This window comes from Conger conger, chromosome 1 (assembly GCF_963514075.1).
Source record: "Conger conger chromosome 1, fConCon1.1, whole genome shotgun sequence".
In the NCBI taxonomy this organism is placed as follows: Eukaryota; Metazoa; Chordata; class Actinopteri; order Anguilliformes; family Congridae; genus Conger; species Conger conger.
In genome coordinates, this window is record NC_083760.1 from 35,064,625 (window position 1) to 35,196,460 (window position 131,836).

Here is a 131,836-nt window from a genome sequence, read left to right on the forward strand (position 1 = left end):
TTGTGTTGGCCAGTATAACTCAAACAACAGGATACTGTATGTACATTGACAATACACAGACAATTGAAAAATATACAGATGCCTAAAGTAATTCACAATTGTGCATTTTATTTTTCACACAAGTATTCATTATTTATTTTCATAATGTAAATGCAGTTGTTGACTTGTGTTTAGGATTTGGAGGCACAATGTAATTTTGGATGGAGGGTAGCTACATGAGGCTACATGTAGGTAACACTTGACCATTTTGGTTTCAGTGTATACTTTTGAGAAACTAGGAATAGATTCAGGAAAAGTGTCTCAAGATTTGAGATAACTCAGTATGGCCATTGAAATGCTTTCATTTTTTAATTACACTGTCATGCGCACAAATGTTTCATCGTGAGGCCTCGAGGTGTAGCTACTTTCTCGTTTGTTTACATATTTGGTGGTTGGCTTGATCGCGGTTTCTGTGGGCAGGGAAATGTCATTCGTAGATTTAGCTGAAGAACTGCATTCGCAAACAGCACCATTTTTCTCGGCATTTTCCGGGCTTCACCGACCTGCGTCGTTTACTGTGAACTCGTCAGCTTTTTAGGCACGGAGCCTACGATATTTTGGAAGGGTTCAGCTGTTAAAGTTAAAGGAGCTTTCCTCGGACCCTACGAGGAAAGTTTTACGGTTATGCAGACAGACAATATTACCTTAATTTGTTTCTGAGCTGAAACCATAGCCCATGGTTTTGCTATAGTTTTGTCTGTTAACCTCCCTGATAGGAGCTATTAGAACGTTTACTTCGATTCTGTTCAAAAATCAAACCACACACTGCATCAGTCTGTCTGTCAACTTCCTGAGGCGAGTGTTTTTAAAATTTTATGCGCACTTGTACGAATAATTTTGGTAACTGACCGGATATAATACAAACTTCAACGAATGAGAAATTGGTCGTAAATAAATAACGATGACACGACAAATCCAAAACAAGCATACAAGCTGCAAGGGCGTCTACGTAATTTCAGGTGAAGCAGAATCCAGAAGTTAGACAGACTGCTTAAACAACTACCACATGAACATGGAGCCAAACGGTGTTCAGCAAACAGGTTGGTAAATATCCTCAAGTAGGCTAATTATCTGACTTCTCAGTGGTTTTGTGTCTTTTATTAAGTAGACAAAGCCAATAAACAGCAGCATACAAGCGATAAAGTAATCCATTTGGATATTTTTGTTCTATATCGAAGTAGCATAACACAGTAGCCCGATTGGCATGGTTCAACTAGCTATGGAGTTGTAAGATCGTGATTATCGTAAGTCCTCATCCCACAAATGCATTTTTATAAAAACACGTTTCACACTAATTGTACCACTGAATAGGCATACGTCGTCAGTTATTTGCACTGTTTCGCTGATGTCCGTTTCTCTATAACCTGATCTGTTTCATTTCTGCAATTCCGCAGATAATGCGCTTGAGGAAACTCCTACTGTAACGCAGAGAATGTCAAGACAACAGGTTCTCACGCTGATATCAGTTGCGTCTGTAAATTTCAGTTCAATGATATGTTACTCAATATTGGGACCATTTTTCCCCTATGAGGTAATTTGAAACTTAAAAGTTTAATTTGCCTAATATGAATGTACGTTCTTTTTTTAACTGGCGAAATGGTTAAGCGGCTTACTGGACTGCATGTTTATTATGGAACAATACTAGTCTGTTTTACTTTGGCGCTGTTTCAGTAAGGTCGTTGTGGTTGGAACCACGTGTGTTGGAGAGAGAAGAGCCTTGGGCCAGCAGGGACTCTTTAAGCGCACGAGTGATGAGGCACACGTGAAGTGCAAGCGCAAGATGTTTGATAAAATGTCAGGATCTTCTGGTTGAAATCTTATGAGAGTGTGTCTGCAGTCAATCCCTATCAATTCCTTTTTACGTGTCAGTTTCCTCGCTCATTATTGTCAGTTGGATCCATCTGCAGTAAACAATTCCGATTCGAAACATCATATTTATAAGAAAACAATTACTTTCAGGATTTAAGGGATTGCAATGCCTCCATATACAATTCATTGTTGAGCCTTTTTTCTTTTCCTAGGCATCTTGTCTCACTTTGGGGCTGGAACATTTTACTAGAACAGAAAGAATACATTCTGTACCCATCTGTCCCCAGCCCCTCACAATAAATATAAATAAAAGAATACCTTTCATTCTATCTACATTTTTGAGATTCAGATTCTTGTAAATCATTTAAGAAATAATTTGTCCCCTCACAAAGGCAATGGGCCTATGTAACATTAAACGTTCATAGAACGGAAGTAAACCGATACCTCTTCTGGTTTCACAGAACTTCAATTGCAAAAACAGGAAAATTATTTAAAGTGAATTCTATTATCTAGGCAAAATCTATCTAACACTTAAGGACTGAAGTAAAATACACTCACTGTTCTGTGTTCAGAGATGCTGTTCTGCATACCACTGTTGTAATGTGTGGTTATTTGCAGTATTTCCTGTCAGCTTTGACCAGTCTGGCTGTTCTCCTCTGACGTCTCATTAACAAGGAGCAGAACTGCTGCTCACTGGATTATTATAATAATTTTTTGCACCATTCTTTGCAAACTGCAGAGAATAGTGTGCGTGAAAATCCCAGGAGATCAGCAGTTTCTGAGATACTCAAACCACCCTGTCTGCCACGACTCAATGCAATACTCACTTAGATCACATTTCCCCCCTGATGTTGATGTGAACATTAACTGAAGCTCCTGAACTGTATGCCTTGCACTGCTGCCACACAATTGGCTGATTAGATAATCGCATGAATAAGTAGGCGTAATAAAGTAAAAATATTCCTAATAAAGTGCTCGGTGAGTGTAGGCCAATTGAAGACAAATTGTAATCTACTTAAAAGGAGGAAGTGAACAAAACGTCTGTTTCATCTACTTTTCTTTCGTTAGCTAACGTTAATACATTCAACCTGAAATGTTCTCTGTATCAGCTAATAACTCTGTTATAACTTCTCAGTTTAAAACTTCACTACGTGGCATGACAAGACAGCTGGTACGGACGGTTTCCGAAAGTCGTATTAAACTTTTATAGTTAACCTGTACCTTTCATTGTAAATGTGTGGTGCAGGGTGGAGCTGGTCAAGACTGCAATTTAAAATCCGTAATCCAATATATTCGGAACTAGTCTAGTGTTATAGAAAACTATTAACTTAACTTTCAGTAAACAAATGTTTGTTAAACATACAAGTTAGCTAGCTGACATTAGCTGTTGATATTTGCTTCTGGAGCTGGATAGGGATGTAACGTTACAAGCAATATAATATGAAGTTTGTGAACTTCATGTGGAGGGAGGGACTGAACAACACGAAATGAGATGCCAGTGCCAACAATATTAAGTGTTGCAGTTGAAGATAGCTATAGCTGACATTAGCTACAAGCTTAAATGTTGATGAATGAGCATAATGTAAATTTCTGTTTATTTCACACTTTGAGCTACACTTCTTGTAAATCTAAATAAGATTAGAGCTAGCTGTTTTAGCTAGTTAAGTTGACTTGGTAGGTAGTTGAAGATAAACTGCCAATGAAACAGCATATATCCTTGCTTTAGTTTTGACCCCTTGGTTTCATTGTGTAAATCTGTCAGTCGGTGAACATTGTTCATGTCAGTTCAAGAGAGGAATTCAAGCGACAAATACCCTCAAACCACAACACTGATTATCCCTCCCCCCATGCCATTGGCTGTGGCAATTAGAACCAATCTTCAACCAATGAGCTTGAATTATTGTACAGCTAGCTATACAATGAGTGTTGGTCCAACAACTGTGTATTTTTCGAAACCCGAATTCAAAGACTGCAAACAGTCAACATGCCAATGAGCCTTGATCAATTATAGGAAGCTCTTGTAACAATGTTTTAACTCAAAAATATTACTCATTGTGCCTTTAATGTTTGTTAGCTAATGTTAACAACTCTCTATAATGCTATTTCCAAATACATTGCAGTACAGACCAGGCCCACCGGCACCACATGTTTACAATGAAAGATATAGGTTAACTATCTTAATAGAACGAGAGGGTCCGTTAACTCATAGTCCGCACCAGCTCTCTTTTCATGGCACACAGCAAAGTTGTAAACTGAGAGTTGTTTGCTGATACAGAGAACATTTTTAAACAAGAAAAGGCTTGGCTTCTTGGTGCTAGCTACAGTCTTTGAATTATACTCAAGCCTATCTGCATATTGCCGAAAGCGCTGCATAGATTTTTGTGGTAGAAAGGAATTGTGATTGAAGCAGCTTAAATGCATTAATGTTAGCTGGCTAGAGAAAAGCAGATGAAAGGGATGTTTTGTTCACTTTCTCCTTTAGACTACAATTTGTCTTCAATTGGCCTATTTTAGATAGGCTAGATAGATAGATAGATATGTTCGATAGATTTTGCCAAGATAATAGAATTCACTTTAAAGAAGGAGCATTTTCTTGTGAAACCGTTTATTTAAACTGTTTATTTCCATTTTATGAACATTCAATATGAAATAGGTTCATGCTCTGCAGACAGCATGAAATTCTCATTTGAATGTCCTGGCTGTTTTTCTATTCATACCATTGTCTCTTTCTTTAAATGCTTTGAAAGTGACAAGAGTGTTTGTTTCTGATCCAGGCAAAGCAGAAAGGGGCCAGTCAGACGGTTATTGGCCTCATATTTGGGTGCTATGCCTTATGCAATTTGATGGGATCTTTAATATTGGGTAAATATGTAAGTGCCTCCCTGGGATTTTTCCAGACACTGCAAATTTATGTCATATTGTGCATTTTATCACATGTATGGTTTCATGTTTTTTCAGATTGTTCAGATTGGTGCAAAATTTATGCTAGTCTCAGGTCTGTTTGTGTCGTCAGGGTGCACTGTTCTCTTTGGGTAAGTGTGGAGTTGTCCATTGCCCCACCCCCTCCCTCAAGTCTGATTGTAATGCTTAATGTGTACACTACTCTAACCTGCTTACTGTGTCTGAGATACTATTCTGTTTTTCTTTGTTTGCTCACATGTGAAAACAAAAAACAAAAAAAGCACCCACGTGATGGATCTGAAATGTTGCATTCAATCTGTTTCTCAGAGTTAAGGACAGAGGGCATTAGAGTAATATTGATTTAAAATCTTAGACCTTTACCCTCTGTAATAAGTCTTATCACTACTATCATACTGCTATGAAAGGTCAGAGTAAGAACTGCCAACTGTACTATTCATAGGTAGAAAAAACAAAATAATACTGTTCAAATGGATATTTTTCATATGCTTAACTCTGAACTCATTCATTTTGATAACATTTTTTTAATCAAAATCCCAAATTTGCAATCAAACATTTTTATAAATCTGTCATACTTCTGTCAGAATTCTGTTTCCTCAAAAACATTTCTCTCAATTATTGGCAGCCCTAGAAATACTTAAAAATCTAAAAGTATGTTGCCATTTACATTTAAATTTTTACATATCAGGATCAAGACTTTTCAGGAAGCCTTTACTGTCAATAAAACACAAATCTAAGTTGTGAGTCAGTATTATTGGAGCAATGATTGCAACCGGGTTCTATCTTTTTTGAGCCAGAGGTGGGTTTGGTGTAAAAAGAGGCGTGGTCAAGCAGAGAACCTAATCTCCACAATGAAGTATGGTGCTGTGCTGCTATTTTGCTTCCAATGGCGCTGGGCACCAGGTTCGGATGCATGCCATCATAGACCCCATGAAATACCAGGACATTTTTGGACCAAAATCTGACTGGATCTTTCAGCATTCGAATGATCTAAAGCATTCCTCTGAATCTACAAAAAAGTATAACTGCCTCCAGAATCAAACTTTCAATTTCTGTCCTAGTCCCTTTAACTAAACCTCATTGAAACCAGTGGAGTGAGCTGACAAGGAAAGTCCACAGTTGAGGACCACGGCCAACAATTGTGACATCTTTTTCAGAATATAAATTCTTTTGTGTGAATAGATTTTTCTTTTCACTGAGCAATGGTATTACAGTACGATTGTATAATCTTCTCATATTGCATAGAAATCATTTGGTAAAGTAAAGTTGATTTAATCCAGCAGTTTTGCAAATAATTATGGAGTGCTTTAAGTATGGCATAATTTAGCAAGTGCACCTATGTCAAGGTGATTAAGAAGAATTACAGTTGTTATTTAAAATTAAGTGTATGATTGGCTGTACACAGCCCTCCTCATTCACTCATTTTGCACTTTGCATTTTAACCAAATTCATTTTTTTTTTCCAGATAACCGTCCTAGATGCTTACTAAATTGGTGGACAGATTATGTGTATATCCTTACAATTTGTATGCAAAATAATTTAATAGATTTCTTTTCTTTTATTTTCTAGTATGCTGGACAGAGTTCCTGGAACAAAAATGTTCATAGCATTGTGCTTTATAATAAGGTCTATTGATGCTGTTGGCTTTGCAGCTGCTATGACATCCTCCTTTGCCGTTTCTGCTAAAGTATTCCCCAACAATATAGCGACTGTTATGGTAAGTATAGCTGATCTGTGAGTCAGAGCTAGAATGGTATGTGGATAAGCATCAAATCCACACAAACAGTATCGGCATTAACATGTAGTTATTTTGTTTTGCAAGATGACTATGTTATTTGCATGTCACAGCAAGGTCACTGCTCCATGTATTGACCAAGATTCATAATTTTGCACTTAGCATGAAATACTGTCACAAAATTAAACCCTTTTTCCCCCATTATTCAGGCATTTTCACAAATTTTAGCAAGCTAATGTACTTACGATGTTCTATTATGAACAGAAAATCTAACTTCATGAAATCTCAATTTCATGTTTCATAAATTGTTTTGCCACTGCTTTGTATGTGAACTTGCTTTATTTTTTCCACCTTGAAATGTTTTGAGACCGTAGAGGAGGCTGCTCATTTTAAATGAACATTTAACCACTTCAAGGAAAAAAAAAAAAACTTTTTGTTTTGTAATCAAATGATTATCTGAGGTTATTGGCGCAATTATCTAAAGCAGGGCTATTCACTTAGTTTGGAGCGGGAGCCAGATTATGAAAATGATCCCAATGGAGGGGCCATGGGAAATATGGTCGTAGTTTGAAATATGGCAGAATGAGTAATCACATTATTACTATATCAAGACACAGCGCATAGAACGGTAACAACAACATATGGGTGCATAGTATTGTATACTTACTCAATTCTTCCCTATTGACCCCTTGTTGTTGGAGAACTATTTTAGATACATGCAAGATAGATTAAAAATTTTCTAATCTTTTTGAGCAATCAGACCTGAATTACACCGAACACGTTGCATTCGCTGCACATAGCTCGCTGCCACTCAGGCCCCCTGCTAGTGGATTATAGCTTTTACACAGCCTGCATAGTGTGCGTGACTACTGACTCGCAGACAAATGACTGAAGCTGATTTTCCTCTGCACCTGGCACGCTGCTTTCATAGAAATACAGTGTGGAAATGTACTGTTGATGGTCATATTTAGTAAATGTTTCGATTTAAATGCATTGGCCAAATAAAGGGGTATTATCCTCTTCATGAACACCAATCACCATCTTGTCAGTCTCGTCAGTCCATGGAAAAGGTAAGTCATTAATGGAAAAAGTCTGTCAGTTTTTGGAAATTGTCATTCCATGGAAAACCTCCGTCAGTTTAAGGAAAACTTTCCCCAGTTCACAGAAAATGTCTGTCAGTTTATGGAGAAAACTGATGGCAGGCTTTCTGAATAGGACGCGATGGAAGCTTTTTGCGGCCCCTCTAGACAGGGTGCTGGGGTGGTGGCTTCTGGTGACATCTTTGTTACAGGCACCCACGGCTGAGGTCAGACCTCTTTGTTGTCTGAGACATTGTCTGCATACCAGACAGGGCCCCAGGTATTTGGTGCGCCACTCATCCCTTACTCCACTGAGGCTTTTGGCTCGGGTTCCCACATCCCGCAGCTCTGGCTAGACCTCTTCACCACCTGAGGCTTTGTCTGCATTACCAGTCATGATGCAGAAAGGGACCCAGGTCCTAAAACAGTTTGTAAACGCTTCCTGCAGCCACCTAAGAGTTTAAATTCTCGCTTTATCCCCATTCTTCCTGGCAGAACACTTTTAGCTCAGAAATATTCTTCATCCTCCTTGCATGTATGGTATGTTTGAGATCTCTCCGCAGATTTTAAATAATATTCAAGTCCAGGAACTTTGGTGGTCATTCCAAAACCTTCTTTCTGGAATACCCAACCTCTCTTCAACTTCAAGGTCTGGACTGACCTTTGAACATTAGCCGCTATAATTTCTTGATATTTGGTGGAATCCATTCTTCCTTCCACTCACACAATATTTACTGCACCCCCAGCTGCCACACAACCTCAAAGCATAATGGATCCATCTCCAAGCTTAACAGTTGGCAAGGTGTTCTTCTCTACAAAGGCTTCACCCTTTTTTCTCCAAACATACCTTATTTGGTGGTGGCCAAAAAGTTCAATTTTGGAATTCATCAATCCAAAGCACATTGTAGCAAAAGGCGTCAGGCTTCTCAATGTTTCTTTTGCATATTTCAGATGCTTAATTTTGTGTTTAATGTGAGGTCATTCTTTCTGGTACCTCTGCCATGTAGGTCTTTGTTGTTTAAGGTACATTGTATTGTCCTGTGAACGGCTAGTCTGTTTGCTACTCTTTTTTTTGCCTCGCTACAGCTATGCATACTCAGTGCATGTGGTGTAAAGCCTCTTTTGCAGTGATGTGTAGGTTCCTCACCAGGTCTCATGCCGTTCTATCTGAAATGTTTCTTGGTCTTCCAAACCTTGCCTTGACTTCAACTGTTCCATTTATCTTCTATAATAATGTTTCTGGCAGTGGGAATAGGGAGTTTGAGTTAAGAGTTAATTGTAGCCTTCTCCTTCTTGGTGGAAATTAACCACCTTCATTCTGACATCCTTGGACAACTGTAACAAGGAAAAAGTAACAAGGAATAATGTAAAAGGGTTCCTAGAAAAAATGAAAATAAAATGCGCAACCTTCCTTTAAAATTTGCAGAAAGGTTTAACTCTATACGATTTATGGTTCAGGTTTGCTTTCAATCACGTACAGCTTAATTGTAACAGACATTTAAACCAGGGGTGCCCAAATTTTTGCACACCACTGTATGTAGTTGCATTAAAGGAAATATGGTAGTATGCACAAATCCATTTGTCTGCTTCATGTAGCCTACTATTAAGTATGACATAACTAGCCTAGACACTGTAAGCCTACGTGCAAAGGAAATTTGTTTCTATAAAAGATGCCACTTGATTTCAGAATTTAATTAAATGGGTTGTTTATATGCTTGTTTATATGCTTTGGTATGGCTGCTCAAGCAAGCAAACAACAGAACTGATATACTTTATTGAATAAGCTCATATCCTATTTTATCATATTATATTATATTATAATCCTACTATAGCTATAATAGTCTACTGGTGCAAGCTAGATTGCACTGGAACCAGAAATTGACCCCATACAAAAATACAGTGCTAGATGTAGCCAGCTAGACAAGAAATAACAATGTTAGCTGGATGCACACACACACCATAACTACTGATGAAATACCCTTATCCTTCTAGTAAGGTGGTACAGCATTAGAGGGATTGAATGATAGCCACCTAAGCGAAGAAAATAAATGTAACCGAATTAAACTCCAGCTCCAGTTATATCCAGCATCTGTGCCTCATTCTTCCTTCTATAGTCGGTGTAGTTGGCACTGAATGGTGTTGTTAGCCCTGCAAGCTAGTTCTCAAAGAATATTTTCGAGCTAGCTGGCTTGGCAACGCAGCTACTGTTGTAGACACAGGCTGGTTAAATGATCTATTTTCAACACCTCTTAGCTAACAAGCTGTGACTTCAAGTCATGAATACCTTTAGAAATCGTGACAACAGTGACAATTATTTTATTTATAATAAATAGGTACTTTTTTTTTATTAATGTTTTTCATAAACAGGGACTTTTTCCGTAAACTGACAGGTGTTTTCCATAGACTGAGGGATGTTTTCCTTAAGCCGATGGATGTTTTCCCTGGACTGACAGGCAATTTCCTTCGACTGAGAGATGTCGTCTAACGAGATGTTGTCTGAGGGCCATCAGTCACAGCGAGAGTCTTGAGAGAGAACGTTAATTGTCCAGGTGGAAAAGCACCAGGAGTAAACGACTGCCAGCCCACTTTAAAAGAGAATGGGATAGGGTGGGGTTGCTGCCTGTTGCAGCAGATATTGCACGATGTAGCCCATTTCATTTTTGGATGCCTCGTATTTTTTTCAGGGAAAGCTATGTTAAAATTATTTTGCCAAGTTGTCAATATAGACATTTCAATTGCCATTTCTATAGCTATTGTACAGTATGTTTGTATCCTTTATCACGTATAAAAAGTGTATAGAGCTTGTCACACGGCCTGGAAACCTAAAGACAAAACTGAAGCGTGTCAGAAAGGCTTATCTATTGATACGTTACGTTGGGAAAAAAACATGAAATTACAGCAAATAGGAATTAAGTACCCTACTATAAACTGTATTGAAAATGCAAGCAGACTTAGAAAGGAGAGTAATTGTGATATTAACAAGGGATTGCTAACCATGAACTAAAGACAGTTTTGGAGCTGTCCTGTAGAATATACTGGTGGACTGCGCAGAGTAGAATGCTTCTGGTGTAACAATGCCTGCAACTTGTCGTTTAGCCATCACTATGCATACTCATACACTTTGCACACAATACAAAAGTTTGCTGCAATTCCATACTTTTCTGTTAAAGGCGCTAAATGTAAACATTCAACGAACAACTACAAACAAAGAAGTAATAATTTCCACTCACTCCAAACCGATTATCCCAGGCTGCCACCATGTGGATTGGCAGTATCCTCAGATATCCTCAGATAGAAAAAAAACAAGGCGGTAAACATGCATATGGCATATAAACCAAAGAGTATATCCCGGGTCTGCGTTCGCATACGAGTTCCTTGCGTAGAGTATGTTTTGGCCTTAATTCAGGCGTCAGACACTCATGGTTTGCAATGTCTGACCCAATTTCTGTTTTGAAAAGAACCATGGCACCATGTTTTGGAGGTGAACACAGTGCAATTAACAGTGTGGGTGTCTTAGTTACCTATTGTATTTAATTTGCACACATTTTGGCCTGAATGCAGTTTTTTTACCTCTTTTTAAATTGCCAAACATACTCATACTTATCCATGAAGGCATACTTCCCTATTCTCGTTTCAGGGAAGTTTGGAGGTTTTCACTGGGCTTGGTTTGATACTGGGTCCTCCCTTCGGGGGGCTGTTATATCAGTCGTTTGGATATGAGCTCCCTTTTATCATTTTGGGCTGTGTCCTCTTTCTGATGGTTCCATTCAACATGTATATTTTACCAAACTTTGGTAAGTTTCTGTCATTCATTTTTTTCTGATTTTATGGAGCAGTCATTTGAACAAAAAAGCTTAGCAAAGCTTGTAAATGTCCTGGAAGTGCTGTTATACAAATGTTTGTATATGTGTAAATCCATGCATTTGTTTTTAATTACATAATTAACAGAGCATAATATAGTTTTCTAGCCAATTTATGATGAACATGGCTGTTTCAGCAACATTTCATCACCGTCATATCACATTCTTATCCAGGGAATCTTAAGTGTTAGTCTCAGGAATACAAAAGTGCAATATCAACCACACAGCTTACCTATGCGGTGGTTTTGTGCTTCATTTGACGTTTTGCCTCTGCAGTAGAATGCCGCTGGCCGGGAAAAAATAATTGCGAGGTTTTGACAGTAGGGGGCAGTAGTTTCTGAGATACTCAAACCACCCTGTCTGCTACCAGCAATCATTCCACGGTCGAAGTCACTTAGTGAGTTGGCCCCAGGTCTAGAAGGTCCCAGGCACCATAAGCACTTTGTCCATTGTAGTGCCTTTGTCTGGCCTTTATGGCAACCAGTGTTTCTTTCTCCTGTAATTTGGATGCTGTAAAGTTGGCAGAGGAGGAGGAGTTGTTTGGAGGGTTGTATCTACTGTATCTTTTAATAGTTTTAGAGGAGTTTGTAGACTGTTCTTGAAACTTTTTCATAAATACGACACTCTGCTGCTCCGTACTGTCAGAACATTACGACCACCAGCGTTGCCACCTGGTGGTAGTTGTGCGAACAAGTAGTGACTGAGGAATAACAAAAACAATAAATGCAAATTTGCCAGCACCCGGCAGATCTCCCGAGGCAGAAGCATGGAATGAAACACGAAACCACTGTATTTACACAGTTACACAGGCAACATTACTTTTCTCAAAAGGAAATTTGATAAAGACAGGAGGAGGGTAGCTAAAGAGGGTCATGGGAATAGGTGTATCTCCAGTCTATGTTAGAAAATGGGTAGGTTTTCTGCCATTATCTGGGGAGGGCAAAACCAATCGAAGATGCACCAGGAAATGCAGGCTCATGGTGGGGGGTGGGGAAGGAGCCAGGAACCCAGCTGCTGAATGGAGAATAGAGAGGCCTGCTTGGTTTACAAAGTAGTTTACAGATTGGATATTCAGCTTCTGATGTAGATCAGTTAAAAAAAGCATCAAACCACAAACGTTTTGATGACACATAGCACCACAGTGTCACTTTCTTATTAGGATTTGTACCAAAGTTACTGGTCAGTGGTTATTTTTTCAGTGCTCACTTCTCTTGTGTTCGCTTAATTCTCACTCTTGTGTCCACTTGTGTTAGTATTTGCAAGTAATGTTTCACCTTTCCCCACTGTATACCTCTATGTGATAGTATAGTGACAGAAATTCTACATTGTCAATACATTTGTGATATATTTCTTTGTTTTTTATCTATTAATTCTGTGTCTGAAATGATCTGTTTCAGAGGCTACACCCTCTAAGGATTCCTTCTTGAGGCTGTTCACCTGTCCAAAGACTGTCCTCATCTGTTTTATGATCTTCACATTGAGCTCAGGACTAGGCTTTCTAGATGCAACTTTGTCCATTTTTGCCACTGAAAAGGTAAAGGAGTGGGGCACCCTACTTGTATATACACTCACCGAGTACTTTATTAGGTATTTATTAGACTTATGTTTTAGACTTCTATTGCTGTTGCCTATCCACTTAGAGTCATGATGCATTGTGTGTTCAGAGATGCTCTTCTGCATACCACTTGTTGTAATGTGCGGTTATTTGCGTTACTGTCACCTTCTTGTCAGCTTTGACCAGTCTGACTATTCTCCTCTGACATCTCTCATTAACAAGGCATTTCTGACTGCAGAACTGCTGCTCATTGGAATTTTTTTGTTTTTTGCACCATTCTTTGCAAACTAGAGACTAGTGTGTGTAAAAATCAGTTCCGCCATTTCTGACATACTCAAACCACCCTGTCTGCCACCAAAAATCATTCCATGGTCAGAGTCACTTTGATTAAATTTTGCCCCATTCTGATGGTTTATGTGAACATTGACTGAAGCTGCTGACCCGTATCTACATGATTATATGCATTGCACTGCTGCCACACAATTGGCTGATTAGATAATCGCAAGAATAAGTTGGTGTAATAAAGTATAAATGTTCCTAATATAGTGCTTGGTGAGTGTACCTCAGCGTAGAAATTATTCCCAGAGTGGCATCATTTTATTTCAAAATACAGTATAACTGCATATAACTGTGGTTCTCACAGTATAAATATAATGTTTTGTATAAGGAGGTCATTTATTTTTCTCTGTGTTTTCTGAATCTATAGTTTAGTATGTCCCCTGGCTATGTGGGACTCCTGCTGCTCGGGGTATCTCTCCCCTACTGCCTGTCATCACCTTTTCTAGGCTTTGTCAGTGACAAGTTTCCTGTAAGTACAGCAATGTCTGTTCCTTCTACACTAATTTCCTGAATGTTTTGTAACTTTACTTAGGTAATATTTAGAGTAATCCTAAACCTTTTGCCAATAGTCCCTTTCAGAAGAGACCAGGGGTATGCCTGTAGTCAAGCTGGTTCAAGAATAGTAACCATTTTATTTTGGGTATGTCATTTTCAAGCTTGTGTCAAGAAACGTGGCGATACTTATGGGGTTAAACTGACTTTGCAAAGGTTATTTTAGTTTTTAGTGAGAACCCAGCCAAGCAGTTTACAGAAAAAAGCTTGCTGGGTGCTTTTAATGCAGGTCATTAATTTAGACATGTGCCCATGTGTTAGCGTGCATTGTCGCCAGTGAAGTATTCATTTACTGAGTCGAGACATGTTTGACTTGAGTTGCAGAATATGTGAGCAAGCTCTGGTTTAAGTGATGTATTATATGTTGATTTTGTCAAGTTCATTAGGAAATGGCTCATGGTTCTGGGTGGCTTGGCTACAGCCTTGGGGTTTTGTTTTTTGGGTCCCATCCCCATTCTTCACATTCAGAGGTGGGTGTGTTTGTATTCATCTGGTCATAAAACCAAGACTGCATTTATCTACTGATTAGAAGATATGGGTGACCTAGTGATATTAAACCCAGTATTCTTTTCATTTCTATGGATTTTCAATCCCTTATTAAACCCTATCTTACAATACGGCATATGCATATACCTTGTAAAACTTACTTTGTTATTTCGTACAATGTATGTTCTCTCTTTATTTAGTCAGCTTTGGCTCTTGATCTTTATGCTGGCTATCATTGGCTTCTCCCTGGGAATGACTGGAATACCCACCTTCCCAGAAATCCTCAATTGTGCATAGTGAGTATGCACATGTGCTCACACACGTACACACACAGGCATTACATTCACACACTATACACTACACTACAAGGAAATATACATATGGAAGCACATACTAAATAAACACAACACTCTCACACATTTAGACATACAATGAATGGACAGACAGATGATAATACATGTTTATACAAAAAAGCAAACAAGCCTTCTGTCTTTATCCCAGTGAAAATGGATTTGAGGAAGGCCTCAGCACTCTAGGATTGGTTTCTGGGTTGTTTGGAGCAGTGTGGTCCATTGGGTAGGTTTTTCTCTTTGTCATTTTGCTGTGCAGTGCTTCCAAAAAGGAAGTTAGTTATTGATCCAGGTAAATCAGCACAATAAATATGGCATGGTTAAGTCAGTAATATATCAGTACATATTTTCTTTTTATTTTGGTACTGTATATAAAAAAACAAAACAGTAATTATAATCCCGAGAAGACAAGTCAAAATTATTTGAGGAAAAAACATTAAGCTACAATGAATGATCATTTGGTGAATTTGCAGACCAGTAGATTTTATTCAAGGTGGATTGAGATCTATTTCACTTAACTCTGGTCTGGAAAGTAATGAAAGACAAATTTCACACTAGAGGTATCATCATCAGGCAACATGTTATAAATGCCTGCTCGGATTTGTGAAGAGATTGGTTGAATGTACTCTATAACATACAATATCTACAGTGGTGTTCAGACATAACAAATGTTCCTCTTAAAGGATGTTCTTTGGCCCAACATTTGGCGGTTTCATGACGCAGACTCTGAATTTTGAGTGGGCTGCTTCAATCGAAGGAGGAATTGGCTTTCTCGCTGTAAGTAACATTACAGAAATTCAACCGACACAAAGTTGCTGAATGAAAAGATACTGCTGAATTAAGAACACAACCTCAACTCAGTCTAGTACTGCCAAACCTGGGGAGTTACAGCAAGGTGTTTTTTGTGGGCTGGGAATTGTTGTTGAGGCTAAATGTCATTCTTGGAGCAAAATGTGTTCACCATTATTGTGCTTTGGTACATACTGTGCAGTCTATAAGTATTTAAACAGTGGTACAATTTATGTTCTTTCAGCTTGGTCCTCCAGCAAAATGGATTTGAAATGAAACGATGAGGTTAAGGTGCAGACGGTCACCTTTCATTTGAGGGTATTTACATCCATATCCGGTGATCTGTATAGTAATTATATCAATAGTCATTTTAATGCTTAAGACCAAAAGTAATTGGACAGTTGGCTTCTCAGCTGTTTCTCAGTCGTTAGGTGTATTCAAACGCTTCCTTAGTGCAGGTAGAAGAAAGCTATTAATCTCTAGTCTTGATTCTAGTGTTTTGATTGCCTTTGGAGTCTGTTATTACGCCATTACAAAGAGAAATAACCATTACATTACATGAATGGCATTTGGCAGACGCTCTTATCCAGAGTGACTTACAGTTGATTAGACTAAGCAGGATACCATCCTCCCCTGGAGCAATGCAGTGTTAAGGGCTTTGCTCACGGGCCCAACGGCTGTGCGGATCTTATTGTAGCTACACCGGGGATCGAGCCAGCAACCATGCAGGTGACAGTCATTCACCTTAACCACTACACTGCAGGCCGCCCTACAGCTACAAAGGCTACACTGCAAGATGCACACCACTCTATAGCTGCAGTGTTTTGGAAAAAGGTCTGATGAGACTAAGATTGGTTTGTATCAAGAGTGATGGCTAGAGCAAAGTGTGGAGGCTAAAAGGAACTGCCCAAGAACCAAAGCACCCCCCTCATCTGTGAAACATGGTGGTGGGGATGTTATAGTTTGAGCATGTATGGCTATCACTGGTGCTGGCTCACTTGCCTTCATTGATAATGTAACTGCTGATAACAGCAGCAGAATTAATTCTGAAGTGTTCAGAAGCATCTTATCTGCTCAAATTCAATCAAATGCCTTATTGGACGTTACTTATTCACTAAGCAAAGCAAGGATCCCAAACATACACCAGTGCTCTCTTTCTTCTTAATTATGTTCCAAACAGTTTGTTTTGGTAAGCCTATTGTTTGGCCAATGTATCAGACCTTTTTTGTTAATGGCTTCCTTGACTTTAATGCAAATAACAGACTCCAGAGACAATCAAAAGCCTAGAATCAAGACTAGATACTGAAATACAATTTATTATGTTTGCACTAAGGAAGTGATTGAATACATCTGACCAATCAGAAACAGCTGAGAAGCCAACAGTCCAATTAATTTTGGTCCCGTGAAATGGGAGGACTATTAAACGGATGTAACTCCTACACGGATCACTCGATATGGATGTAAATACCCTCAAATTAAAGGTGACTGCATTTACGTACATCATTTAATTTCAAATCCAATGTACTGCAGCACAGAGATGCAGTTGTGGAGCATTCAGGGTGTAGGATGGATTGTGGAATGACAGGCAGAAAACAGATTACATTCTACAAATGTTATTTACAGTGAGCTCCAGAATTATTGGCACCCTTGTTAAAAAATAACTTGACATAAGCTTTCTTTTTCCGGCAGTATAAAGTAGTATGCTTTATTAATGATTTTTAAAAATTATGTCCCCAAAAAACAGGTTTCACAATTATTGGCATCCCTGGCTTAATACTTTGTCATATCCACTGGCAAAGATGACTGCTATGTGTTTTCTCCTAAAATTTCTGATGAGGTTAGAGAACATTCCTCCTGGAGTAACCTTTTAGAATCATTGATGTCCTTGGGTATACGCTTATGGACCCCTCTCTTCATTTCAGACCACAGGTTTTTATGGGATTTAAGTCTGGAGACTGATGGCCATTGCGGAACATGAATGTTGTTTTACTTAACCATTTCTGTGTGGATTTTGATGTTTGTTTGGAGTCATTGTCCTGCTGGACAATCTACCTCACTGATTCTTGAGAGTTGGGACAAAACATGTCCTACATAGAAAAGTCTAATTTATATTAAAAATCAAGAAATTCATCATGATTTACATACTTACAAAGTTAAATCTAAAGGAACTGTGTATACCTATGTTATTTTTTAGCACACTTTTTTTGGGAAATTTGTTTAAATGTATGGTCTGTGGTTAGAAGGTCCATGTTATTGTACTTGTCCTCAGCAATATTGACCAGCCCAAAAAAACTCTACAATTGTGAATACATATATATCAAATAAAAAAGATGGGTTATAAATATATAAAACAATGCATGAAGTGAACGTCAAACAATATTTTCTGTAAAAATCTGCCTATCAAAGTTGTGTCCTCAGTTTCTGTCAACTCCGTCAGATTTTTTCATAAACCTCATTAAATCAGGAAGTAGCATGGTCAGCTATATCCCTGAGGACCCCTTTTCGTCTCCCTGCCTGTGCTGAATGCCACTCTACCACACATGCTCTGGTAAGTTTTACATTTTTTGATATTTTAGACAAACAATGTCAATATTCCTATGGTCACAGCTGGACCATGTCAACACCATCTCTCCGTTATGATACGTTTTTTTAAACCATAGTGGATTGAATTTAAGCATTTTAGTGAGGTTATTGAGACAGCTAACAACTGAGGAAAAACTAGCTAGCTGCAGTGTACAATACATGTTTTGGAGGGAAAATACATGCCCTTATGTCAACTCCGTCAGATGGTTCTGACGGAGTTGACGTGTAAGCTGACGGAGTTGACAAATCCACCTATAACCTCTTAATGTGCTAATATAGTATTATTTGTGAACATAGTGAAGGATTAAAATGTTATTTCAGGGTTTTATTCACACATAAATGTACCCATGTAAATGTACATGCATTACATTATTTAACCATACTGTATAACCTACACTTCTGACTTGTAGAGCATGGGCAGGCTGTGGTCTGCTTATTATTGTGTAACTTTCCCAGCACTTATATATTAAATAAAAAAGCTAGTGTGTAGATTTTCGCAACATCTGGTTGTGAAACTGAATATTACATTGAATGGCAGCCTCTGTAGAGGGACCCACTTCTATGTATTGTAGGAAAGCATGGCTAGACAGAAATTGTCAGTTGAGGAGCAAAGGAGAAGAAATAGAGTGTACCAATGAAAGAGAAGAGAAAAATTAAATAGTGACCAAGAGAGCAAACATGACATGCAAGAGAAGGAAAGACAAAGGTGGAAGAAGAGAGTTCAAGACAAAAAAGTAATACAAATAGGCGAGATGGGAGACAGGGCAAAGAGGAAACAGAGAAAGTATTGGAGAGAGGCACAGAAAAGGTCCAGACAGAAAAGGTCCAGTGAAAATGCAGTGCTAGAGGCAGACACCCCACCCCCCAGATAGTCCGCAAGATCAGAATATTCAAGAATGCAATGCCAGACACAGCAGACAATCTCTCAGACAGGAAAGGGAGAGAAGAAAAATGAGAAGGGCATTCAAGAGAAATAAAAACTTTGAAAGAGAAGCTTAAGAAGGTAACAAAGCAACGAAACAAACTGAGAAAACAAAAATGTCGAAGAAGAAAGGCTACAAATAAAACACCACTGGACTCGAAACAAAGAAGATGCTATCAGAAAGCAAAATTAGGAATCCAAAAATCAAGAAAGCCCTTCTATTCCACAACATCCTCAGAAGAGAGCTGAAGAAAAACAAACAAACTCCTGGGCTACGGCGTCAGGAACCAGCACTGAGTGTGTCATCAGGCAAGATTCTCAAAAAGTATCGTCTCCTTCACCAAATCCACCAGTTTGGGTTAACCTGCAAGTTAATGAGAGGAAAGAAACAGACAAAGAAAAAGCCAACATTCCTACAGGTTATAACAGACTGTTCAGGATTTCTTCCTGAACTCTGCACGTGTGACAACTGATAAGACTGACACCATCACTAGGAACAAGATGAAGCACCAGAGAATGATCCTGACAGACTCCATGATCAACCTCCACACTGATTTCCTCATTAGGAACCCCACTGCTCTGAAGCCATTCTATGTTACAGCACCAAAAGCATCTGATCGGAAGACATGTCTGTGTAAAATGCATGAAAATGCATGCTTAATGCTTGAGGTCCTTCGACCGTCTGGTGTTGTTACATTACATTACATTACATTATTGGCATTTGGCAGACGCTCTTATCCAGAGCGACGTACAACAAAGTGCATACCCATAACCAGGGATAAGTTCGCTGAAAGACCCTAGAGGTAAGTACAATTTCAACTGCTACCTGTACAACAAAGATAAGGACAAGAGCCCTTTTTTTTTTTTTTTTTTTTTTTTTTTTGAACAAACAAACAAACAGAGCAAAAGTCACCAAAGTTAACTATCCAAACACTGCTTACCTAGCTAACTAAAAATACCGATACACAAAGCAAGTCACAGAGACAACAATTAAGGTTCACAGGGAGGTAGGGAGGGATGGGGAGAGGTGCTGCTTGAAGAGGTGTGTCTTCAGCTTGCGCTTGAAGGTGGGGAGAGATTCTATAGTTCTGACCTCAACGGGGAGTTCGTTCCACCACCGTGGAGCCAGAACAGACAGTAGTCGTGAGCGTGAGGTGGAGGTTCGGAGAGGGGGAGGTGCCAAGCGGCCTGTGGAGGCTGAACGAAGAGGTCTGGCAGGGGTGTAGGGTCTGATCATTTTTTGCAGATAAGCTGGGGAAGACCCTTTAACTGCTTGGAAGGCTAGCACCAATGTTTTGAATTTGATGCAAGCCATGACAGGCAGCCAGTGGAGGGAAGTAAGCAGGGGGGTGACGTGTGAGTATTTGGGAAGGTTGAAGACCAGACGAGCTGCTGCATTCTGGATGAGTTGGAGGGGTCTGATGGCGGACGCTGGGAGGCCAGCCAAGAGGGAATTGCAGTCTGAAGTCAAACAAACAAACTGTTTTCAATTAGTTTGTTGCTTTCCAGCAAGTGAGGCCTGCCTTCTTCGCACCTGCTCACGATGTCTAAACAAAGGTACAGTTCCAACCCAAGAGCAAGACAAAATCCATGTTCAGTGGAAGCAGTGGGAGAGAGTTGAAGAAGACACAGTCAATGGAATCCACATCAACACTAAGCTCGTCCAACACAACGGCAGTCTTTCAGAGCTCATCAAACTCTATGAGCAAATACTCAGAAATGAAACCACAACACATGTGTGTTTAGTGCGAAACCAGTCAAAAGCATACAGAAACACAATTGAGACCTGTAATGAAAGTACAGCAATTGTCCACGTTGACTTTTCGGAATCCTGGAGATGCAAGTATCAATCTGAAGTTCAGGCCTGCCATTTTGGACAAAATCTGCCACAGATAACGCTACATACCGGAATGTATTACATTAAGGGTGGAAAGGCAGGGTTTTGCACACTTTCAGAGTCAAAGAGACAGGATGCTGCGGCAATCTGGACACACATGGACCCAGTCCTAAAAGATATCAAACCGTGCACTTTTGGTCTGATGGTCCAAGTAAACAGTATAAGAACAAGAAGAATTTTTTTCTTCTGTCTGGTATCCCACCTACACTGGGGTTTGAAAGAGCAACATGGAACTTCTTCCCCACTTCCCATGGTAAGGGCGCACCAGACAGCATTGGCGGAACAGTGAAAAGAACAGCTGACAACCTGGTCCTGAGAGGAAATGATGTGACGGATGGAAACACATTCTTTGAAACGGTCTCAAACAGCTGTACTACATTGCAGAAGAAGACATGCAAAGATATGATACACTTCTCATGCAACCTCTCAAACAGGTTCCCTCAACAAGACAAATACACCAGGTCATTGTACATGAGAACAGGATCCACCACAGACAACTATCCTGCTTTTGCAGCGAGATGTTGGTTTGCCAGTGCTTCAGCCCAGCTACCTTCTATTTCCATGGCTACCCAGAGGAACAGCAGAGTGATACAAGGAGGGCAAGGAAGAAAAGACCTTTGGCCAGGTTGATGGAGGAGATGGAAGGGGAAATGGAAGATGTGATGGAGAGGAGTTGGATGAGGAGCCTCTGAAAGGTCCTGAGGGTACTATGACAGTAACGACTGTTAGCAGCCTTAATAATGGAGACTGGCTAGCAGTAGTATATGATGACCACTGGTGGCTAGCCAAGACCGTTGCTGTGGATACTGAGCATCAAGATGTGAAAGTGGAGTTTCTGCATCCCCATGGTCCAACAGCAAAGGTTCAACCTAAGCTTGGCAGGAAGGATGTCTGTTTCTGCCCAGTTGAAGACATCATAGTGAAACTAATGGGAAATGCATCACCAGTCCAATCAAGAACACGAGAGATCTACAGCATAGCCCCTGATGTGATGGACTTCATAGAGCATGAGCATGTCCGACGCCTGTTGCTCAAGGCATAAGTGCAGGTTATACAAAAATGAAATCTTAAGTAAGCTAATTGAACCTGTTTCTAGGCTACAGATTTTGTGATGCAAGCCTTTTGAGCAGTATTGTTGTTAAGGAATGTCAATTTAAGATCACACCCAGTATGAAGTAGGCAGTGCAGGGCTCTCTCTCTTGAATTGTCATCTCTCTGACACTTTTGATTTATCTTTCCAGTTAGTCATGGGACCCACACCAGAAAGTAGAGGAGGAAGTCGGGGGGGGGGACACAGGAGGAGAGGAAGAGGAGAAGAGGTAGATGAGAAAGAGGAGAACACGAAGTGGTGTAGTAATATAAGACACACGTTTTGTCAACACCGTCCGTTTTTCGTCAACACCGTCAGTTCTTCGTCAACACCGTCAGATGTATGTTTTTGTTAATTTTTGAAAAAAAATTAATTCTTTCTTCAGTTTATGTTGTTTATGTAATAAAGGACCATCTGATCGACATCCTCTTATGTCTTATTTATTTAAGGAAATTATTTTTATAATATTAAAATTAAAAACAAAGTTTGAAAATGCAGATATTTAGAAATCTGGGTTTTCAGAATAGTGTGAAATCACAACTTAAGTTTCCATGTTGTATTTTATTACATATTACATTACAGAGTAACTAAACACTATTACAACATACTTCAGAACTTTAGATTCTTGTTGGACTGGAAGAATTAAAATTGTATACTTTTTAGTGTGTCTGACGGAGTTGACACAAATCAAGTTCTAAAGGGAAACATGTTTATTTGTTAAAAATTTGTTTTTATTTAGAACCTGTTCATTTACATGGTTAAATAGCTAAGACCTTTCTCTACAGAAATATATAACGCTAATGAATGTAGTGTGCATTTGAAAAAAAAGATTTTTAAAACATGTTTTGTCCCAACTCTCGAGAACTAGTGACCTATAACTAAGCCTTAGCTTCCTGGCAGAGACGACCAGATTTTCAATTTCCTGGTACTTTGTTGAATTAATTGTGCCACTGGACCACGTGCCACAATCATCAATGACCCATCTCCATATTAGTAGGTATGAGGTGCTTCCCCTTATATGCATTCCTCTTTTGCTGCCAAACATGTCTGTAGTGTGTGTGGCCAGTGTATGGCCCAATTTCGGTCTCATCTGACTATAGCACTTGCTTCCAGTTATAATTCCAATGAGGCTTGGCAAACTCCAGATGCTTGGTTTTGTTTATTGTGCTCTGTAAAGGCCGTCTTCGTGCCACCCTTCCAAAGAGTTTGTTGGTATGGAGGTGCCATTTTATGGTTCTTTTGGAGACCTGGGGCTCATTCCAATTGTTTTATTTTTTCATCCTTCCTTTGCTCTTGACCTGGAAATCAATTGAGCTCCACCATCTTTAAAGACATTCCAACCCCTTAAATGTTCTTTCTAGGAGCTAGGAACTCCCAATCTTAACTTTGAGCAAGAAAACATCAGCGTATCCTTTTTGGAAGTATTTTTTTATCCTTTGCAAAAGCCTAACATGTAAATGATCAACCTGTGGATACATCTCTCCTCATCTGTCGCATGCAACTGACTTGGCTTTGAACTGACATTTGAATGACATTTGCCTAATTCACATAGCCCATCTTTACTTCTTTTTCTTTCACATGTTCCTATCCTCTCCCAAAGGGTGGAGCTTGGGGCAAAAAGAGGAGAAAAGAAAGTAAACTAAAAATATGGGATTAGAATTAGCCTGATGACCCCAAGATGCAACCAGTCTCAGCAATTCTTAGTTATCCTTGGATTATTTATGGCCTCCCTCACGCTGAGGGGACAATGTGCACGTGCATCCTCTTCCTGGCCAGTTTGTAACCTTTCCTTACATTTTTTTTTGACTGTTTGTATTTTTTTTAAACTCATTACCAGCTTTTCCCATGCTGAGGGATGACAAAGGGATTTTACGTGTTACAATAATTGTTAGGGGTGCCAATAATTGTGCCACCTATGGTTTTCAGAAAAAGAGATTACATCATAAAAAAACATTGAAACATGAGAATAAATGTATTGATATATGTTTTGTTCAAACATAGTGGAAAGAAATATATATGTAGATTATGTGTTGTTTATTATATGCTGCCGTTTTTCTTTCTTTTTATTAACCCGTTTTTAATGCATTGACTGAGAATGTAACATTGTGGTCAGTCACCAGTCATGATTGTTATATCAGCATTAGAATGCTCAATTTTTTGTGTCAATTCAGTTTGTGATCATACATCTTAAAGGGTTAAGGGTGCGAGTAATTCTGGAGCCTGTTGTCGTTTGGTGACTTCTTCTGGAACATATTAATTTGCGTTTTTGTCCTTTCTTAGTCCTTTCTCTTAGGCACATATTTCCTAACTGAAAGAGTACAAACAAACCGGTAAGAGTTTTGAGCAACCATAATTTTTATGTTAAATTACAACTTTTCTGATGCAGCATTCACCTTTTCTGAATGATAGTATTCTATATTCAGTGCTAGATTATCTTAAATGTTTGAGAAAATGTGACGTTTTCAACTTTTTCGTAAGGGATGCACTACTATGAATGCTTCTATCAGTATTGCTTTTGACACATTTTATTATAACATTAAGAAGCCAGCAGTGCATGTATTCAATTATTTAACAATTTGTCTCATTTGAAGGCCCTCTCAAGCAATAGATGGTGAAACCCCAGAAGAAAGAGCTCCACTTTTAGGTCAAAGTTCAACAGACGATGACCAGACACAATACCAGTGAGGAGCATGGTGATACAATGTGTTGAACCCGTTAAAATATTTTGTTCCTATATATTTTATTTGATTTACTCATTAAAGTAAAACTGGTACAATTAACTATATAAGTAAGTTTTAGTTTAATAAGTAAATCTGAAATGTAGAACCTTATTTTTGTGTCATATTTATACATTACCTGTTTGAATAAAACAAATAGCTTAAATACAATGAAATGGCACTTTATTGGTTTTGTATCAACATTTCCCAGATTGGAAATCAGATGGGCGTTTAAGATAGTTACTGTTGGAACAATTTTTCATGAACATTCCATTTAGTTCGCCACCAATGCATTTTCAATACAAATGGAATGCGACTTAGATCTGAAAATGCCAGCTAGCTGATTCATTGCTTACCTGTGATTTAATTTTGAATCTTGGAAGCACGTCAGGTTATTCTGTATGTATTTTTGTGCTGTTGAACCAAGTGGTCAATAGAACCTCTACTTTAGGCCATGAGTCAAACAATCACTCAGTAAATTTTGCATCATCTCAGTTAATCATTCAAAGACAACTTAATCGGGCACAGAAGGATGATGGTAAAATGTTAATGTTCTTTGGTATTTCTCATGTTGGTCTCCAGTGTTATAACAGACGATTGATCCACTGTATTACACAGTGTGGCAATAAACAAATGTAACAAATGTATGCCAAGAACAAAAATAAGTGATTGGTTAAAGCTTGTTTACTCTCTCTTCATGTGTTGGTGTTCATGTGTGAAACTCTGCCTGAAATGAAATTAAATCCACTTGCCTCCATCATAAAGAGAATTTGTAACAACTGTCAAGGGCATTTTGAACTTCTGTGTTAAACTGGGAAATATTTTTATGTCCTGGAATTGATCCTTTAAAAATGCATCAACACTGGGTATGTCCCATCTCCACAAACCTAAAATAAATAAAGTATTCTGTAGCCGAATACATAATTCAAAAAACAAATGTTTTGTAAAAATGATAATACAAATCTGTGTAATATTGGGCAAGACGTTAATTAGAATATTTGCAACACCTCATTGTTTTTTCCCCTTTTTGCTTTTTGACATTGAGCTTCACTGACCTGCATCCTTTTTAAATTCATGTTTTTTTGTCTTTTAAAGGTCAGCCTGTTAGCCATTTCCTGTGGTCAAAAGATAAGTTGGAAAATGTGAAGAATTTATGCAATCCATTTGTATTAAGTAATAATAACTTATATAGCACCTTTCTTACAATAAGTACAACAGTATGTATTTACATGAAATAATAAAAACAAAAGATACAGTAACCATACAGGAGAAACCATTCAATAGAATGACATCTAATTTCTAGTCTAGGAGCTATGATGGAAAAGGCACAGTCTACCTTTGATTTTAATTTGGATTCTAAAACAGTCAGAAGAAGCTTTATCTGAGGACCTAAGAGTGTGTGTAGGTTCATAGGGTTTTGGCAGCTCGCAGAGTTATTAATAATACTTTTAAATCAATTCTAAAACTAACCAGCAGCCAATGTAAGGAAGCTAAAACGGGTTAGATGGGGATTTGTCTTTGCTCTAGTTAAGTCCAGCGACTGCATTTTGGATTAGCTGCAGATTTGACTGACCGCTACAACATGTATAAAGTGCATTGCAGTAGTTCAATCGTGATGAAATAAAAGCATTAATGACTTTCTCCAAATTGCTAAAAGATGAAAAAACATCTAATTTCTGAAAAATTTCTTATTTGGAAAATGCAAGATTGGACTACCTTTTTACATGTTGGTCCAGATTTAAATTGTAGGAATCTTGGGGTTATTTTTCATTCTAGACAGGTCTGACATTTGAAGTGAGGGAACCAAGATTTTCACAGATTAGTTCAGTTATGCTTGGGACCAATAATAAGAACTTCTGACTTATTTAATTGCTGAACTCTGAACGCTTATTGCAGGGATCTCAAACTCAAATCCTGTAGGGCTACTGTCTGCTGGTTTTCCTTCACTTAAGTTCTTAAGTCATTCATTGGCTTAAGAGTCTGCATACCTTCCAAGGCCTATATTAGCTGCTGATTGAAGAAAATCACAAGAGCCAGCAGGACTGGAGTTTGAGACCCCTGGCCTACAGAGACACCTGCTGTAATTCAGAATGCTTAATTATTTTCCAGGCCCCATCAAGAAGAGGATCACAGGAGATACACATGAATATATACTGTTAGAGCGCCTGTATGGGTGGGCTAAACGCAGAAAGAACAGGCCCAGTCACAATCTCTTGTACCATGCGTGTTACCATGGTGTTTGACGTCTGCCAAAGCAGCATGCCTGTCTGTGCCCTGACCTAATTGATGGTAGAATGCATTGATGGTACAAGCATAAAATTATTACAGGATATTCCAAATTTTGAGAAAAGCTGTCAAAAACTACACATTTTTTGGGGTGTCTCGGTGGCGCAGCCTGTAGAGCACTGACCGCATGCTCATTGCGAGCCGCGACGTCGGCGGTTCGAATCCGACCGTCCGACATTTGTCGCATGTCTTCCTCTCTCTCGCTCCCATTCTTCCTGTCTCTCTATACTATATACTGTCCAATAAAACTGAAAAAGGCCTAAAAAAAAAAAACTACACATTTTTCAAGATATTGTCATTCCTCCTGGATTTTATTTCACAGAATTGTGAACATTAATCAATTATTAGACTCATATATACAGAAATAAATAAGATCTCTGAAATGTTCGGACCAAATACAAATTGCACGATTATCTGGTAACAAATATTAATTAACCTTCTGTAATCCAAAGATGCCTGCTACTTAATCTGCTCTGTAGCATGATATGCTAATCCTTTGTCCAAATACACTCACTGAGCACTTTATTAGGAACAGTATGTTCACCTACTTATTCATGCGATTATCTAATCAGCCAATCGTGTGGCAGCAGAGCAAGGCATAAAATCATGCAGATACAAGTCAGGAGCTTCAGTTAATATTCACATCAAGCATCAGAATGGGGGGAAAAATGTGATCTCATCGCTTGAATCCCACAGCCTATTTGGGTATGTGGATCCCTTCATGGCCACAATGTACCCATCTTCTAATGGCTACTTCCAGCATGATAATGCACAATGTCACAAAGCAAAAGTCGCCTCAAACTGGTTTCATGAACTTTACAATGAGTTAAATCTTCTTCAGTGGCCTTCCCAGTCACCGGATCTGAACCCAATAGAACTCATTTGGGATGTGGTAGAATGGGAGATTCGCAATACGAATGTGCAGCTGAAAAATCTGCACAAATTCCATGTCAACATGGAACAGAATCTCAGAGGAATGCTTTCAACATTTGTGGACAAATAATTGAGGCTGTTTTGAGAACAAAGCCCTACCCAGTATTCCTAATAAAGTTCTCAGTGAGTGTATGTAACATTGAAAAGACAAAAGGTTATGTTCCTCATGTACATATATAGCAAAAAATAAATCAAGTGCCAAAATGAGAAACTACTTCAATAGTAATGCAACCTCCTGTCTTTAGTGTACATTATGTAAATCATAAATTGATACAAAATATAACTATTCTCTATAAAATGTATTGCATTATATTGTAAAGAGCTATATAAAATTAATGCACAAAAAAAATGTACACAAAAAAGAAAGAAAGTACACATATAGTGTAACTTGTATACAGTAGTGTGCAAAAATATGAGCACCCCTGGTCAAAAAGCCTTTTACAATTAATATACAAGTGAACCTACCCTTTAAATGGTACAATGTTAAACATGACACATTTCTTCACATTTTAAGGCAAGATCACTTAAAAAAAATTTTACAGTCTCAAAATAATGAAAAAAAAGGAAAAAGGCTCTGGGATGTGAAAAGGTTCTGGGAACCCTGTCAGTTAGTACTTTGTAACTCCTCCTTTGACAACTATAACAGCTTGTAAACGCTTCCTGTAGTTGCTAATAGTTTTTCAATTCTCGCTTTTCAATTTTTCCCCATTCTTCCTGGCAGAACACCTCTAAATATTCTTCTGAATATTTTCTAATAATGTTTCTGACAGTGGAAATAGGTAGTTTGAAACATTGAGTTTTTGTAGCCTTCTCCTTCTTGGTGGAACCATCTTCATTCTGAAATCCTTGGACAACTGTTTTGTTAAACCATGGTTGTTAACTCCGGACAGCACAGCCACTGCAGTTGGATACTTCAGAAGGTATGCAGTTACTACAGAATTAAAAGTTCAGCCCTGGAATGAGGAAATCATCAGGGCCTTAGTAATCATCTTTTTAAAAAGTAACAAAAAACAATCCAAAATTCCTCAACAAAAAAAATTAAAATTAAAATTTGCAGAAAGGTCTCATGCTTAACTCTGTACCATTTAGAGTTCAAATTTGCTTTTGATCACATACACATTCATTGTAACAGAAATTTTAACTACAGGTGCCCAATTGTATGTACCCCATATTTTAAACTGGACTGCCATTACTTAACAGTTAGCCGCACTATAGTGGCTCTTATAATCTCCATCAGCTTTTAGTACACAGGGAAAACGCACCTCATGGCTTAAGATAGGTCATTCTGTAACCTTGAAGAAAAATATTTTTTGATGGACCACAACTTGGAAATCAGGGTAAGACTTTCTTTAGAATATATTTTTTCTTAAGTTAAATCCTGGTGATGGGAGAGTGAGGCTTCATGAACCCAAAATGGGTGGAGACAACATCAGTTCAGAGCAAATCCATGACTTGAACCACTCAGTCTTGCTATGGGTAGAATTGTATTTTTATTGGTTCAACCAAGCCAGTATTTGACACTACAACTACCCTGTCCTGTGATTCATGGAGCTTTGACGTTCCATCACTGACATATTCGATTCCATCGGTCACAGCCTGGGAACTGCTGATGTTGGTGGTTATTTAGCCGTCTGGCTCAAAGGCGGTGTTAGCTTGTCCTCTCTGTGGGATGGGCCTGTCCCTAGTTTTGGTCTTCCTCCTCATAGAGGATGTGCTGGAGACACTGGGGTCAGACACAGCTGAGGTCATAAGGGTGACCACTGTGTTGGTGTCTGGCTTCCTCACCTTTTTCTTCTTTTTTTGAACCCTAAAACACACAGTATGAATAGGAACAGGGACTCAGGAACGGAAGATCTTGTACTACCAGCACATCATACCCAAAACTCTTTTCCACAACCATAAACAAATAAAATGACTTTCCGAAACCATACCTGTATTAGCCATGTACACACATTATTAGAAGTGTCATGATGAGTTTAATGGGAGCTGATGTCAGCCCTGTGACTCACGTGGGGATGGGTATCTCAGAGTCAGTGTCCTGCTCTGAAATAAACTTGAGCTCCCCTGAAATGCTGACAGCAGCCGACACCTGTAACAGGATATAGACAGCAGGGTCAGACAAGGACACACACTGTGTAAAGGACACAGACAGCAGGGTCAAAGGAGGACACACACTGTGTAAAGGACACAGACAGCAGGGTCAGAGGAGGACACACACTGTGTAAAGGACACAGACAGCAGGATCAAAGGAGAGGATACACACTGTGTAAAGGACACAGACAGCAGGGTCAGAGGAGGACAACACAATGTTATCATTAAACATAAGGTAAAGAAATTGTAATGGTAAATGGTAAAAGCTGTGCATTTACCATTATCATCACATTATCGTGTAGATCAGATCCATGCACCTGTTGGGTCCTTGAGCAAGGCCCTCAACCCCACACTGCTGACTCTAATCGTCAGCTAAATAACTGTAATGTAATGTAATTATGAGTTTAATTCAATTACTATTTTTGAATACTCAATAACAAGTCAGTCAGCATCTGTGCCCTGCCTTTCCAACATCATGCACTACCTTTGTTGGGGTGGATCTATCAGCTGATTGGTTTGGCTCTTCCGCCTGCACAAACTCTCCCTCGACGGCATGACACAGCTCTGCCTCCAGCCCCCCTGAAACACATTACAAGGCATTTAGCAGACGCTCTTATCCAGAGCGATGTACAATGAAGTCACCATGGCCACCATGGAGACACCTTAGAGCCAGACAAGCACGCCAGTGCTCGTCCCATTGGTCAACATAAACAATGGCCGTCCGCTTACCCTCGTCAGCCACATAATTGGCTGGGAAATAGCCCTGCTGTCCGTTCGCCAGGCGGCCGAACCACCAGTTGTCGTTGTCCTTATACAGCACACAGATGACGTCACCGCGTCGCACTGTCAGTTCATCAGAACGGTTGGCGCTGTAGTCATACAGGGACACCACCTGGAGGGAGGGGTGAGAGGGACCGATTTACCTCGGCAAGAATCGTGACTGGTGTGTGAAATCAACAAAGTATGCACTCACTGTCTGCTGGACCGGTGCATCTGCCTCCACTCGAAGAGCCGAAGATGCCTGGTCAGGTTCAAAAGGGAAAAGAAACCTGTATACCTATATTTCAGATCACAGATTCAGAGCAGCTGTAATTGTCAGTCAATGTGAAAAAATGCAAGACAGTAACACAAAAAGGATCATACCGTCTGAACTCTGAGAGATGGTGCGTGGGTGAATCGCTGCCCAACGGGACTAAAACCTGCAACTAGAGGAAAACACCAGAATCAGTCTGCTGAAAGCAAGCCCACTGCATTCCTGGCAACCTTTCCGACATACAGACAGCAGCGTGGAATAGTCTAATAATAACCATAACCCAACTAGGGCTCTCCAATCCTGATCCTGGAGAACCACAGGATCTCTTGGTTTTTGTCATTATGTGATCCATTTACACAAAGTGATCCATTTACAACAAAAAGCAGGATGGTATTGTGGGTCTCCAGCACCAGGTAGGGAAACCCTGCCCTAAACTTTATAAACATCTTAAATCACAGAGTGGATTGCCAGGTCTGCCGAAGAGAGGAAAACATTGTTGATTGATGAAAATGCTCAGCCTTCACTGTTCTTGATTATTTAACCCTTTCATTCCCAAGAGTGCAATATGGCACTCAAGCATAACAACCGTCAAATCCCAAGTGTGCCATATGGCACTCTCTTCCTCATACCTTTTCAACCAATCAAGATGACTGCTATACAATTGTTTTGCCCCTATAAAAACCCTATTAAATGTTCTCAATTTTCTCAACCAAGGCCAAAACACTTTGGATTTGGGTGGAGCCAATTCATATTGGGCTTGGGACTGAAAGGGTTAAACCCAGTTGATTCATAGACAGCCACAGATCAGTCTCTAGTGAGGGCAGTCAGCGGCAGTGGAGGGTGTCCATGTTACTCACAGGGCTGCGGGTTAAGACGAGGGGCCAGGGAGCCAGAAAAATTGAGCTTGGAGTGAGGGGAGAGCAGGGATGGAACAGGCAGAGAGAGGTTGGTGCCAATCTGAAAGTAGCAGAGGCAAATATTAGGAGGGCCTGTGATGGAGGCCTGGTGTCATCTTGGTGACACACATTTTAATAATTCAATTTACAGTGCTCTTATCAAAGGCGCTATCATACAGTGTTTTGCCAGTCACATTTCATATAAGCAACTCAGGAGAGCTGGAAAGGAATACCTCACTACAATGTAAGATTGTTGAAACTCTTTTTCGGATGAAAAAAAAATCCCCATGGTCCCTCTGTGGCAGTCAACGATAAAACTCTGAGAACAAATTTAAGTAGGATATGAACAATATGTCACCGTGCTCCAATTGGCCAGATGACTTACGGTGTGGCGGAGTGCACTGGTTCCAGGAGTCATGAGATTGGGAGGGACCTGCCCCAAGTAGCCAATGTCAGAACCCCCACCTGCTAAAGCACAATTGCCACACACAGGGTGTGCTCAATTTCAACAGAAAAGGGCTTCAACTGTCTTTGCTAAAGTTACTAACTAACATCATGGTAGCATCTACTCCACAATTTTGCTGCAACTTAATTTTGGTATATTTGTTACTTTGCTCTTTGCTGCAGCTTTATGAGCCTCTCTCTATGGAAAGTCATTAAAGGCCAACACTGCAATAACCCCACACACATCATATTATCATCTGCTTATCTCCTTAACCTTATCTGGAGCTGTTAAGTACCACCCAGGAGAAAATCCCATAAAACTGAAATTAACACATTAAAAATACCTTGATCATAGCGGTAGTCCACTGCTGAAATGTTTTGACGAGGATTCTAAAATGTAAAGAAACCGACAATGAATGTATTAATCACTGGCTAGGGTTTCCTGCCAAGTAAAATAAAAAGGTTTCCTCCCACAATACAAAGACATGCAGGTTAGGCTACCTGGAGGGGACATTAACAGTGCATTGCTGCAAAAGTGCATGTGTGCTCAGTCAACCTACCCTGTATTAATAATAATAATAATAATAATAATAACTAGAGATGTGCATTTCCTAAGGAAAATCTGTGTGACTGCGGCAAATCGGTGGACTACGGCTAATACTATGGTGTTTAAATATTTGCATTTACAAGCTGCTCTACAGGTGTACTTAATAAAGTGGTCACTGAGTATATATATGCACTCAACTAGGGGGCATAGGCTATTGTGACATCACAGGCTCCCATGAGCACACAGCTAATTTGCAAAAATAATGTGGTTTGGCTGAACTGCAGAATGTCCGTTAGAGTGAGACTAGAGTGAAAAGAAAGCTGTTCTCAAACAAATGCTCATAATTCTAAATGTGTAAGTACTACCCAAAAGAATCAGCATGAAACGCTGAACATTTCAATGTATTATATAAATATACTGTAAATATAATATATATATGTCTTAAAATTTAGCGAGTAATGGCGATTTCAGAAACATGGCAAAGGATTTAAATTCCATCTCTCATCACCCTAGAAACTGAACATTCCGCCATTGATTCCTATGGGAAATATCTTAGAAAATAATGGGAATCTTGAAAAGCTATGAACAAGCACACCATTCTGGACCAAGCCGGACATTCTGGTTGGTTTGGTGTCGATATGTAAAAAAATGTGGGAGGAGTAGGCCATCATAAAAAAATAGTGGAATAATAATACACTTCAATTTCAGACAACAGTTGCTTCTCAATCACACTAATAATAAGTGTTTATAAAGAAGAAAATACCATTGCATTCACTTACATCAACAACAACAATTTCACTGATTTACGGATTTGCTGATCAAATAATGACAATGCATGGGAAATAAACTGCTCAAACTGAAAAATGCTTACGAGAACAGAGTCGAGCTTCTGCTTCACGTGCTGCATCTTCAGCGACATGCGTGCCGTGCTGGCAAATCGATCCATAGCAGTCACAGTGGAGTCCTGGAAGGTCGCCACGTTCGACAAGGTTTGCAACGTTCCGGTGTCTACTGAGCCAGTCCTGTTCATCCCTTTCATACTCTCCACTTCCATCTGGGTAACTGAATTTAAACAAACAAAAATGTGATTTTGCACGTAAATTCTCAAAAAGCAGCGCTCTGTAGCTCTATGGGACCAGGGTTGCAGACCCTGGGCAATATGGTAATACTGTATAACTGCATAATGTTGCATATTGTAGTTGGTCAGCTCTCCAATGTAAAACAGCTATTTTTTAACCTTGATATCTGTTCATTTTCAAAACTATAGAAAATATAGTATAAAAATATAGTATAAAAATGCCATTCGGCAGGTGGATTACAATCACCACTGGCTCGGCAAATGCGGATTATGGTATGGCAACATTACGCCATTACTATGTTGTGGACACCCCTAAAAAAATAGCTTGAAACATTAATACTTTCTATGGATGTATTTCAATTAAATAATTTCAATCCATCAGATCCCAACATCAGATCAAGACCCTCATTCTGTCGGTCATTTTGAGGTTTGAATACTTTTTATACTCATGTTTGTCGACTAATAAATAAATACGAATGACTTCAAAATTCTAAATTTTGCAGATTAATGGAGAGACATGGGGAGACACAATGCTAATGTACAAATCTGGCTAGCTTCTTCAAGTTTGAATCTTTCTAAATTCTAAATAAACATGAAAACAACGGGGGACTGTTATGCCTGGTTATGTCTCAGCAGCAGCTGTGGGTGAAACCATGGAGCTAGCCAGTAGGGGCGACTGTGTATTTAAATTTTGTTAAATTGGTCCACGTTGGTCAAGCAAGTAGCAAGGTAATCCGAATGGGTTTAATTCATTTATGTTTTTAGCTACCGTAGCTAATTTAGCCACTCTAGTTAAATCCATAGGGTTTATCTACATACACTGACACTAATAGGTAAGATTCTCCACAGTGCATGTTGTGGTTTGAGGCTGTTTGTTGCTGCAATTCCTCTCTTGACCGTTAGGAGTCCGAAAGTACATACTGTACCTTTAAGGCCTAAAGGAGGACTGTTTTGTGGGCTATGTTGCGTTTGTTGGTGGATGGTAGTGCCTGGTTCTTTTGTGGGTTTTGTTTGCTCTTTTTTGTGCAGTTGTGGTTGCCAGATTGGCCTTTTTCTTGGTTTTTGGAAAGATCTGTCGGTTTTCAGTTTACATCATTAAAAGGCACCGAGCCAAATGTACTGTTTGCCTTTGTGTGACTGGTCACCAATACTAGAAATCATACTAGCTAGCTAGGTATAAATGTAGCTATAATGTGAATCTTTGAAGGGTTGAGTAAATGCCGTTTGAAGTACCGTAGACATATACAGGACTGTTGCAGTTATCAAATATCTGTGCTGACACAACTTATCATTACGGCTGATTAATTTCATTTCCTGCCTTTTTCACTAAAAAGAAAATATGCAAATAATGTCAGCTGCCATACTGAAGGAAGCATAAAGTCTTCATCATTATTGGTGGTGCTAGCATTTGTTGTCAACCACTCATAAGTTCGTACAAAACCTAGACTCTTCATTGTAGAAGAATGACTGGTTCAAACTGGTGAGCCACAAGTAACACATGATAGGTCAAAACAGAGTCTTAATCATTGCTTAACATGCTCTGGACACATTTTTCAGCTGTAATTCAACATGTACAGCAGCGCTCCTTCCAACACACCTTTGCGGTCGTACAAATAGACGTGCACGGGCTGGCTCAGTCCGAATGCGCAGAAAGCCACCATGTTCTCATGCGGGTGGAAGGCCACATCCCGCAGGGGTGTGGGATAGCACAGCTCAGAGTACACAGCCACCTGGTCACCTGTATTCCCAACAAAGACACGGTGCTTCATTCAGTAACACATCCTGGGTTAAATTATAATTTTGTTCGTACAAAAGACTTCTGCATGCAACTGGGAATGTTAAAATAATCTATTTTAACCAATATTCAGAACAAAAATCAGTCTTTCATGATTATTTAGTGAATTTACTTTGTATGCTGGTGTCCATTCCAACCACAGCTGCAATCCCAGAATTTTAGGCTGTTCATTTTTCTTAATTAGGTGCTTTTCCCATTTAGAGGGATTATTTACCCACTTAAGCCACATTCTCCCAGAAATACAGTGTGCTTCAGAAAGTATTCAGACCACTTCACTTTTTGCACACTTTATTGTGTTTTAGATTAAATTTTAAATTGATAAAACTGCCATTTTTGGCCATCAATTACATTCAATAACTCATAATGACAGTGACAAAACAAAAACTAAAATCTCTAATTTATTTATGTATTTAGACCAGAAATTCAGTACTTTGTAGAAGCCCCTTTGGCATCAATTAGAATTTTGAATCTTCTTGGGCAAGTCTCTACAAGCTTTGCACACCTGGATTCCTCTCAAGCTCTGTCAGATTGAATGGGAAGCGTCTGTGAACTGCCCTCTTCAGGTCTCTCTACAGATGTTTAATCTACGGAGTTTAAGTCTGGGCTTTGGCTGAGCCACTCAAGGACAGTTAGAGACTTGTCCCAAAGCCACTCCAGCGTTGTCTTGGCTGCATACTTCTGGTCATTGTCATGGGGAACCATCGCCCCAGTCTGAGGTAGTGTGCACTCTGGACCAGCTTCTTCAAGGACCTTTGTGTATTTGGCTGCATTCATCCTTCCCTCAATTCTGACCAGTTTCCCTGACCCTGCCACTTAGAAGCACCTGATGCTGCCAGGTGATGAGTAGTGCCTGTTGTTCACCAGACATAGTGCTTGGAGTTCTGCCCAAAGAGTTCAATTTTGGTCTCATCAGACCAGAGAATGTTTTTCCCCAACTTATCCAGAATGCAGCAGCTCGTCTGGTCTTCAACCTTCCCAAATACTCACACGTCACCCCCCTGCTTACTTCCCTCCACTGGTTGCCTGTCATGGCTCGCATCAAATTCAAAACATTGGTGCTAGCCTTCCAAGCAGTTAAGGGGTCTTCCCTAGCTTACCTTCAAAAAATCATTAGACCCTACACCCCTGCCAGACCTCTTCGTTCAGCCTCCACAGGCCGCTTGGCACCTCCCCCTCTCCGAACCTCCACCTCACGCTCACGACTACTGTCTGTTCTGGCTCCACGGTGGTGGAACAAACTCCCCATTGAGGTCAGAACTGTAGAATCTCTCCCCACCTTCAAGCGCAAACTGAAGACGCACCTCTTCAAGCAGCACCTCTCCCCGTCCCTCCCTACCTCCCTGTGAACCTTAATTGTTGTCTTTGTGATTTACTTTTTGTATCGGGATTTTTAGTTGGGTAGGTAAGCAGTGTTTGGATAGTTTGGTCACTTTTGCTTTGTTTGTTTGTTTATTTGTTCGTTTAAAATAAAATAAAATTCAAATAGGCTCTGGTCCTTATCTTTGTTGTACAGGTAGCAGTTGAAATTGTACTTCCCTCTAAGGTCTTTCAGCGCACTTATCCCTGGTTATGGGTATGTAATTTGTTGTACGTCGCTCTGGATAAGAGCGTCTGCCAAATGCCATTAATGTAATGTAATGTAATGTGATGGAAAATGGCCACCATCAACAGTCAAATTGAATTAAAACAGTCAGATTTTAGAAATTTCAATCTTCTACATTATTTTAATATTTTTTAATTAATTGTGAAATTATGTGATAGATATTTGTATTTGCTCTCAAGTAATTTTGGGTTGGTGTGTAATCAAAACAAAATATTGCAATATCTGAAAGTGACAATAATTTGAAAATGTGGCCATACAATAATGTATAAATCAAGTGTTGCAATCTTTTCTGACCGTGAGAATGTATTTTAAAATATTTGCAGCATTCTGTTGAGAGTGGGGCCTGACCTGTCTCAGCATTCCAAACGTAGGCCATGCCGTCCTCGCTCCCTGAGAAGATGAAGCTGCCGCAGGGGGTGAAGGCGCTGTGAATGTGCTCCCGGTAGTTTGTTGCTCCAATGTACTTTTGTACAGCCAGTCTGAAGGACACACACACACACACACACACAGTTAGGCTGTTCAGATTTATCAATACATGCAGCAGGTTTTGTCAAACCTGGTCTTCAAGGACAGTTGTGCTGCTGGTTTTCATTCTTCCCCTGTAATCATGGACTGATTTATCCCAGGGACTAGGTGAGTGGAATCTCTCGCCAAGCAGTTTTTCTACCTGATAGTTAATTTAATAAACTATCACGGAGAAGAAAAAAAAACATCAGTACATAAATGACCTTGAGGGCCAGTACACGGACAAATATTAATTAATACCCCTATGAAAACAGGAAAATAAAAATAAATCTTTTTAAAGAATACGTTTAAAAGCAAGCTTAAAAAAAGAACAATATTTGGAGGTGTAGCCATATTCTCCATACAAATATCTGTATTTGTTAATGTGTACATGTCCTTTGACAACAGTGAACCAAGCACCAACCATCCCCACACTAATTAATAGTGAAGGTTGTCTTGGTATATAATGTCACAACAAAAGGACAACGGACTTCCTACAAAAATTAATTTCCATTTAAATAGATCCCAGCCCTGGAATATTCACATTCTCAGATCCATGACCCTCACAACGTTGTCCTTGGCATGGATCAGGAGACGACGTCCATTTGGATGCACTTCCAGCATGCTGACAGGAACACCCTTCAAATCAGGTTCCTCTATTTCCTATGGGAAAGAATCAGAATCAACTTTATTGTCATTGCAAATAGTACATAGTACTAGGGAAATCAAATGGGAGTAGCATCTGATCCAGCAATGTAAATAGTAGTAGAAAAATGCAATTATAATAGTGCAGTATTACTGTCTGTATTATGATAGTATTATTATATGATATAAGTTTGCATACAATGCATAGGATGAGAGGAGTGCAAAGATGAACTGGACAGTTACTAGTGCAAAGACAGATGAATTGTGCAAAGGCAGATAATGCAAATGACAAATAAAATAAAAGTGAATAATTAAGTACAGATGTGTTGTACAGTGAATATGCAGAATATATGCAATAGAGTTGAAAAAGGCCTATGGTATGCAGTGTGAGGTGAGGGAGGTGGGAGATGAGGTGGGATGGGGGTTGGCGCTGCAGGGAAGAAGCTGTTCTTCAGCCTGCTGGTGTGGGAATGTAGACTCCTGTAGCGCCTCTCATGTGCTGATGTAGTCCTGGACAGAGGAAGCATATGTTTCAATAATGTTTCGGAGTCGGGGTGGCCTGAATGGCGAATATACTCCAGTCTCCAGTAAAAATGCTGCTGTTGTATGAAGTCTGCCCCCTCTGGCCACACCTTTGCTGCCCTCCCCAATGATTTCACATGTCTAATGAGTGGCGTGCACTTGGAGAGTAGGAACAGTGAGAGGTGGTCAGATTGTCCCAGGTGGGGGAGGGGAATGGCTTTATTGGCCTCATCAGTGTTCCTGTAATCATGGTCCAAGGTGCTATCTCCCAGGAGACATTTTGAAATCCCCTGCAACATCAAGGGGTGGTTGAAAGGCCTACATTTTATTGTCAGATATTCCAGATATGCAGAGCAGTGACTCAGTTATAGCAGTGTTTATACACCAAGCTTTGTTGACATAAATGCACAGTCCTCCACCTTTGGTCTTACCGGAGTACTTCCGGAGTGGTACCGGAGCCATTCTGTCTGCCCTAAAGATCCCTCTAGTTCAATGACGCTATTGGGAATGTTGTTGTGAAGCCATGTTTGTGTGAAAATCATGACGCTGCAATCTGCAATCCTTTTTTGTGAGGTTATCCAAAGTCGAAGCTCGTCCATTCACCAGGGACCATACATTGGCGTGGAAGGTAGTGACAGCTGATGCAGCTTTAGCCCAGCCTGGATGCCACCCCACTTCTGTAGACCGTGGTGTCTTAGCAACATATTGGAGGAGCTGAAGATACACCGCCTGTGCATCGAGATCCTATGTCTAGTAGTTCTTGTTGGCTGTACAAAGTGTTTACAAGGCTGTGTGGAGAGAACAAACTTGAAACTAGTAGGCAAACTAATCATCAACTAATTATCAAAAAAATCTGGACACGCACTGCATCGCACTTGAACAATTTGTAATAATCAATCAGAAATTCTGAATAAGTGCTATTGTGCATTTAGGGATGCCAGAGTTGGGCATTTTCTTTGGGGAATATTTCACAAGCAATGTGCCTGCCAGTGTGCCAGTGTGCTTGCCAGTTCACTGCATCTTAAAATGTCACCAGCATAAAAAACCATGGGCAGCAAGCAAATGTCCACTGGAAAGCCATTGCACACAAATAATGGTCAAATGAGAATGTGCATAGAGGGCACCCATACCCTTTCGAAGCCCCATCGGTGAGTTGGGTTCTGGGGGGAACCACCAACTACCGATGTGTTCCATGTGATAAGCAGCCCCGCGTTGTCCCCAGAGAACATCCGCAGCCCTGGGGGGGGAGACACAAGAGTGCGAGTGGTGACATCGCATTTGTAGGCAGGTGAGACACACCAGTCCCCTGGGAAGAAATTCACGCTGACTGTCACTCAACACATTGTGCTACACAATTAGTTTAACAACACACAGCCCAGTGCAAACAGCGATCATTAATGATGGATGAATGACCTGTGTAATGTGGTGCCCTCCACTTCTCTGAGAGCTTATATGCTGGCTTTTGTTCCAAACTTACTTAACTCACTTAGGTTATATACTATAGATATTTACTGTACATTCATGCTATGAAGCCATATAGATATTTACTGCATATTTATGCTATCATAGGTTATCTCTGTGGATAATCATCATATCTTTTTTTTCTTTTGATTTAGTCATCACTGTTAATTTGCTAACTAAATGTATACAAAAATCAGAAAAGACTGAAATCTAATTAGAATAACTTCTCTCAACTTAGCGTTTTTAGATTCCTTATATTGTAAATAACATACCGTCAGGGTTCACAATTATTAGCACCCCTCGCAAAGACATTTTCTTTCCCAAAAAGTTAGGTGTAAAAATTATTGGCCCCCATTTTCAGCCCTTTGTACACCCTCCTTTCACAAGTTTAAAAAAAAAGATTGATATTCTATAGTTTTTGGTGAAATTAGTAATCATTTTCAGAGGGATAATTGATCATTCTCCCATACAGAATCTTTCAAGATCTTTTGGTCGGTGCTGCTGGGCTACCATCCATCCATTATCTGAAACCGCTTATCCTGATCAGGGTCGCAGGGGGGCTGGAGCCTATCCCAGCATACATTGGGCGAAAGGCAGGAATATACCCTGGACAGGTCGCCAGTCTATCACAGGGCACACACACTATTCACTCACACACTCATACCTACGGGCAATTTAGACTCTCCAATCAGCCTAACGTGCATGTCTTTGGACTGTGGGAGGAAACCGGAGTACCCGGAGGAAACCCACGCAGACACGGGGAGAACATGCAAACTCCGCACAGAGAGGCCCTGGCCGACGGGGATTCGAACCCAGGACCTCCTTGCTGTGAGGCGGCAGTGCTACCCACTGCACCATCCGTGCCGCCTCCTGCTGGGCTACCGTTCGTTCAAAATACACATTTTAGATCGTTTCGAGTCTGAAGACTGAGTCGGCCATTAGACATCCCTTTTCCTATACACAGCCCCCCCCCAATTTTGGTATAAAAACAGCTGTAATTCCTACATGGTTCACCGAATATGGATGTAAAAACCCTCAAATTAAAGCTTAAATTGGTTGCTGATTTTAAGATGAAAATACATACCAGCAGATACCAGTCTTGGTCTGCAGGCTCTTTAGGTACATGTACAATATCAATGAATCACCAGCCTTAACCACGGTATGGGTATAGCATGCCTAAATAAATTCAGTCAGATGAGGTGCAATATGTAATTATCCAATAGAGAATTCAGAGGGACTGGTAGTGTGTGGGCTGATGGGAAGGTGGCAGAGTTCCATACCCTCTGCATCAAAGCACAGGGAGTTGATGAAGCTCTTGTGGCCCTCAAACTCCTGTAGTAGCTGGCCGTTGACGTTGTGGACGTCAACGTCCCACACGCGCACCAGGCAGTCGTAGCCCCCGGTCACTACCAGGTTCTGGGCAGAGGGGTGGTACTGAGCACAGTACACGAAAGAGGGGTGAGGCAGAACCTTCCGGGCGATCCGATCTCGCCTTTCCACATTCCACATTCTGGGAAAGAGGAGACTCATTAGGTACATCACATGGGATGAAGAAGATCCATTAATCCACATTCCCAATCTGGCAACCCTTGCTCATTTTTGCAGTGTTCTACTTTGAGGCTTTATAACATTAGAGGCGAGCATCACAGAAACTTTAAAAATGAGAGCAAGACACTTGTACCATTTACAATACTAACTTAATTTAGTTTATCTAAGGCGCGAGTTGCAGCACAGTCATTGGCATATTGCTCATTTCTGGACTTTCACATGCTATGCACGCATGATCAGCCTACTTTGTGGTATGTCGCTCTGGATAAAAGGCATTAATGTACTCAAAAGCCATTGAACAGTTTTCGTGGATCATATGCTGTTCAGTTTGTCTGTGATATAAATCCCACAATCAGGAAAAAAGCATTGGTTAAATCACATTTATTCTTTATAATCTTAATTCCTGTATTTATTTCCTCTTCTCCCCGCTCTGGGCACCTGCCTGGAGCGCTAGCCCAACTTTTCCTGCGCACCCCGTCCAGGCCCGGAGCTCCAGCCCAAGACCAGCCGCACAACTCCCTCCTGCCACTGCTGATTCAGCTGTAGCACCAAGCCTGTCCCCTTGCCTGACAGTGCCACCCATTGGTGCTCCTGCCATCCCTCAACCTCATCTGTGCTTGGACAAGTTATTGGACATTTATGTACTTTTATGTAATTACATTTTTATGTAATTGTTTCCACAAACCAGCGGCAGATGGGTTCCCCTACTGAGTCAGGTTCTGCTCAAGGTTTCTTCCTGTTTCCAGGGAGTTTTTCCTTGCCACTGTTGCCCTAGGCGCGGTTTGTCTGTAAAGCTGCTTTGCGACAAAGGCCCATTGTAAAAAGCGCTATACAAATAAAATTTAATTGAATTGAATTTCTGTTTTTAATTGTTTGTGGCTATTATCGCTGTAGACTGCGATCCCACGGGTATGGTATTTCATTCTTTGTCCCCCACCAAAGGGGGAACTATGGATCGGTCTCTATCTGTTAGTGAGTTTGCCCGTTGATTTGTTGGTTGGTTAGTCACACTGTAATGTTGACTTTTTGCTGCTAGGGGGTAGCATTTTACAGAGAGCAGAAAATTTACATACAACAGTGAATGGGGACTCAGCAGGGTTGATGTGCTGAAGTGAGAGTCAATTGAGAATTTTGGGGCAAACCAAAATTCAAACCAAAATTCAGCCAATCAGCTTCTAGGAGGGAAACAACCCGTTAACTGTTTTTTGAACTAATGGAATAGCTATCATGTCACTCTCACCAAGCTAGTTGCCGCAATTGGCTTTCCCTGAAGGAGACTTCGAGAGGAATTCAGTTTATTTGTTAGCAATGAATGCAATGAATGTGTGTGGTTACAATGAAGTTATCTAATAAAAATAAAAAAATCTTTACCTGACAGTCCCATCGGAAGAGGCTGACAGCAGACTGTTGTTGTCCCTGGACCAGCAGAGATCATATATAATGCTGAGGTGGCCATTGAAAGCAGACAGGACTTTGCCAGATGGGATCTCGTACACTAAAAAAGGGCACAAAGGAGTAAGAAAACGAACCCAGTCCACCTGCATCTTAGTCCAGATGGCTGTCTAGCAATGGCTAAGAATCCAGAAAAAAACCCAAAGCATTAAATAATGCAACTGATGTAAATGAATAAACAAGCTTTTCATCTCAATTTAAACTGAAACAATGAAAAAACTAAGAGAACATGATGAGTGACAATAATTTAGATGAAATGAAGATCTTTGATGAAAATAAATTGTGATATAGTCTCAGTGATGAAAGTGGTCAGACTGAGAATTTGAATGACGTGTTGGCAGTGTTTACAGTGGGGTTTTACAGATGAAAATGAAGCCCAGCCGCCCAATATTCAAGTCTAGCAGACAGTACAAGTGACTCTTTTTGCCTACACATGACAAATACCACAAACTAAACCCTCTGGCTCTAAGTTGGCTCAGTGATGGCTCTGTGCTGAGAAACGCACCGATCACAGGGAAGGCATCCCGATCGGCGCAGGCTGCAGCCAGGGCTCTGCCATCAGGAGAAAAGCGCAGAGTAAAGCAACCCATCTGGCCCCCGCGGAACGTTAGCATGGACTTGTTGGGGATGCGGCACACCTGTAGGATCAAAGAGGAGAGACTGAGGGATCGCATCAGAATCAGGCAAAACTCAAGGGCTTTTTTACTACTTCAATCAGAAATTATTTTATCAATTTTTTAACAAATAAAATAAAAGGACCGATTACTCGTAAAATGGGAAGTTTGTTCAATTGTTGAACTGAATTTCAGCGTTATGCTTTGCTGGCTTTTTACTATTTGTCTCTTGCATGACTGTGAGGCTGGTAAGCCAATAAGAGATACACTTACTGAGCACTTGACAAGACAGACAGGGTATTAGGAACGCCTATACACCTTCTTGTTCATGCGATTATCTAGTCAGCCAATCGTGAGGCAGCAGTGCAATGCATAAAATCATGCAGATACAGGTCAGGAGCTTCAGTTAATGTTTACATCAACCATCAGAATAGGCAAAAATGTGATCTCAGTGATTTCAACCATGGTATGATTGTTGGTACCAGACGGATTGGTTTGAGTATTTCTGTAACTGCTGATTTCCTGAGATTTTCACACACAAGAGTCTCTGGGGTTTACTCAGAAGCAGCAGTTCTGCAATGTTAAAGGTACATCAGGCAAGATTTTTGTGTTAAACATTGTCACAAGACCATTGTAAATCCCTTCCTATCATTGAAAAAGGATCGCTGACATGTTGATTCAGCCTCTGCCTGTGTTTATAGTCCTTAAATTCGGGTTTCAAAACATGCAGTTGACGGGCCAGCACTCTGTATCAAAACATCATATAGCTGAACAAAAATTCAAGCTCATTGGTGGAATTGCCACAGCCAATGGCGTTTCAATGTCAGCGCGTTCACAGAGAAGGGGTTGGATAAACAGTGCTGTGGTTTGAGTGTGTTTGTTGCTGCAATTCCTCTCTTGACCATTAGGAGTCCGAAATTACCGACTGTACCTTTAATGAGAGAGTTCAGAGGGGAATGGCCAGACTGGTTGATGCTGACAGGAAGGTGACGGTAACGAAAATAACCAGGCATTAAAATAATGGTATGCGGAAGAGTATCTCTGAACACACAACATGTCAAAACTCTAAGTGGATAGGCTACAGCATCAGAAGATTTAATAAGTCAAAAAAATTATAATAAAATACAATGCATTGTTTTGCTGCTTTTAATCCTTTGTCCATCGCGGAACTGGCAAATACATAATAAAGTGCTCACTGAGTGTATAAGATACCATATTAGATATTGGGAGTGTGGCTGACCTGTCCGGGCGCCCTACTCCATTTCACGACTGGGGCTTGACTCTCGACCGGCTGGCCGTTGCTCTTCCTGACAAACTCGTTCTGGAGCTCACTGTAGGAGGTGCTGCCCCGCTCTTGCTGCAGGGCCATCATGGAACGCATGCTGGGGTCCACCTGGGGGGGTGGGGATAGTGTTAAAATCGCCCCACTCCCACAGAGAGTTCCCCAAGTTCTGAAGTAGTCAGCCGCAGCTGAAAAGTAGCTGGAAGGGGTGGCATGACACATTACCATTGTATGTCCACTGTAAGGAGTAAGGTGTTTTTGTCAAGTTTAGTAAAACAAAGCTCTTCAGCTGAAGATATGATCTGTCTGTAGACCTAGCCTACATAATCTTGTGACATATTGTTGATGCTGCCTTTGAGGATGGTTGCTGCACATATGAAACTGACTGACATATTGGAGCTGGATGATCAAAGTGATCATTGCTATAAAAATGACAAACAATTCATTTATTCACACAATTCTGTTCAATGAACAATCTGTTTCAATATTTTCTCTCCTCAGCCTTCGTAAGGATAGATAAAAACAGCATCATGCAGAGAAGTACAAAATCGGTAGAGATGAACTTAGAAGGATATACAGTCCCATCCAAAAGTATTGGCAGCAATAGAATTGACCTTGCTGTTCCAATACTTTTGGAGGGGACTGTACATAAGCTACCAAAGAGATGTTGAATGGGAACGTGAACAACACAAATTTCAGCAGTAAACAAACATCTCTTTTAAGTCAGTGATTGTCTCCTGCTCAGCACTTGATTTGACTTTTCTTTTTTCTTTCAAAATGACGGAGCTGTAAAAAGGCAAAATGAAGATTGCACTAGAACAGGTAAAATTGGAAAGTACGCACTGACTCCTAAATGCCTTTCTTTTTGGGCTGCATCCAGTAGGTTATATTGCCAATATCAATGCAATAGTGCCATTCATTTTCTATCGTGGCTGCATAACTGGTGAAAACATTGAGATAGAACAGGTAAAAGTGGGATTTTTCTCAGCGCATTCAGATTTTGAGCGGGATTTTGCTCTGACATGAGCAGCAAGTTTGAGCTAGACATCGGTGTGACAGCGAGGAATGGTCACGTATGTATGAGTCAGGCTTGGATAAGGTACAATTCACATACAATCGGTTTTAAAGGGACGAACATAGGTCTAGTACACAAGGTAGACAGGCTAAGTCTGTAAATAATAAGATCAATACCAAGACAAATACAAATTCCTAGATTAAAGTACAAAATACAACTGTCAAACTAAAGGAGAGGTGAAAAGAGGGTGACATAAATATGACTTTTAACCAAGCCCTCCTTCACAGTCACAGTCACGGTGTAGTAGGCTTTGTGTCCTTCCACCTAAGAACCTAAGCGGGATATCGGGGGCAGGGGCCGGGGGAGGAGGAGCTCACGTGTTCAGGTAGCTTTAGGCCCTTGACCGTGACATAAAGCGTGGAGGCGTATCTGTTCCTGGGGAAACGTCTCCACCACTCCACCACCTCCACCGTGTGTGGGACCTTCCTGGCACGAGGTGGCGGGCAGTACAGCTGGAGTCTCAGCCTGCTGTCCACATTCAGCATCCCGTTTGTCCCCACCAGCTGCAGGACAAGGGAGCAAAGTCAGCAACTGCGACGCAAAACCGCACAGCAGGACTCACACGTATGTGAAGTGTTCTCTAAAATACTATTCATGATTTCTCACGTTTGTTCTACTGTACCTTTAGGAAAGCCCATGCGATTTTGCGGAAGCCCCGTTCGTGGTGGTCGACTTCAGTAGTTGCCCGGGCGTCATCCATACTCAGAAAATCAAGGACCTGGAATGTGATAAGATGTGATAAGTTGAATTTTAATTTTAGTGTACAGTCTTTTTATTTATTTTTTATTATTTATTTTTTTTACAGTTTAGTAGTGACGGCCTAGGAAATAAATAGAAGAGTGTGTTTGAAGTTTCAGAAAATCGTTTGCGCTAGTAAAAAATACAATGCATTGGTTTGCTGCTTTTAATCCTTTTTCCATCACGGAACTGGCATTGCTAAAATAATAAAAACAGAGTTGTGTTTTTGTTTTGATTAGTTATCCTGCAAAACAATTACAGAAACAAAATGGGAAAAGACTTCTGTGACAAACATAGCCCAAAACCCTGCATTGCTCCATGGGAGGACTGTCTCCTGCTTAGTCTAATCAACTGTATGTCGCTCTGGATAAGAGCGTCTGCCAAATGCCAGTAATGTAATGTAATGTAATGAATGTCCTTCAGTAAGGAAGTGCAGTACAGTGGAAAGGTTGCACCAGCTGACTGTCTGGTTTTCGTATAGGGCATCTGTGGAAATACCCTGTCGGTCTTGCCAATTTGACTCCTCACCTCAAAAAACAGTATCACTCTGGGGCATTCATTTTCAGCCTGGAGGAAATAGCCAAAGCGTTCATTGAAGATGATCTGTTCCTCCCACTCAGGGATGGTGGACTTATGTTTCCTGAAGTCAAAAGGTTGTGACATGATGGGAAGGACGTGGTCCACGTTCTCTTGCTCGTAAAACGACGAGACCGGCCGATGGCTGAGGAAACCAATAACAGGAACAAAAGATTATTCATACAAAATATTTAGACAAGACTTTCTGTGATACTTTCAATGACGGCTGTAAACCTTCACCTGCACCACATCACACCTACATAAGCACTACAATACCGACAAAAAGAGTTCATTCTTTTTATCATCATGGCTTCCTTGACTTTCACTGGCACAACTCTGGTCCTCATGTTGACAAACACCAATAACAGTTCAAAGGCAATCAAAAGCCCAGAATCAAGACAAGATACCGAAAGCTTTCTTATGCCTGCACTAAGGAAGTGATGGAATAGACCTGACTAATCAAGACATAGCTGAGAAGCCAACTGTCCAATTACTTTTGGTCCCCTAAAATGGGGGGACTATGTATAAAAAGCTGCCGCTTGTTCCACTTTTTTCTGCAGAAAATCTTCCTCAAAAAAAGACTGCGTTGACTTTAGTGAATTTGTGAAACTTTCTGGTTGAGTAAGAAGGAGCGACATTGTTGGGGCTACATCGCACAGTGTGACATGTACCAATCGTAAAAGATGGCCAATATCGCACAGTGTGCAGCCAGCGTTACAGGTAGGATCTTTTGATACAGCACAGGTGAGCCCTGCCATTTAGCCCAGGTCCTGGTCATTAGTGACACAGCACCTGTCCCAGTCAATATCAGCATGTTTTTGTGAATGTTTATGCAGTGGTAACAGCCTTACATTACAATGTTCTATGTATAGGGAATTGAAATTGTGTTACTGGATATACCAAGCACCCAGTAAGCAAGCACCTGAATCACCTTCAATCCATTTCCCAGGCCTTGTAAAGTACCTACAGGAATTAATTTGGCAATTTGTAACTATTTATGATCTACTAAATATTACTGTGTGATGATGGAACTGAAATCCATAGTATTAATTCTAATCAACATTTATTTGGCTGACATGGGTAAAGGTAAAAAAAGCACAAAACCAAGTGTCTCCTGTTCAAAAGAAGGCAAGAGGAAACCCTGACCTGTCCTCCTTCTTCACATACTGGCCCGTGTTCTCATCAATGACATGGACCTTGACCATGGGATGAGATACCATCAGGTCTGTCTTCAACCGGTCTGTTCTGTGGATGTAGACTCCCAGGACAAGGCTATCGTCGAAGGCAGGTTTCACCGGGCCCTCTGGCTCCTCACCACTCTCTGCCCTCACCTCTGCGGGGGAATAGGCAAACAGGGTTTCACTCTCCCAACTTACTGTGCTCAGCGGGACAGATGGATAGACATTCTATAGGTTTCCATGCACACAGGAACAGTGGGCCCTGATCTAAATGTCCGCAGCCCTTAATTCAATTAAAGAAAATGTTCTGCCTACATCTTTTCTAAGACAAACTAGAATATAAACTTTATAAATAAACTCTATGCGGTTGCAGCAGTGGTTCAGCTGTTACCAGACGAAATAGTTAGAGAGCTGTACTATCTTAAAACTGCAACAGTGTTACATTATTCCCATTAGAACCTAATGGGATTTTGTAGATTACTACTAATCTTTCTAGACACGCAAATTCAAACTACTGGCAAACTGAACGTAACCTTCCACTATGCTGAATATACACACCGTCCTCCGACAAGCCGTCTCGTCTCATGCTCGTGACCGTGATTCCGAGGCACCCAGGGTGCTGTTGTGCGCGGCAATCCGCTAACCCTGCCAAGTCCTTCCCTCTGGAGCAACGAGCCAATTATGGCTCCACGAGAGCCGGCCAAACTTGGCTTTTCTGGCAGGACCAGGATCAAACCCTGGTCCTCGGTGTGCAACTGCAAGGAACTGCAACTCACTGCATCTTAGCCTGTTGCGCCACTGTGGCTCTCACAGATAAAAACTGAATTGAGGCTCTCAGGTTACCAAGCGAAATGGCCAAAGTTTGCAGAAGAACTGTGGCTTACGCATATTGCATGAATGTACAAATAGAAGAGTATTAAATGTTATTTTGTTTTAACTAGTTTAGGAACTTTAGGTTGGGAGAGGAGCGCTAGAACCAAACCAATAGATAAGCTGGTTTTGCCCAGAAGTAACCAATTGGAAAGAAAATATTTTTAAGCCCTGGTATAAATGCACAACCGGGTATAAATCCACTATTGTGCAAACTATACCACAAAGGATCCAAACAGGAAGACTTCTGATTCTGACAAAGTGATTGTCTGTACATATGTCTGAATTCAGTTGAGGTATCACTTTGGTTAGAGGGCCAGTTGCTTCCCCACAGAGCTGCCCACAGCTGCCCATGTTACCTACCGATTTTTTGTTTCTTCTTCTTTTTCCCTCTTTCCTTTGGTGTTTTTTCACTTTCCTCCACTTCCTCCATCTCTGCTGATGGTTTGCTCAGTCCCTCTCTCTCAGCGTCAGAAAAATCCTTTGAATTTGTTTTATTCTCCATGGCCTCGGGACTGCAAGCGGGGGACAAAACACAAATTAATTAGAGACTCCTCCTTCTCCCGAAAGCAATCTTTTTTCTAAAACTTATTTTCAGGTTGCCTATTTTTAGGTGAGCAAAAGTATTGGAACAGAGATTATTTAAAAGGTACAATAGGTAATTTCGGACTCCTAACGGTCAATAGAGGACTTGCAGCACAACAACACCCTCAAACCACAACAATGTTTATCCCTCCCCCTTCTCTGTAAACGCGCTGACATTGAAACACCATTGTCTGTGGCGATTAGAACCAATTTTCAACCAATGAGCTTGAATTATTGTCCAGTTCTACAATGTTTTGCTACAGTGTTGGTGCGTCAACTGCATATTTTGAAACCCAAATTTAAGAACTATAAACACAGGTAGAGGGTGAGTCAACATGCCAGTGAGCCTGATAGGAAGGGATTGTAACAATGTTTTAGAGGATAATCTTACCTAGTGTAACCTTAAGTAAATGAAAGTCAATAACACTTAATATTTGGTACCATATCCCATATTGGGAGGTTTTCCCAATCTCCTCTTCAAGGGGTGAAATGTCTAAAACCCTGCCACTTTTTCTCCCTAATGAAGTCCTGTTTTGAGGGTTTTGGGTCATTGTCTGGCTGTATGAAGATGCTCCTCCCAAATAGATTGGACACATTTCTCCATAAGTTGGCAGACAGAATATTTTTGTAGACTTCAGAATTCATCCTGCTGTTACCATCGTAAATTACATCATCAATAAAGATTAGTGAGCCCACTCCAGAAGCAGCCACGCAAGCCCAAGTCATGACACTTCCTCCACCATGCTTCACAGATGAGCTCTTTGGCCTCATCTCTGTATTTCCTTGCAAATTGTAATCTTGCCTTCTGATTCTTACTATTGAGTGGTTTGTATCTTGTGGTATAGCCTCTATATTGCTGCTCACTATGTCTTCTTCAAACAGTTGATTGAGATACCTTCACCCCTGCCCTGTGGAGATTGTTTGTGATGTCTGCTCCCAACTGTCCACTTATCTTCTCCACAACAATCTCCATGACCCCAACCAGTCTGGCTTCAAGAGTGGCCACTCCACTGAAACCGCCCTGCTCGCGGTCACTGAGGCACTCCACTCTGCTAAAGCAAAATCCCTCTCCTCTGTCCTCATCTTCCTCGACCTGTCGGCCGCCTTCGATACAGTCAACCATGAGATTCTGCTCTCATCGCTGTCTGGGATGGGTGTCACAGGTTCTGCACTCGCTTGGTTTTCCTCCTACCTCTCTGGTCGCTCCTACCAGGTGACTTGGAGGGGCGCACTCTCCGACCCTCAACCCCTACGAACTGGAGTCCCGCAGGGCTCGGTTCTTGGGCCTCTCCTCTTCTCGCTATACACCATGTCTCTTGGTTCTGTTATCTCTTCCCACGGCTTCTCTTATCACTCCTACGCTGATGACACCCAACTCTTCATTTCCTTCCCCCCTGACACCCAAATCACCACACAGATCTCTGCCTGCTTGGCTGATATCTCTGCATGGATGACTTCCCATCACCTGAAGCTCAACCTTGCCAAAACTGAGCTTCTCTACATCCCTGCTAAGTCCTCTCCGTCAATCGACCTCTCACTGACTGTGGAGGACTTTGTAGTTTCCTCCTCCCGTACGGCAAAGAATCTTGGGGTGACTCTTGATAACTGCCTCTCCCTGGCTCCACAAGTATCCTCCACTGCCAGAACCTGCAGGTTCTTTCTGTTTAATATACGCCGCATCCGTCATCTCCTGACGGAGAAAGCCACCCAGCTCCTAGTCCAGGCGCTCGTCATTTCCCGCCTGGATTACTGCAACTCCCTCCTAGCCGGTCTCCCAGCGTGCGCCATCAAGCCCCTCCAGCTGGTCCAGAATGCTGCAGCCCGCTTGATCACCAGTCAGCCCAGGTCGGCTCATGTCACCCCGCTTCTCATTGGCCTCCACTGGCTTCCTATTGCCGCACGCATCCGATTCAAGGCCCTAGTGTTGGCATTTCAGGCTGCTAAGGGGACTGCCCCACATTACATACAATCCCTGATCACTCCCTACTCCCCAGCTAGACCACTCCGGTCTGCCAGCTCTGGTCGCCTTACGATTCCCTCTCTACGGGCACCTGGCGGTCGAGCTGCACGTTCACGCCTGTTTTCCGTTCTGGTTCCTCAGTGGTGGAATGACTTGCCTACCACTGTCAGGACAGCAAAATCCCTCCCCTTATTTCGACGCAGACTCAAAACACACCTCTTCAAACTCTACCTTAGTCCCCCCTCCTGATTTACCCCGCCCCCCCCTTCTGATACCCCTATCCCTGTCTAAACCCCCCCCCCCCCCCCAAAAAAATAAAAATAAAAATAAAATAAAAAATTGCACTTATGATGACGACTATATGTTTAGAACAGCAGTCCAGGTGTATTTTTCTAGTTCTGGATGTGATGCTTTGACTTGTGGTAGAACCTATGCACTTGTAAGTCGCTTTGGATTAAAAGCGTCTGCCAAATGACTAAAATGTAAATGTAATGTCACTGACTGATGTTTTCGGGCTTTTCTTCACAGCTCTCACAATCTTTCAGTCATTAACTGCTGTTTTTTTCCTTGGTCAACCTGTTTGGTCACTGGTCTTCATGTTGATTTATCTGTTCTGACACAAATGCAGGCAAAACCCAAGGCTAAAACCAAGAGTAGACATTCATAACTATTTATTGTTTAACCAATCAATCGAACAGGACACATCTGGGCAAAAAGAAATTGCTGTCAGTCACATGTTCCAATACTTTTGCTTTGACTTAAAAGGTGATATGTTCTAAGTTGCTTAACAAATCTAGATAAAAATACAACAAAATAAAAGCTGAAATGTTTTCAGTGTATAGCAAAAACAAAGGAATTGATCTTGTTGTTCCAATACTTTTTGAGGGGACTGTATACATTTAAATTAGAATTAGAATTAAAATTCGAAACATACCCTGTGGTCCAAAAATGTGATATATCATCAATATAACTTTTTTTGTTGCAGGAGATAACATTGAGATTGATGTTTAATGTAAAATTTAGGTAAGTTGTGTCTGTATTACCCAACTTCTCCCTCTGCCGCATGCGATTTCAGCTTCTTCCTTTTCTTTTTTCCAACGTCGTTGTTCAGAACCATCCCCTGCTCGGTATCACTCGCCCTGTTTGCTGTTTTTCTGTCCAACATCCCCCTGACTGGCTTCTCCTCCTGCTCAGCAATTCGCTGCTGGTACTCCTGCAAGAGCTCGTCCTCTGCCTCCAGCTCAACCCCCCGACCCCTGATATCTTCCACCTCTTTGTTCTGCCCCTTCTTGTGCCTCCCTGCCTTCTTCCCAGGGCCTTCCTTCCGCAGGGTGGCTTTGGGCTCCAATATATTCCCAGCATCCTCCACTCCCTCCCAGCCTATGTCCTGGGGAGTGGGCTCCAGAAGTGGGGGCAGTGCCCTTGCGCTCTTTTTCTGGCTTTTGGAGCGCTTGGACTCTTCCTTGGTCTCGTCGCTGTTGTTGGCCTTCTCGGCCAGCTCTCTCTCTCGCTGCCTGTTTTTGGTGTTGCGGGGGCTTTCCTTGGGCTGATAAGTGTTGTTGAAGACAGTCTCATCATCTTCGGTACCTTTGGAGAGGTCCAGATTTTTCTTCAAGGTCTCAAGCTGAGAGAAGGCAAAAACAAGGCAAACTTCATGATCATGCAGAACCAGAAATCACTACACATTTGCTGAAAAATGTTCAAAATCAATGTGCCTAGCTAAAGCTTCAGAAGCTGTGAAATGGAATCCAATTGAAAATTCTGACTGTGTCCCAGGCAACGGGCAGTTAACAGAACTTTCATTCAACCTTATACTTCATACATCCCATTCATTCATACGGTCTACACAACAATACTTCAGCCCTGCAAGCACACACTTTGTTCAGAAAATGTAACCATTCTAGTAGTGGTTGACCGATACATTGGCCAGCCCATTAATCGGACCGATATCTGGCATTTTGAAAACATCCGCATAGGGTGATGACCGAGTCCACCAATTAACAATAAGGTTAGCGCTACCCCTTGTGTCAATTTGGTTATCTGCAGACAGAAGGGTTGGAAATTTACCAACGCTGGATGTGCCGGAGGGAAAATGGTAAAACTGTATTCCTAACTTTCAAAGCTTAATGTATTTAATTGGCCCTTATTAATAACATAAAGGAGCACTGCCTTGCTTGTTTCAGTTGAGCTTATTTGGATTAAATGCTTAAATTATGTGTGAAAGTCTTTTTTAAATCACAGTCAGAGAAGCAGTTTCCTAAATATGGGGCAAAACTTCTAAGGGCAAACATGTCCAGTGATGTCACTGGATTTCTTCAAAATGGGGAATGGGGAAGAAATTCTTCAGAATGGGGAAGAGTGAAAAGAGACTTTGACCATGGAATGATTATTGGTACCAGGGTGGTTTGAGTATCTCAGACACTGCTGATCTCCTAGGATTTTCACAGTCTCTAGAGTTTGCAGAGAACGATGAGAAAAAACAAAAACATCCAGTGAGCAGCAGTTCTGTGGGCAAAAATGTGTTATCAATCAGAGAGGTCAGAGGAGAAGGGCCCACTGAGTGTATATCAGACATGGTGATTTTCTTAGGGTGAAGTGGGAGTCATGTGAAAGCCATGTTACTTACAACTACATTCTCTTCCGGTCTGGTGTCCTTCTTTGACTTTTTCTTCTGTGTCGGGGGGTCCGTGTACCTCTTTATAACCTCATCAAAGAGGGCCTTTGTCTTCACTCTGGCTTCACTCTCTCCTAGAAAAAAAAAGAGAAATTCAGTTTCTGTAGTTTATGTATAAATGTTATTATTGTTTGTAGATTTGTATTACTCAATGCAAATAACATTATGCTTTTTATGATATCCTAAATATCCATAATCTAATAACTCTGCTGCCTACTTTTGTTTTATTGTAGAAGGGACTGTATTACAGTAGTTGATAACAGCTATCCAGTTTGAAGAAAGTATGGATGCATGGAATCCCCCAAGGCTGCAAAACTGCTTCACTTACCCGCTGGCATCTTGAAACACTGAAAAGGTCATGCTGCAGTAATGTCCATTCAAAGTCGAATTCTGCTGAAATTAAAAAGGGCAATTCCTTGAAATTATAAAATGCAATTAGCACACTGAGAATACAAACCATTAGCAAAGGGAAACCCCATGAATTAGTACCAAAGCATGAATAACAGGTGAAATGTTGCATTTTTTGGTTTTACCAAAAACTTCCACAGAAGTTCTGGTGAGCGAAACTGATATTTTTTCCACTGTAATGAATTCCTAAAATAATTTATAGCACATAGATCATAGAAAAACGTATTCACATCATATATGTCCTATGGTCCACTGAGCTATATCCATCATATAAAAATAGACAACATGGCAATGTATAGAGGCAGACAGAGCAGTATGAAAAACTATGTTGGGGGTTAATTTTAATAGGTCGATAAATAAATGGGCCACATTTTGGTACTGTGCATTCATTTAGATCTTGAAGCAATTGTCAAATGATCTGCGATGCCATACCGCAAATGTATCTATGAAGGTTAGCTAGATCAGTGGTTTCCAAACTTGGTTCTGGGATACCCCTGTGTATGTTGGTTTTTGTTCCAATCCCAATTGCCATCAAATCATTTTAACAAGCTGTTGATCTTAATTAGGTGCTTTTCATCTTAAAATAGATTATAATCTTCATTAACACTCGAGGTTACGAATATTTCCTTTAAATTGCAACGTTCTGTATTTCCAGTCATGAGTTATCAAACTGGTAGAGTAAGCTAGAAAAGGAAAAAGTAGTTTAATGTTGGGATCTTCTGTTCCATGCTCGCTGTCCAACGTTACCGGCTACCTAGCTACCTCAATAACGTCAGCTAGGCGACATAGCTACGTTTCGACTCTGTTTGCTCGCTAGAGCTAGCTGGCTAGCGGGTCGGCTTGCATGACATCAGCGCGGTAACTAAAAGTCTAGACTAACGTTAGCGAGCTAAATTAACGTTATAGTCTGAGCCATGAAAACGTTTACCATTGTGTCTTCCTGAATGTAACGTTACCTAGTTAAAGTTACAGCTAGCTAGCTAGTTCAGCTCTAACTAAAATCAGTGCTCGTTTGACTCACTAACTTAGCTAACGTAGTTTTTTTTTTTTAAAGATTGAATTAGCTAACTACTAATTTTCCCCTAATTTTGCACATACCTGGTTTTACACCCCATCCTTTATCGGTGTGCAGGCATACTTAAATATCACTCAATATAGATTCTAGCTCGTGATTAGCCAAGTTACTAAGAATAAGTAGCCTACGTTAGCTGGTAAGCTATCAGAACCGTTACGATGGTTTCTAAAACAACAACATGCCAAGCAGTCCCCCTTCGTGACGTTTTGGCAAACACTTTAATTCCACCAATAGGAAAGCGGGAAATCCAGTTGCCTCTTGTTCTCATCGAGGGTCATTTTGACGAGACTGACGTCATGTACTCGCCGTCCCATAGCAACGCTCCAGAGCTTCCGCCGTCCCTAGCAACCTTTCATTCGTTCACTGAGAGCTTCCAGTTAGCTGCTAGTCAGCGAAACTGTACGGCGATATAGCCACCCATATTTTAAATATATATATTTGTACATTTTAGTTTACTTCAGTCATACGAAGAGGAAAATACCTCTAAATTCCACAAATGTACTTTTAACGAGGCACACATAGTAATTACGATTATAAAATTATTGTGGTTCCAAAAATAAATCGCTGTAAATTAAAACTACCCATATGGAAAAGTAATATAAAAATTATATATGTAAATGAATAAAAATCATGTTTTTTGTATGTCCTTATAGGAATTATTGTGTCTCACTGCGTTAAAACATAAAGAAAACATAAATTAATTCTTACTTGATTATGGCCCCTTTCATATACAGTGACTTATAAAAAATGGATATGAAAATTGTATGATTTATGCATGTAGAAATATAGTATTTATGCATGTCAACATATTAGAAATGAATGTAAATTTAACACAATTTCTGTATGATTAATATAGTAAACATACATGATTATTGTGAGTCTCACTGCATGAAATGTGTAAGAATCATACTTTGTTTTTATATGATTTTTGGCCTTTTTATGTATGTTAACATATTAGAAATTCATGAGAATATCATACAATTTCTGTATGATTAATACAGTAATCTCATGATTTTTGCATTTCCCACTGCATGAAATATGTAAGAACCATATATTATTCTTATACGATTCTTTGCTTTTTAATGTATGTTAGCATATTAGAAATGAATGAGAATATCACACAATTTATATATGATTAATACAGTAAACATGTGATTATTGTGTGTCTCACTGCATGAAAACATAAAGAAAACATATATTAATTCTTACTTGATTATGGACCCTTTCATATACAGCAAACATATATATCTGTACAATTTGTATATGTTGAAACATAATGTTTATTTGTCAGTATACATAGCCATTTACAGTCATTCAATCATGCTACTTACACATCAGACATTCTCTTTCAATCAAAAGGAAACAAGAAAAAATTTTTTTTGGTTTCAAGTCAGTAAGTGTAAAAGGGTGAACTATCCCTTTAACATTGAACACGCTGTTAAAACGTTTACTTGGATAAATGTCCATCACAAATAACCCTTTTTAACAAGACCAGGAAAGCCTACAGGTAGTTGAAGTAGACAACTGCTGGTCACAACTGGTACTGCATGCAGTCCAACAATGGGAATAACTCACCCACTCACATAGGGGGCATTCTCTATTCTAGACAGCGGCCCTGCATGGGTCAGGCAAAAAGTTCTTCAGAGCCATTGGAAGGGCAAACCTAGCCTCAATTGTCAAAAAGCAGTAGGGTTCCATCCTTTTGTTTGCCTTGCTGCCGTTTCTTGTGGCGGAGCTCATTGAGTTTGGCATTGATCGTGGATCCCGTTTGTGAGGTTGTAGCATTGGGCCATTTTTTCAGTGTAGCTCCTACAATAAAACAAATGGAAAACAGTGCCAGTGGGTCAATTTAAAACATTGTAACAATAGTTTTAGTTTCCATATACACTTGAGCAGCTGGAACAAATTAGTTCAATCGTGGTCTACAGCCCCCCTATTCAGTAATCAGGTAATTTCCCCATTATCTCCTGGCTTATGGCATTCACAAAAAAATCTAATGCTTCCATTCCGTAGGCTACAGTTCAGAAATGTTATCAACTAATGTAGCTATACTTTTATAATTATTATTTAGTACTCACATCCTGTTCCGTTTCATTACATAATCTTTTTTTTTTTTTTTTGGATATTCCTGGATATATTTCAACCTGTGAACACAAAAAGAATAAAAATAATGGTCATAATTTGCCCCCATACATTCCATTATTTTCTCTCGACAGTTTTCAAGTGCAACAAATGTTTTTTAAAAATATTTACTGAAGCTTTCAGCAAGCAGCCAGCATTACAAGTGTGAAATGTTGCACTGTAGTCGTGGTGTAAAACTTCAAAGCAGTGACTTCAGAAGTTATGTTTGTGTATTACCACATTATTCTACTAAAACAATGTTTGGTTAATGTCCAATAATGAACCATTTCTTGTAGAATCAAGTCAAGCATGCTTTTAGCAAATAAGTTCCAGTTGAGAAATAAACATTTGCATTATTTTTGTAGAATGAACACAGACAACCTCTGAAGACACCAAGACAGTCACAGTACACACTGGATTCAAGGATACTGGTTTAGATATTTTATTTTGAAAGCTACCATTTCAATAAAGGCTTCATCAGATGACTCTCTAAGTCTGAACATCTGTGGCATAGGAGAAGCTGATGTCTGTGGCCTCAGCGAACAGGATGATTCTAAAGAAACTTCAGATGAGGATTAAGAACTTCTCACAGTCTGTTTTATTGCAGACAAGACAGCAGGGATCTCTGGAATGACAATACATCATACAACATAAATATCTAAACTATAAAAGTAGACCATAGACCTTCTAAAGACAGAAAGGTTCAGAAGATGCTCTACAGAAATGCTGAGGAATTTGCAAAATGCACAAACCTTTTACAAGCATTTCTTTTAAATGGAGGTTTTCTTTTTGACAATACCTTCGGTCAGCTGTGAGACATCCTTCTCAGAAGTTCGGTGCCCATCAGTAGTCTCTTCGGACCTGTATTTTGCCAGTAACTTCTGTGTTTTGGTTGTCTGAGATGATTTCTTTGGTGGCTGCAAGCAATTAAGAGAAGACATTCATACTTTCCAGACTTGGGTAAAATACATTAAGTGCTGATTGAGCCTGCCTGGAGTGCCAGAAAGGCAGGGTTTGAAATCTTTGGGACTATTCCACTGGTTTCAATTGTGTCAAGCAAGGGCAATTAAGCCGATATTTAGTTTTCTTGCATTCATTCACCATATATTTCTACTTGGTGCAATCAATTAAATAAAGACTAAAGAGAAAAGTAACGTGAGTAGTAAATAAATAGTATCCATACAGCCTTATTTTTATTTAGAGCTAGAAGCTGAGAGTAAGTTACCTGACTTTTATCAATGTCTGTTAAATCATCAAAGACTTCTTCAAACCTCTTTGTTGGAACGTGTTGACGTTTCAGTGGGGCCAAAGGTGAACTTGGAGCCAAATCCCTCAGCTTATTTTGGATGTTGAACCTGTTGTCTTAAGTAAACCAAACATAATGTTGATTAATTTACTTAATTCAGTATCTACCCTATCCTGTCTTGTCCTATCCATCAACATTGCGCTTCTTAGGACAGTTCAAGTCACGTTGAAGCAAATTAAGGTAATTTGTTTTGCACATTCAAACATCAGTTAAAACATACTCCATTATACCATTACAGACACAAAATACTTAATTGCATAATAACTAACTTTAAATATGTTATCAATCTTTTAAATATGTTATCTGAGGTTTGACTGATCCAATCATTCACATATTGTTAATTTTGCCAAAAAAATTACCAAGAAACTTACTGTCCACAGTAAAATGTTGGACCAAAACATGTCTATTTGGGGAACGTAACGACTTATTTATTATAGCTCACATCACCTTATCATGTTTGATGGGTATGTAACTAAATTCGAGCAGTGGATTAATAACATGGTGAGAGTGGGTGATCATACAGGCAGATATGAATAGCCTACGTGTAAAAACGTTTATGAACCATTATTAATTGCTATAATATTTCATTGAAATGCAGTGCACCACGGGAAGCAATTTGTTTTTTTCATGACTACAATGTCATTGTTACCCGATTGAGCCAAGTTAGCTAGTAAGCTAGCTAAAATTCAAACATGGCTCATGTTATTAAAAGGAAGAAATATACCTCTAAATAACTAAATAACACCTCTGCTTCATTTTCTGGAAACGCAGACGGCCCAGTAAAAATTCCAAAATGTACCAGGTCACGCTGAACGGTGAGTAGCTTCAATGATACGTGAGCCTACGTTAACAAGCTAATGTTGCGACCGCTAGCTAGCCTAGTTAGATACTGTAGTGTAGGCCGTAGCGTTAGCTAACTAACTAACAAACTGCTTCTTTTTCTAAAGAAACCTTGAAAGGGCTATGGAGGACCCTGGAGGACCACTGGAAATGTTCACATTACAAACATTATCAAACATTACAAACATTAAAGACACACACACATATATGTATACGTGTCATTTTATATATATATATGTGTGTGTGTGTGTGTATATATATATATATATATATATATATATATGACCCGCCATGCATATTTCTAAATGCATGGGGTTTATTCCCAATACAATAACATTATGTAACTTGGGCCTGGCTAATACCTTAAACTTAACCCTTTTTATAGAACGCTGTGATGCATCAAGATACATCCAAAGTGGTCCATGCTACGGAAACTACAGAAACTGGATATTTCTCCAGGGAACTCTGAGATGGAAATGCCTCCAGAGAACTCCAAGATGCCATTTGAGCTGCCTGGAGAGCCCGTAATTATGGCCCATTAGATTGTACACAAATTATTAATTGTTCATTCAAGACATTACATCTCACATAGGTCTGGCTAGCGAGACTATCTCCACACTGCGTTTGCGCTGTGCCCGCGCAGGGGAAAGGTCTGGCACTTTACAGTCTGATTCAGCGATCGGGGAAATAATGCTGTATTTCTTTAAACACAATCTAATCACACAATATATTTAAACACAATCAAACAAAATCACAATCGTCTTGGGCCCTCTTCAAGCTTTTTTTTCCCCAAGGGTTTTTTTGTAAATAGTGTATAGGAATTGAATCCGATTGGTGCTACCGGATTTCCGGTATTTTAATGGAATATGTGTCTTGATTTTTGGATGTAATTAAAAATTTGTGTATTGTGTATAGAGAGAAGACAGCCACACGTCCTCGCATGAAATGACCGAAGGTCTCAGTCACCTCCTCATACTAGCCTATCAGATGAGGCATGGATTAAGCCGCACTTAAAATGAGACAGGGGTGGTACTTTAATCGTGATCAAAGCTGCACTAAAGGACCTTTTGAAATTAGTGCCATTACTTGGTGGAGCGAAAGACTTTACTACAAAGTATTTCTTTGAGAAACCCTTAGCAAGTATTTTTGATGATTTACAGTTTCATCACTACTGTAAGTCTTGCAACAACTACTTTGGTATCCCAGATACTAATGACAAAGTACTGTCCTGTGGGGTCTGCGCAACACAAGTAACTGTGAAGGAAAGCACTGATGGAGGGCATTTCTTTATACATGTACCCCTAGAATCACAGCTTATGGATCTTCTTGAACTTGAAACGATGGGAGATTTGTTGTTCTCTGGAAGGAAAAATAATGGTGTGGCCAGTGATTTTGCAGATGGACGCATGTATGTGGCACTTAAGGAAAGCTGGATTGACAACTCATTCTTAACACTGACATTCAGTTGTGATGGGGTACCTGTATTTAATTCATCCAAGTATAGTATTTGGCCAATTCTCTGCTCTCAATGAAATACCACCAGATATCAGGGATAAGCATGTGCTGCTTTGTGGCTTATGGTTTGGCTCATCTAAACCGGATATGCACAGTTTTTTCAAGCCTTTTGTGCAAGAATGTGTGAGCCTTTCTGAACATGGTTTTCAGTGGCAGGACCCAAAGAGCAAATCAAGTAGAACTGTGAAAGTCTATGCATTGTGTAGTGTATGTGATTCTGTTGCAAGGCCAATGGTGCTAAACTTCAAACAGTTCAATGGAGTATACGGGTGTAGCTTTTGCCTTCATCCAGGAGAACCTGTTAAGAAAGGCAATGGAATGGTACGAGTGTATGCATGCACTGATGAAGTGCCAGAAAAAAGAGAACACAAAACAACTGTTGAATTAGGTGAAATTGCTCAGCAGCAGGGTGAGGCCATGTTAGGTGTTAAAGGACCTTTTGTTCTTGCAAGTTTACCCTATTTTGATTTGATCAATGGAATGATTCCCGATTACATGCACTGTGTGCTTTTGGGTGTTTGCAGACAAGTAGCCAGTCTGTGGTTTGGCTCCAAAAACCATCCAAATGCATGGTACCTGGGCAATGAAACAGAAAGAATTGATAGCCAACTTTTATCTATTTTGCCACCAAATGCCTTCTCACGACTCCCACGTTTGATTACAGTGCATAAGTTTTGGAAAGCCCATGAATGGCACACTTGGCTTTTATACTACAGCCTTCCAGTATTACAAGGTGTCTTACCTAAGAAATACTTTACTCACGGGGCTTTGCTTGTTGAGGGCATAAACATTTTACTTGGTGACAATATCACAAGGGAACAAATTGCCCATGCCCATGATGCACTTGTGTATTTTGTTGGAGGCTTTGAATGTCTATATGGAAAAGAGAACATCCATCCATCCATCCATCCATTATCTGAACCCGCTTATCCTGATCAGGGTCACAGGGGGGCTGGAGCCTATCCCAGCATACATTGGGCGAAAGGCAGGAATACACCCTGGACAGGTCGCCAGTCTATCACAGGGCACACACACCATTTACTCACACACTCATACCTATGGGCAATTTAGACTCTCCAATCAGCCTAACGTGCATGTCTTTGGACTGTGGGAGGAAACCGGAGTACCAGGAGGAAACCCACACAGACACGGGGAGAACATGCAAACTCCGCACAGAGAGGCCCTGGCCGACAGGGATTCGAACCCAGGACCTCCTTGCTGTGAGGCGGCAGTGCTACCCACTGCACCATCCGTGCCGCCGGAAAAGAGAACATGAGCTTTAATATTCACTTACTTCTCATCTCAGTGAAAGTATAACTAACTGGGGACCACTTTGGGCCCATTCTGCTTTTCTGTTTGAGGAATACAATGGCCATGGTCTTAATCAAGTGAAAAGTAATAAGGCTGCACCTCTGCAAATATGCAAAAGGATTTTGTTGGAGTGTGCTCTGCCACACATTGCAAAGCCACATGTCAAATACATCAACAGACGTCAAAGCTTTCTTTTCAGAAATGACGTCAGCCAAGCACCATGTGAAGAAATATGAACGTTTTAAGGAAATAACTGCTCTTGGCGCACCAAAAGTGAGAACTATTTCAGAAAGTGACATGAATGCTCTTCACAATTTAAGAGATATTCCCATGAACTCAGTAGTCAAGTATTACAGTAGGCTTATTGTGAATGGTCAGGTAATACACAGTCAAGCATAGAGCAAAACAACAAAAAGAAACAATACAGTGGTAATGTTGAAGAATGGCTCAATATTCCGGTTTGCTCACTTTCTAGGTCTCAGCAATGAAACACAGTCAGCTTGCTTATTTGCTGTTGGCCAACTGGGGAACAGTACAATGCAGAAATTATCAAAGGGTGAAATGGTCAAGACAGGGTTACAATTTATAAGAAATGTTTATTTTCCTGCTGGGCACAGAAGAGCAGTCTACTGTGAAAATATTCTAAGGCTTTGTGTCTTCATCACCTGTGCAAAAACAGGTAACATTGTTTGTGATTTACTTAAAACGCATGGCTGTAAATGAATTGATGCTTCCCACAATACACAGACGCCCCATAGATCCCATAGATCCCGCAAGGTGGGTGGTTCGATCCCCGGTGTAGCCACAATAAGATCTGCACAGCCGTTGGGCCCTTGAGTGAGGCCCTTAACCCCCTGCATTGCTCCAGGGGAGGATTGTCTCCTGCTTAGTCAAATCACAGATGCCCCATAGATTTTGCTTATCGCAAAAAAGTACTGCCCTCCAGACTAGGGGAATAGTACAGACTCCAAAAATGGCACAATTTAACTACCACATTGCTGGGCCAGTGGCTAAAAGTACTTTCTACAAGTGTAAGTAATGCATTTTCGTTGTATGCAAATTGAGGGATTAGAAACAGATGTGTCTAAGTGACATTTTGTGTGAAAATGAGTTCTATATATCAATTGAAAGCTCTTGAGATCTTTCTAGTGGCAAAAGTATGCATGTGAATTCTAAAACAATCCAGAGTAATTAATTCAGCTGAACACTGAACACACTGAAATAAAAAAATTTTTGGCTCATGTAAAATTTGTCAAATGTCACTTACGCCCCTCTGGTTCTAAGCCCTCAAAATATTGTATCAATATTTTACATATTACTCAAAATTGTACATGAATAATACAGTGGCAAACATTGGAAAATGTTATGAACTGAATCCACCTTTTATTAATAGTCAATAAATAAATAATATCTTGGATCATTCATGTGTGTGACTTAATGTCTGACCATATGTTAATGCACTCTCTCCCTTACTCCCTCCCTCATTCTCTCACAAACACACATGCATTCCTTTAAAATATATAGTTTAAAGTTCACAATAGTCGCTATGGTGACCAGGGGATAGAATTTAGCCATTGACTTCTACTTTGAACTGTGTGAACTAACACATAGAATTGTATGTTCTTGACACGTGCCATGTGTTACACCAAACTTAAACTGTGTATGAATTATGTATGTGAATTTAATGCCACACAGGTATCGTATATCTTTGTGTTTGACACATACAATTCTTATAATATCACTATATATGTTTTTTATATGATATAACGTATGTTGAAGAACTACTTAAATGGTAAATGGTTGGCATTTATATTGCGCCTTTATCCAAAGCGCTGTACAATTGATGCTTCTCATTCACCCATTCATACACACACTCACACACCGACGGTGATTGGCTGCCATGCAAGGCGCTGACCAGCTCGTCAGGAGCATTTGGGGGTTGGGTGTCTTGCTCAGGGACACTTCAATAACGCCCGGGCGGGGGATCGAGCCAGCAACCCTCCGACTGCCAGACAACTGCTCTTACTGCCTGAGCCATGTCGCCCCCTACTTAATTCTAGTATGAATTGTATATGCTAGTTTAACACCATATATTTATTCAATATGTTTTGTATATTGTGTATACAATTCTTATATAATTTGTATATACCTTTTCCATTCCATTTGAACAAACACACAGTTTTAATAAAAAGCATTTCAATCAAACTTAATCATTATTCTAAACATTAATAGTTTCAATAAAGGCATTTTGATCAAATTTCAACACCAACTTCAGTCAAAGGGATAAACTGGAGCGTGGGGCGGGATTACACGTGCTACTCCATTCAGGCGTAACTCTCCTCCCCCACGCCCCAGGCTGCAGTGAAGGGTTTTCAGTTCGGCCGATAGCGGGCAAGTGGAAAACGGCAACTTGACAGAAGAACTGAATTTAGCATCTACACTTGTGTCACGCGGTAGCGTTTAGGCAAATTATGTTCATAAGGTCCGTGTTGTCTTTGTCTGCGGCTACGGCAGGTGTGGAAAGGTGTCAGTGAAACTGCAAAGTTGAGCATATCGACGGCGCTTTGGTCTGTTGAAATATATATATTTTCAATATTGAAGGACACGTTTTTTGTTTGAACTTTAATTAATTTCAAGGTTTGAACTTTAATTTATTGTTTATCAAGCACTAAAAAGAAGACGATAACAATAACAGCGAAGTTATACTTTTGTATAGCGAAAAATCTGTCATTTTGCGTCTTTCTTTTGAGTGGAGTTAAACGGGAAACCTTTCTAACGGGAGAATTGTTTTGTAAAGCCTGCAGAAAACCGCGGTATGGTTTTTAGTTGAGCTGGAAAATGACATTAGGTTACTGTACTACTCGTTTATCTCTGGTTTAGTAATGTCACAATTGTGTTAACAGTGGTATTAGTCTAAGTCGGCTAATTATTAAATATGGGAAAACCACTGTGTGAACGATGCGCTCAGTTGGTGGCGGACTTAATTACGTATCTGCGAAGTGTGTCCAGAGTAGTCCTTGAAAAGATCAAAGTCTGTATCCAAGCCATTAACCATTGTTGCTGTTTGAGGAGAAAGAGAAACCGTATAATTCCGAGGATGTTTTATAAGCCCGTGGTTCAGGAGCACGAAAGGCTGGCAGCACAGGAACTGGTGCAGCACCTGGGCTCAGGTATGGTGGCAGAACAGGAGCCGGTTACACTAATACACAATAGGCTGCGTAACTTCATTGCACATTAGTAAAACACCTGTAGCCTACACGGAATGTTTAAAAAACTGACAATCAAAAAGTAAACTTTATTTTAAAAAACATTTTTGTCGATCTATTCCTAGTTCACTATTGCTCAAGGAATTTTGCGGTTCCTAAACTCAAGAACATTTTCAGAAAAACACTTTGGCTACATTACGTTTAAAGAAATGCACCAGTTGTTGCCTAAATGTCTACAACGCAGAGACTAATGCTATGCTAGAGAATTTGTCATACACAAACGAACGGTCCGATTCCGTGTCAACTCAATGAAGTGCACCGCAGCATCTCTTTAATTGTTTGTGTGTAGTATTCGGCAGTTGTGAGGAATAGAAATCCTGAAAATGTGAGCTTCAAATGCTGCTTCATTTTTGCTCTAGAGCAGTGGTTCCCAAACTTTCCCAGGCGTTCTGATACAGGGTGCAATGATGTGTGCAATAAGTGAAGTCAGTCATGAACCTTAGTGCTGCCTGATAAACACTGTCCAGTATGTTTAAACAGGATTTACTTGCACGCATGTAAATAACATTTTCATAATCAATTACTGACAGAAATTTTGCCATTACAAGTTGTTTTCTGGCATAAAACAAGAAAAATGCTTTGTTTTTTCAACATGAATTGTGAATGAAAATGGACAGTCCAAATTAATTCCTCAGTACTAACTCTATACTTTATTATGTTGGGTTTACAATGTGTTATTCGTTTTAGTTACAATGAGTCCTAGTTTTAGATAAGACCATTAACTTAGTCTTACCTGCATTCAAAACCAGTTTCAAATTGCACAAGTAATCCTGAATGATATTAAAAACTGGTTGAAGCTCTTCCAAGGCCTCATCGACTAAAGCTACACAAGTATATAATACTGTGTCATCCGCATAAAAATGAAGATGGGCATTTGACACATTTACATGAATAGTAAAAAGGATAGGACCGAGAATCGAACCCTGGGGCACCCCTTTACGTGTGACCATAAAACCTGATGTGTAATTACCCATTTTGACACATTGATTCCTGTCAAAATGTACATTTTTGAACCAGCTGACTAATTGCGTAGATAGTCAGCTACAGCACCCTCCAAAAGTATTGGAACAGCAAGGCCAATTTTTTGCAATACACTGAATACATCTGGGGTTGAGCTATAAAGACAAGAATTTCAGCTTTTATTTCCTGGTATTTACATCTAGATTTGTTAAATTACTTAGAACATAGCACCCTTTGTATTAGACCACCCAATTTGTAGGTGAGCAAAAGTAATCAAACAAGGAGTATTTAAGTAAATGAACAAATCAAATAACACTTGATATTTGGTAGCATATCCCTTTCTTGCAATAACTGCATCAAGCTTGCAACCCATTGACATCACCAAACTGTTGCATTCTTCTTTTGTTATGCTTTTCCAGGCTTTTACTGCAACAACTTTCAATTCTTGTTTGTTTTTGGGTGTTTTTCCCAACAATCTCCTCTTCAGGAGGCAAAATGCATACTCAAATTGGTTAAGGTCTGGTGATTTACTTGGCCAGTCTAAAACCTTCCACTGCATGATGAAGTTCCTCCCAATTAGTTTGAATGCATTTCTGACAGAATGTTTTTGTAGACTTCTGAATTCATCCTGCTCCTACCATCATGAGTTACATCATCATCAAAAAAGATAAGTGACCCCACTCCCCAAGCAGCCATGCAAGCCCAAGCCATGACATTTCCTCCACCGTGTTTCACAGATGAGCTTGCATGCTTTGGATCATTCTCCACACTTTGGGAGAGGTTAATCTCATCAGTCTATAAAACTTTGTCCCAGAACTTTGTTCCGGAACTTCAGACATTCAGAAGTATTTATTGTTTACCAAATCAATCTAATAGGACACATCTAGGCAACAAGCAACACCTGTCAGTCAAATGTTCCAATACTTTTGCTCACCTAAAAATAGGGTGGTCTGATACAAAAGGTGATATGTTCTAAGTTGTTTAACAAAACTAGATTAATAGCAGGAAATAAAAACTGAAATTCTGATCTGTCATCTCATTTTGACCTTGCTGTTTCAATACTTTTGGAGGACACTGTCTATAGGATACTATTAAACTGCATTCACAAGTTTCTGTCAAAATTGGTTGAAGTAGCAGCACAAAGTATAAAGCTTCTGCCATTTGTCATGGCTGCTAGCCAACAAAAGTAATCTTTCGAACAAACAAATTTGGACTGAAATGATTGGCAAAAATGTATCTTCATGGCAATACTTTTACTTAATTTCACAAATAATATTACTACTCACTCAAGTTTGTCCAGAAATATTCATAAAATGCACCTTTCTGGAGGCTCCCAAGTTGTACAACACAGTGCACCCACACATAACTAAAGTTTGAAATATTTGAACTGCTCCAAACAAAATGTCACATGAGCAACATTGTAGTTTATTGGATGAAACATTTGAATTTTTAAAAACGCTTAATTATTCTAAATAAAAATTTTAATATAAAAATGGAAGCGGGCCTAATGACCACATGGGCTTAATGGGGACTTTTCCCCTAATGATTTGGATTTGGTTTATAGAATGATGGCTATTTAAAAATGTGTGTGTGAATTTCAGCGACGCACCCCTATATTTTATAATGCTCAGCACAAAAACAAAGCAGCATATGAAGCGCACATTTTCAGAATTTCTATTTCTCATCATTGCCTACCACCACACAAAAAAATATAAGAAATTGAAGAGATGCTGCAGTGCACTTAATTTGAAGTGACACGGAATGGCCCAGAAAGAAGTCTCAGTGTAGACTACTTTGGGTGGATAACAGATTTGGTTGGTATTGCTGTATTGTTATTAAGGTCTGTTTTTGTCAGGTAGTGGATCTGCACTGCTTGGCAATGAGTGTCGCCATGCACTGAACACCTTAGCAGTGTCTGAGAATCCTGAGCTACAACAGTCTGCTTCTGTGTACCTCCTACACCTCAGTCAACATTGTAAGTATGATTGGGGGTGGGTGACCATCAACATTCTTTTCTTGTGGACGACCACCTTCATTTCAAACCATACATTGTTTTGTCAGGTTCATGTCTGGTCAAGATCTGGTCAGTTTTCATGGTCATTTCTTGGTTAATTTTGAGGGATGGTTTCGGATCATTGTCTTGGTGAAAGATCTATGTATGCCTGGTAGAGGGAATCCAGTGTTTGGCTAAAACATCTTAATACTTGCCGGTGGTAATTGTTCCATTGATAAAGGATGACCAATGTATCCAAAACATCAAAATAACAAAGATTCCCCCCACAAGATATTTCACTGCAGATATGATTTTTGTCAGCTTAAATGTCCTAATTCCAACACCAAACCTACCACTTATGTGTGTGCACAAAAAGCTACATTTTGGTCTCAGGACAGCGTTGGCTATCTCAGAGAAGTGAGTAAGTTTTAAGGGTGGTCACAAAAAATATATAGATTTGATTCAATTTTGAACTGTTCTGTCAAATTACTCAATGTAATGTAAAATGTATAATATGTTTATTTAGGACCTTTCATTGAATTTTTTTTTTTTTTTTAATCTTATCTGTACAGAATGTTATACAGGTACCTAAGACGTGCACAGTACTGTAGGTGAAAATGCAAAAAAGAAAATTTTGCAATTTCATACTGAGAGTCCCAAATGTAAAACTGGTAAACCTATACATTTCTTGAATCATAAACCCCTTGATCACAAGTGTGCAAAATCTGACAGTGATTTGCAGAACTACTAAAGATCTACAGAGCAAAATCTAAGGGCAAAATCTAAGAGGTGTACCCTGGTGCCCATCAGTGTCTCCATGATTATCCAAAATGGCTAAATTGTAAGTTGCTGTAAATAATAAAATGATCATATTTTTTCTGGACCATTAGTGACCGAGCAACAATTGGGGTTTCCTATTATTGGTTACTGACTTACCTTGTTAAAACGCAGTGCGTATGAAATTGCAGAAAGCTGTAACAAGATGGCAGAGCAAACAGCTATGCTGAATCAACTTACACTTCAAGTCCATGCTAGCTAGGAGAAAGCAAGCAATTCATACAACAGTGGATATTGCAGTAAAAATGATCAGTGTCATTCATTGTGAAAACCACAAATACTATACAATGCTGCCATTTATGGAATGCTGGCAGTTGTTTTCCAGTAGCCCACAGGTAGCTTGGTTAACTAATACATAAATATTTGCTAGCTATCAGCTAATCATTATCATATAAATACAATAATCATAATTATTGTATTTATTTCTAAAAGAATTATTGACTTCTGACGAATCTCATAAATAAGAGAAATTCGTTTGAAAATCCATCCAACGTATTTTCAGAATTTCCAATATCATTGCCTTTGAGGTAGGCTAGTGTTAATTCCTAAAACTATTCTATAACTAAGAAATACCTACACGTTTTTCAAATATTTCTTAAGTTTTACTAAACAAAATAATACCGGGGAAGATCATAACACAGGCTATGAAGCCATTCACAGCAGTGAATGACTGAATGAACTGTTGCTCAAATACAATTAAAAAAAACAATTGGGGTTTCCTATTATTGGTTACTGACTTACCTTGTTAAAACGCAGTGCGTATGAAATTGCAGAAAGCTGTAACAAGATGGCAGAGCAAACAGCTATGCTGAATCAACTTACACTTCAAGTCCATGCTAGCTAGGAGAAAGCAAGCAATTCATACAACAGTGGATATTGCAGTAAAAATGATCAGTGTCATTCATTGTGAAAACCACAAATACTATACAATGCTGCCATTTATGGAATGCTGGCAGTTGTTTTCCAGTAGCCCACAGGTAGCTTGGTTAACTAATACATAAATATTTGCTAGCTATCAGCTAATCATTATCTTCCTTAGTTCGCTAGTTTGGATTCCATGTTTCCTAGGTAGCTATAGCTTTCTCAGTTAAACGGGATAATGTTAGCATAGTAGGTTATACACAAGGCAAATATTTACGCTAGCTAATGTTAGCTACATCTGCATGTCAAAAATGTTGTACCAATAAATATTATGTGCATTTTATATTGAATGTTACAGCTGATTGGTAAAGGATCTTAGAACATGGTGCATGTTCTGATTTCATAAAATCGCTAGGTAACATGAGACTGCGAAAAAGTGGGTGTTTTTTTTTTTTTTTACCAAAAATCAACTGCTTTCATATGACATTACATGCCTTTATTTAGCTGCCACTTACCCAAAGCGCCTTATTGTTGATTAGACTAAGCAGGAGCCAATCCCCCCAGAGCAATGTGGGGTTAAGGGCCTTGCTCAAGGGCTGAATAGCTGCACTGATCTCATTGTGGCTACACTGGGGCTTGAACCACCAACCTTCTGGGTCCCAGTCATGTACCTGAGCTACTAGGTGATAGGCTATACAGATCCGCACCTCTTTTTCAAGTGGCAATTACTATATTTTCAGTAGTATAGGTTCTAAGATCTGCAATTGGGCTCCATATTCGGACCCCTATATAATATGCACTGAAAATACTGTAAAATAAGCAATATTTGGTAAGGTTTTTGGACCTTTTGCTGAAACGATAAGTAATAAGAAATCATGCAGTTTCATGAGTCAAACCAGTTGACTTGTAGTAAAATAAATGCATATTTTACAATTTACAGCAATGCACAATTAAGCAATTTTGGAGACACGAAGGGACACCAGGGTACACTGCTTACATTTTGCTTTATAGATCTTTAGTAGTTCTGCATATTTCCATTAGATCTTGCACATTTGTGGCCAAGGAGCTCATGATTCAGAAAAAGAATATGGTTATCTCCTACCTGTTTGTAATTCTCAGTATTACATTGCAGTTCAGGCTATTCAATTAATTTCATGTAATTTAAATTACCTCCCCACAACGGTTATGCCAGTCAGTTTGAAGATTATGGCATCAAAAATTCCATCATTGCCACAACCCAGTGATATATGCTCCGCTGACAAAGCAATTGTAGATTCCTGTTCTATTTAGACGACATGGGATAATGTATGTGAAGATTCCTCCCTTTGAGAGGGACTGACTACCTGCAGTTAAACGTAAAACAGCCAATTTTATGAAAATTTATAACAAAAAACCTGGGGTGAGTTCCTGCATATCATTTACATAAAATAATGGGGATAGGGGATGGATGTATAAGATGTATAACATAGTGCACATGGCTTTCCTCACAAATGTGTTCCTTGTTACTGGTGTTGCAGTGCCAACTGCTTTGCCCGCTGAGTTCTTGGAGCCATACCCAGCCCTGCTACGCTCATCTGATCTGGTAGTGCAGAGGACAACATCTCTGTCTTTGGTTAATTTGCTGGTGGACCACAATGGTGAGAGTCATTGTACCCAGAAGACCTCTACCAACAATAATTATTGTTCTTTTTGTTTGTTGTATTACAAGATTTCAATAGGGGAGATCGGGGCACAAACTAACACAGAGCATGTTGAAACATGGGGATTTTATGTAGTTGCATTTGTGTGAGTGGCAGGACAATTTGAAAACTTCATCAGGAGTTAAACAAATCTGTGTTTTAGTACCATGCAAGTAATGTTTTTTCACCAAAGTATTTTTCAATTAACTGATGATGTGGAAATGCCACAGACTCCAAATATACATAATTTAAATCACTGTCTTGTGTTTTAAGGCAGTACGTCACACAGAAACTGGGAGCCGTGCAGGAGTACAACTTGCACAGCCTTGGCACGTTGGAATGCTGTGTTCCAACATGCCCCCGCTTATTATAAATGCATTAGCCACAATACCTTTTAATGTAACTTTGTATATTCCATGTATACCATGCACTTTTTTGGTCCTATTTAGCACTCACTCTTATCCATTTCTTCCCAGACATTCATTACATATTAATGTTGCCATATGTGGTTAGTATAGATGAAATGTAGACCATTTACATACAGGAAAATTATCAGATGAAAAATGTAAACGTTGAAATGAAATGTTGGATTCACCAACCGTTTACTTTTTATTAAAACAAAGCATTTTTCCAGTACATTTTGAGACATTTTGGACACTGTTTCAACATGCCCTCTAGTTTGGCATGTTGCAGCAGTTTAATTCCCGCTGAACTGTAATTGCTAGGAATGTCCTAGAACTGATAATAGCCGATGATCTATAGTCATAGCATGTATCTTTTTGGTTGAAAAGATTTGCTCTAATATGTGTATACATTTTTCAATTATGCAAAAACTTATTTTTTTATCATTATTGTTTTGTTTACTTCGTAAAATGATTCCTAATATGGTTTGGTTGTGGAAAGTGTGTTGTAAGGTGATGCATGAAAGAAAACTAGTTTGTTCACCATGAATATGCCAGCAGATCGCCAGGAACTTCTGTAAGTATTGTCAGCTCCGGAATTATTGGCACAATATGCACAAAAAATACTGTAAACTAAAAATTAATAGCATTATTGACAATCTTTGTTTGCAAATGTATAAGCTAGTATGCTTTATTAATGATTCAATGGAATCATTCAAAGTCATACATTTTTCAAATAAAAAAATTATTTTCCCCAAAAAACAGGTTTACAATTATTGGCACCTCTGGTTTAATACTTTGTGCAAAGATGACCTTTCCTAATTTATGATAAGGCTAGAGAACACATTTGGAGGGATATTTGACCATTTCTTCATGCAGAATGTTTCAAGATCATTGATATCCTTCGGATCTTCACTTATGTTCAGTTAACTTCAGTTTAGCCTGCAGGGTTTGATGGGATTTAACCATTTCTGTGTGGATTTTCTGATACATGCTTGCAGTCATTGTCCTGCTGGAAAATCCACCAACACCCAGGTCTCAGCTTCCTTGCAGAGAAAGATTTGACAATTTTCTGCCAAAATGTCCTGTTAAATTGGGTGCCTGGACCTGGCGGGCTGCAAAACATTTAGGTCTCATCTGACCATATCACTGTCTTCCAGTTGTAATTCCAATGATTTTTATTTGTGCCAAGGACAGTCAGTTACCATCTGTCCTGTCTGTTTTGGCTTTTCCCATGCTGATGGATCTACTATAATGAAGTGATGGAATGACACTATATAGTTCTTTTTAGACTGAGATTATTTAAATAAAGTAAATTGTATAGCCAAATAACTTTGATTTATTTATAATAACTGTTTGGAGTGCCAATAATTTTGACACCTATGTTTTCCAGAAAATATGAGATTGAAGGAAACATCGAAACATTGAAACATGAGAATGCATCTATTTCAATAAAAGTATCTAGTTTTCCGATATGTATCTTTCATTGTGCACAAAAACTTGGCCAATGTAATACATGCTCTTGATCTGAAATATTTTTAAATCTGAAGTTTAATTTCCATATTTGAACATAATGGGCGATATTTTCCGGAATCAACTTAGCAGGGCACATTGGCGCAGTCACCTGGCGAGGTGCGCGGCTTACTGGGCGTGGCTACTGAATCTTGCCATTTCCGAAGTCAAGCGAGGGCCGCATCCAGTACACCATGCACTTCGTCAGGTGACTGCGGCAATATGCCGTACAAAGTTGATTTGTGGTGCGTGAGCAGGTGCAAAATGGGCTGGATAAAAAAGAAAAAATTTAAGAAAAAAGAAAATGGGCTGGATTATGCTCACTATATTATCAGAGAGTGTGGTGCACCTTGAATATTACATAGGTTGTATTGGCAATTTTCGTCGCCTCTATGAATACAATGGAAGATGAGGATAAGGCAGACATTTCTCACAAAAAGTTATTTTGCGGCAGGTACAGACTTGATCTGATTTGTATTTATTTCTAAAAGAATTATTGACTTCTGACGAATCTCATAAATAAGAGAAATTCGTTTGAAAATCCATCCAACGTATTTTCAGAATTTCCAATATCATTGCCTTTGAGGTAGGCTAGTGTTAATTCCTAAAACTATTCTATAACTAAGAAATACCTACACGTTTTTCAAATATTTCTTAAGTTTTACTAAACAAAATAATACCGGGGAAGATCATAACACAGGCTATGAAGCCATTCACAGCAGTGAATGACTGAATGAACTGTTGCTCAAATACAATTAAAAAAAAGTACAATGAAATGATTAATTCATAAACGAGTGGAAAACGAGTGTTTGGGGTTCGCACATTCAAATATGGCCCAATGTATGTTGGCTATATTTTAAATATGGAAATTAATTTACTGATGCGTCCTGGTCATGTCAGAGTTGAAAGTATCCCCGAATAATGTGTTGAATGTTTTAGACACATTATCCGGGGACATTTACAGTACCAGCCATTTTACAATTGGTGCATTCTTTCACCCACTGATATGGTTGGATTGTTTTGGAGCATTTAAAGTACTTTGCTCCAGGGTACACCAAGGATTTGCATCAATGTACTGTGCTTCCAGATTCCAGAGCTCTCACCAATGCTTATCTTGGGCTCACAAAACTGGCATATCAAGATGTTTGAGTTTAGAGAATAATAATGTTGATTCAGTGGTTGAAAGCAGTTGTGCTTCAGGACATAAATGTGTTGTTCTTGCAAATCTGCTCATCATGAGCATATTTTACTGCAGTGTCATCCGTTGTGTAAAGCACATTTTCACTTAAAGTTTTACAATCAGCCAGTGGTCTTATACACTCACTGAGCACTTTATTCGATATTTATTCGATTCTTCAGCTGCTGTAGCCTATTCATTTAGAGATTTGATTTGTTGTGCGTCCAGAGATGCCCTTGTAATACTGCATACCACTATAATACTGCATACCATTGTAATGTGTGGTTATTTGCATTACTGTCATCTTTCTGTCAGCTTTGACAAGTTTAGTCATCTCATTATCATTGGACTGTTGTGCATGAAAATCCCACAAGATCAGCAGTTTCTGAGATACTCAAACCACCCTGTCCATCACCAATAATAATTCCACTGTCAGAGTCACTTAGATTTCTTCCCCATTTGGTCTGAAAAACAGCTTGGAAAAAAAACTGCTGCATGCTTTTATGCATTTAGTTGCTGCCACGTGGTTGGCAGATTCAATATTTTCATTAACAAGCTGGTGTACCAGTCTACCTAATAAAGTGCTCACTTTGTGTATATTCACTGGTCTGACATTTTTTTCAGTTAACAAAGAACTGATAGTAGAGATGGGGATCCTGGAGCCAATTCTTGACTTGCTTGAGTCTGGAGATTTGACCGTTCAATGCAACTCCTGCGCATGTGTGGCTATGCTGGCTACTTCAGGTCTGTATCTCAAGAGTTACATGTTGTTAAGGTGATGCAAGTGCACAATGAGGTCTCTGTACACAAGCTTTCCATGCCATGCCTTGCTTCGAAGCTGACCATTTTAAGATTTAGTGGGACAATCTTGTACCAAACAATCTTGCCAAAGTCAATCTTTGTCAAATTCATGCTTCTTTACCTGTATTTGTTAGTCTTTGGGACATTTCTGGGTGTGGTGTTCTTTATAATATAATCTGCCTTTTAGCGGTGTTTCATTAATTCAATTAATAATGTAGTACATTTGACATAAATTATTTGACATCATTAAGCAGTGTTTGAAGACTGTTGTCAGTATTTAGAAGTTGAGCCAAAGATGAGTGCTTCACATATTTTGTTTTAGAAAAGTACGAACCACATGCAATCTAATAATGTATAAGAAATTATGTAAAATGTTCTACATTATTAACTGTTGATTTGCCAGTTTGCTCCACAGACATGGAGGAATCTTTTACTACAGTGCCCTCCATCATTGTTGGGATAAAAACCCATCATTTATTTATTTTCCTCTTTACTCCACAATTTGAGATTTGTAATAAAAAAAATGTGGTTAAACTGCACATTGTCAGATTTTAATACATTTTTATACATTTTGGGTTCACCATGTAGAAATTACAGCAGTGTTCCCCCATTTCAGGGCACCACAATGTTTCAGACAGCAATGCAATGTTAATGAAAGTAGTCATTTTTATTATTTTGTTTCATCTTGTTTGCATGCAAAGTCTGTGATTCATGGACCAGTCACCAGTTGCATCACCAGGTGTCTTCTGTGGTGATGCTCTGTCAGGCCTGTATTCCATTCATCTTTAGCTCATGCTTGTTTGGTCGTCTTAAGTTTTCTCTTCAGCATATGAAAGGCATGCTTAATTGGCTTCAGATAGGGTGATTGACTTGTTAGCTTTGAATAACTCTTTTGTTGCTTTAGCAGTCAGCAGTTATATTATCAATGAAGATAAGTGAGCAAGTATCTTCGGCAGCCATACGTGCCCCGGCCATAACACCTCCACCACCGTGTTTCACAGAGGTCATACACTTTGGATCTTTGGCATTTCCTTCTCCCCTCAGTACTTTGCTCTTGCCATCACTTGGCATACTGTAACCTGGCTATCCTATTTTTGCAGCTAACCAGTGGTTTGCAGTGCAGCGTAGCCTCTGTATTGCTGTTCATAAAGTCTTCTGTGGACAATGGCCATTAGCAAATCCACACCTGACTCCTGAAGAGTGTTACTTATCTGTCGGACAGGATTTGACCGATGTCTCTGTTTTATTCTTGTTTCTATTTCATTATGTCTCCTTTGACTTCCATTGGCACAACGTTGGTCCTCACGCTGATAAACAGCAATAATAGATTCCAAAGGTGATTGAAAGACTGGAGGAAAGACGAAGTGCTGAGAGCTCTCTTATACGTACCTGCATTAAGGAGGCAATTAAACACACCTGAACAATTAAACATGTGAAGCCATCTGTCCCAAACATTATGGGGATCTCAAATGGGGGGATTATATATAAACACTGCTGTAATTTCTATGTGAAAATTTAATCCAAAATGTACAAAAGTACCCTTTAACATGTTTGTGTGATTCCAAATCTAAAATTGTGGCAAACTGAGCCATAATGGGTCTTTGTCCCAAACATTATGGATGGCACTGTATGAGTGAGACCTGGTTCAAATGAGACACCTGGTCCAAATACAAAGTAATGCATGATATAGAAATCTATGTCATTTGCACATTCATGGGATATGTGAGACCTTACATTTGTGCCTTGCTGAACACGCTCCCTCCTGCTTTTCTCATTCTTTAGGGAAAAACATTTCACCTGACAGGGATTGTAATATAACATAATGCAGTATAATAGTAATGAAATATGAAAGATTTTCAGTGACTTCATTAAATGCAATCGCTACAGCGACACATATTGAAATATAATGCACATACTGCGTTTTCTTTAACATAATGATACTTATTCATTAACATATTTAAAAACAAAATGCATATTGCATTGCATGTTCTGTCAAAAACATTAATAATAAAATGCAATATGGGGTGTATGTGCACTGTTTTTGTGAGGATAATGCAATAAACACCATTGCATTTCACTCTGTAGCCACTGAGTTCTGCATGGAACATGACCGATTTAAAAGCAATTATCATCATTACACCACAGTGGCCTGTGATTGCTTTTACAGTGCAGAAATATTAAAATGCAATACATAACATTGCATTTCGCACTGGGACCACATGTAACGTGACAGAATTAAAAGTAATCTTTGTCATTGCGTTTATACGACAACCAAGTGCCAGGATCGCTTTTATCAAAGTATATGCATAAAAAGTACTGCAAACTAAAACATAATAATGTTATTGACATAAGCTTTATTTTCCAACATGCATAAAGTAGTGTGCTTTATTAATGATTCATGGAATCAACCAGTCTTACATTTTTCAAATAAAAAACATATCTCCCCAAAAAATAGGGTCCACAATTATTGCCGCACTTGGTTTAATACTTTGTGCAAACACCCCTGGCAAATATGGCAGACGTGAGTTATTCCCTATAATTTATGAGAATCATTGATATCCTTGGGATACCCCTCACTTTCACTTTATTTGATTTCATTTACAATAATTGTTAGGGGTGCCAATCATTTTGGCACCTGTGCTTTTCAGAAATAATTATATTACTTGTTAATGTATATGTATTAAAGTTAATGTATCAAAATAAAAGTATATACAGTGGGTTCCAGAATTATTTGCACCCTTAATAAAAATGGAGCATATAATCAAAAAGGCTGCATATAATAATGATATATATGACTTTATCAGGAACACCTGCACATCTACTTTTTCATGCGATTATCTAATCAGCCTATTGTGTGGCAGCAGTGCAATCTCATTGGAATCTCATATTCATTACATTTCACTATTGTGAATGAGTGAATACTGCGCATCATTATGTAAAAGCAAATGTGTATTATGTTTCACTGTGCGTCGCTGTTGCGATTGCATTTAATGAAGTCACTGAAACTCCTCCATAATTATACACCCATTTATGATATAACATATTTTATAGACTGAGTAAAGCTGGTGAGGGCGCAGTTGGCGTTTCTCATGCATAATCCCATTCGGCTTTGTATCGGCACTGACCTCTGTACGTTTCAGATGCCAACAGGGAAGCCATTGTGGCTGCTGATGGGGTGCTGCATATCCTGGTTCTGGCCGTTTCTTCTGACCCCAGAATTCAACGGAATGCTGTCGGGGCCCTTCTGAACCTCACCAGGTCAGGTATGTTTCAAAGAAAATCTCCATGATATTGGCTCTGCAACAACATTCATTTTCCAGAATGGTACACACAGAAAATGAGAACATTTAGTCAAATACTGCTTTGACACTATATAGGGTGTGAGATTGAAGGACAAATGGCTAGGTTGTTGTTTAAAGTTGTATTGGTGGGCCAATAGAGGGCAGTATTCCATTTGACTCAGTAGAAACAGATTGGTGACACTAGCCTTGGGATTAAGGATGTGATTTATAAATCAAACCACAAAAATGCAAAATAATCATACACAATCATTGTATTGTTCTTGTCCATATTGAATACATTGTTCAAACATTCAGTGTAGGTTTGAAAAAGTATGTGAACCCCTGGGCTAATGACTTCTACAAAAGCTAGTAGGAGTCAGTAGTTGGAAACCTGGAATCAATGAAATTAAATTGGTGGTGTGGGTTAGAGCTACTTTGACTTTTAAAAAACACTCAAACATTTTGAGTTTGCTATTTGCGTGAAGCATCTGCTGATGTGAAAAATGCCTCACAAAAACGAGATCTCGGAAGACCTATGATCAAGAATTGTTAATTTGCATAAAGCTGGAAGGGTTACAAAGTAATCTCAAAGACTTTAGATATTCATGGTTAGACAAATTGTCTATAGATGCAGTTCTGTGAGGAAGAATGGTTGAGAATTTGTCCTGAACACTGTGCAGGTCTGATCCACAGTTTGAGCTAATTTCTGCCAAAGGAGGTTCGACCAGTTATTAAATCCACGGGTTCACTTACATTTTCCACCAGCACTGTGAATGTTGAATGGGTCTGTTCAATAAACACGAAAGGCATGAAAGACAATAATTGTTTGTGTGCTATTAGCTTAAGCACATTGTGTTTGTCTATACTTGTGAAGATCAGACTAGTTATCTGATAAAAGCTTACCATCTAAGAGGACTCATCAGTATCCATTACCATTTATTGTGCATACTTATTATCAGTGGTCTTTCTCACTCATCTCAGAGAAAGTGGCGGGAGCTTTGTGTGAAGAGGGAGCTCTTCCTGTCCTCACACTTTTGCTGCAGTCAACAGACTTGGAGGTCCAGGTAAATGAAAAAAAGGCCAGTCTATTTTATTGAGAGTAATTCAGCAGCAGAGTGCACTGACCCTTGACCTTTGTCAACCTTCAGTTCTACAGCTGCTCCACCCTGAGGAACATGGCTGCCTTGCAGGAGCATCACTTGAGGATGCTGGGAATTGGAGAACACTTCCTCTTGAAGTCTCTGCTCTCCCTCTTGTCCTCTCCAGTGGAGAAGGTAGAGTACACAAAGTGGTTCTCATGGAGTATAGCCTGAAGGTATAATCCATGGATACTGAAATCCAAATCCAGCCCTGGCTTCCTTCCTTTAAATTAGCTGAACAATTAGTGCTACTACTGTAATTGGCAGGACTGTCTTCACACTTGGCCCCCATGTAAAGGGATGGTGGAAAACCAGCAGTTCTTGGCCCTCAAGGAGCATGATTTGAGTAAAGGGTATAATTAATTGCCTCAGGATGGTAGCCTGATGAGTATGGAGTTAAACCCCTGAAAGAGGTGTGCATCTTTAAAGCCTTCACCCTTGTTATTTCACCTACAGTTGCTAATGGATGTGAAATTGCTATTCAGAACAAATTTACATGTGCTGATTTGATTTGCTGGTTAAAATGCATAATGCGCAAGTCCAAAATGTAGAATGCAGGAGGATTTCTTTCAGATTTGCCTTAAAGTTTGGCCATTGTTTTCAGGATTTGATTGGACCAATTTCTGAGATACAGTGCTGGCTCCAGAATTATCGGCACCATTGAAAGATATGCACAAAAAATGCTGTAAAATAATACAATTATTGACATGCTTTTTTTATATGCTTTATTGATGATTCAATGGAATCAACCAAAGTCTTACACTTTTTAAATAGAAAAAATATTTCCCCATAAAAGTTCCACAATTATTGGCACCCCTGGCTTAGTTCTTTGTGCAAACACCCCTGGCAAAGATGACTTAATTAGTGATAAGGTTAGAGAGCACATTTGGAGGGATGTTTGACCATTCCTCCATACAGAGCTTTTCAGTATCATTGATATCCTTGGGATATCCCCCTCTTCAGTTTTAAACCATGATTCTTGGGTTACTTGTAGCCGTTGGTGGGGATAATATGTGACCCGCTCTATCATAATCAGAATCGGAAGTCGAGATGGCCTATTTCACATAAATTGATGCTTTTGTAAAATAAAAAATTGTTTTAGGCTTTCATCTTAATTTTGAAGAACAGTGGTCAAGAAATGTGCAGTTAGAGACAAGAAACCCTAGAGAGCTTATACGAGGTCTCTTATCTATCATAATAAGAGTAAATATTCAGACAAAACTTTTTTTTATACAAACGATAACAAGGTATAGCCCCGGAGTTTCCATTTTTCTCAAAAACGTGGATTGGGGGCACTCAAAATGCAACAGGATACAACTCTGGAGTAGAGAGATGACTTAAATGAGCTTAAATTCTCCTCTTTTGAATAATTTCTAAAACTCAAAACACGTTTTGGGGTCAATACGACTGATTTGATAGCGCAGGCCACATATGCGCTTACTCATCCTAACAAGTTTGCAACCATTCCATATGTTTTAAGTCTTTTTTATTTTATATAGTGCTACTGTAAATGCATGTTTAACCGTTTATTTATTTTTTTGTACCCATTACCCGACTTGTGATGGTCAATTACCATCTGTGTCTTCTGAATTGACAGTTCTTTGGCTTTTGCTGATGGTTAAGGGATTTTGCATGCTTGGTACCTCATTTTTTTATACTCTAGTGAAACAGCAAGTGATGGAATGACTCAATATAGTTCCTTTAGACTGAGATCAACTAAATTAAGTAAAATGCCAATTTCAATATTTTATTTATATATATAGTTTTAACTGATTCCCTTTGAATCCATTTTTTCTAAAAAGGAGAGTTTGGACTAAACCAGTTTTCACCCAGTTATTTTGTTTTTCATATTGTTTATCTGCATTTGGAATGTAATATCTATTGTTGATTTAGTTCTCTGGACCCTTGCCATGAAAAGAATACAAATTTTAGGCTGATTTCTGTCGTCTGTGAAGTTCTCATAGGTGAGGTCCCCACGCTTGTTTTGTCATAAAATAAAGAACCGTTGTCGCTAAAACAATGGTAGCATATAATTTTTAGATAAATAGAACTGAAACAGTATTGAATTCATATAAACCCACTCCGGCCATGTTACTTACGGGGTTAAACTGGATTCCTTAGTCATTTGACTTCATCATTATTAAGGCCATTCATATGTCACTGTGCGAACGTCATTAAATGTTCCACTAGCAGGCGCATAGTATCCAATCTCCTGGAAAGGATACTATCAATGTTCCATTAACAAAGCCTTAGGTCAAAAGAAAGGACAACGTTTAAAATGGAAATAAAATATTTATCCTGGACAAAAAAAAGCTAGCTAAGTAAAGTAAGGCCCATATTTTTATGTGGTTTATGTGGCATTAATTGAACAGTGTAGCGTTAATACAAGTAACAGTATTAACATTAACGCAAATAAGAAACACCTATTACATTACATTACATTATTGGCATTTGGCAGACGCTCTTATCCAGAGCAACGTACAGTTGATTAGACTAAGCAGGAGACAATCCTCCCCTGGAGCAATGCAGGGTTAAGGGCCTTGCTCAAGGGCCCAACGGCTGTGCGGATCTTATTGTGGCTACACCGGGATTAGAACCACTGACCTTGCGTGTCCTGTGACCTTAACCACTACGCTACAGGCCGCCCTATTAATACCATTAACAAACAAAAATAATATGCTGCATATAACCACATTGACAAAAAGTGCTATAATACATATAGAATATCTGTAATATAAATAGTATATATAATTACTCGGTACTTATATAACTCAATTATAGCTTGATGGCATCAGATAATGGCTATTCAGTACAGTCCGTAAGTATTTGAACATTGGTACAATTTCTGTTCTTTTGGCTCTGTACTCCAGAACATTGGAATTGAAATGAAACGATGAATATGAGGATATTGAAATCCATATCAAGTTGTCTGTGTAGGAATTACATTCCTTTTTATACATACATACCAATTTAGGGGACCAAAAGTAATTAATTCAGGTGTTCTCCCTCCAATTTTCTCTTACATGCAATGTCTTTTTTTTCCTTCCAGAATTTCTGCCAGACCTGTCTGTGTCTCAAAAACCTCTCTGTGAATGGTAATATTCACTTTCACTTCCTTCATCAAGAGTATGGTCTGAAGTGCCTTTCCTAATACTAGTTTTTAGAGGCATGTTTCTGAAGTTTTAACCTACCCTCCATTGGAGTGCATTCTTAGTGCTCTTTGTGGTTTCAGCAGGTACTACTGATTTACTGTTGGTCATTTCAATATATTTGAGTCACAAGCCTCGCTACATAACAAAAAGAACAAAATGATCCTATGTTTAGAAATAAGTTATTTGAATTTGTATTTTATGACGCCAATTGGCTTTCTCTGGGTTCAATGAGTTAAACCACATTATGTCAGAAATGGCTATGCATGTCATGAGGAATAGATGGAAAACAATGCATACATTTTGCATAAAAGTTGCCGTCACACTTTACAATACGGGAATTAATGAATCGGCATTAACTAATGTGGTTGTTAACATTAACTAATTGACGAATACATTAATTAAGCTTGAAATTAACTTTTCATTAGTATTTAACTACTAACTAATGTATTAGTTACAGGCATATTTATTATTTAGCAATTATTTATTTATTTTTATTTAATTTCCTTTATTTAACCAGATGAAGCCCATTGAGATCGTTATCTCTTTTACAAGGGAGCCCTGGACAAGGGAGGAGCAACAAAAGTACAACACAATTACACAATAATACAATCTCAAGTAAAACAGATTCAAGTAAAACAGCTGCAGACCTCAGATTTTAGCGTATCATGGAGGTAGCTATGGTAACAAACAAAAATGTGTGGAAAATGGGGGCACAGTCTGTTAATCATACCTAATTGACAGATCTCATTACCACGACCAGACAGTTTGGGTGAACTTTTATGTTAGGAACTTTATCAGAGAATCTTGTACGTGGGCTCTTCTTCATCCAGAGAACCTAAACAAAATGTAGATAAGAGCATTCCTATGTACAAGTACTTTTGGAGAAGTATGCAACAGCAAAACGGACAGCAATGATAATTCCTCCAGAGACCCTTGCCGGGAAAAGGACACCTTATTTCCTGTAGTATATGGATTTCCAAAATGCAAGGTCCCCCCACACTTATTTTGCAACCCATGTTACAAAATAAGGAACTGTTGTCGCTAAAGCAATGACATCTTCAAATAGGTATACAGATAGAACCGTGAGGTTTAAGGCTTTCAAACTGTATATCTTCTTACCATAGTGATTGAAAATTGCAGTTAAAAAAGGAATGAATGCAACAAAAAAAAACCCACACCAGCCCGTAACATACATTTAATTAGGAGCCAATTGATTAACCTCAGTCTTTTATCTGTTACCTTTATATAATTGTTGACATATGAACATGGACATTTTCATCTTCAAGGCATTGCAAAGCTATTTATGGTATAATAAGGCAAATAATCGATCTAAACAGGAAAAGCACCTAATTACTAACCACTTGTTAAAATTCTTTGATTGCAATTGTGGTTGGAACAAAAAGCAGCATACCCAGGGTACTCCAGGACCTACTTTGAGAACCAATGTTCGAGAACATTCATAGATAGCCTGTGTTATTTATTGCATCTTTATTGATAATACGTTCCAGTTCAAACACAGGAGGAACTGATGGCTCTAGGCTGCATCTCCCTACTGATCGCTGTTCTGCATTCTCCTGCTGTGGGGAAGTCTGAGTCGGCCATCACCCTACTCTCAGCACTGTCACAGCACCCCCCAAACAGAGTAAGACCCCACCACCCCATCACACCTTGAAATACCTGACACTATCTGTCACAGCACCACAGAGACCCCACCCTCACATGATCACATGATGCCTAACGCCAACATTAACGTTAAGGCCCAGTAGTTTTCTGTGGCATGAGAGCAACAGACCCTAATTCAGGCAGAGCTTGAGTCATTGTAACTAGCTTTTATCTCTGTTGCTCTGTGCTTCAGGACGGAATGGTGGAGCAGGGCCTTGTGCAGGCTGTAGACAAGCTGCTTCTCCTTCACAGTTCCAGCTCTACCATCGTCAGCCATGGGGCCATTACCATAACCAACCTGAGCAGCACTCCCACTGGTCAACAGGTAACGCCACCACCACCCCCTCAGGACCATTTGCTGCCAGTTGATTCGCGAATTTTGTAAAAAACACATTTTGGTTTATTTTGGAACGCTCATGGTAGAATAAACATGGAACCTTGTATTCTAGGCTGTGATGGACAGCCAATGTTTGACCAGGCTGTTGAAGGCTCTGGACCTTACAAGCACCACAGAAGATGCCAGGCTTTGTGTAGTGTCCTGTCTACACCACCTCACCTGTCTGGGTAAGAAGCATGAATATTTATATTTATTTCTTTATTTATTTATTTTTACGGCTGGGGGTTTGGGTGTCATGGATTTTGTTTTTGTCAGTCATGATTTCTCGGCAGATTTTGATGGTAACAGTCAACCATACTGAGGCCTACTGAGAGAAAAGGTGTGACAATGTACACAGATTTTGTGCTGGAATCAAGATTCCTCTGTTTGTCAGTTGTTGATTTCTGATGTTTGACCGCTCATCAACAGTGTTGATGCCCAGCACTTCCCCTGTTACGGTAACATTGTCAGTGACAATAGGTGCTCCATCCAAGACTCAAACCTCACAATGTACAACATGTTGTATCGAAACAAACAAAAATTTACCATTACACATAACCCTGTTTTGCTGTTTTAGGAGTGTAATTTGAGCATGCTCTGTTTCTAACAACATTCTGTTAAATTAAAGGCAAAAAGCATGCTTTCTTTCTGTGATTAAATGCATGTTATCTATGCATTTTACTCAGTCTGTTTGTTCCTTGCAGCAGCTATGTGCATTTTGTTTATAATTGCATTTATAATATAAGTGCAATCAATTTATAATTAATTTCATAAAAGCCATATTTTTGTTGAAATTGCAACAGCATTATTTCCTGGTGTTTGCAACTCATGACCAAAAAAAGTGCATATATTAATGGGGAAAAACAGTGACATTGAAAAATTAGGATAATTGGATTGGATTGGTATGTGATGGTAATATTCCTCTGCCATTTAAATTGACTAAGGTTTGCTGTGCTTCTCTTGCCCCCAATTTAGTATCGCTAAAGCCACACATTGCTGAACAAATGACTGCTGAACACATCTCGCATCTTGTGACGTATGCCAGCCAGGCAGAAAATCTAGAGCTGTCCTTTCATGCTGCCTCTGTCATTGGCGAGCTGGGAATGACTGGTAAGTAGGGGTGTTCAGAGACGCCACTTTGTATCTGTGTGCGTGTTTGTAGAGACCGCAAAATTATTTGTATTTGAATTCAGATAAAATAGGCATGATATAAACGGGCATGTTTTTTGGGTCATTGAAACTCCTACTGAGATTCTTCTGAAGCTAACTAGGTTTGTTCCCTTCTCTCTTCTCCCTTTAGCTCAGGGCAATAAAACAAAGGCAGCCTCTGGATCCCCTGGTGGTTTACCCCCTAAAGTACAACAAACTTATTTTTTCCAATAGTTTCTTCATTTATTCTTGTCTCATGCCTTTACCTGAGAAAATCGTATAACTTTCTAGACAGTACCGGAAATCCCTGAATAAGTCACTAATTCGTTTTTAGAGGTTAATCTGTAATATACTTAAATGGCATTATGTAAAATAATCAAAATAGGTCCATTTATTTGGAATGGTGGCTACATTCTGAGCTTACACAAAATGTTTCACTAAATCACCCTTTACATACTTTAGGGAGGGTCTCTGAAGTCATTCTAGCAGGAGCGCAAATTAAACATGACTCTCAGCTTCAAAATGAGTTACGGGAGGTGCTTCTGTGTCTTGGGGTTGTTTATATATAATCGCAAGCTCATTGTGGAGTCTATCTTTTGCTTGCAGCAGAGATGATTTAAATCATGTTTATAAAGGAGGCAGTGCATTCCTTTCTCATAGCTGTTTATGCTCTCATAAGGTACCATATATAATAATGGTGCATATAACAAATAAAATGGGCTTTTACTAAGTTATTGAAAATAGAGCTGGAAAATAGTGACATTTCAATGTGAAAAAAAAAGCTTTTCCTTAGGAATTTCACAGCTTTCAGATATGTATATGCACATAATAATATCCAGGGGTGGGAGACATGTTGGAGGTTAATTTGGACCGGTAACTACTTGTTGATCACATAACCACCATATTTTTCAAGAACAGTCCACGTACTCCTCCAAAACCATGTAAAGATACAGAAACCTAGAAATATTTATAACTTTGTTATGTCCGATTCATTTCACAAATAGTGATGTTCAAGATGTTCAAAGATGTTCATCAGCTTAGCATTATATTGTAGGCTATAATGGTTAAAGATTGAGTTGGGATTGGGAAATCTAATGCCAGATCTGCACGTAAGGGCTACATCATCCTGGAGCTGTGAATCAAGGCGCATCCAAAGTAATTTTTAAAAATGCATTCCATATTTCTCCAGCCAAAGGCTAGAGTGCTAGATCATGCACTTACAATAAAGAACACAACATAACATTTTTGTTTGTATGCTGAGTGTCAGTGAAACCAGCAATTGCTATTCCAAATCAATTGATCATATTCAACTTTTGGTTTCTAGATTGAAGCAAATATATTGCTATACCACAAGCTGCAAACCACTCATCAGTCGTAAGAATCAGAAGGAGAGATTATAATTTTCAAAGAAGTACAGAGATGGGCCACAAAATTTCTGGAACAAAGTTTTATGGCCTGATGAGACCAAGATTGACCAAATTGAGCATGTATTTCATGTATGTATTTCTCCTCCTGAAGAGGTGATTGAAGGGAACCCCCCCCAAAAAAACACACAACTGAAAGAGGCTGCAGTAAAAGCCTGGAAATGTATCACCAAAGAAGAATGTGACAGTTTGGTGATGCCAGTGAGTCCCAGGCTTGATGCAGTTATTGCAAGCAAGGGATATGCTACCAAACATTAAGTGTTATTTACTTTCATTTACTTAAATACTCTCTGTTCTAATACTTTGCTCACCTAAAAATTGGGTGGTCTGATACCAATGGTGCTATGTTCTAAATAGTTTAACGCATCTAGGTGTTAAAACCAGGAGATAAAAGCTGAAATTCTTGTCTCGTGTTCATCTTTTTATCTCAACCCGAAATGTATTCAGTGTATAGCTACAGTAGCGCTTACTGGAACAAATGACGGATAGAATGCAATTGTAAACTCTGTTCAACAATTCATCTGATTATTTCTGTTAATGGCAATTAACAATCTCTTGGCATACTAAATAATATGTAGTACATGTAATATCAATGCGAAGACATAATTACCGTTTGTTTTAAACTAGCAATGATCATTACACCTACCATGATGTGGTTACTACCAACAACACTGAGCAGTCTATTTCATAGTTAAGAGAATTGAACTGGAAAAAAAGGGAAAAATGAAAAACAAACTAGCCCATAATAAACATTTAGGCAATGTTTTATTGAAATTCTGACAGAAGTTACAAATACGGATTTCTCTTATTCATGAGATTCATTTTTGTAAAAAAAGAAATAAAATCAACGGCAGTCTGTACCTACCGCAAAAAAACTTTTTGCTGGATCTTAATGGCAATGGAAAGACTTAATTTGATCGAATCTGAATGAATGAAGGTGCACCACACTCACTGATAACATAGTGACCATAATTCATTTCCACCTGCCCATGCACCATGACTCAACTTAAGACTCAACTTCGCACGGTGCATTGGCGCAGTCACCAGACGAGGTGCGTGGCTTTCCGGGTGCGCCCCTTGCTTGCTTGCTTCACCTCGCCAGGTGACTGCTCCAATATGCCATGCAAAGTTGATTATGGAAAATATGGCCCTAAGTGTGAATGGAAATGAAGCAGTATGGAAGCTGGTGGTAAAGTGCAATTCCCAGCCAATAGTGACTCTGCTCTGAGCAATGACAATAACAGCTCGTTTAGGAAAAGAAATACACCAGTCAACAGTCAGTATGTACACATGGCCAAATTATATAAGTGGCCCATAGCATCAGCTGAACATGGCTCAGTTCTAAACTGATGGCACTGATGATCTTGTGCTTCTGTCTTCCATTAAGTTGCTCCCTTGTTGAGTCCCCACTCTGACGCTGTCCTCGGATATCTACTGCGGTTCCTCAAGAACCAGGAAGTGAGGTTCCAGCAGCTTGGCATTGCTACTCTGAGCACTCTGAAGAATGGTTAGTACTTTCTTATTTAAGCTCTAGCCACTGAATGGTAGACCCCACTTGAGCCAGTTGTGCTGAGACAAGTGACTTGTTCAAAGCCTGCATCCACCAGTGCCAACTGTGGCTGGGAATACTGTAGGCGTATGTGTAATTGTAAAATTGTCTCCCAAGCTGATAGGGTTTTCTGGTTGTGCATCCTCACATTGTTCAATTGTACCTCCTTAGTCAATCGAGTGCCCACAGTCTGCCTGCATTCAGCCACATGGCTCAGTTGGCAGGTGGCAGTGAGATGAAGTAGCAACTGGCTGAAAGTGCTTCAGAGAACCTGTGCATGTCCTCTCCTGGATATATGGCAGATGGGCTTCTTTGCACTAGGACTTTTCACAAAGTTATTCCAGATGTGGCAGCATGGATGGTGCAGTGGGTAGCACTGCCGCCTCACAGCAAGGAGGTTCTGGGTTCGAATCCCCGTCGGCCAGGGCCTCTCTGTGTGGAGTTTGCATGTTCTCCCCGTGTTTGCGTGGGTTTCCTCTGGGTACTCCGGTTTCCTCCCACAGTCCAAAGACATGCTGGTTAGGCTGATTGGGGAGTCTAAATTGCCCGTAGGTATGAGTGTGTGAGTGAATGGTGTGTGTGCCCTGTGATGGACTGGCGACCTGTCTAGGGTGTATTCCTGCCTTTCGCCCAATGTATGCTGGGATAGGCTCCAGCCCCCCTGCGACCCTGTTCAGGATAAGCGGGTTAGGATAATGAATGAATGAATGAATGAATGTATTCCAAATGAGTTATTAACCTGGAGAGTTTACATTCTGCTAATCATCAGAAGTGATTTTCTAGTTTTGAACTGCATTTCCCATCAGACCTCTGTGATCTATTGTTTACATATCTGGTAAATATTTAAATACCCATCCAGCCACATTGCCTTTGTAATAAACTGTCTAATGTGTTATGTGGTGCCCTCTCGCAGACGGGTGTTTTGCGGCTGCTGTGTCAGGGAATGCAGTGCAGGAACAGCTATGCATGGTGCGGACACAGACAGAACGGACCAGCGAGCTGCTCAGTATGGTCTCACCCACTTCCCCCAGCTCAGAACAAGCCCCTTCAGCCCAAAGCCTGGACTAACGTGCAGTCAAAAAATTATACACTATTGCTGGGGCCACCAGTTTCTCCCCTTGTTTTCTTGCATGGTACAGTCCTCCACCATCAAGAGGTCATGACAGCCTCTTTGAATAATAGTTTGAGAAAGGGATTGACAAGTTGATAAAGTAATTGCCATTAAGTCAGTGCGATTACTTACTACCCAGGACATACTACTAAACTCAGGTTTTGTTTTGTTAAAAATAAATAAATACAAATTAAATTGACTAATCATGGTCTTAAGTAGAATCAGATATCTTTGTGCTGGGTGAAAGAAAAAAACCTGTAGCCACACCAGCCCTTTTTAGATAAGATTGGACACCCCTATTTTATATGCTTTTTTTTCTTTTTGTGATACTCAATCCAGGGGCCTCATTTATAAATGGATATGCCACTTTCCCAGCTAATTTTGTGATGTATCCTGTGTTCTGCATTTGTAACTTGTGAAACTGTCACTTTAAGATGAAAAATAAACAAGTGTAATCAAAGTTGGCTTGGCGATTACACATCTTATTTTGAAGTCTCATCACAGGCTGCTAATATTGTTGCTCTTGAGTAATGATTCTTTATTTCTGGCTATGGTAATGTAACCTGCTGCATTTCGGATCCACGTTACTCAGCAGCAACGATTAGCCTATTCCTGGCTGTGGTTATGTAACCTATAACCATTGTATTTTTGTGCATATGCAGCTTTCTAGAATCTGCACAACATTTTATACCAGGAGTGAGGACCACTGCTGCAAAGACATGCTTTTGCAGCATTTAAACTTCCACCTATTTTCTCTCTTTCCTGACTCCCCATATTAGTTCAACTACTTGTTTTTGATAAATGTATCAATTAGAAACTCAGTTGTATGATTAGTCACTAGACTGTGCTCTTGGATTGCCTATGGGGTCCGAATAAAAGTTTTCAAGTGACATGGCACAGTGGTCAATCTGGTCACCATTATGACGCTAAGAAATAGGGAAATATAATCAGAGACATAGGCCAAATCTTAATCTTACAAAAATCAACTGCTTGGAACATCATAAAGAAAGATAGCACTGGTGAGCTCAGTAATTGCAAAGGGGCTGGTAGTTTTTTTAAAATCAATTTACATTACATTACATTATTGGCATTTGGCAGACGCTCTTATCCAGAGCAACGTACAACAAAGTGCATACCCATAACCAGGGATAAGTGCGCTGAAAGACCCTAGAGGGAAGTACAATTTCAATTCCTACCCGTACAACAAAGATAAGGACCAGGGCCTATCTTCTTTTTTTTTCTTTTTTTTTAACAAACAAATAAACAAACAACAAAGCAAAAGTGACCAAACTTAACTATCCAAATACTGCTTACCTAGCCAACTAAAAATATCGAAACACAAAGTAAATCACAAAGACAACAATTGAGGTTCACAGGGAGGTAGGGAGGGATGGGGAGAGGTGCTGCTTGAAGAGGTGCATCTTCAGTTTGCGCTTGAAGGTGGGGAGAGATTCTACAGTTCTGACCACAACGGGGAGTTCGTTCCACCACCGTGGAGCCAGAACAGACAGTAGTCGTGAGCGTGAGGTGGAGGTTCGGAGAGGGGGAGGCTGGACGAAGAGGTCTAGCAGGGGTGTAGGGTCTAATGATTTTTTGTAGGTAAGCTGGGGAAGACCCCTTAACTGCTTGGAAGGCTAGCACCAATGTTTTGAATTTGATGTGAGCCATGACAGGCAGCGAGTGGAGGGAAGTAAGCAGGGGGGTGACGTGTGAGTATTTTGGAAGGTTGAAGACCAGACGAGCTGCTGCATTCTGGATAAGTTGGAGGGGTCTGATGGTGGACTCTGGGAGGCCAGCCAAGAAGGAATTGCAGTAGTCCAGGCAGGACAGAACCATCGCTTGGACCAGGAGCTGGGTCGAGTAGGGGGTGAGAAAGGGGCGGATTCTCCGTATGTTGTATAGGAAGAACCTGCATGACCGGGTCACCGCCGCAATGTTCTCGGAAAGGGACAGTCTGCTGTCCATCACCACGCCGAGGTTCCTTGCACTGGGTGATGGCATGAGTGTGGTATCCACGAGGGAAATGGAGAGATCCAGATGGGGAGAGGGATGAATATAATTTCAGTCTTACCTGGGTTGAGCTTTAGATGGTGGTTGTCCATCCAGCTCTGGATGTCACTCAGGCAAGCAGAGATACGGGCAGAAACCTGTGTATCAGATGGTGGGAATGAGATGAAGAGTTGGGTATCGTCCGCATAGCAGTGGTAGGATAGCCCATGTGCAGTGATCACAGGGCCAAGGGAACAAGTGTAAAGAGAAAAAAGAAGCGGGCCTAGGACTGAGCCCTGGGGAACTCCTGTGGCAAGGGGCCGAGGTACCAGCGCAGGCAACCTGGAAGGAGCGTCCAGAGAGGTAGGACTCAATCCAGTCCAGGGCTGTGCCACAGATGCCCGTTGCCGACAGGGCGGACAGGAGGATGGAGTGATCCACAGTGTCAAAGGCAGCAGAGAGATCTAGAAGAATGAGGACAGAGGAGAGGGAGGCTGCTCGTGCGGCATGGAGTGACTCACTGACGGAGAGGAGCGCAGTCTCTGTCGAGTGGCCCGATCTGAAGCCAGACTGATGGGGTCTAGCAGGTTGTTGTTAGAAAAGAAAGAAGAAAGTTGAGTAGAAGCAGCTTGTTCTATGGTTTTAGAAAGAAAAGGAAGAAGAGATACCGGGCGGTAGTTCTGGATGATGGAGGGATCCAGAGTAGGCTTTTTTAGCAGTGGGCCCACTTGGAGGATGCTGGAAATCAGCCGGAAGACAGGGAGGAGTTGACAAGGGAGGTGACAAATGGGAGAATGTCAGGTGTGATAGTCTGGAGAAGAGAAGAGGGGATAGGGTCAAGGGCACAGGTTGTAGGGCGGTAGGAGAGCAGGAGTTGAGAAACATCAGAGTCTGTAAGGGGGGAGAAAGTAGAAAAGGAAGGGATGGGCCTAGAGGGGGGAAGGGCACAGTAAGGGGGGTGGTGGTTGTAAAGGATCTGCGGATGACTGTGACCTTCTCATCGAAAAAATCAGCAAAGTCATCAGCAGCGAAGGAGGACTGAGGTGGAGGAGGCGGTGCGTTGAGGAGAGAGGAGAAAATGGAGAACAGTTTCCGGGGGTTAGAAGCGGAGTTCTGAATTTGTGTCTGATAGTATTTTGCTTGCGGAAGTGACAGCAGAAGAGAATGCCGCCAGGAGAGACTGGTAAATTGTGATGTCTGAAGGCTCTCTGGATTTTTCCCATCCCACTCCGCTGCGTGGAGGCTGGTCCTGGAGGTACGGAGGGTGTCAGATATCCAAGGACTGGGGGGGGATGTGCGAGGCGGCTTTGAAACAGGGGGACAGAGAGAGTCAAAGGCGGAGGAGAGAGATGAAAGGAGGGTGTCAGATGCAGAGTCAGTGGGGAGTTTGGAGAAGGATTCGAGAGGGGAGAGTGAGGCGGTGACAGTGGTGGCAAAGGAAGAGGGTGAGAAGGAGTGGAGGTTACGGCGGGCTGAGGAAGTGTGGGTGGGAGGAGGTGGAGGAGGATGGGGAGGAAGAGGGAGGGAGAATGAGATGAAGTGGTGATCAGATGTATGCAGAGGGGTAACCGTGAAATCGGAGCATGAGCAGTTCCTCACAAAGACAAGGTCTAGGACATTGCCTGCCTTGTGGGTTGGAGGAGAGTGTTGCAGGGAGAGGCCGAAGGAGTGGATTAGCGGTAGGAAGGCAGCAGCCTGGGAGGCTTCAAGGTGGACGTTGAAGTCTCCAAGGAGAATCAGTGGGGTGCCATCCTCAGGGAAGGAGCCGAGAAGGGTGTCTAGCTCATCAAGGAAGTTTCCCAGGGGCCCTGGAGGATGATAGATAACTGCAATGAAAAGGTTAGTAGGGTAGGATACTGCAACAGAATGGAATTCAAAAGTGGATATGGACAGGTCAGAGAGGGGGAGAACAGAGAATTTCCATGAGGGGGAAATTAAAAGACCAGTACCACCGCCACGGCCGGAAGGCCGGGGAGTGTGTGAGAAGGAGAAGGAGGATGAGAGGGCAGCGGGAGTGGCGGTGTTGTCAGGTGTGATCCAGGTCTCCGTTAGGGCAAGGAATTGTAGGGACTGGAGGGAGGCATATGCGGGGATGAAGTCAGCCTTCCGAGTGGCAGAATAGCGGTTCCATAGTCCCCCTGTGACAGCAAAGTCCTCACAGGGGGTCAGCGGGGTTCGAGCGGTTCCGACGCCGTGGAGGCCCACGTTGCAGGGGGTGTCTTCGAGGGAGAGAGCAGACTGGGATGGGGTGAAACATAACATCACAAACTGGGACGGAGCGACGCCTATTTAAATCGCCTACAATTGCTCACAAGCAATATCAAATCAAAGCTGCCTGGACTACTGCAATTCCCTCTTGGCTGGCCTCCCAGCGTCTGCCATCAGACCCCTCCAACTCATCCAGAATGCAGCAGCTCGTCTGGTCTTCAACCTTGCCAAATACTCACATGTCACCCCCCTGCTTACTTCCCTCCACTGGCTGCCTGTCATGGCTCGCATCAAATTCAAAACATTGGTGCTAGCCTTCCAAGCAGTTAAAGGGTCTTCCCCAGCTTATCTGCAAAAAATCATCAGACCCTACACCCCTGCCAGACCTCTTCGTTCAGCCTCCACAGGCCGCTTGGCACCTCCCCCTCTCAGAACCTCCACCTCACGCTCACGACTACTGTCTGTTCTGGCTCCACGGTGGTGGAACGAACTCCCCGTTGAGGTCAGAACTATAGAATCCCTCCCCACCTTCAAGCGCAAGCTGAAGACACACCTCTTCAAACAGCACCTCTCCCCATCCCTCCCTACCTCCATGTGAACCTTAATTGTTGTCTCTGTGACTTGTGTATCAGTATTTTAGTTGGCTAGGTAAGCAGTGTTTGGATAGTTAACTTGGTGACTTTTGCTCTGTTTGTTTGTTTAAAAAAAAAAAAAAAAAAAAAAAAAAAAAATGGCCCTTGTCCTTATCTTTGTTGTACAGGTAGCAGTTGAAATTGTACTTACCTCTAGGGTCTTTCAGCGAACTTATCCCTGGTTATGGGTATGCACTTTGTTGTACGTCGCTCTGGATAAGAGCGTCTGCCAAATGCCAATAATGTAATGTAATGTAAAAAAGCTAATCTACTGACAAATTCCACAGCTATTTAAGACAAACGTTCGATCACTCTACAGGTATGCAACCGGTATAAGTGATTAACAGCAATAGAGACAAACAAACTGGCTCAAGCCCTAACCTCTGCTGTTCAAATTAGCAATTTCAAATCAAACGTTACTCCGTCTAGTGGAAAGTCCACAACAACTTTTGCAAGTCTAATATACGCTAGCGTCGCTCTGACACGCCTATTTAAATTGCCTGCAATTGCTCACAAGCAATATCAAATCAAAGCTAATTTAGTCAATTCTTCTTAACTATACAAACACATCTTAAAGTATATTCCAAAAAATATATACAATTGTAATAGTGTATTCATCGTGTATTTTCACACCAAAGTTTTTTTCTATCCACATCGTGGAAAACAAGATTTTACAAGATTTGACGTCATCGTATACCAGCGGGCATGTATTTGCATCAAATGACTATCAATTTCCATCAAATCAATAACCTTTCTCCCAGTGTCACATGTCCTCCGTGACAGATGAGACCACTATTGACTTCTTCAGTGATGGCAACAGCAAAGTGTGGAGGCAAAAAAGAGTCCAAGCTCCCCTCATCTGTGAAATGTGGTGGTGAGGGTGTTGTAGTTTTGGCATGTATGGCTGTCACATGCTGGCTCACCTGCTTCCATTGATAATGCAGCTGCAGAATGAATTTTGAAGTGTATTGAAGGATCTGATCTGCTCAAGATCTGTCAAATGCCTCAAAACGATTCAGATACAGATTCAGATTCAGATACAGATTCAGAGCTACAAAATGAGGTGTCACCAAGATTTAATATACTGAAATACTTTTAAATAATAATGTTAAATAGAACATTGTACTTTTGCACAAAGCAGTTTTGAGAAATAAGCTCCATAAGGTCCAAGGAATGACAAACCACAAACCAGTGACAGGGTGTTAATCGGCCAAGGCTCATAGATGTATGAGGGCAATTAAATTTATCATGTCCAAACTGACAGAAGGTCTACTGTGGTTATGGGATAAATGTGTCACATCCTGCTGCATATGGGCAGCGTAGCCCAACGCGGACCCATGCTAAACCCTGTCCACCATCGGAAATGGCCTACAATGGGCAAGCGAGCATTGGAACTGGACCTTGGGCAATCAAAGGTTGTCTGGTCTGATGAGTCACATTTTCTTTTACATCATGAGGATGGCCGGTATGCGTTTGCCATTTACCTGGGGAAGAGATGGCACCAGGATGCACTGTGAGAAGACAAGCCAGTGGAGGGAGTGTGATGCTATGGGCAATGTTTTGTGGGGAAAACCTGGCTCTGGGCTTTCATGTGCCACCTCCCTAAACATAATTGCAGACCGGATACACCCCTTCATGGCAACGGTATTCCCTGATGGCAGTGGCCTCTTTTAGCAGGATAATGATCCCTGTCACACTGCAAAAATTGTTCAGGAATGGTTTGAGGAACATGATGAAGAGTTCAAGGTGTTGCCCTGGCCTGCAAATTCCACAGATCTCAATCTGATTGAGCATCTGTGGGATGTGCTGAAACAATCCATGGCAGCTATGCCTAGCAACTTACAGGACTTCAAGGATCTGCTGCTGTCATTTTGGTGCCAGATACCAAAGGGCATCTTCAGAAGTCTTGTAGAATCAGTGGGTCAAAGCAGTTTTGGTGGCATGCAGAGGACCAACAGCATATCAGAAGAACTGCAATGCATACAATCACATAGATATGGGTCAGGAGCTTCAATTAATGTTCACATCAACCATCAGAATGGGTTGTGACTTTGACCATGGAACGATTGTTGTTTGCAGACAGGGTGGTTTGAGTATCTCAGAAACTGCTGATTGTTGGCTTTTTGCCCAGAATTTTTAATACTTGTTTGTATAATGCGAGTAGTTATAGTCGCTTCCACATATAAAAGCTGTGGTATGGGGCTGCTGATGGGCCACTGTCTTTTCGAGTCGGGGTTAGTTCTGTAAATCTCATGTTTGTAAAGTATTATGGATCTTTAGAAGAAATTGATTGATTAGTGAATTTGTTGGCCAAACAAGTTGTTTGTTGAAATGCTAGACAACTTCATCACCTGTCGTGTCTCTTATTATACACACTTATTATATAGTAAAGACAAATGGTAAAGACAAATATAAGGATTATATTTTGAATGGGGGGCGGCACGGATGGTGCAGTGGGTAGCACTGCCGCCTCACAGCAAGGAGGTCCTGGGTTCGTATCCCCGTCGGCCGGGGCCTCTCTGTGTGGAGTTTGCATGTTCTCCCCGTGTCTGCGTGGGTTTCCTCCCACAGTCCAAAGACATGCACGTTAGGCTGATTGGAGAGTCTAAATTGCCCGTAGGTATGAGTGTGTGAGTAAATGGTGTGTGTACCGTGCGATAGACTGGCGACCTGTCCAGGGTGTATTCCTGCCTTTCGCCCAATGTATGCTGGGATAGGCTCCAGCCCCCCCGCGACCCTGATCAGGATAAGCGGGTTCAGATAATGGATGGATGGATGGATATTTTGAATGGATAACAATATCTAGCATCTAATTTTTTATAAAGGTTTTGATTAGGTTTGTGTACTGTGTCAAGAAATGTGTTTAAACAAGCGCTATCCAGTGCTCGTTGACAGAGCTAGCCCCTAGCTAACCATATAGCTGTGGTCTGTGCTAATACTGATGCACCCTTAATGTTAGTCATATGTAGGGACATGTTGTGAACGATAGCAAACATTATTCTAAATTGAGTGATCTATTTTCGGTATTCAGTTTGAATCCTATGAGGTGAATAACGTTATTGATGCATTGAATTGGTAAATTGGAAGACTAGGGTGTCTCGGTGGCGCAGCCTGTAGAGCACTAACCGCATGCTCATTGCGAGCCGCAACGTCGGTGGTTCGAATCCGACCATCAGACATTTGTCGCATGTCTTTCCCTCTCTCTCCCGTTTTTCCTGTCTCTCTATACTATACTGTCCAATAAAGCTGAAAAAAGGCCTTAAAAATATCTTTAAAAAAAAATAATTGAAAGACTAACGTTAATCTAACAGTCAGTGACATGACGTAGCACATACATTCAATGAACAGTTCATAAAATGGCGGTCGCCGTGTGAGTTGGTAATAGTAAAGAGTGATTGCTGAAGAACGAGTTCATATACAAGTTATACAGAGATCATGAATGTGTGTCAGAGATGTTCATAAGTCATCAAATGCAAGTCCGAAGCGAGTCTCAAGTCTCTGAGCTAGAGTCCGAGTCAAGTATCAAGTCTCCAGAATGGTGCAGCCTAAACAAGAGTACGGCTATAGAAATTCATCACTATTCCTATGCTAATTGAAGATATGGAAACTAGAAGTGACAGAAGACATATTTTTTATAAATCGGGAGCTCTACATCTACATTATGCTAGGAAGACCTTGAATCCTAAGGAATGACATTAAACAATGCATAGTAAAATTATAAATAATTGAAAAATAGCATGCAACTACAGTGTATGCCAAACTCTGGTTCTACAGTAGCTTTTAATTTTAACGTCAATTACAAAACAAGCTCTCTCGAAAATACGGTTCATATTTGTATGACACTGGAATACCAAATAATACCCACGCAACTAGGACGTAACATCACCTAACAAGACATTCAAAAGCACTCGCTGTCCTGCTTGCATATCGATCTTAAAGACCATACTGAAATGTTTTTCAAATAGTGAAACCCTTGATCAGGCTCTAGATCAAATTCCTATTACATAGCCGATTTACTGAAAATGCAGCTGCTTGTGTGAACTACTTTGACAATGAAAATGTACAGGGCTTTTCAAGCCAACCTGAAGAAGTTTTTTTTTTTACATTACAGTACCTTACAGTCATGGTTCTCTAGCTTGCATAGTTTTTCAAGATCAACTCGGGGTGTGAACGGTTTCGTTTAACCAGTTAACCGAAACTGAGCTAGCTTAGGACCTCAAAGTTCTTTTGTACTCAACACAAAACGTCAGAAAATAAAAGTATTAAATCCGAAGTTCTTCATTTGTCTGTTTACTTATGAATTACAAATCATACAGTTTAAAAACTTAGGATCTTTACTTTTCTTATACACCAACTTTGTAGTTTTGTGTAGTTTTGCATAGTTTTGCCTAGGTCAAAAGACTGTGTTGCTCCAAGGTCCAGCGGCTTCTGGCTGTTTCGCGGGGTTTCGATAATTTTATACTAACTCTAACAGCCAATCAAATTACATTATTCTAGATATCACTGGTCAACTGTTTACATTCCAATTTCGAACACAGGTTTTCTCAGGTCTTAGCAAATAAACTCAAAATATTATGACTTCCATAGAAATGGCTTCAACATAACCCGGCCCCTAATTGACTAGGCCTTAGCATATCAATTATCAACTTAAACTTTAAACTGGAGCCATTTACACTCCTACATTTAACATTTTCTCAATTCCTTTTAACAAGGATCTTCTGCTCTTCACAGGTAAGTATTTAAAGGTAAACATTAACTGGTAAATATTAACAACTAAATACTTTTTACAGACTATTCAAAACTGGTATTTCTATTCTATTCAATATTCAGTCCACTCTGGTAAGTATTTTTAGTCTATTCAAATCTTTCTCTTCATCTTCAGTCTTCTCCCTGCAATAAACAAAGTTTAGTTATGGGTCTTTGAATGATGCTGGTCTTCGTCCTAACTTCAGCACTTCGGACAACGCCTTTGGAGTCGGGCATCACCCTCATGATTCTGCCTAACATCCAGGAGTTTCTTGGCAGGGACGAATCTGCGACGAGGACGACATCTCCAACCTTGAAACTTCTTTTCAGGCCGAGCCATTTTTGTTGTTCTTGCAGGAGTGGTAGGTATTCGTGAGTCCACCTTCACCAGAACAGATCCGCCATATATTGTATTTGTCTCCAGCGCCGGCGGACGTAGACATAATCCTTAGTGAACACACCAGGTGGAAAACTAGGCTGTGTTTTCAATGCGAGCAGATGATTCGGCGTCAGCGGCTCGAGGTCATTGGGGTGATCTGTGTTCGTGGTTAAGGGTCTCCCATTGATGATGCTCGCAACTTTGCAAAGGAGAGTATTTAGTCCTTCATCTTCTAAGAGCTGTTGCTTCACAACGGAGCTCAGCACCTTTCTCACTATGCGGATTTGACGCTCCCAGATGCCGCCATGGTGAGACGCAGCAGGTGGGTTGAAAATCCATTGCACACCCTTTCTCATCATGACTTCACTGATACGAGACTGATCCAGCTCTGCCAATGCCTTACGCAGCTCTCGTTCAGCGCCGTCAAACTTGGCCTCTTCTGGCTTGGAAACGCCGTATGGCATTAATACATGAATCGGTGTCAAGAGAATGGGCTACTTCTATATGTACCGCTCTGACAGTTAAGCATGTGAAGAGCACTCCATAACGCTTGACCTTTGCACGTCCTCTTCTGACCTCGAACGGTCCTAAATAATCCACACCCGTGTTGGTGAAGGGTAGTTTGTCAGGGAGCAGACGGTCTTGCGGCAGATCTGCCATTTTCTGCTCTCCTGCCTTTGGATGCAGTCTTCTGCAGAGGTTGCACTCTGAAATCACTTTTCTTGTTGCTGCATTGGCTTTTGGTATCCAATACCGTTGTCATAATTTGACTAAGACGTGGTTCCTACCTCCATGTCCAGACACTTGATGGATGTGGTGGAGAATGAGGTGGGCTATTCTGTGCTGTTTATGTAGAATGGCAGGATGCTTGGCCTCCTCAGGCATCGCCGATCTGTTCAGACTTCCTCCTACTCTCAACACATCATCTTGCAAGTATGGATCCAGTTTGAAGATAGAACTGTTCTTTTTCACACGGGAGCCTCCTGGCTGCAATGCTTGTATCTCCTCCGTGTAAGCTTGTCTCTGACTGTATTTAATCAGCCTTCATTCTGCTCTGGATAGATTCAGCTCTGGATAGATCTTCCACGGTAAGTATTCTTTTTTCCAGGTTCTTCTTGCACATCACTATTTGCTGTTCAACTATGGATCGGCATTTCTCTGGATCATTCTCATTCTGCTGTATGTTCTGCTCAAACTCTTTTCTCTTCTTGCTCAGGTGCCGCAACGTCCCTCTCACGTGCAAAATCCAGGCTGCTGCCTTTTTCAACTTATGCCAACTGGAGTAATACTCAACAAGCTGGTTCAGTGGATCCGTGCACTTGTTTGGATTTGTGCATGACACTGCAGCGGATGTCTTCACCTCAACATCATCTTCACTCAGGTAAGTACACTGTTCAGGTTGTTCTGGCCAGTCAACTTCTTTTGGCAGGAAACTAGGTCAATGAAACCAGCTCTTACTGTCCATGAAGCACTGGATCATCAAACCTCTCGAAGCCTGATCTGCTGGGTTTTGTGAGGTGTTGACATTCTTCCACTGAGAAGATGCTGTCACCTCTCTAATGAAAGAGACACGGTTTGCCACAAATGTCTTGAAGCGAAGAGCATCGTTTTCAATGTACTTCAGTACTGTTGTACTATCTGTCCAGAAGACCGACTCCATCAGGGGAACTTCAAGTTCTTCTTTCAGCATCCGGTCGATCTTGACTGCAACCGTCGCTGCTGTCAACTCCATTCTCGGGATAGTGATCTGTTTGAGTGGAGCGACTCTGGACTTTCCCATTAAGAATGATACATGTTTCTCATGTTTTCCTGGTCTTTTGTCAGCACGAGATACGACACAACACTATATCCATCTTGGCTGGCATCTGAGAAATTGTGGATTTGAGCAGCCTTTGTGGGCCCAAATGCAGGGGGTTTGAAACATCTGTTCAGACTGAGTTCTGAAAGCTTGTCTAAGTCTGTCAGCCACTTCATCCATGTCCGGCATGGCCTTTCATGGATCTCTTTGTCCCAACCTTTCTTCTCTTGGCAGAGATCTCTTAAAATGAGCTTAACAGGTAGGAGGAGTGGTGCCAAAAATCCCATAGGGTCATACACCGAACTAACAACAGATAAAATGCCCCGTCTTGTGCGTGGCTTGTCCGGCAGGTGTATCTTGAACCTGAAGCTGTCAGAACTTGTGCACCACTGCACGCCTAATGCTCGTTCCACTGGTAACTCATCATGCTCCAGATCGAGATCTTTGACTTCAGCCGCTCGTTCGTGGTCAGGAATGGAGCCCAGCAGGGATCTGCTGTTGCTGACCCACTTGGTCAAATGGAAACCACCACTGGCACACAACGTCATCAGCTCCCTCACAAGAGTGACGGCTTTGTCTTCTGTGGCTACCGACTTCAAACAGTCGTCCACATAGAAGTTCTTGAGGACTGTCTGTGTGGCTTCTGGGGTGCTCTTTGAAGCTGTATCTTCTGCTGTCCTTCTCAGTGCATAAGACGCACAACTAGGGGATGATGTAGCACCGAACAGATGCACACACATTCGGTACTCTTGTGCTTCCACATTCAGATTGCCACCTGGCCACCAGAGAAAGCGTAGCATATCTGCTTCCGTGTCTGGAATCCACACCTGGTAGAACATGGACTCAATATCTGCCATCATGGCGACAGGCTCCTGTCTGAATCTCAGCAACACTCCGGTGAGGCTGTTTATTAGGTCAGGCCCTTGCAACAACTGGTCACACCTTGGTAAGTTGCCGCGCAGTCAAAGACGATTCGCAGTTTCCTTTTTTTCGGATGGTACACCCCATGGTGTGGGATGAACTATACTCTTCCATCACTGCGACTCAACTGTTCTTCTGGAACCCTTGTTGCGTAGCCCTTTTCCAGTATGTTGTCCATAAAAGCCTTGTACTCTTGAAAGAAGTCCTACTTAACTTCCTCTTCAAAGAGTTAGGCCTCTGTTCAGCAATACCACGGTTGCATGGCATCTTCACCTTGTCATCAAGGGCAGCTTGATACAGAAGTGACCATCCACGAGCTGTGCTGATGTTGTCACCGTGTGCATGAACCGCTTATCATGTTGAGACTGTTCTTATCTGTTGTTACATCGTCTTTCTGGAAAATCTGCATTGTAATGCTTCATCAGCATGTCTTCGATACTTATCACAGAAATACAGTTGACAAGGAAACTTTGTCTTTTGCTATCATCTGATTCTTTCTCTTGGCATCTGCTGATGGGCCATTGATGACCCAACCAAGAGCTGTCTTCACAGCGTATGGTCCATCGTTCTGGCTACTGATGATCTCCCATGGCTCCATGGCTTTGAACGCGTTGACACCGATGAGAAGACCAACTTCTGCTTCAAGTTTTTGGAGATGGACTCGACTCATGTAAGACCACTTCACCAAATCTTCCTTCTGTGGGATGTTTTTATGTCGACGACTGTCTTACTTCAGTAGCCTCAGAACAGGAAGCCATATCCCTTTATCAGGACTTGGGAACCGTCTGTGCCAAGGGGGGCTTTCATTTGACAAAATGGATAAGCAACAGTCGCCGTGTGCTGGCAGCAATACCGGAGGAGGAAAGGGCAAAGGAGGTTAAAGAGCTGGATCTGGACCATGGCATCCTACCGGTTGAGAGAGTACTAGGGGTGCGTTGGTGTGTCCAGTCTGACACTTTTAGGTTCAGTGTAACCTTTCAGGAAAGACCATTGACCCGTAGAGGAGTCCTTTCTACCGTCAGCTCTTTCTATGACCCTCTGGGAATTTTGGCCCCTGTGGTTTTCACAGCTAAAAAGATCCTTCAAGACCTCTGCCGGAAAAGGCTAGGCTGGGACGATGTCATACCAGCTTCTTGGGCTTCTTCTTCAGTGGGTCGACTGGGTCAAAGAGCTACATCTGTTGGAGGACTTCAGCATCAGACGATGTTTAAAACCTCCCAGCTTTGGAGAAGCAATCAGCGCCCAGCTGCATCATTTTGCTGACGCAAGTGAGGAGGGATACGGTACTGTCACCTATCTGCTGTTGCACAATGACCATCCTCAGACACACAGCGCCTTCATAATGGGAAAATCCAGGGTGAAACCTTTAAAGCCTGTGACAATCCCACGTATGGAGTTGACTGCAGCAGTTTTGGCAGCTCGCATGGACAAAGTGTGGAGGAAGGCGCTAAGACTGCAGCTGCAAGACTCGGTTTTCTGGTCAGACAGTACCTCCGTACTGAAATACATTAAGAACAAAACATCAAGGTTTCGCATCTTTGTAGCAAACAGAGTCACAGAGATTCTCAAGATGTCTGATGCATCACAGTGGAGGTATGTGAGTACTGCATACAATCCTGCGGACATTGCCTCCAGAGGTATGAGGGCGGAGCTATTCCTCAAGAATGAAACATGGATATCGGGTCCCTCATTTCTCATGCAACCAGAGGAAGCTTGGCCTGTTGAACCAGACAACTTGGGAGAACTTCTTTCTGGAGACCCGGAGGTCAAGGTGTCAGCCGCCATTGTTTCTGCAGAAGAAGAGGAGGATGATGCTGTGACAGGTTTGATCAACCGCAGCTCATCTTGGACACGTCTCACAAGAGTGATGGGATGGATCCTAAGGTTCAGAACCTTACTTTTGAATAATAGGAAGAGGAGAGAAGTCACTGCATGTATTGCTCAGTCTGTGTCAAATGAAACTCAACGCAAAGATGTTCTCAACAAGGAGATGCATAATAAGCTCTGTCATGGTTGTCTCTCGTTGGAAGAGATTAAAGAAGCTGAACTGGAGATAATCAAGTTCTGTCAAGGAAGAAGGTTCTCTGAAGAGTTGTCTTGTCTCCAAAAGGGAGAGTGTGTGAAAGGAAACAGTCACATTTATAAGCTCAATCCGATACTGGAAGATGGTGTGTTGAGAGTCGGAGGGCGACTTAGTAAGGCTGCCATGCCAGAAGAGTCTAAACATCCAGCCATAATAGCTAAAGATCTCCACATCTCAGACCTCATCCTACGACAGATTCATCAAGAGGTTGGCCATGGTGGTAGGAACCACGTGTTGTCGAGGCTGCGCCAGCGCTACTGGATTCCTGCTGCAGGTGTTGCCATAAGGAAGATCCTATCCAAATGTGTCGTCTGTCGTCGGTTACATGGAGCTGCAGGTCAACAGCAAATGGCAGACTTGCCTGTCGACAGAGTTTCAGCAGAAGAACCACCCTTCAGTTATGTCGGAGTAGACTATTTTGGTCCCTTTGACATCAAGCGTGGCAGGAGTCTTGTGAAAAGATATGGAGTGATCTTCACATGTTTGACAATAAGAGCAGTACACATTGAAGTTGCCTCATCTCTGGACACAGACTCATTCATTAACGCCTTGCGGCGCTTCATTGCAAGAAGAGGACAGATCAAAGAGCTACGTTCCGACAATGGCACTAACTTCATCGGCGCAGAGCGTGAGCTGAAACGAGCAATTGAAGGATGGAACCTGGAACATATCAATGACGTGCTCTCGTTGAAGGGAATCAAGTGGACCTTTAACCCTCCTACCGGATCACATCACGGCGATGTCAAGTGCAACTTCATTCCCGGGGACATAGTGCTCATAGTGGACGATTCTGCACCTTGGAATTCCTGGAACATTGGGAGGATCATAGAAACAGTTCCAGACAAAAGAGGACTTGTGCGACAGGTCCGGATTAAGACCCAGACCAGCTGTCTCTGCAGACCTGTGACCAAGATCTGCCTTCTTCAGGAGTCAGTGGAGTCGTGAAGGCTGCACTTTTGGCGTGAATTCGGATTCATTTGACCTGACGTTCACTCTGAAAGGATAAGTGCTGGCAACCTCTGTCCTAGACTAGATTTGACTTGACTTGACTCAAGAAGATTGAATCAAGACCTACAATGGATTTATGGACCATGAACTCCTTGCACAAAAAAAACGCAAAGAAAATTGCAATGTTCATTCTCCTGTATGTGTGATTTATTGTTTTCCTACATGGGGAAGGTATTGGTAATTATTCCTGTGTAATAACTGTAATAATTAGGGGCCGGAATGTAAGTGCCAGGTATAGTTTGTTATTTGTGTTATTGTCCGTTATTTATTGTTGGTCACATAGGGGGATTTGGGTCACTTGGGTTTGGTGGTTACGTCAGCAGTAGTAAGGGATTTCAGCTGTTCACCTGGCGGGATTTGTAAAAGCATGAATGAATGGAGAGGGGGTGAGCCAGGGGAAGTCTTACTTTTTGCTGACCGCTTTTAACACCGCTGTACTCGAGTCGCTGTTCTGTGATGCCGTTTTCAATGTTTGTTTTACGTCCAATAAATCAACAAAATGCAGTACGTCGCAGCAGTGAGTCATTGACAGCCAGCGCGTCCGGCAGGTGTACGTTTCCCCACCTTAGCCTCTCTGCGACTAAGTTTTGTTTTTGATAGTCGCCTATACCCAATATTCAGCTGGGGGGTTACTCCAGAGGCAGCATTCACAAAAACTGAAAGCTGCTTCCCCTGTGGTTTTAGTTCTAACCTTAAGAATAATTAAAAGTCTAGTGCCAGATGATAAGAGATCTAGAAGGTTCATAACTGAAGAGCAAATGTACTATGTACTTTGGTGCTTGAAAATTAAAGTAATTGTAAACCAATAAAATAAATTTAAAATCAATAGGTAGTAGCCACCATAATGACATCAGAGCAGGTTTAATAAAACGATTTCCCATGTGACATGACGCATGTTTTTTCATAGTTTTCGGATGATGTTACTAAATGTTAGGAGGGGGTGGGGTGTTTGTATTTAGTTATAGTTAGTAGCTTGGCTCATCTATAGCTAACCTTAATTTAGTTAGCTTACAATGTGGCAGCTAATTAATGTTACCAAACCCAGCTCACCACTGTAGTAGCCAATCCATACATGTCACCTCCTTCTGTATTGGATCATAGAGCATATGAGTTCAGTGTATTGGACATATGCTTTTCAGATACAGCACAAAAATATTGTTTTTAGATTAACTGATACAAGTATACGGTACTAGCAAGGTATTGGGCAGAAGTCAACATAAACACAAGTTGTCAGTTTATCCTTTATCACTGAGCACCGTTTGTTTTATAATATTTTCAAGGTGGAACTCCTGCACAGTATGCCTATAAATAAAGATAAATTGTATTTTGTGACAGGGGAGTCACAACATCTCTCTGAGCTGAGGATTGTGCTGGTGGGAGCAGAGGTATGTGGGAAGAGTTCAGTGGAAAACACCATCTTGGGTAATCAGGAGTTTACACATGGAAGAAAAACTCTAGTGGGTAAGAAGGTGCAGGCTACCATAGCTGGGAGGTGGGTCACTATGGTGCATACACCTGGCTGGGTCTGTTATTTTCCTGTTGAAGATTCTCCAGAATTGCTGAAAGACCAGATTTTGTGTAGTGTCTCTCTGTGTCCCCCTGGGCCTCATGCTTTCCTGTTGCTCATAAATCTGGACTCATCGTTCCAAGAGAAACACAGGGTAGCAGTGCAGGAACACCTGGAGCTTCTCTGTGACACGGTGTGGAGACACACTATACTGCTGTTCACCTTTGGGGACACTTAAGGGAAATGACCATCAAGCAGCACATCGAGGGAGAAGGACATGCCCTCCAGACGCTTATAGACAAATGTGGGAACAGGTACCATGTTCTCAGCAATAAGAACAGGAGTGAGTCATCTCAGGTCTCAGACCTGCTGGAGATGATAGAGAAGATGGTGGCAGGTAATGGCTGTCATTTTCAAATGGAGAGAGAAATTCTCAAGGACATAGAGGAGAAGAGGAGGATAACAGAAGAGCGAGCCAATCAGAGAATAAGAAAGGTGTGGGAACAGCGAGAGACATTCCAACACCTTTTTAGAGGTAATATATTTAATTGTTTTTATTTACTTTCTGTTTTTGTCTTTTGTATTTCACTGAATGATGACACCCAGTAAATATTGATGTTCTTTCTCCCTGACAGGGGGAACAAGCTGTCCCTCAACACTGAGGGTGGTCTTAGTGGGGTGGGTGGCTGGGGGGAAGAGCTCGACCGCAAATACCATCCTGGGCAGAGAGGAGTTTGGAGTTTGGAAAAGAACTGCACAGTGTGAGAAGAAGCAAGGTGAAGTCAATGGGAGGCAGGTCACTGTGGTCGACACACCTGGCTGGTGGAAGTTTATCCCGGGTGAGCTCACACCAGATTGGATAAAAGATGAAGTGGTGAAGAGTTTGAAGTTGTGTCACCCCGGACCCCATGCAATTCTACTGGTTATTCCTTGCAGACATATCATTTAAAGAAAAACAAAGGAAAATAATTTGCGACAACATGGAGCACCTTGGAGAGTGTGTGGGGACACACACTAGTACTCTTCACCTGGGGTGAAAGCCTAGGAAACCACACCATTGAGCAGCACATAGAGAGAGAAGGACAGGCCCTCCAGTGGCTTATAGAGAAATGTGGGAATAGGTACCATGTCCTCAGCAACAAGGAAAGGGGTGATTGCACCCAAGTCACAGAGCTGCTGGAGAAGATTGAGGAGATGGTAGCAGGTCGAACTGTCCTTCCTCTCAAGACTGAGACACAAAGTGAAGTTATGAAGGAGATAGAAGAGAAGGACAGAGAGACCAGGGGGGTAGATCTCAGCACAGAGAAGCGGAAAGTAACAGAGCTGATGAAAATCTTTGATGAAGAGTGGATCAGGAGAGAAGATCTGGTGGAGAAACTGTATTTGGATTGTAAAGAAAGGAGCAGTGTTCTGCCTCCTACTGATTTTCTAAAAAAGCTTGAAAAGGAATGGAGCAGAATAGAAACAGACTTGAACCTAAAGAAGATGATTCAGGAATGCACCACTCCACCAAACAAGGCAGGCAGCATTTGGTTCTTTCTGTTCTGAACCAAGCTGAACTGCTCACTCTACAAAAAGTATAGACTCCTGGCTAACTATTGTGCTGTTTTCTAGGCGGAGACATACTCTGTGAACCAAGAGGTTTGGTAGAAGCTGTTGGCTCAGAGGAAGGGGGGAGCACTCTTCCGGAAGCAGCCAACAAGACACGTGCCCAACAGTGGATAGAGTGAGAGGATGCTGCTTTTGAAAAGGAGTGGGGAAGGAAAGAAATGGGGATGTTCCATCACTTTAGAAGGATGATTCAGGACATGACCAGTCTGCCTGTGAGGGGAGGGGCAAGCATGAAGGAAGCCCCCAACAGTGAGTTTACTTAAGCCTATATAGTAAATAGTCATTATGGAACGAGCGCCCGTGATATATTGTGGATATTGCAAGTGCTGTTACACCCCCTAGCTGTGCCAATATCAATGATATACTACAAGTTCTATAACACTTTTATACAACAGTTACCACTTTTATCTTTCAAAATTTCACAAAAGAAGGACAAGACAAACTTTAAATGAATGTATTTTTAATGGATCTATGTTTTATGGTGAATGTATTGTCAGGGGAAAATGCCCTTTTTAACATTTCACAGGTGAGCATCGGCTGATCAAACAGATCCCAGTAAAAACAACAATAGCTATACTTGAGTTTAACTTTCGTATTTATTTGCAAAGAAATGACAGAAAGTGAGAAAGCTTACCGGCTTTCTGATTTGAATCAGACACAGTAAGACTCTTATACACACTTTTCCTGAAGGGGGGGCTTTACCAAAACAAAAAGACATAAAGCTGGCCACAAACATTTATCAGTATTTTGTCTTCTGAATACCCCTTGTTGACCTTGCTGTAAGACCAGAATGTGCTAGCTGAGAAGCAGAGACATTAAGGTCAAAGGCTGTCTGTCTGCTGGAGAGAGACAGAGAAAGACTCATAGTAAGCACTTCATTCAGAAAGTGGTCTAATAGTAATAAGGATTATCACTAAAAGGTTATTTGTAATCACGTGATTGTCCTTATGTTAACACACAAGAATCAATTAAGAAAATTACCCTTACAGTATTCTTCTGCTGATCAGTAGGCTAGTTTATTGGTTGCTAAGCAACGGCTAAGGTTAGATAGCTATCAATAATGTATCCTCACTCCACTAGCTAAGCAATGGTATTAACCTTAAGTACAAGCAATAATGTATGCTCACTGCACTAACATTAGCTAGACAACGCTATTGCAATAATGTATCCCTACTACACTAACGTTAGCTAGCCAGCTAGCTTGCTAGTTTACTTTACACCTGGCACCACTGACACACAAGTCATTTGTCTTTGTTGTTATCATTTATCTGGGCACTATCAGATAACATGCAATTCATTAAATGACTTGTAGTGTCGTTATGAGTAATCATTTGCTTCGCCGGGGTTTGGTGGTCTTGCTGGTATTTCGATCCGAGGATGTTGCCTTGGTTGTATTTTTTTTGTTCCTACTCCTTTCCAAATCCCAGAGAAGGTCAAAGGACACTTTAAAATCACTTATTTTGTTTTACTTTGGTAGGCTACTAGCGGCAAAATGATGACAACGTTAGGTTAATTTCAGTTACAAAACGGATAACGGTGATCTACAAACGCAGAGTAATATTAAAAGTTGTGTGTTGATTCCATTTAGCCGTGCGTATATTGTGGATATTGGCATGGCTGGAATGAAAACTGACCAATAGAGACAATGGACCGGACCTATCCATTGTATAAATATGTATATAGTTCTATATTTGAGTCCAGTCAGTATAAAAAGGGAGATTGGTGGATATTAGTGAAAAGTAAATTCTTTAAAATGTATTTATTTAAAAAGACAGTTATGCGCACATGAGAGCTTCTCAGTCTGTGTAGTTCATGGTGTTCAGCTCCAGGCTTGATTACAGAGAGGTCAGTTCAAAAACCATTGCAAACTAGACACCACATATCCAGTTACATGACACCACATATCCAGTTGCCCGGCACTAACCAATTGTTTAGCGAGATATATCCAGTTAACAAGACACCACATATCCAGTTGCCTGGCACTACCCAATTCTTAAGCGAGATATATCCAGGTAACAAGACACCACATATCCAGGCATCCTAACTTGGTTACCGAGACACAGCCCTGTGTTCCGACTAAATGATATAGAGAGTAGAGACATACAAACTTTTGTATCATTATAAAGTTTACATTCTCCTATTTCGAGTATAGTTTCTAAACTCAAAATATGTTTTGGAGTCAATGTGACGATCTCATATTTTGAGACTATTAGTATTATTAATCCAAAATATAGGTCTACATTTCAGGCTTGGGCAACATAGTCCAGAGAAGACTATGACACCTTGCAGAAGGGCAATGTAGAAGCTTCACAGCAAATGTATGAAATGACAGGGATCTTTTCTTTTAAAGTGAATTTGTTTTTTTGCAGTTATGGCCTATTCCTTTTACAGTAGTCTATTCCTACAAATATTTCCCCAATGCGTTTAAAACTACCAGAAAACAGGGCTTTGAACTTAACTTTAATTTCATGAATTTGATTCTGTGGTGTCTAGTTTGGGCTGGCTTTTGAACTGTTCGGCTCTCCATACAGTGTTGGGTGCTCTTTAGTCTGTGGATAACTGAGCTTAAATGGGCTGAGTGGCTTGCTCTCTTTGTTTGGTATTCTTCTGTACTGACGACTGACTGTAGTGAACATCAGAACAGCTCAGTAACACTGCCTGAGACAGGAGCACAGGAAATGCAACATGTATCGCTGAAATGATGTAGAAAATACCCTAGTATGGGCATTCTGAAGTGTAATGCGTGAGTAATGATGGCTACTTTAGTGCTGTTTTGCATTTAGTGTTGCATTTGCTCGGCCTCCCAGCACTCTTTGATACAGCCCTTCATTTTCCTTTCACAGTGTGTGCAGACACATCCTCAGAGCCTGACACCTCTCATCTTGCAAGGGCCTGCATCAAGGTGTGCAACTGGATGAGTGAAAAGCATTCTGGGAATTCTGCTGCTGCATCTGGATATGAAACTAATTCTGAAATTAGCAACACAGAGGCCTCTGACATCACAGAAAGAGACAAGGGACTGGATTACTGTGGGACTGCAGACGCATGAAACTGATCACTGTAATATAGCACTGTGTCGGTGCACCACTCTCCTCTAAACACCGCCCTCAACGCAAGAAGAGAGACAAAACTTTGGTCGAAAACCGAAAATGAAAATCAGACAGTCAAACACATAATTTTTTCGAACAATCTAATATTTTTTGGTTTACCAAGTTATTATTTTTCAGTTTCAACCTTACAACTACTATTTTATTTTAACTACAATTCATTTTTTTTCGTTTACAAATATAAAGTCTCTAATCTGGCTCCATATGTCTGTAGGGAGATAAACACATATGACACGTATGTCTGTTGTACTGGAATCCTCTCTCCAGAAAGGCTTGCATTGTGTTACATTTGAAAGTCCATCCATCCATTATCTTAACCCGCTTATCTTGAACAGGGTTGCAGGGGGGCTGGAGCCTATCCCAGCATACATTGGGCCAAAGGCAGGAATACACCCTGGACAGGTTGCCAGTCCAGGCACACATACCATTCACTCACACACTCATACCCACAGGCAATTTAGACTCTCCAATCAGCCTAAACTGCATGTCTTTGGACTGTGGGAGGAAACCGGAGTACCCGGGGGAAACCCACGCAGACACGGGGAGAACATGCACACATGTTCCGGGATTCAAAGCCAGGATCTTGCTGTGAGGCGGCAGTGCTACCCACTGCACCATCCATGCCGCCCTACATTTGAAAGTTTAAGTGGATTATATTTGCATAGTGTGAATACTAGCAACATCAGCTGTCCCTGCTATGCAGTGGCCCTCAGATGACATCTCAGGAAAACGGCCGTCAATTCATGGACCTAAGAAGACATATGTAAAACGGCCCTTGTTTTTAGAAAAACGGCTGTCGGTTGGAGTAAAACATCCCTCAATCTGTGGAAAAAGTTGCTCGGTCTATGTAAAACATCCCTTCATCTTTGTAAATAGTCTCTTGGTCTACGGAAAATGATCCTCAGTTTAAGGGAAAACATTCCTCGGTCTACTGGAAAAGTCCCTTGGTTTACAGAAAAAGTCCCTCGGTCTACGGAAAACATCTTTCGTTCTCAGATTTACTTTGTTAGCTGTAGGTTGCAATCTGTTGAAAATAATTAAAATGACTGAATTTAACCAGCCGATTACTACAACAGTAGCCACGTTGGCAAGCTAGCTAGCTAATGTTAGCCACGTTAAAGTTATTGTCGGGGTGGCTACGTGTACGTGTACTTGGGGTGTACGTGTTCAATTGTATTGATATTGCTATTTTGCGCCTAGTTAGCTAGCCACCGTTATCTTCGTGGGCACCGCCATGTCTGTTTACATTTCAGAGACATTCCCTCAAGCATGACCCGGAACCAGAAGTAAGCAATAAGAACAATTTAATTGATAACTTGCTTCATCTATTACTGTCTGTTGACAGTTGGGCAGTGACCAGAACGTGGTTACCACACAGTAAGTAGCTGGTCAAGTTAGCTAAAAAACTATCCTTTTGCAAAAAAGGAAATTAAAACTGTGCCCCAAGCAGGTTTCTCTGCATATTAAGTCACAAGAATTTCAGTCATGAATTGCTAAATATAATTTTTCTATTCATAAAGTGCTGTTCATACCTTTCCATAGGTCAGACTTATGCCAATGGAATGGCGAGAGAGAACTTCAAAATGCCAAGGGAAATTCTTAGTCCTCGATGAAATGCCTTCAAATGTCACCATGTTCAGAGACTATGGCTACAAAAATATAATTGAGCCAGTAAGAAAGCTTTTTGCTTGGAATGATGGACCAGGCATATCTTTTCATATTTGCAACCTTGATGGTTCCTCGATAATTTAGGAAGAGTTTGATGAGATGCACCAACATTAAGCTGTGTGAAGAGTATTTTAAAAAAAACATTTCATGCGGAAAAAAAGTAAAAATGTCAATGATGTGAGGGAGAGGGATGGGTGTTTTTGCAGTTTCTGTTTTGTCTGGCAGCAGGCTAGGAACAATTTTAAAATGGGACAGGAAAAGTACTTGAATTTTAAATTGGTTATTCTTTAACCAGTTATTCTTTGACCAAATTCTTTGAGGAATTTTAAGGAAAAAAAATCAGTACATTGTTTTTTATAGTCGTGTTTATATTTTTGTATATTCAGAATTTCCTTATAATCGAGCTCAGGGCAAGAGCACACACATGTTGTTACCCCATTTTACACCCAATTTTTTACACCTGAATGGAGCCAAACTTCTCACCCAAGTAAATTGCTCTGATACACTTGGTGGTGGGAGCAACCAGCATATGGCCGGTTCACATACTTGCAGGTGTGGCTGGTAATGGCATTGTGTGTGTGTGTGTGTGTATGTGTGTGTATGGTGCCAGTAATTCTGGATCCGACTGTTTATGTGTATATAAATATATACACTTTTATATGTACACCTGTAGACCAGCTCATTAATACAAGTATCTAATCTGTGAATCATGTAGCAGCAACTCAGAACAAATGAAAAAAGCATGCATACATGGTCAAGAGGTTCAGTTATTGATTCAGTTATTGTTCAGATCAAACATCACAAAAGGAAGAAATGAACCATGGAATGACTGTTGGTACTTGACTGGATGGTTTGAGTATCTCAGAAACTGCTGATCTCCTGGGGCCTGTATTTCAAAAGCTTTAATCTAGATCAGAATTATCCGGATTTGGAAATCTCTCTGTATCTGTTGATCCAAATAATGCAATATTGCATTAAGACAAGCAGACATGAGTGAATATGTTGGAAAACGTATAAATATGTTTGCATATTGGTCCTATTCATCTACATTAGTACCCAATACATGGGCCAAAGCCAGTCTCATGTCACAATTTAGTGTCTCACTAGTTCATAAAAGTAATTCCAAACACTCATTTTCTTTTTTTCTGTCTTGTCAGACAATCATAAGATGCTTGACTAAAAGGTATTTATGTACATGTATAATATCTCCATCAATTGTATCTTTCAGCGTAATGCTTTGGCTCTTTAGGAGTTTCTGCCAGGAGATGGTATTGTTTGCTCATTTTTTGTGATATAAACATTTACTTATGCATGTTATCAAATGAACGTGCCGCTATGTCATGTAAAATTTATTTTTTTAGTCTTGCAGACAGTGGAACTGGCTTTTGCATGGTGAGTGTTCTATTAAATGGGCGGCAGGGCCGCTTAGTGGTAGGCTGTTTGACTGGTGACTGTTGAGTTGGGATTGGGATGCTGACCTGCATCTGGAGAGATGTTGTGATGTTGGGTCCCTTAAAGAAAAGAAAAAAGACCCTGCCCTTGGGCCCTTGAGCAAGCCTCCAGGGGCTTTACCCCAGTTCTCTCTCTTTTAAAAAAAAAAGAAAAGAATATACAGTACTGTGCAGAAGTCTTAGGCACCCTAGACTTTTATATATATATATATATATATATATATATAGTAGGATCCAACATTTCCCACAATCCCATAGGACAATTCCGCGACGTCCCCCCGCATGATGTCTAGCTCGGTTCAGCAATAAACTTTCCCGTATAAGAGCAAGACATGTTCTCGGGATCCCCCTCTTCTACTCCTTCTATTCTTCTATTCTACTCACCCTTTTTGGCCATTTGCTTCAGCTCATCTGCTCCGAGACTCGGACAGAGGCTGAATGCAGCACAGCGCATCACCAGGCCTACGGACACACCTAGTTTACCTCGCGGTAACTTAGTGGCCTATAGCTAGTGGAAGCTGGTGTACGCGGAACACTACATCAGTTTACTCCTGCAAAGCTCACCAACGACCAACAGCAATGAACTTTTCCACCCGGAAGAAGGACCAGCGAAGATTTTTTCCAGAACCGAACAGACCAGACGACAAGGCGCAGCCCACGGGAACATCCCAGCTCTGCGCACCTCTCCATCATTCACATTACCATCGCCGCTTCTACAGGACATCATTCACATTACCATCGCCGCTTCTACAGGACATCATTCACATTACCATCGCCGCTTCTACAGGACATCATTCACATTACCATCGCCGCTTCTACAGGACATCATTCACATTACCATCGCCGCTTCTACAGGACATCATTCACATTACCATCGCCGCTTCTACAAGGACATCATTTACAACACCATCGCCGCTTCTACAAGGACATAATTTACAACACCATCGCCGCTTCTACAAGGACATCATACACATTACCATCGCCGCTTCTACAAGGACATCATTCACATTACCATCGCCGCTTCTACAAGGACATCATTCACATTACCATCGCCGCTTCTACAAGGACATCATTCACATTACCATCGCCGCTTCTACAGGACAGCACGTCTTTTGGATCCAGCAATGCGTATGGACTCAGTAAGACAACAAACATTCAGGCATAGCCAGTGTTTAGTTTAGTCTTGACTGATATTGTGAATCTGTGTTCTATATTTGCCGTCTTATCGTTGGAATGTATTTTGTTAGCTATATATATATGTACTTGAATTGATTCGCCGTCTTTCGCGCATATATAGAGTAAACTACGTAGTCTCTTCTCACAGCTAACCCTAACACTGACACGCCCAATTTACCTTTCCTATATGTGTTCATATAAAAGAAGACATTTGAGATTTCCAAATATTCATTTTCCAAAAGATTTCATTTTACAGAGACATTTTTGTCAAACCTCTCCCAGAAAACTCAGATTGAACACTTTATAGGACATATACAATTTATTTCTTGTTTCTCATAGAGAATTTGTATTCTCCTCTCTGCAAGATTCTTTTGGCACTCATCACAGCCATACTCTGTAATTGCCTCTATTCTGTCTGTTACAGCTTCTGGATGTGGGTGGGGACAGACAGTTTATCGCCACTGATGTGTCACTTGCTGTGGAATACATCCATTCAAATAATGTGATACATCAGGACGTCAAACCAGAGAACATTTTGGTAAGTTTGACATTCAGTGCAGTCTAATTATTTGGACAGTGACACATTTTTTGTTGTTTGGTTCTGTACTCCAGCACAGTGGATTTTAAATGAAATGATGAATAAGAGGTTAAAGTGCAGATTGTAAATATTCTATCTTATTACTTGCATTTCAAACAAAATGCATGCATTTCAAGGCCTGGGCATTAAACGGAGAGTGTGGCACACATGTTGAATGCAAGGCACTTCTCAGGCTCACAGTGTAATTGTTATCGTGCGTTATACACTGCGTATTACTTTTTCCATTTTAGTACTTCCTAAAACTGCCCTCCTAAGAACATAAATCACTAAATCAAAATTGCCTGATTGCAGTCAAACATCTTGTATACAGGAGTATGTGGCAAAAGCATTGCAGACAGATTCACTTCAGGACTAAAGTCCTTGCTCTGTGCTTGTGGATCCTACCTGCAAGCACAAAAATGTGATGGTACTTACTAATTGCTCGGTGTGACGTGCGTTTTCCTTTTAGCTGACGCAGCTCACAAAGCGGGCCATGCTGGCTGACTGGGGCCAATGTGAGGGATACGGTTTCCCTGTCACAGGGCTCCAGAGTGGTTTCAAGACAAGCAGGACCATTGGGCGACCATTGATCTAGAGTCTCCAACCGTGGGTTTGGATGTGTGGTCACTTGGAGTGATACTGATTGAGCTGTTCGGCGGTCAGGATACCTGGAAGATTAAAAACCAACTCCAGCTACTTGTGAAACTGACTGCAGAAGAAAAACCTGAATCCCTTGCACAAGTAGATGCACAGTTCCAACCTCTCCTGAGTGATATCCTTGTATACTATCCAAAATTGAGACCAGGTACCTCTGTGATTGTGCAGTTTTTCAACAGTAAAAAGCCCAGATCTGAGAGAACATTATAGTGGACCTTTTGTATTGCAATTTGACTATTATGGCCCTGTTAATATGTTTGGCAGAGCAGCAAGACAGTTACACTGTGCCGTTTTGTAGGTTGGTCAATGAAACTCAAGCCATAACTGGAATAACCAAGAAATTGTTAACTTAGGAGAAAATACCTTTTAAAAGGTGTTGAAATGTTAACCCTACTTTAATAGAAATAAAATCTTTAGTCTATTTTGTTGTAGACTTCACATGCTTCAGCAAATGTTGCTGGTTCTGGCTGTTCATTTGTGTCAATATAGTAAACTATTATTGTTTTATAACTAGATTTATCATCTTTGCTTGGATAATAAGCAACTGTATACAGAGTTTCAGTAATTGCTTGTCTGGAGTGCTGCTACACACGAACAATCAGACCCCCACGCCATTGGCTGTGGCAGTTAGAACCAATTTTCAACCAGTGAGCTTGAAATATTGTACAGGTGTACAATTTTTTTGTACAGAGTGATTGGAGATTCTCCATACAAAACTCAATCTAGTCCTGGACTTAGCATAATCTGTGTCTGATATACTGCCCAGAAAATGTTATTATGGCCAGTAGGGGGCTCTCTTTAAAGTGGTTAAGGTAAATGACTGGGACACACAAGGTGGTTCTAATCCCAGTGTAGCCACAATAAGATCCACACAGCCGTTGGGCCCTTGAGCAAGGCCCTTAACCCTGCATTGCTCCAGGGGCGGATTGTCTCCTGCTTTGTCTAATCAACTGTACGTCGCTCTGGATAAGAGCGTCTGCCAAATGCCAATAATGTAACTGGACACCAAAAGCCAAAACCCAATACCAATCAAAACAAGATACCTAACACTCAGATATGCTTATCAGCAAATTCTAATTGTAAAAATATATAAAAGATTTAAAAAATAAATAAATGACAAATTCAAAGGGATTGAAACAAAAAAGTGACGTAACAAATCCAAAGGTTTTTCAAACATTTTCTCATTTCAGTGAATCTTGCAGATGCCAAGGCTTTATTCTGTTTGAAGTTGTCTGTCACTGGTGTCCCTCTCTCGTGGGGGTGGACTAGATGATCAGTTATTTCCAGTGGTCCACCACCCATTTCTCTTTCACCAGGGTTTCATGTTTGTGGTATTCCTCCAGAATGCTGCCCTGGAGGAGTTTTTGTATCCTTCTCCGGAGAGTGACCAGGCCCACTGATGTTTTTTGATAGATCTTGATGTTACTGTCTCCCATAGAACTTGCTTAATTAAAAAAATTTACAAAATGAAACAGACATTACGTTTCACGTTAATTGTGAAAGCTGGTATTTCCAGCTTTATATCTCCTCCTCATGGTTCAGAAGCATTTAAAACTTTCCCCTAAAAAATAACACATTAATCTAAATTGAAATGTCTAAACAAGAAGAAGCAATAGTCCTTTTATTATATGCTGTTGGTTTTAGTGCTCACCTACAGACAGTAGTGAAGCTACTGAATCTGTTTTCTCATAAAACCTCAATTAAACCAAGCTAAAATTTCCCTATCAAGGAATTGTGGCTTGGGCAGAAAATATTGTAGATATTGAAGATACCTAGTATTTTCCAAATTACAACTGGAAATCAATTAACATTTTTAACAGGAAAAATGTCAGAAAAATTGAAATTACAGTATGCATTTCAACATCTAAAAACTGTCGTATGGCCAATCAATTAAAAAAGTTTAGGAACGGGTCAGTCATGGGAACATTGTTTCTTGAGAATTAAATACAGCAGATGGAATGTGTAATGTCATTGTCAGGGTTGGGAGGTAGCACCAGGTGTGGCCACCAGGGGCTTATTATTATTTTCACCTGGCCCTCATTAGTGCCAGGGGAGCCTACCTCCGGTGGGTATTTAAAGCGCTTGCTGGCATTCCGTCGGCGCTTTGGTATTCACTGTGCGCTCTGATACCAAGCCGGTATGCACGCGGTAAGACTCTATCTGTTATGAGTCAGGTATCGTGCAAGTTCTGGTTTTGCTGTCTGATTTAAAAAAGAAATAAGAAAGAAAATATATAGGGTAAGGAGGACGCTCAGCTAGCTGGTGCTGTGTGCACGGCTGCCGCCTTCTGTAAGGTTTTGTTTTGTTTTGTTTTATAGCTCGTGTGAGCTTGCGGGTGAGGGACGTTGTCCCCGGTATTTGTATTTTTGGTTTGTGTTTTTCCTGAGCTGCGACTCAAGGTTCTTTGTTTTCTCGCCTAGTCTTTTATACTAGGTTGTTATTTTGTTTTGTCCCCGGTCCGGGGTTTTGCGGTGCTCAGTTTTAGCACTCCTTTTCGTTGGGTTGTTCGCCCTGGTTTTCAAGGGTTGCTTTATTTTCTGGTAGGCGGTTTTTTTGGGCTGTTCCTTTTATTTTGGTCGGAGTTGTCTCCAGACCTTTTCTGTTTCATTTACCTTCTGGGGTTTGTGGCGAACACGTTCGCGTGTTTGCTTTAAAGGGATTACCCTTAGTCGCTCTTGGCTCTCCGCCAGTCCCCGACCCTACAGAATACCAAAGCCATCATGGAGAGACCAGCGACTAGTGCGGTGTTTGTGGTGGGGGATTCTCCCCTGGAGGCGGTTGTAGCCGCTCAGCAGGTTGCTCTGTTTAGGCAGGAACAGGGGTTACAGGTGTTGTGTGCGCAGCAGACTGCCACTGCCGATCAGCAGACAATGGTGTTTCAACGCCAAGATGAAATATTGGCCAGGTTAGGTCAGCAGCACGATGTGCTACTAGGGCTCGCCGAGACCTTCCGGCAATTGGCGAGCGAGTTCCATTCATCACAAGCACAAGCACCAGCCCCTGAGATCCCTCAACCGTCCTACCCTCCCCAACCAGTCGTTCCCACTTACCAACCCATTACACCTGTGGTCAGGGAGCCCAAACTGCAGCTTCCGTTACGGTATGGTGGAGAGGCGGGGAGATGTAGGGGATTCCTCTCCCAGTGTATTATTTTTTTTTAAGTCCCAACCTTCACGTTTCTCTACTGAGGATTCTCGGGTGGCCTTTATTTTATCCCTGTTGACCGGGACGGCTCTGACCTGGGCGGATCCGCTGATCCGGGCACAGGCTCCCCTAATGAGTCACTCCCAGCTCCTCATGCAGGAGATGGCACGAGTGTTTGACCACGATGTCACCGGCAAAGAGGCGGCGTCTCGGTTAACCTGGGTAAAACAGGGTACCCAGAGTGTCGCCGAGTTCTCGGTAGAGTTTCAGGCTCTGGCAGGGGAGACGGGGTGGGCGGACGAGCCGCTTATAACCCTTTTCACGAGTGCCTTATCAGACCCTGTCAGGGACGCTCTGGCTGCCATAGGGTCGCTGATTTCCGCAGCGATCCGTATCGATAACCGGGTTCGGGAACGAGAGAGGGAGAGAGCAGGCAGAAGGGGCGGGTCCAACTGGCCGGTTCCGTCTCCCCTAGGCAGGGTTGTAAAGTGCCGAGGGGAGACAGGGGGCACACACAGGGGAGGAGCTGATACAGCTGGACAGTGCTACCCTGACGCGCCCTAAGAGGCGTCCCTGGAGAGAAGGGCTGTGTTTCTTTTGCAGACGGTCTGGTCATCTGATTAGGAACTGTCCCGACCTAAAAGCAAAAAAAGCAGTCCCACTAGTGGAGCGAAAGCCACTAGTGGGACCGATTAAAGGTACCAGCTTTCGCACAGTTCTCCCCGTCGAACTGACATGGAAGGGGGGTGTGGTTAGGGCAGACGCCTTTATTGATTCCGGGGCGGCTGATAACTTTGTTGACCGCCAGTGGGCTAAACAGCAGAAACTGCCAGTCCGGTCCCGGTCACAGCCCCAATCCATCACGGCGCTTGACGGTCGCCCATTAGGATCCGGGGTCGTACGTCAGATGACTGAGCGGGTTGTAATGCGGATCCCATTTCTGGGGCACCGGGAGCGCATTTATTTCTTTTTGGTGGAATCCCCGGCTTACCTGGTAGTATTGGGCCACGTGTGGTTAACTAAACATCAGCCCCAAATAAACTGGGGAGACCGGGGAAACCCGGTGTCCCGGTGGGGTCCGCAAAGCACTAAACACTCCAATCAGTTGCACACTCCCGCGACCCCTCCTGTAGAGACTGACATAGACTCCGAGTTGGACGAGGAGGAGGCTAGGGGGTTCCCCAGTCCTCAGGTTAGGACTCCAGACATGGAGGAGCAGGTGGAGAGTCTGGAATGGGACTCAGCCTGCGATTGGAATTCCCCCATTGACGAGGGGGAGGGCAGTGACGTTACGGATTGGGACTCAGAGAGTCTTTTTCGGGCTTCTGTCAGTGGGGATGAGGGCCAGATGGTGGGGGCGATTGCGTTCCCACTGCCACCTAATGTACCCAGGGAATATAGCGAGGTAGCAGAGGTATTCAGCAAACAACGGGCCACTACGTTACCTCCGCACCGGTCGTATGACTGTGCGATTGACCTATACCCTGGTACAGTCCCGCCCAGGGGTGCGCTTTATTCACTGTCTGTGCCTGAGAGCGAGGCCATGAAGGAATATATTCGCGACGCATTGGCGAACGGGTTCATTAGACCGTCTACATCACCGGCGGGGGCGGGATTCTTTTTTGTGAAAAATAGAGATGGGAGTCTAAGACCCTGCATTGACTACAGGGGGTTAAATGCCATGACCATCAAAAATAGGTACCCCCTGCCGCTGATGAACTCTGCGTTCGAGCGCCTGCAGTCGGCGTCCGTTTTTACCAAACTCGACCTCCGTAATGCGTACAATCTCGTACGCATACGTCAGGGCGACGAATGGAAAACGGCTTTTAACACGCACACCAGCCACTACGAATATCTGGTCATGCCGTTCGGTCTCACCAACGCCCCCGCAGTATTTCAGGCGCTGGTTAATGATGTGCTCAGGGAAATGCTGGAGAAATCTGTGTTCGTCTATCTGGACGATATTTTAATTTTCTCCAACAATATCCCTGAACACATTCGGCACGTGACTCTGGTTCTGACTCGCCTGTTAGAGGCTCGCCTTTTTGTCAAGGCGGAGAAATGCGTTTTTCACGCTAACACTGTTTCTTTTCTCGGTTTTATTGTGTCCGCTGGAAAAACCGAGATGGACCCAGCGAAAGTGACAGCTGTTAGGAATTGGCCCACTCCTGAATCTATCAAGCAGGTGCAGAGATTCTTAGGGTTCGCCAATTTCTATCGCCGTTTTATAAGAAATTTTAGCACCGTGGTTGCACCCATCACTGCGCTCACCAGGAAGACTGCTCCGGCGCGCTTTGTGTGGAACCCACGTGCGGAGGCGGCGTTCGTAGAGTTAAAAGGAAGATTCTGTTCAGAACCAATCCTTATAACTCCAAACTCGTCCCTTCCATTTATTGTGGAGGTCGATGCCTCCGAGCTGGGAGTGGGCGCCATTTTATCACAACGGTCCCCCCAAGACCAAAAAGTGCATCCCTGTGCGTTTTTCTCTCGGTCGCTGTCCCAGGCCGAGAGAAACTACGACGTGGGGGATAGGGAACTACTAGCAGTAAAATTAGCCCTGGAGGAGTGGCGTCACTGGCTGGAGGGGGCGGAGCATCCGTTCACGGTGTGGACGGATCACAAAAACTTGGAATACATCCAAACTGCCAAAACACGCAACTCACGTCAAGCCCGCTGGGCGCTGTTTTTTGCACGTTTTTCTTTTATTCTGACGTACCGTCCAGGGTCTAAAAACACAAAACCCAACGCCCTCTCCCGGGTATTTGATAAAACTGACAGGGAGCACACTCCTCAACCCCTTCTCCCTAGAGATCAGATCGTGGCGCCAGTGATCTGGGAGGTTGAGTCGGCGGTACGGAGAGCATTGCGCCTAGAGCCGGATCCAGGAGGGGGTCCGCCTCACTGCCTCTTCGTGCCCGCTGGGGTCCGGTCCCAGGTGCTGCAGTGGGGTCATGCCTCACGGCTGGCAGGGCATCCCGGGATTCACCGCACAAGGGATTTTTTGTCCAGGCGGTTCTGGTGGCCCGGAAAAAGATGGAAAAAGATGGAAAAAGACGTCCGGGAGTTTGTGGCTGCCTGTTCGATCTGTGCCCGCAGTAGGGGTTCACACCTCCCCCCCTCAGGGTTGTTACGCCCGTTACCCATCCCGAGGCGCCCTTGGAGCCACGTGGCCCTGGATTTCATTACGGGGTTGCCGGCATCAGAGGGCAAAACAGTTATTTTGGTGGTCGTGGACCGGTTTTCCAAGGCGGCTCATTTTGTGGCGCTAGCGAAATTACCGTCAGCAGTGGAGACCGCGCGGTTGGTGGTTGACCATGTTTTTAAAGTACACGGCCTGCCTCAAGACGTGGTGTCTGACCGCGGACCCCAGTTCGCTTCCCGGTTCTGGCGTGCGTTCTGCTCCCTGTTGGGCGCCTCTGTGAGCCTTTCTTCGGGTTTTCACCCAGAGACTAATGGGCTGACGGAACACACGAACCAGACATTGGAGAACACGCTCCGGTGCCTGGCCGCTGCCAATCCCACTTCGTGGAGTCGCCAACTCCCGTGGGCGGAGTACACTCACAACACCCTGTGCAACGCATCCACAGGGCTCTCGCCCTTCGAGGCTCAATTCGGTTATGCTCCGCCACTGTTCCCGGAACTGGAGAAGGGGGTTGAAGTGCCCTCTGCGGAGGTTTTTATTCGGCGGTGCCGGGCCACCTGGAGTAAGGTGCGGGCTGCGCTCTTACGGGCTACTGCTACCCAGAAGAGGCTGGCGGACAGGTGTCGCCGGGCGGCGCCCTCCTACAGGGTAGGGCAGAGGGTGTGGCTGTCCACTCGCAATCTGCCATTGCGGGTCGAGTCACGGAAGCTCGCCCCTCGCTACGTGGGCCCATTTAAAATTATTTAAAAAATCAACCCGGTTACTGTGCGCCTCCAACTGCCCCGCACCATGAGAATTCACCCCACCTTCCACGTCTCCTGCCTTAAACCGGTGCTAACAAGTGCACTGGCCCCGGCAGAGGCTCCTCCGCCACCTCCTCGGCTCATTGACGGGGGCCCGGTCTATACGGTGCGCCGCATCCTGGCTGAGCGCTGCGTGGGCAGGGGGAGACAGTACCTTGTTGACTGGGAGGGCTATGGTCCCGAGGAACGCTCTTGGGTCCCCTCTAGGGACATTTTGGACCCAGAGCTCATCCGTGAATTTCACAGGCGGGGGGCTGAAGGATCGTCTGGGGCCGCTCCTTAGTGGGGGGGTCCTGTCAAGGTTGGGAGGTAGCACCGGGTGTGGCCACCAGGGGCTTATTATTATTTTCACCTGGCCCTCATTAGTGCCAGGGGAGCCTACCTCCGGTGGGTATTTAAAGCGCTTGCTGGCATTCCGTCGGCGCTTTGGTATTCACTGTGCGCTCTGATACCAAGCCGGTATGCACGCGGTAAGACTCTATCTGTTATGAGTCAGGTATCGTGCAAGTTCTGGTTTTGCTGTCTGATTTAAAAAAGAAATAAGAAAGAAAATATATAGGGTAAGGAGGACGCTCAGCTAGCTGGTGCTGTGTGTAAGGTTTTGTTTTGTTTTGTTTTATAGCTCGTGTGAGCTTGCGGGTGAGGGACGTTGTCCCCGGTATTTGTATTTTTGGTTTATGTTTTTCCTGAGCTGCGACTGTTTTCTCGCCTAGTCTTTTATACTAGGTTGTTATTTTGTTTTGTCCCCGGTCCGGGGTTTTGCGGTGCTCAGTTTTAGCACTCCTTTTCGTTGGGTTGTTCGCCCTGGTTTTCAAGGGTTGCTTTATTTTCTAGTAGCCGGTTTTTTTGGGCTGTTCCTTTTATTTTGGTCGGAGTTGTCTCCAGACCTTTTCTGTTTCATTTACCTTCTGGAGTTTTGTGGCTTTAAAGGGATTACCCTTAGTCGCTCTTGGCTCTCCGCCAGTCCCCGACCCTACAGTCATGCGAATGCCATCTTTTATACAGTGCTACAGTAGTCAATAAAATGCTTTACAAATTAACAAAATAGTAGTAATAATACTATTAGTAATAGTAAAAGGCTCCAGATCACCAGCAAATTATTGCTATGCAGCTTTTTGTTGCTTTTACAGTTTTTGTAGTCACGAGCATACGGTCAGATTTGTATACCAAATTCAACAACATAGATGTTATCTATCCTGGGATGGCCAGTCTCACGGGACATCCCAACACATGAGTGCCCATGGGGTTTTTTCCCCCAGTTGTGCTTGACGTCGGTTGCAGGTTGCAATCAATAGGTTAAAGGAATGTATCCTATTTATAATCAAGTTTATAAGTTAGAATCATGCTACAATTGATGCTTCTCATTCACTCATCACACACACTCACACACCATGTAAGGCAGCAACCAGCTCATCCAGCATTTGGGGGTTAGGTGTCTTGCTCAGGACACTTTGACACATCTGAGGCGGAATCGAACGGGCAACCCTCCGACTGCCGGACGACTGCTCTTACCACCTGAGCCAATGAGTCAGGTTTTTAAAATAGAAATGTAAAACGATAAATGAATACAGACATGCTGTCAGTGGCATTAGGGTTAGGGGGGAACAAAGCATTCATTTTGTACTTGTAACGAGTATTGACTTTTTTCCAAATACGAATGTTGTACAAGTAATTGAATTCATTATCCGTGATCTGAGAATTGACCTGCTTTATTTATTTATTTATTTTACATTGTCTGCAGTAGCGGTACATCAGAGACGAATGCGTAACATGAAGTTAACACTGTTTTATGATAGGCCAGTTCCTCCCTGGTTCCTCCCCCTTAGATCAGTAAAACTACTGCCAGCTGTTATTTCCATCTTTCCATTACTTCTCTCTTGTGACTGTTAACTTGTTCCAATCGTAGATTAAGGATATAACTACTTCACTAGTATTTTGTCATCGTGTGACCAGGGGTGCATTCAAGATCGCAAATGTTAGAGAACATATTCAAACCTTTTCCTATTACAATTTGAAAAGAAAAAAAAAAGTGACCCGTTGTAAACACAACCAAGTGCTTCAAACAAGCTACAGCACAGAGCTAATTTTAGACATAAATGATCCAGGATTAAAAATGTAATCCTAAATTAATAAATTAATTGTAAGGATGGAGGATGCGGTCACGATGGTTCAATTCCCAGTGTAGCCACAATAAGATCTGCACAGCCGTTGGGCCCTTGAGCAAGGCCCTTAACCCTGCATCGCTCCAGGAGAGGATTGTCTCCTGCTTAGTCTAATCAACTGTATGTCGCTCTGGGTAAGAGCGTCTGCCAAATGCCTGTAATGTAATATGGTATATTTTGTCAATTTAGCTTTTTTCTGGTGGTAATTGTTGTTATTTAGTTATTCACTTTTAAATGCATTTACTAGCCAGCTAGCTAGGTACTGTCATGCTTTTGAGTGATTGTCATCTGCTTGATTTGTTTATTGAAGTTGTTCGTGGTGCAGTTGCTTACAATGGATTTTCTAGATTGCTGCAATGTTAATGTAGCTAACTAGTGAGCTTGCTTGTTATGTCCTACCGATTTCTATGGTCAGATTACCTGTGATCTGAAGTGGTCTGAAAAACTTTAATGTGTGAGCATGGCTGAAAATCCATAATGGCTAGCCATTCTTTGCCTACGTTTAACTACTCAATGCCTCCGTTTCTGGTTCTTCATGCTAGTTACTATTCTTCATGTATTGGTCTACTATAATGTTAAGCACTCTGTTGCCTCTTGTCGCTGGTTACACAAGTGTTTGTGATTTACGTTATGTTATTTGAATGATTTTTACCTGCATTATTTTATTTATGTAAAAAATTGTGACGGGTGTGTTGCTTAAGAGTATAGTACTTTAGGAAAACGTGGGTGTGTGTTTAAAGAGGCGAGTGTGGCGGCAGCATGGATAGTGGTTCTGATACGAACAGGAAGGCAGCTCAGCCAAAAGTATTCCTTGTAAAATTGTTCACGCACGTACACACATTGTTTTATATAGACGGTTTTGGTTTTTAATTAATGTTAAGATTAACCAGATAAAGATTTCATGGAGATTTACCTGCATAACAGAGTGTAAAACTGTAAAAATAAGGAAACATCGAACAGGTCGACCAAGGAAAACAACAGCAGTTGATGACAGAAACATTGTGAGAGCTGTGAAGTTAAATCACAAACACAGTCAGTGACTTCACAAACAATCTCCATGCATGCATTTCACCTCCTGAAGGAGGAGACTGAAGGGAAACGACAACAAGAGGCTGCAGTCAAAGCCTGAAAAAGCATCAGAAACGAAGAATACAACAGTTTGGAGATGTCAATGAGTCACAGGCTTGATGCAGTTATTGCAAGCAAGGGATATGCTACCAAATATATGTATAGACTCATACTGCACCACATTGACATACAGTGGTTTATACAGTATGTATAAAAAACAAGAATAATAATAATTATATATCCTGTAATACAAAATGAAATATGGTTATGGTTGCCTGTTCAGAATTTCCCTCCATTTAACAGGCTTTCTTATGCCAGCATGTGTGTTATGATGTTATGATGATATACTTGATTCTGATTGGATGCTAGGTGATGGTTATTTTTGCATAGTTAGATAGGTTGTCCTGGTAAAGCCCAATCACTGTTCTAAATTGATGTGCTGCCTGCTGTTTGCCGAGGAGAGACCAAAAGCCAGCAGTGCAATACGAGTTCAACTTGGTTTTATTTATTAGCCACGACTTTTGTCATGCCAATAAAGCTACTTGCATTTTAAAAATTGGGAAATGGCATTGGATATGAAAGTGAATGGTGTTGTTAAGTTCAGTAATGTTGCATCAAGATAGCTAATAGCCGTAAGCTCTCTAATGTTTTAATACATTGCTAACATTACAAACTACTAAGTGATGTGCTGAAATGGTTGTTTGAGACAACGCACCTTTTCTGATTCCAGTGTCAACAAGTTGCTGTAGTAAACACGGATATTGATTTGTGCTTCCTGATCTTCAGGAAGCAGCAGGTGCTCTGGTGTACACATAGTTTACCATCACATAATCTTAGCATGACCAGCGTCTGATCTAGGCTCACAGCTTCAGTCCTTCTCTGTGCCGAGGGGATATCAGTTTGGTCATCCTGAACTTTCAGGAAGCAGCAGGTGTATATTGAGTAATATCAGCTGAAAATTAATACATTAGCTTGTAGCTGCAGAAGCAGCTGGCATGATTGAGTGACTGCATAGTCACTGATGACTGTGTTGAAAATACGACTGTAAATCCCTTAATTTGGTAGAAAAAAAGCCATGGGGAAATTAATAGACGTGGACCACTTGACTTGATATTGGTTTCCGCAACGTCTGTTCAGTGGCACGATGTTGCCCCGCCTTGATGGGATGACTGACAGTTTGCATTTTCAATTCAATTTTGACACCTTTCTTGCATTGTGTGTGAATGTCTTTAATGAAAAGACAATAAGCATTATCATTTCAATACTAGTACATGAAATGGCAAGTGCAAATGGCATTATTGAATTTGAATTAAAATATAGAATTACATTGCCATTTTACACATTTTATTTTCATTTGAATTTTGGCAGCGATGTCAGACGTCCATTCCAAATTGTCCCCCTTTCCATTTTTTTATTAGATTGGGACTCGGAAGTTCTGGACCACCTCCTGTCACACAGTTTAATCATAACAACTGGATGAGGCTGAGGCAATGCAGTCAGACTATTCTGTACACTTGATACAACTGATACGCAGTTGCAGCCTGTCTGGTATTCAATGTTCCAGGACATTCACATGTCACCCCCCTGCTCAGCAACCTCCACTGGCTGCCTGTTATGGCTCGCATCAAATTTAAAACTTTGGTGCTCACGTACCAGGCAGTTAAGGGATCAGCCCCTGTATATATTCAATAACTTATCAAGACCTATACACCAACAAGACCCCTCCGTTCTGCCACTTCGTGCCGTCTGGCGCCTCCCCCTCGCCACACCTGCACTTCTCGCTCACGACTGCTGTCTGTCCTGGTCCCACTGTGGTGGAATGACCTCCCGGTGGATGTCAGAAGCCTGGCACCTCCCCCTAGGCGCACCACTTTCAAATGCAGACTGAAGACTCATATCTTCAGGCTGCACCTTTCCCTCCCTACTTCACCACCATGATTAGCCTTGTATATGCCATAGATTATAATGGCACTTGTATATAG

At 41.2% G+C, this 131,836-nt stretch overlaps 3 protein-coding genes and 2 pseudogenes across 10 annotated transcripts; 3 read left to right on the forward strand and 2 right to left on the reverse strand.

The window, feature by feature from the left end:
• The first annotated feature begins 642 nt into the window (after window positions 1-642).
• Window positions 643-25,507, forward strand: slc18b1 (solute carrier family 18 member B1). Of its 3 annotated transcripts, XM_061231034.1 has the most exons (14): window positions 645-1,079; window positions 1,434-1,570; window positions 4,623-4,718; window positions 4,807-4,880; window positions 6,337-6,484; window positions 11,219-11,375; window positions 12,839-12,975; window positions 13,703-13,804; window positions 14,266-14,357; window positions 14,574-14,669; window positions 14,875-14,949; window positions 15,407-15,500; window positions 24,285-24,334; window positions 24,596-25,507. In XM_061231034.1, the coding sequence occupies exons 1-14, from the start codon at window positions 1,046-1,048 to the stop codon at window positions 24,687-24,689; spliced, it is 1,386 nt and encodes a 461-aa protein (XP_061087018.1). In that variant the 5' UTR covers window positions 645-1,045; the 3' UTR covers window positions 24,690-25,507. The 3 variants fall into 3 exon arrangements, with proteins under 3 accessions (XP_061087036.1, XP_061087026.1, XP_061087018.1); XM_061231052.1 differs by lacking the exon at window positions 15,407-15,500 and having other exon boundaries at window positions 643-1,079; XM_061231042.1 differs by lacking the exon at window positions 4,623-4,718 and having other exon boundaries at window positions 643-1,079.
• A 1,780-nt stretch (window positions 25,508-27,287) lies between these two features.
• Window positions 27,288-56,780, reverse strand: ahi1 (Abelson helper integration site 1). 6 transcript variants are annotated; one of them, XM_061230996.1, is made up of 27 exons: window positions 56,618-56,780; window positions 55,440-55,501; window positions 55,064-55,185; window positions 53,481-54,061; window positions 50,256-50,407; window positions 48,991-49,177; window positions 47,797-47,989; window positions 47,153-47,248; window positions 46,848-47,033; window positions 45,414-45,566; window positions 44,065-44,197; window positions 43,479-43,602; window positions 41,840-42,069; window positions 40,229-40,335; window positions 38,476-38,594; window positions 37,776-37,906; window positions 35,627-35,767; window positions 33,823-34,013; window positions 32,749-32,794; window positions 32,346-32,428; window positions 31,922-32,021; window positions 31,175-31,236; window positions 31,005-31,088; window positions 30,761-30,923; window positions 30,516-30,610; window positions 29,950-30,029; window positions 27,288-29,747 (listed from the first exon to the last, which is right to left on the reverse strand). In XM_061230996.1, exons 2-27 carry the CDS (start codon window positions 55,447-55,449, stop codon window positions 29,564-29,566), a joined length of 3,753 nt encoding a protein of 1,250 aa, XP_061086980.1. In that variant the 5' UTR covers window positions 55,450-55,501; window positions 56,618-56,780; the 3' UTR covers window positions 27,288-29,563. The 6 variants fall into 6 exon arrangements, 4 of the variants coding, with proteins under 4 accessions (XP_061086980.1, XP_061086988.1, XP_061086997.1 ...); XM_061231004.1 differs by having other exon boundaries at window positions 32,346-32,425; window positions 55,440-55,504; XM_061231013.1 differs by having other exon boundaries at window positions 31,005-31,052; window positions 55,440-55,504.
• Window positions 56,781-66,734: 9,954 nt separating this feature from the next.
• Window positions 66,735-92,301, forward strand: LOC133110556 (uncharacterized). The gene is made up of 14 exons (XM_061220756.1): window positions 66,735-66,857; window positions 69,769-69,888; window positions 73,122-73,241; window positions 76,998-77,117; window positions 80,315-80,437; window positions 81,437-81,519; window positions 81,604-81,729; window positions 84,644-84,689; window positions 86,255-86,388; window positions 86,602-86,733; window positions 86,858-86,972; window positions 87,760-87,894; window positions 90,745-90,864; window positions 91,820-92,301. Exons 1-14 carry the CDS (start codon window positions 66,785-66,787, stop codon window positions 91,972-91,974), a joined length of 1,602 nt encoding a protein of 533 aa, XP_061076740.1. The 5' UTR covers window positions 66,735-66,784; the 3' UTR covers window positions 91,975-92,301.
• Window positions 92,302-103,409: 11,108 nt separating this feature from the next.
• On the reverse strand, window positions 103,410-104,626 carry LOC133123978 (uncharacterized; annotated as a pseudogene).
• Window positions 104,627-108,148: 3,522 nt separating this feature from the next.
• On the forward strand, window positions 108,149-111,018 carry LOC133124038 (GTPase IMAP family member 7-like; annotated as a pseudogene).
• The last annotated feature ends 20,818 nt before the right edge of the window (window positions 111,019-131,836 follow it).

Coding starts and splice junctions, on each gene's coding strand:
- slc18b1 (XM_061231034.1), top strand. CDS start 1,046: ATGAACATGGAGCCAAACGGTGTTCAGCAAACAG. Junction 12,976..13,702: donor CCATTTTTGCCACTGAAAAG/GTAAAGGAGTGG, acceptor CTGAATCTATAG/TTTAGTATGTCCCCTGGCTA. Junction 14,950..15,406: donor GGAGCAGTGTGGTCCATTGG/GTAGGTTTTTCT, acceptor TTCCTCTTAAAG/GATGTTCTTTGGCCCAACAT.
- ahi1 (XM_061230996.1), bottom strand. Junction 47,990..48,990: donor TATGTGAAGAAGGAGGACAG/GTCAGGGTTTCC, acceptor TGGTTTCCTCAG/CCATCGGCCGGTCTCGTCGT. Junction 29,748..29,949: donor TCTGAGATACCCATCCCCAC/GTGAGTCACAGG, acceptor TGTGTGTTTTAG/GGTTCAAAAAAAGAAGAAAA.
- LOC133110556 (XM_061220756.1), top strand. CDS start 66,785: ATGTTTTATAAGCCCGTGGTTCAGGAGCACGAAAGGCTGGCAGCACAG. Junction 66,858..69,768: donor GGTGCAGCACCTGGGCTCAG/GTATGGTGGCAG, acceptor TGTTTTTGTCAG/GTAGTGGATCTGCACTGCTT. Junction 86,973..87,759: donor ACACCACCTCACCTGTCTGG/GTAAGAAGCATG, acceptor CCCCCAATTTAG/TATCGCTAAAGCCACACATT.